We start from the raw sequence: 112,835 nt of genomic DNA, 5'->3' as shown, positions 1-112,835 counted from the left end.
AGATGTGTTCCCTACACTGCGGACTTCCCAGCCTCTGAAACTAAGCTATACATTTTGTTTTCTTATAAATCACTCAGTTCCAGGTAATTTTGTTGTAAACAACAGAAACGGACTAATACAATTATTTACAGATAGACAGCAAGGGACAACAGAAGCATTGTGATTTATTGTGAGTCACTCCCCTGAGGGTCAGGAAAGTTGCCCAGGGTGGATGGAGTGTCATCTGTGTGTGCCCCACTTGTAGTTGCGCTGCAGCTGAGAGGCCCTGGAAAGCAGATCACCCTGGGTTTTATATCCTGGAAGCAGCATGACACACTAGGCTGTCATGATGCTTCTAGGATATAAATGATGAAGGACACCCTGTTTCTAGGGAGGACTGGAATGGAGTCTGGGCTGTTCCAGCCAGTGCCTCCTTATCTCAGGATATTGCATTCCCAGCATATTCTACAGTTATTCTTAAGAATTTCAAGTGAGAAAAGGGGGAGATCCTCATACTGGCCATCTGCCAAAAAAATAAAAAGAGAAAAGGTGGAGAACTGGGTCAGTCCAAGGCCACTCGAGAGCTGTCATGCAAAGAGTATAGCAGTTTTTTACAAAACTGAACATGCGGTTACCATACAACCCAGCAACTGCACTCTTGGACGCTTATCCCAGAGAAGTGAAAACACGTTCACACAAAGAGCTGTACATGAAAGTTCGTAGCAGCTTTATTTTTAAATGCCAGAAATTGAAAATAACCCAAATGTCCTTCAGTGGGCGAATGGTTAAACTGTGGCACATCTGTATAGCATGGAATATTACTCGTCAATAAAAAGGAATGAGTTATTGATATATGTAATAACAGATAAATCTCAAGGGAATTATGCTGAGTGAAAAAAAGGCAGCATCAAAAGGTTACATACTTTATGACTGGATTTATATAGCATTCTTGAAATGACAGAATTACAGAGATGGAGAATAGATTAGTAGTTGCCAAGGGCTGGAGGTGGTGGAGAGGAAGGGCAGTGGCTGTATCTTTGAAAAGGTAGCTCAAGGCAACCTTGTAGTAGAACTGTTTTGTATATTGACTATAGTGGTCACATCTCACATCTACACATGAGATAAAATTGTGTAGAAATTAATATACATGCTCACATACATACAAATGAATACATATCAAACTGGTGAAATCTGAATAAGTTCAATGGATTATATAATATCAGCTTACTGATTGTGATATTGTACTTAAGTTATGCAAGATATTGCCACTGGGGGAAACTGGATGAAACGTATATGGGATCTCTCTGATTTATTTCTTACAATTGCATATGAATCTAGAATTATCTCAAAATAAGAAGTTTTTAAAATTACACATAAATGTGTAATGTCTATTTATTCTTATAGATGTATTTTTACATTTAAACGCAGAAGAAGTTTCTCAGTAAATTACTTTTCTCATTAAAAAAAAAATTGAATTATGGAAGATTTCAAACTTAAATAAAATTAGGAACAACAATATAAGGAATCCCTAATATTATATTATAACATTTCACCCAGTTTCAACAATTATCAAGAATTTACTAATCTTGTTTTATCAACCTCACTTTGTGGTTTGTTTATTAGTTTTGGCTGGGGTATTTTAAAGTACTTCCCAGACGTTCTGTTATTTTTCCCATACAAAGTACGGTGTGCATCTCTAAGAGGAATTTATAAAGATAACCACCATGCCGTTATTATCTCTATTAACAAAATTAATAAAAAGTTCTTAGTATCATCTAATACACAGTTCTTATTCAAATTTCCCCAATTGCCCCAAAGATGTCTTTTTTTTTTTTTAAACTATTATTTCCTTCTTATTTATTTATTTATTTATTTTACATTCTAAAATGTTGCACAGCAGTTGGGGGGTTGGGGGAGAAGGGAAGGCATGAGAAATAGGGCGGGAGGAGACAGAAGGTGAGGGGGGTGTGGACGAGGCTCGTGGCACCCCCCTCATTCCGGCACGAAAAATGTCTTTTTATATTTAGGTTTTTTTTTTTTTTTTTTTTTTTTTTTTTTTTTTTGTTGATATACAATGTGGTTGATTATTGTGGCCCTTTACCGAAACCACCCTCACTCCTTCCTCTCCCCCCTCCCACCCAACAATGTCCTTTCTGTTTGCTTGTGTATCAACTTCAAGGAATTGTAGTTGTTATGTCTTCTTCTTCCCCCCCCCCGGTTTTTTTGTGAGTGTGTGTGTGAATTTATTTATTTATTTTTAGCTCCCACCAATAAGTGAGAACATGTGGTATTTCTCTTTCTGTGCCTGACTTGTTTCACTTAATATGATTCTCTCAAGGTCCATCCATGTTGTTGCAAATGGCAGTATTTCATTCGTTTTTATAGCTGAGTAGTATTCCATTGTGTAGACATACCACATTTTCCGTATCCACTCATCTGATGATGGACATTTGGGCTGGTTCCAACTCTTGGCTATTGCAAAGAGTGCTGCGATGAACATTGGGGAACAGGTATACCTTCAACTTGATGATTTCCATTCCTCTGGGTATATTCCCAGCAGTGGGATAGCTGGGTCGTATGGTAGATCTATCTGCAATTGTTTGAGGAACCTCCATACCATTTTCCATAGAGGCTGCACCATTTTGCAGTCCCACCAACAATGTATGAGAGTTCCTTTTTCTCCTCAACCTTGCCAGCATTTATCGTTCAGAGTCTTTTGGGTTTTAGCCATCCTAACCGGGGTGAGATGGTATCTCAGTGTAGTTTTGATTTGCATTTCCCGGATGCTGAGTGATGTTGAGCATTTTTTCATATGTCTGTTGGCCATTTGTATATCTTCTTTAGAGAAATGCCTAATTAGCTCTTTTGCCCATTTTTTAATTGGGTTGCTTGTTTTTTTCTTGTAAAGTTGTTTGAGTTCCTTGTATATTCTGGATATTAATCTTTTGTCAGATGTATATTTTGCAAATATTTTCTCCCACTCTGTTGGTTGTCTTTTAACTCTGTTAATTGTTTCTTTTGCTGTGCAGAAGCTCTTTAGTTTGATATAATCCCATTTGTTTATTTTTCCTTTGGTTGCCCGTGCTTTTGGGGTCGTATTCATGAAGTCTCTGTCCAGTCCTATTTCCTGAAGTGTCTCACCTATGTTTTCTTTAAGAAGTTTTATAGTTGTGGGGGGTATATTTAATTCTTTAATCCATTTTGAGTTAAGTTTAGTGTATGGTGAAAGGTATGGGTCTAGTTTCATTCTCCTGCATATTGATATCCAGTTCTCCCAGCACCATTTGCTAAAGAAGCAGTCTCTTCCCCAGTGTATAGGCTTGGTGCCTTTGTCAAAGATCAGATGGCTGTAGGTGTGTGGGTTGATTTCTGGATTCTCTATTCTAGTCCATTGATCAGTGTGTCTGTTTTTATGCCAGTACCATATTGTTTTGGTTATTATAGCTTCGTAGTATAGTTTAAAGTCAGGTAGTGTTATGCCTCCAGCTTTATTTTTTTTGCTCAGTGTTGCTTTGGCTATGCGTGGTCCTTTGTTATTCCATATAAATGTATGGATAGTTCTTTCCATTTCTGAGAAAAATGTCATTGGAATTTTGATGGGGATTGCATTGAATTTGTCTATCACTTTGGGTAGTATGGACATTTTCACTATGTTGATTCTTCCAACCCAAGAGCATGGGATATCTTTCTTGTATCCTCTTGTATCCTCTCTAATTTCTCTCAGCAGTGGTTTGTAGTTCTCATTATAGAGATTTTTCACATCCTTGGTTAACTCAATCCCTAAGTATTTTATTTTTTGGTGGCTATTGTAAATGGGCAGGCTTTCTTGATTTCTCTTTCTGCATGTTCACTATTGGAGAATAGAAATGCTACTGATTTTTGTGTGTTGATTTTGTATCCTGCTACTGTGCTGAAATCATTTATCACCTCCAAGAGTTTTTTTGTAGAGGCTTTAGGCTGTTCGATATATAGGATCATGTCATCTGCAAACAGGGACAGTTTGACTTCATCTTTTCCAATCTGGATGCCCTTTATTTCCTTCCCTTCTCTGATTGCTCTGGCTAGTACTTCCAACACTATGTTGAATAGGAGTGGTGAGAGTGGGTATCCTTGTCTAGTTCCTTTTCTTAAAGGAAAAGCGTTCAGCTTTTCCCCATTCAGGATGATATTGGCAGTGGGTTTATCATAAATGGCTTTGATTATGTTGAGATACTTTCCGTGTATTTCTAACTTATAGAGAGTCTTTGTCATGAATTAGTGTTGAATATTATCAAATGCTTTTTCAGCATTTATAGAGATGATCATATGGTCCTTGTGTTTGATTTTATTAATATGGTGTATCACATTTATTGATTTGCGTATGTTGAACCAACCTTGCATCCCTGGGATGAATCCCACTTGATTGTGGTGAATAATTTTACGTATGTGTTGCTGTATTCTGTTTGCTAGTATTTTATTGAGGATTTTTGCATCTATATTCATCTAGGATATCGGCCTGTTGTTTTCTTTTTTGGTTATATCTTTACCTGGTTTTGGTATCAGGATGATGTTGGCTTCATAGAATGAGTTTGGGAGACTTGCGTCTGTTTCAATATTTTGGAATAGTTTGTAAAGAATCGGTGTCAATTCCTCTTTGAATGTTTGGTAAAATTCTGCTGTGAATCCATCTGGTCCTGGGCTTTTCTCTGTTGGGAGCTTTCTGATAACAGCTTCAATCTCCTTTATTGTTATTGGTCTGCTCAGATTTTCTACATCTTCATGGCTCAGTTTGGGGAGCTTGTGTGTGTCCAGAAATTTATCCATTTCCTCCAGATTTTCAAATTTGTTGGCGTATAGTTGTTTATAGTAGTCTCGAATGATTCCTTGTATTTCAGATGAATCAGTTGTAATATCGCCTTTTTCATTTCTAATTTTTGTTATTTGAATCTTCTCTCTTCTTTTTTTTGTTAGCCATGCTAATGGTTTGTCAATTTTATTTATCTTTTCAAAATCCAGCTTTTTGATTCATTGATCTTTTGTATTGTTTTTTGGGTTTCAATTTCGTTCAGTTCTGCTCTGATCTTAATGATTACTTTCCGTCTGCTAACTTTAGGTTTGGATTGTTCTTGTTTTTGTAGATCTTTAAGGTGAAGTGTTAGGTTGTTCACTTGCCATCTTTCCAGTCTTCTGAGGTGAGCATTTAATGCAATAAATTTCCCCCTTAATACTGCTTTTGCAGTATCCCACAGGTTTTGGTATGATGTATCATTATTTTCATTAGTTTTAATAAATTTTTTGATTTCCTGCTTGATTTCTTCTTGGACCCATATGTCATTAAGTAGAATGCTGTTTAATTTCCATGTGTTTGTATAGTTTCCAGAGTTTCGTTTGTTATTAATTTCTAGTTTTAATCCATTGTGGTCTGAGAAAATATTTGGGATAATTCCAATTTTTTTAAAATTTATTGAGACTTGATTTGTGACCTAATATGTGATCTATCCTGGAGAATGATCCATGTGCTGATGAGAAGAATGAATATTCTGAGGTTGTTGGATGGAATGTTCTGTAGATATCTGCCAATTCCAATTGGTCTACAGTATTGTTTAGATCTTGTGTTTCTCTACTGATTCTTTGCCTAGATGATCTGTCTAATATTGACAGTGGGGTGTTCAGGTCCCCTTCTATTATGGTATTAGTGTCTATTTCCTTCTTTAGGTCTAATAGAGTTTGTTTTATAAATCTGGCTGCTCCAACATTGGGTGCGTACATATTTATGATTGTTATGTCTTCTTGATGCATCAGTCCTTTTATCATTAAGTAGTGTCCCTCATTGTCTCTTTTTATGTTTTTTAGTTTAAAGTCTACTTTGTCAGATATAAGAATAGCTACTCCAGCTCGTTTTTCTTTTCTGTTTGCATGGTTCCTCCGCTCCCGCCGCTGCCGCCAGTTCCTCCGCTGCCACCGGCTCCTCTGCTGCTGCCGCTTCAGGGACGTATGATCCAGGGGCAGGATCTCTTGCAGCTAGAGTCTTCTCTGGTGCCTGAAGCTTTCCAATTTTTGCCAGTGATTCTCTCTATCTGGTGGCTCCGGGGCCCGGGCTGCTGCTCCTGCCGCTGCTACAGCCGGATGAATAATGGCAGGAGGAAGCGCCGGCGTCTGAGGCTCGGGCCCTCTCTGGCTCGCAGGCCAGCTGGCTGCTGGCTGACTGACTAAAGCCACTGGTGGAGGGAGGGAGCGAGCGAGCGAACAAGCGAGCGAGCGGCACTGGCGGGCGCCCTCCCGCCTTCCCTCCTCTACTATAGTTAGTTTTTAAAAATCAGAATCTTATGCCTACTATTTTTCTTTCAATCTTCAACAGTCCCTTTTTTCCATTTTCCCTTTCTTTTAATTATGCCATTAGTTTGGAGTTTGTTTGTTTGTTTGAGAAAACTAGATCATCTGACCTGCAGAATATCTCACACTTGGGATTTGGCTGCTTGTTTCCTCATTTCTTGCTTCTTGTACTCAATATTATGTTTTAAGGATTTTTCATGTAGTTGTAAATAGCTATAGCTTGTTCATTTTCATAGTATGAGCTATTCCTTGGATGAATACATCACAATTTGTTTTGTATTAGAAGGTATCTTTTCTTTTTCATGTAACCGTTTTGTTTTTCTTCAGAGCACTTAGCACTACCTAACACTGCAATCCTTATTGGGCATATAGTGGGTGTCTTATTTAATTGTTTTGAGGGCAAATATCAAGTTATTTTGCATCTCCCAGAACTCCTTGTATATAATGGTGAATTGGCTAAAGGACATTTTTTAATCACTAAAATTCTATTGAAAGCTACTCAACCTGGGTCATGAGTTTTAGTGGCGGACAACAGAATCCATTCTAGCTAGCTTAAGCAGAAAATAATTTCCTTTATTAAAGGAAATTAGGCACACAATTTCCAGGAAGACCTGGGAACCAAGCTTGAATGCCACACGGAAACAATACAGGAACCATACCTGTTGTTTCAAAGGAACCTGTTCTGATGGATACCAGTGCAACCACTGCCCACCTCTCATCACTTACAATGTTGAGAACCACACAATAAAACCTGTGCTGTAACTACTCTGGAAGAACCAAGTGCTTCTGCCATAAAATCCAGTTTCCCTATTTGTTGCTGCCACCCCACAATGCTTACTTCTCCTTTCAAGTTAGAACCTTAGTTACAAAGGAGTCTGGAGATGTAGTTTTTAGCTTACTTTAAAAATAGAGGAAGGCATGCTAGAAAGAGAAAGGAGGTGATGTTCAGACAGCTAATCTACTGCCGGAGTCACTAATTAACACTGTAGTTGAATGCGTCCAAGTTAGAGAGGCCATGCAGCATAGGAGTAAGAACACTGGATTTGGCTTATGATGTTGACTGTGACATAAGTAGGTATGTGACCTTGGGCAAGTCATTTAACCTACCTGGACTCAGTGTCCTTGTCCATAAAATGAAACAATTGGACTATTCTTAAAAGATCTTTCTAGCTCTAATAGTGTATGATTCAAAGACAATTTAATACATTATACCTTTTGATTTTAGCAGTCTTTTTCTTCAGAAAGTAGGTATTGTTAGTCAGCAATATTTGTATCTGCAGTTTTCTATACTGTATTTGGTTGGTTCTTTTCTGTTTTCATTTCTGCATATTACATTATTTCCTAAAACACCTTGGTATCTGGCATGGCATTTCTGGATACCGTTTCCAAAGCTGGTTTTTTGTACAGGTATACAATTGATGAACATAATGAATTGAAAAGAAGGAAACTTCTCTGTCATCTGAATAGGAAGTCTCAATTTGTTCTTTCCACGTTGGGTAAGATGGTTAAGAAAAACATCCCTTAGTTTTCCCAGTCATACCAACAAAGTTAATTCCTCATTATTCTCAAGGATGTTTCATAATCAATAAATGTTTGTAAGAAAAGGCTTTGAAATCTGTAGGTCTACTCATCTATAATCCTAAGTATATTTTTATTAGTCTCACATTCCCCAGGTGGATGCCTTATTGAAAGTTTATAATTATATATTATGCTGGTTTTAACTGACCTTTTAACTTACTTCTTTGCGTACAGACTGTATGTCCTTTGAGGGTGGGAGGCACATCTGTTTTGTTCATGCCTATATCCCCAGCATTTAGCAGTGTCTGGCATGGGAAGATTTTCTGTAACTACTTGTGGAACAAATAAATGAATTTACAAGTGCCAGGCATTGCACACTAAGTACTGTAATGTGTCATTGCATATAACTTAATACAATAGTATCATCATCCTTTTCCTTTTTTTTTTTTTTTTTTACAGATGAGAACACTGTACTTTAAATGACTCTATCAAAGTCATACAGAAAAAAAAATAGAAGGGACAGAAATCCTTTTTAAGGAATGAATCCTCTCCGATTTAATATACATTTAATATATACCCATACTATAAGCATAACTAACTAAATATACATATATATATATATATAATTAATGTTTGGCTTCGGTTCATTTTATTGAATTCTATGCTCTATGCCACATAAAATTCTGGTGTGTACTTTACTTGCTAATCAACAGGTGACCATCAAAACTACTTGAGGCAAGGCTCAGTCTAGGCCAAAAATTAGGCCCCTTGTAACACTTTCCAATATATCTGCCAGCCTCAGTGCCACTGAATATATGAATGACTTTAGATTATTGTTTTTTCAGTAAGTAATTTCTTTTTCAAATGTGAATTGATTATGTTACTCTTCTGATTCAAATTCCTCAATGGTGTTCCACTGCCTATTGGATAAAGTCTAATTCCTTGACATAATATATAATGGCTTTCCCCAGGGGAACCACAACTGATCTTTCCCACAATTCCCCTCACCTTACCACCCCCAAAGAGTCACTTCTTCCTCTGCAAACTCAAAACTCTCTTTCCTCTGTTACTGAGTTTCTCACATTGCTTTGTAGTTGTCAAAATATCTGGTTCCCTACTAGAATGTGAGCTTATTTAAGGCACAGACTATCCCTGTTTCTAGCACTATGTCTGGCACAGTGTAGGTGACCTATAAACACGCAATTGAATATATGTATAACAGGGGTCAGCAAACTTCTGTGGAGAACAAGATAGTAAATATTTTCAGCTTTTCAGGCCATGAGGTCTCTCACAACTATTTAACTCTGCCATGATAGCATGCAAGCACCCACAGAGAACACATAAAGGAATAGATGTGACTGTGTTTCAATAAAACTTTATTTAAAAAAACAGGTGACTGGCTGGATTTGGCCAATGGGACATAATTTGCTGACCATGATCTAGATTAATAAATGTTGACAATAAACATATATGCTAATGCACATGACTTTCTCACTTTTTTCCATACTACCCTGAGGCCCTTCTAGGTCTCAAACATCATCTCTAGGTCATTATTGATATGTCTACCAGATGAAAGCTCCCCAATGTCTGGGTCTATCAAAAATAGTGGACATAGGAGCATATACAACAAAGAGTCATAAGCAGGCTATTTCCCACATACCAGACAGTCTGAAAGTTCACTCTAAATTTTATAGCCTAGGCAGCCACCTAGGGACCCCTGTGTGGTTTGAGTCATTTCTCTTCTGAGCATCAATTAGCTGAAACTGTGGATTTAAAATGTAAGGCTGAAGCTGGAACCATGATTAGGAAAGTGTCAGAATTTCACTGTCTTCCTAATATGTATAGAAAAGTCAATGTTTTTGGTGGGAGCTGATGTTTCCTTACCACTCTTGATGTTTTCATCCCTGAGAAGGGAGTTTAGCCAAGCAATGCTCCTTGACTTTCTCTATTCCTTATTTACTCTGCCTGGAAAAGGAGTGAGTCATCTGATTGGCACATTTGGGAAGAATAAGCCAGGCATGCTTGGCTCAGCTCCTGACCTTATTTTTTTCCTCTTGAGCTTCAATGTGCTTGCAGCAAGCACAATTTCTTCTCTGTTAGTCATGCCATAAAATCCTTCCCAGTTGGAAAAATTATCCTGGTCCAATGATGCCTATATTAGAAAGTCTGACTATTTCTGGATAGTGTTAGGAGGCCCATTTTACTCTTGCATTGAGATATCTCTTCCAGTGTAGTCTTTATCAATAATTGAGGGCACATTTTGCCTACCTGCCTCTTTGTCTTATTGCTCAATTTGTTCTGAGCTCAGGTGATAGAGATGAGTATATTAACTATATTTTCTTATATTCTATATTCTTGATGCTCTGGCACCTCTGGCCTCAGTGACCAGGGAGAGACTGACCCTCCCAGGGCTATCTACTTCCTAGAGACATGAAATAACTCCTCTGTGCCTTTCAGATGCAAACTCACCAATGCAGAGCCCATATTCCCCAACGACCTCCCTTATCAAATTCCCACACACCAAGCCAATATTTCCCTGCTCCAGTTTATTTAGGGCCAGGTACCAGACAACTCAGGACTGCTGCTATACCCCAGAGACAACTGAAATTGTTAAAACTAACCAATTCCAAATCTGCTCACCCTACCTTGCCTTGCCTTTCCTCAGGCTCATGCTTTGCCCTTGTGCCTTCTGCCTCTTGCCTGACCGTGGTGTTCCCCTTGTGGCCCTTTGTGGTATGAGATGCTTCTTCCTCTTGGGAACTGTGAGTAACAATCTTTTCAGTGACAGTGATCGCTTGATCTGTTGCCCTCACCATCCCTAAATAATAATAAAACTTACATTTTTCAAATAGGGAGTTATAATTGAGCCCCTCCAAAGGCCCCAATAGATATCTTTACAAGGCAATGCAAAGTGTGACTTTATACCTCAGTAGTCACTCACATCATTTGTCTCTTTTTTCCTGACATATTTGTTTCAAAATCAGGAAGAGGGAAACAGAGTTAGCCAAATAGGTGGGCCCTGAATAGCAACAGTTTGCTCAGTTTTTATTTATTTTTTGAGACTCTAACCACTGATTTTCTAAAAAAAACGTAACTTACCTAAGAATTTATTAGTCAATCTGCATCTTAAGTATAAAAAATTCTTAAGTGCTGTGAACCCAAGAGAAATGTAATTCAAGCCCTCAAGAAACTTATGGTACATTGTGAAAGCAACATTAGAAAAATTAAACAATTGAGATGATTTAGTGTTAAAATGGTATGGATTAAGTAAGGTTTGATGGGAGTTAAAGAAAGGGAAGAACAGTTTGAAAGTGGCATGAGAAGTAGATCTCAAAGAAAGAATTTAAGTTAAACTATCAGAGAGGTGGGAGTACTTTTTGCAAATTATTTCGAGTTGGAGGGGAAAAAAAAAGATTGTTTCTTATTATGGAAAAGATCAAGCATAGGTAGATCTACATGTTCAAATTACATCATCAGGAATCTGTCACTTGCTATTTCTTGGCTTTACCAGGCACTGCATTTTTTCTAAAAGTTCCAACAGAAAGTTTGGGCAGGGCTCTGATTGGACCAGCTTGGGTCATGTGCCCTTCATTGAACCCATCACTGTGACCAAGGGGTAGTGGTTCTCTGATCAGCCAGGTTTGGGTCACATGCCATCACAGAGCTGGCTGGGGAGTCAGCCACAACCAAATCTACAGACTGAGAGTAAGGGTTTGAAGATTCCCAAAGAAATTCTGAGAAATATTACCAAAATGTAAAATTGATTCTGAACAGAAAAATGCAACAATCTTTGGCATAGTGGGGAAGTAAAATGAGCAAGGTGGAGAGGAAGGCAAAGAACAGTCTGATTTTAATCCATATGAAGAAATAGGAGAAAACATATTTCAGTAATTCAGGTGGTATAAAATTACAGAACTTTAAAAGTCAGACAGTAGAGTTTGGGTGAGTCATTAAGCCATGGAGATTCATTTTAGATTCTGATACACTAGAGTAATGTGATGAAAGTAATATTACAGAACAATTAATTAGACAAGCACCAGGGGATAAACCGTTGTCAGGAAGGCCAGATGAGAAGATTTTTTGAATAATCCTGAAGTGGTTTGATAAAGATTCATGCTAGACAGTAATAGTGAAGGGAAGAGATGAAGGTAAAAATCCAGATAATATTTTCAAAGAAATGACAGAGTTTAATATATTCAGAGGGGATGAATAAAGGAAAGCCAAAAGGGATGCCAAAGGTTTTAGCTAGAGTTACAAAGGTATTACTTAATAGAAATTTGTAAGGAGAGTGGGTTTCTCCTTTTCCCGTTGCTCCTGTCTCACAAGTCTGCTCTCTTATTCTCTGTGTGATTTCTATCAAATCTAGCAGACTGGATTAAGGCTGCTAGAGGTTTTAAGTACAGAAAACTTATGAAAGATTATGGTATCCCGCCTCCACCACCATTTGTGGTTCCAAATAAAAACATTACATGGTCAGATAAGCATAAGAAAGTCCAACAGTCATGATTTGTCACATGATGCTATGTTTAAAATTGCAAATATTGATGCCTTGTTCAAAATTGCAAATATGATGTTTTACAATTTGTGTAGAAATTTACTTGCTGATACCCTAATTCAAGATTATTCTATGTAATCCCGCACTACCTATTGGTAATAATGTCATCATTTTTCACCCATACGTTGGAAATACATGCTTTTAGACTACAGATTTCTCTCTATCTCGTAACTTTTAAAATAGTGCTTGAATACAGCTGAAATTCTTATTCATAACTTCTGGCTGTTAAAAAAAAGTATATCTCTCTAATTTTAGTAATTAGAACTATGTGATAGGGATATCAACTATACATAGGCAGAAGGAAGAAAAGAGAGAAAAGATGAAAAGCACCTCAGGTGAAGATCTCTCTTGATTGGGGAGAAGACTGACATTAGCACCCAGGAGAGGAGATCCATCTTCCTTTCCCAGCTTCCCTTCTTTGGTCACTAGAGCAGAAGGATGAATTTTTCTTCATTTTAGGAAACTGCAGGGATTGGATGATTCAGTGGCTAAAACGTAGAGAATGTGATAATGAGAAAGGAAGTAAAACCAAGACTGGAAAAAGAAAGCGGAGAACCAACTCACAATTTCAAAACTATTGACTAACGGGTTAATGGAACACACAATTAGAGCAATATCTAAAGGACCATAAAAACTTATAGCGAACAGTTATACTTGGATGTCTTATCACTAACCTTTCACTGCTACAAATTTTAGACTTTTCCTACGTCATTAAAAAATAATAGCTAACACTTAATGGCCATATAGGCTGTGTCAGATCACTATGCTATATGTGAGGCATTTGCATGGGTTAATAATTTAATCTTCACAGAAACTTTATAAAGTTTATCATTATCTCTGTTTTACAGACAAGGTGACCAAGTCTCAAGACAGATAACTTGCTTGAGATCACACAGCTAGATTTGATTCTGCTCTATAGAATGAACACCAAAACTCTGGTTTTCATCATTACATTATATTATATTATTTTTCAAATAAATAGAGAAATGCTAAAATTTCTTTTAGCAGGGTGACAATGTTCTGATCTGAAAATCAGGATTTTTGCTGCTAAGGAAGAAGGGGTAGATGGAAATTGGAAGGCCCTTTCTGCCACATTCAATAAATCAGCACAATCAGTTTTTCCTCTAGTGATGGAACAAAAGCACCAGACAAAGTAACTGGCTTGCATTTAGTTATGGTATTTTCTAGACAGTCAAACCACGTTTAGTAACATGGGATCATACTATATAAGTATTTGAGGAGAGCTGATGGGAGGTCTTGTAAATTCACACATCATCCAATGTTTCTGTCAGGCATCCATTTTCATTCATTCTTTCATTGATTCATTGATTCATTCATATTCTCTTCCCCGCCCCCCCCCCCCCCCGCTCACTTCTCTCTGCTAAGCCTATATTTTATTTGGAATATGATGCAATGGCATATGCTTTTTTCCCTTGCTCTCTCTTCTTCATCACCTTTTGAAATTATTTCAGACTTCAGGGAAGTTGCAAGAGTAGTACAGAGAATTTTCAAATACTCTTCACCCAGCCTACTATAATGTCAACATCTTGCATAATCATAGTATAACAATCAAAACTAAGACATTGGTACCATAGCACTAACTAAAGTACAGAATTTATTTGCATTTCACCATTTTTACCACTAGTGTTCTTCTGCTGTTCCAGAATCTAAGCTAGGGTCTGGCATTGCATTTAGTTCTCATGTCTCCGTAGTCTTTTCTAGTCTGTGACAGTTCCTCAGTCTTTCTCTCATGACCTTGACACTTTGGAGTAGTACTGGTCATTTGTTTCATAGAATGTCCCTTAATTTGGGTTCATATAGTGTTTTCTCGTGATTAGATGGAGGGTGTGCATTTTTGGCAGCAATACTACAGCCATGGAGTGCTCTTCCCAGTGTACATATTAGAGGGTACATGAAAGCAATGGCGTGTTTTTAACCAAAAAAATGGCATGATACAACTTACAAGGGTAGCTCTGGCAGCTATGTGCAGAGTGAACTGGAGAGAGAAGATTATTGTCAAAGTCAGTTAGGCTTGTTATGACCAGCTAAGAAACTATAAATAAACTATAAATAAATTAGGCAGGGAATGAGCAAAGGTGGTCCGAACAAAGGCTGTCACCATAGAGACAGGGGTGAAAGTTTGCATGAAATTTCTGAAATAAAAATAATAGAATTGAGGGGTGTTTCCATGAGTTGAGTGAGGACAGAGAAGAACTGAGGATAACTACTAGGATATCAGGATATTGGGTAGATATTTGACTCCATTACCAATTGGTGGTCAAGATCTTTGTAATTCAGATTACCTAAAAAGGTTTTTTAAAAAGTTCCTGGTGTGTGGCTGCTGTGAGAAGCTGCCTGCATGTTTGTGAAAAAAATACAGAAAGAGAGGGAGAAAGATGCTCAGCCATTCATTTACTCTTGTTTTCAAATTTCAGGTTTGGAAATTCAGCATCTTTGGTCTATATCTATGAGTAAAAACTAGACAAGTGTCAGTGTCTCATCACTGCCCTCATTTTCTCTGGGTAAAAGGGAATTTTCATAGTACTTGGAAAACATTTACAGAATATTATATGAGAGAATATTCATATATTCTCTCACATAATAAGTGGGTAAGGGTGAGTTGACAACAGAATGTGATGGAAGCAGCTGTAAATTGTTCCATGGCCAAGGAGTCTTCCTAATAAATTATGTCTGGTCCTAACCCAGAACAGTGAAGCCAAGATGGGAATTCAAGAGCTAAGTTGTGAAAATTAATTTTTCTTGCTTATTTCTCTGTTAGAGATTAAAGGGAGAAAAAAATCTCAGATTCCTCTAATGTTGTAGAAGCTACATAGAAGCTGGTCCTAACTCTCACAAGCCATCATGGAAAGAAAAAGGAAGTTTAGCTGATCTGAAGACAATGGGTTATAATTACATATTAAATACTTATATTCCCAAATTAAACAGATGTTTTTGACTGGGGCTGCATATCAGAATCATCTGTAGATCTTTATACAGATGCTCAGGACCCATCCTTACAGTAGGGATGTAATGCAGAACTCATTTGGCTGGGAGTATCAGAAAAGCAATTCAAATCAGTCTCAACCAACAATTTGGAGTGGGTTGTATATTAGTTATCTAAGGCAGCAAAACAAATTACCCAAAGCTTAGCAGTGTTTTAAGCTTTTAAGTGTTTCTGTGGGTCAGGATTTGGGGGATGACTCTGCCTGGTGATTCTGCCTCAAGGTCTCTCATAAAGTTGAAATCAAGGTGCCAGCAGGGCTTCAGTCATCTAAAGGCTTAACTGTGGTTGGAGGACCCACTTCCAAGATGACTCAGACACATGGCTGGCAAGCTGGTGCTGGCTCTTGGCAGGAGGTCCTACTATTTTGCCAAATGGGTTTTTGCCCAGGACAGCTTTTATTCTCACAATACATTGGCTGGTGCTTCCCAGAGTGAGAAATCCAAGAGAGCAAGGCAGAAGCAGATTGATACAATTTTAGGGCTGGGATTAAGGTGTCCTTGAATAGGAGGAGGGAGGTGGTATTCATAGGTCTGATGATCTGTTGTTGCAAAGGCTGAGGACCATGCTCATATAGAGTTTTAGGTCCTAGAGAAAATATGCCATATGTTCCCCCATGCCCATGCATTTTTTATATGGTGAAAATGATTAAAATGAGTACAAGGGAAGCCATGAAAGGGAAAGAATAATAATTTTAAAAACCCTACGGCTTATGGGTGACTCACTTCTAGCCATGGGTATAGGCTTAGATGTGTCTAATAACCCTTTAACACCTTTAATATTTGCAGAGCCCTTTAGAGTTTCTCAAATGATTTCATAACATATTATTTAATCTTAAGAACAGTCTTAGGTTTGTGGGATGGAGTCAAGAGGGTTGGGATTGAAAGGTGGAGCTAATAATAGCAAACACCCACCAGGTGCCAGGCATTTGACTGGATGCTTTATGTGCATTAATTAACCTTTTTAATCAAAGACCATGAGATAGAAATGAGTATTTTCAATTTTGAGAGAAGCTTAGCTTCCTTAGGCTTGGAGGGGTTAAATGCCCACACTCAGGCACCAGTGTTGGAATGGGAACCCAGCCAAGTGGAAAGTGCGTGGGACTTTCCACTTGGCTGCTTTGTTCTTCAGCATGACCAGCCATTGCTGTCACTTTTCTCAGTGCTCCATCCTTGACTTCCTCCCCTCTTCTGGAAGCACAGGACTCCCACAAAGACAGATGACACTGCAAGTACAGGCCCAGATTCACTGTTCCCTAAGAACGGAATTTTTTTTTTTTTTTTATGGTAACAGCTTGTATTAGTCTGTTTTCTGTTGCTTATAACAGAATACCTGAAACTGGGTAATTTATAAAGAAATGAAATTTATTTTTTACAGTTTTGAAGGCTGGGAAGTCCGAAGTCCAGGAAACACATCTGGTGAGGGCCATCTGGTGTGGGTGGTGACGTTCCACAGCAATGCAGGGTGTCACATGGTGAGAGTGGGCTGAGCCGAGAGGGCTAAGCTTCTCACTCACTGTCCTTATAAAGCTGTCATAACCACACCTGTGACTACCCATTAAACCACCAATGGGTTAATTCATTTATGAGGGCACAGTCCTCACAATCGAATCACTCCTTAAAGGCCTACCTTTCAATTACCATCGTAGGATTTCCCACACTCTTAACACTGTTACAATGGAGACTAAGTTTTCAATACATGAACTTTTGGGCAACACATTTAATTCAGCACAGACTTATTGCAAGCCTATTGGAAAGAAAAAAAGAGACAGAAGAAAGTATACTGGATTGGAAAAGAGACCTAGTTCACAATTTATACTGAAATAAACCAAACAAGTCTGGCTCTAACACTGACTATTTGATTGGCCTCAAATAACATCCTTGAGCTTCATTTTCCTTCATAATCAAGTAGAGTAATACTTCTTAAACTTTACCTAATTTTCATGGATGTGGTAGAACAGCTGGCTTTAAAGATGGGAAGCACTTTGAGTTCCTACATGTGTCTGGGTGAAATAAATGATTTTCAGGCAGTATATATCATCTCTATTACTAATGACTCAAACTTTCTAATCACTCTTATAACTTACAAATATGCCTAAATGTGAATTGAGTCAAGGTTTCCAACAGTGAGGAGATTACTTCTCCATGTTGTTTGGTGGTTTACTAACAGCATAATAATAACACCTGAAATCATACAATATACATGTCGACTTGGCCACAAAATAAATCTGCTCTTTCTAGCAGCTGTAGACCAGCTAGACAACATGTCATCAATCCAGTATTGTCAGGGAGCTCACAGAAGGGAACTTAGAAGGTAACTTCTTTTCTGATACTTGCACCACCTCTGCAGGACAATGAGAACCATGTCAAAATAGAGGTCTGGAGGATCTCTCATCTTACATGCTTCACATATCCTGGTTTCCAGAACACTTCAGTCAGTCATATCCTCATTGAAGTCTCTTTCCTTTAATCCTTTCAGTCTACTCCTGTCAATCAGACAGACAATCACTTCTGTTATTACACTAGAGTCTGCCATAATACAGTAGACTACGTGGTTAAGAGCATGAACTCTGAAATTAAATTTGAATTTGGCTCTTCCATTACTTGCATGACCTTGGGCAAGTTACTTAACATCATTGTGCCTCAGTTTCCACATCTGAAAAAAACAGTATCTCCTAATAGAGTTTTATGAATATTGAATGAGATAATTTATGTAGGGAGCTTAGAATGGTGGCCGGTATGTGATAAGCACTCTATAATTGATAGTTATTTTGATTATTATATGTATTTAATATAACTAGGTTACCTTTTCAGAACTTCAAGATTTAGGCAAATGGTTGTTTAGTTAGGGAGTTCAATAAGCACTTATACCCTGTCTACTGTGATTAGTATTGTTGGACTAGACAGAGAAGACGTGAAGATAAGCATAGACCTAAACAAAATAGCTTTAAGTGCTGATATCATCAATACTTGGTGCTTTTGTGCCTTATATTACCACATCCCCCATCTGGAAAATAGGAAGAGGGACAAAAAAGTGAATATTAGGATAAGCAAGTCATGACAGAGTTCCTGCTGGGTCTATCTTTTGGCTGGAGAGAGACAGCAACTACTCACTCATGGAGGTAAGTTCAAAGAGTGTATTGAACATGGTATCTTGAATTGAGTAGCTACAAATTTCAGATACTCTTCTGTCAGCCTCCTATAGTGTGGCTTCTGTGACATTATAATAGAGTGAGCATAGACTGTCCTAAAGTTAAAAGACTTCTCTGATTGTTCTTGGATTTTGAACTATGAAGACCCTTCATAGTATTTAATAGATTGGGTGGCCAAGAGCAGTAGAGGTATAAGTGACTGTAAGCTAAGTGCAGCAACAGTAGCAAGTTGGCCATAGAGTTTTAGGACTAGCCTCATAATTCAGTCTAGCAGGGTGGTTAAGAGCTCACTATGTGGGCTATAAAGACTTGGGTTCAAAGCCTGGCTCCAACACATGTAAACAGTATGACTGTGGGTAGTTATATTACCTTTCAAAACCTCATATTTACGTGGTTGTTATAAGGATTACATAAAATAATGTATGTAAAGTATTGTCAAAATATACTTTTCAAAAAGTTAAAAATATGACTGTCATACAAATATGAAGTGAACGTGTCTCAAATATTTATTTAATGTGTTAATGAGGGATCTAGCAAGGTGGTAAAGCTGGTTCAAAGAGAATTGGAAACAGCAAAAATATTTGTGGTGGCTGAACGAAAAGTGCTTGAATAAGAGCTTTAATTTGATACAAAACTAGTTAATGTATAGAGCAACAAAATTGTGATTTTTAGGGTTATCATTTCTACCAGAAAATTACTTGCATGTCTTCTATCTCTACTAGATAAATTTAATTTGCCTCATGAACAGCAGTTGTTCTCAAGTGTGGGTGATTTTGCCCTCCAGGGGACATTTGGTATCATCTGAAGACGTTTTCAGTTGTCACAACTGGGGACGGGGGTGCTACTGACATCTAGTGGCAGCTAGCCATGCACAAAAGTATTATCTAGCCCCAAATGATAATAGTGCTTAGGTTGAGAAACCCTGTCAGTTTCTACAAGTTAACATCTTCCTTTATGAGATTTAAAATATCCAAATCAAAATAATATACTAAGTCAAACAAAGGTACACATTCCTAGAGAATGGGATAACCTTGGGTGAGTTGGCTAGACAATGCTCAGATAACCCTGAAGTGATATGCAGGAACTCCTTTAGCCTATTTCCAAGTTTTAGAAAAAAATTTTAACAGCACTTGACACCATACATAGCACATGGTAGGTGCTCAATAAAGGATAGTTATTATTATAAATTTACAGGTCACTAGGTAGAAGTCCAAATGCTCATACAATAAAATAAACACAGTACTAGACCCCAAGTCTTTAAAGAACATTACAGCAGCAGCACTGTTGGAAATTATTTTCTTGTTGGATTATTTCATCATGGTCACTTTGAGGTTTTAAGAAAGTCCGAACGTATAACCTTCAGACTAGTAGACGGAAGATCACATTTAAAAATACAGTCATGCTCTCTCTTCCTTCCTTTTGCCATGTGGTCTGCTTTTACCCTCTGGCTGCCTGCCACTTTCCACCACAAGTAGAAGCAGCCTGAGGCTCACGCCAGATGCAGCTGTCCTAGAATCTTAAGCAAATAAACCTCTGTTCTTTACAAATTAAAAAAAAAAAAAAAATTACAAGTCATATTGAAAAATTATCCTGAAATTTTCTAAACTAAAAAAACCAAGCCTCTCTTTCTGCCTGAGAAACCGTACTGCCAAATTGACAGTTCCGAAGATATCCTTAGGAAATCCACTGAATGTCTGATGTAGAAAAAGGTATGGTAAGGATTGCAGTCTGTGACACTTTCGATAGCCAAAATGTATTCTATGGGCAAATGGTATATGTATGGTATCCCAGAAATAAGAGATGGGAATTGTTTTTTTTTTTTTTTTTTTAAAGAAAGAAAAAGCAGTAAGGACAGCTAGACCTTCTTGAAGCCAAGGCCACTTGGCTTCAGTAGCTCTGGTGCCAGGCTGGCAAAATTTGCTGGAAATCCATTCTCTAGGGTGCTAGTGAAAAGCTGCTCATGGGGAGATGTTTCTCTAGAGGAGCTCCACTACAGACCCACACTGCAGGAGCTGAAACCCGGAGAAGTCATACTGCAGGCACCTGGCAAGCAAGTGCACAGGAACCAAAAACCAGAAACTCTCTTCCTGCAAGGTTCTCCAGCGCCATATACTGACAAAGTATAACGTCATGCCATTTGGCAAAAGGAAAATATTTAAAGGGCCCAGATTCATTTTCAAAGATGCAGCAAAAAGGGAGAATTTGGAACTAAAAGTCAATAAAATCAATAACTGACACAAGAGTGATTCTGCAATATCTTTGGAGGCTGATAATACTGATAATTTCAGGCTTGTGTAATCCAAATAACAGTACAGTGTGGGCTCTTCTTGGTCTGCAAGCTGGTATTTGTGAACAATGGAGCAGTAATTCTGAAAGTGTGGTCCCTGGGTCACTAATATCAGTATCACCTAGGAACGTGTTAGAAATGCAGATTCTAAGGACTTACCCCAAATGTACTGAATCAGAAACTCTGGGTTTTGGGAATAGCAATTAATGTTTTAACAAGTCCTCCAAGTGATTCTGATACATGCTAAGGTTTGGGAACCATTGCTGTAAGCAGGAAGTTCCAGGAACTTCCTTGTGCAAGATTGAAAGGAAGAGTCAATAGGGGATTTCTTTGTATGAGTTTATTCTCAATTTTTCATCTTGAAGAAGACAACCTAACTTCTCTAGGATCTGGGAGTGGAGCATATTATTATGTCTCTACTTTTGCATTGATGACATTTCTGGACTCATGGGCATGGATGCATTAGATATTCTCACTTTGGTAAGAAACTTTGCTTTTGGTGTTCTCTCACCCTCAGATCATGCTTCCCTGATTAGGGCCCAAAAGCTGCTACTGCAGTTTTCATCTATTTCTGGGTGTGCACCAAGTGGAAAGTAATGCCTTTTCCATATTCCTGCTTCTTCCTAACTCCACACCATTGATGAAGTACTGGAAGCACATCTAGAGCTACAAACCTATGGTCAGCACAGTCAGGCAGTGGCATGGAACTCCCAGGAGCTCACCACTGCTTCTTCTCCCACAGATAACCTCATGAGCTGGCTTGCCTCCTTGGCTAGGTAGGCTCCAAAAGTCCAGAACAGAAACCTTCATTTTCCCCTGACACAGATCTTGCCTTTCCAAGCTCCTCAATTTGCTCCTTTCAAGGGAGAGAGGAAGAGATGATATATTCTAACGGGCTATTTTCCTGCCATTCTTTGATCTAAAATGAAACAGGTATGTATGCATGTTTTTGTGGTGTCAGGATTGTGACCTACCCCCAGTCCAGCCACTAGCTAGCTGCATGGTTGTTGGACAGGTCACCAGCTGTTTTCAGTTTTCATACTGAGATACAGAGCATTGGACCAGCGGATACTGCTCCAACAAGTTTATGATTCTATGTAATATTGCAAGCCTACTGGGCTTGAATCTCATCCTTTAGTGTAACAGTTTGTGTACTTGAACCTCAATCTTTAATAGAATAGTTTGTCTCTTAAACCTCCTCCCATCTTTAATACTAAGCGCAATGAACCTTTCTTCAGCAAATTCATCCTAAAGGGATTGAGATTATTTATTCACAGAAAATGAAGACTTAAGCAGATTTGCTCCTGGCCAAATATATATTGTTTCTTTCTAAATAGACACAATATCACCATTAACTGCTTTGATAGAGTAACTGTAATGTGAAACAGCACATACAGAAATGAAGTTGTCGTATTCTTTATTTCAAATTCCAGATTTATTTCTCACTGATAATAGTAAGCAAACAGATACTTCTTCCACAAATTATGTGCATGTTTCCATTTCTAATGTCTGTTGTTCAGGTTTTTGTTTCTATTTTTGTTTTTGCAAGAGAAATTGACTTTCTCTGACCTATTTTCAGATGCTGAAATGGGGAGAAAAGTCAAGTGTAATGATTCTTAATCAGCAGGGCCATTCTTCTGTAGGGGAGAAGAGGACATTTCAGAAATTCTTAGAAGTTTAATAATCATATCTATATTATATTTTTATCCTAAAGAACAAAAAATCTCCCACTGTATTAATAACACAAATTACAGCAACCTGAGCTGGATAAAATCAAGGCCTGGGAGCATGTGCAGAAAAAGGCTGTGGGAGATACTTTCAGTGTCTTTCCTTTTTCCTCTCCCTTCCTTGCTAGAAGACCCTTGACTTTACTGTGTGGCAGTATTCCAAGGCAATGATCATGATTGGTCTGACCTCTTCCCAGCCTCCCTTGCGGTGAGCAGTGACTATATGACCCAGTTCTGATGAGAAATGAGGGCCAACCCTGTGGCTCACATGGGAGAGTGCGGCGGTGGGAGCGCCCGCGGCCGCGGGTTCGGACCCGATATAGGGATGGCCGGTGTGCTCACTGGCTGCGCGCGGTGTGGGCGACACAAGCCTAGGGTTCCGATCCCCTTACCAGTCACAAAAAAAAAAAAAAAAAAAAAGAAAAAGAAATGAAATGAGAGTAGAGAGATACAAAGAAGTTAGGTCAGAGAAAGCCTTGGCCACATTAAGAATTTAGAACTTTATCTTTCTCCTACCCTACACCATACCAAGTGCTGTTGATATCTCCACCTTAAAAAGACAAAATCAAGATTTTAAATAGCTTGATTGAAATCATATAGCTTCTAAGTGGATAAACTGTAATTTGACCCTAGATTTTGTTTTTGTTTTGTATTTTTTGTACTGCGTGGGACCCAAACAACACCCCCAATGGTTACTGAGTGCAAGCTAGTTGGAAAAAATGTAATAATGGGAGGTGAGTGAATGAGTCTGTAGAGAATGGTTAAGGTTAATGAAACAATATGTTTTATATTTACAACAACTGAGACAGTTGTGGGCAATCTGTTTGTTGTTAATAAACAAAAGATTGATTGGTACATAATTTAAATTCCAGCACTGAAAGAGGCCTCAAGAAATCACACAATTAGATCCCCTGACTGTGTTTTTCAAAGAAAAAGTCCCCTGAATTCCATATGATTGAAGTACCTTCTTATTTTTGTGGTTTTAGACAATTGGTTGACAAAAACAAATAAAACACAGGAAAAAACCCATTTGTAATAAAGTCTCAACATAACATATATTGGTATTAGACATGCTAAAAAACATAGTAACAAATAAAACATAAAAAACCTCAGATACTGCAGCAAATTGTTGATTTATTCAATGTGACTACTACTCCCAGTAATGCTATTATTTGCAGGTGGTAAGTGTTGGTATGGGATGGTACACAGCAGCATTTTCCAAACTGTGGGTTATAATCAATATAAAAAAATTAAAACTCAAAAAAAGTCACAGTACATAATATGTAAGATCAATGTCTTGTGATACTTGATGTGTGTGTGTATACACATCCATACATAAACACACACCTACATCCACACATACACACACGTACACAAACACATACACAATGGATTTTATATATATTGGATTGTGATGTAATACTTATTTCTTACTCTGGGTTCCAGTCAAAAAAGTTTGACAGTCATTGGGATAGAGGAATTGACTTACTGTTCGTGAGCTATGCTGTATCTATGCATTCTCTGTAGTAAGAGTAACTCCTTAAGGCAGATTCTGTCCATTGGCATGGATATTTACTGTTCCACGTTGGGAAAACCACGTACGATAAAAAAATAAACACACAAAACAGCAGCTGTCATTGTACCATACAGTACATATTGTATCTTGATTAAGGCTCTTAAATATATTCCTTTGAGTTTCCCAATTCACCCCAGGAAGGATTTGCTGCATTCCATCTTTATGTTGTTACTTGCCAACCTTGGAAATAAATATAAAAAGAAATTAATGAAGAATTTCAATTCTCATTTTATTAAATATTCACACCAACAACTGTAAATCTAAGGATGCTAAGATAACAGCGATTCTGGAGCCAAAAATGCTGGTCTCCTATAAAGAACTAGATTGAGTCCAAGTCCATTCTTTTAATCCTTGCATTACATTTTAAGCATATTATAAGATATCAGATATCCAGTATCAATTGCAATTGATTTAATAATCCTTGACTTCAGGGAATGAAATACTTTGAGGACTAGAAGAATATCACAAAGTATGGCTGGCTGCGGTGTAATTCTTATTTTGGAGTATTATCCTTGATGTGGAGAAAGAAGTATAATAATACTTTAAATCTTTTTTCTTCAAAGAAGGAAGCCTAGCTTGATTTGGCTTAGAAATTCAATGATAAACCTACAATATTCTTCTTACACCTCTGATGTTGGAGAACACACATTTTTTAGTGTAGTATTGTATCTTTAATATATGTAAAATGTAAAAATAATTATACTCTTCGGCCAAGCAAGTGCCACTTCTGAGAATTTACCCCAGGGATATAATTCAAAAAGAAGAAAACCATAATACATAAAGATATTTTTACAGCACATTATTTATCAATGTGAAACACCTGTAACAACACTAAATATCCAACAATTAGGAAATGGTTAAATGATCTTATGTTAATTTGGACTATTATATTAGATAATTATACTGCTATTATTTTATATCTAGAAATAATATTTTAAATTCAGTGCAGAAATATACCCATAGAAAAATACAAATATTTGATAATTAAATTTTTACTTTGCAATTTCTTATTCCTTTCATTTGGAACTAGACATTTGACATCTTTCTTCTGAACTAAAATGTCAAGGTCAAGTCTTACATCTCACTTCAGGGTACAAAACAGAACTCAGCCTGGAGTCTTAACTGGGAGAGAGAGTTTCATTATATAATGAACTCTATAAAGCTGTGTAAATATTAAATACTAATTTAAAAATAGAAATAGGGCTGGCTGGTTAGTTCCGTCAGTTAGCACGTGGCGCTGATAACACCAACATCCAGGGTTCTATCCCTATGCTGGCCAGCTGCCAAAAGAATAATAAAAATGAAAAAGAATAAAAATAGAAATAAGCATGGCTGATTAAACAGTGTCCTTGCAAAGCCTTGTAAAAGAGAGACTGATGTGAACAGCAAAAAGACTGGAGGTGTACTCATTAAAATGTTAATGTTGATAATTGGTGGGAATACAAGTGATTATTTCCTCCCTTTTGCTTTTACATTAATTTTTTTTTATAATTAATATGCTTTTATAATAAGATAAAAAGAAACATTTTCAAAGGGAGTTTGACCATTCCTGGTGGCTAGACTACTCTGTTATAGTGAGAATAGGTAATGATTAAATTTTGCCTCAAACTTTGGATTTAAATAAGGATTGAATTAAATATATAAACTTTGTGTCCTTATTCTCCCTTGTTTTTATTTCATTAATAATTAAATTCAATTGTAGTTTTCCTTTCATTATTATTACTATCATAATTATGATTTTATATACTTAGAATGAAAAATTAGCTGAACAAGTTTATGAGATGTTATGAGAAAAAACGTGAAGAGTATCCAGTTGAAACATTTGAGCAGCCTCCCCAGCAAGCTCAGTCTCATTCATACTCAGGGTTAAACCAGCCTATGCTGAGGATCCCGCCAGACCAACTTTGCCGGGATACTGTGAATGAAAGAGATAGGAAAGGTGGTGGGTTACTATAAATAACACAGTCACTTATTTATGCAACTGAGAAAAACTAACAAATTTTGGAGGTAGGAAAAGCTGACGGCTTTTGATATTATGTCCATTCTAATGTTTCCGTTATTTATTTTTTTTTAACTTTATCCAATATCTACAACATAAGCAAGGTAGCCTTAAGTGGCACAGTCGAATACTTCCTTACCTGCCTCTAGGATATAGGCAAGGAAAGAGGAGAGGCGTCATACACATGGAGATTCACTTTACTGTGAGCTCCTGTCAAAACAGGCTGTACTCAGGCATTGGAGCAGACAGTAAAGGCTAGATTTGGAATGTACTGGACACAATTTACCTGAGCCACATGACCAAGGCTCCTTTCACCTTTACCAGCAGGAAGATTGTAAGACCAAACTCCAGTGTATGACTTGGCTTCTAAAGGAGAATTAGACCTGAGCATTGGCCATTATTGAGAAGATGGAGAGGTACAGGTGTCCTGCATCTGAACCATCCCTGGAAGCATCTGACTAGGGCTGGAAAGAGGAGCCAAGAACTTGCAGAGAAATGGCTCTGGCTCAGGTGCTATCATTTATGAAGGCTGAGCCCCTCCCTTCACCCTACAGTCTCTATATCCACTTATGTTGGTGTTCTGAGCTTTATTGTGGGAGGCCTGTCTCTCATCAGAGTAACAGATGGCGGGTTGGTGGACACACCTGGCAAGGATTATAAATTCTACTTGCAAAAATAAACTTTAAAATGGTCCTGAAATTTCTTCAAATAGGTTCATGCCTACATAAAGGGCTTATCTTAAAATTAGGAGTGTGTAGGATCAATAGGCTACCGACTTGGGCTCAGTGCCCTAGTTAGAGAGTAATTTACTGAAGACATAGTAAATCTAATCCTTATTGTGAGATGACAGCATTCGGACTAGGGCAGTTGCCTCTCACCCAAAACAATCATATAATATTCTTCACTGCTGTAGTGTTCATACTGTCTTCTCTTGAGCCAGGTTATGATTACATTTTGCCTGTGTTGGCCATGGAAATATTTTTATTCAAAATAGCTCAAATATAACAGCAATTAAATCTATAGCGTTGTCCTCCCAATACACTTCTTCATCCTTCTTCTTCTGTCTGGATTCTACCTCCTGCCCTGATTTCCCTTTGGAAAATTTTAAAAATCAGGTCTTCAGTGGAGTATTCAATTACAAGATAGGGTATTTGATTCAGTCACGGCCAATCAGCATATGCTATCTCCCTGGCTGTAGTGATTGGTTTAGCAGTCATGTGACCCAAGAAGGGCCAATCAAAATCTTACCTGGGATTTTTCAGCTAAGATGGAAAACTTAAAAAAAAAAACAAAAACTTTAAAATAAATAAAAAAAACTTTAAAATGCAAAAGTAATGAGAACATATGAACCTTTTTGTACTCAATACTGGGCTTCACCATTTATCAACGTGTCGGCAATCCTGAAAAAGGCAAACTGTCTTTTTATACTGGGGCTGTTGGATGTAAGATGAGGGTGCTTCCAACAAACATCGTGTCTGTCAGTGGAGAGAGTATGACTTCAAAAGAAGCCCAGGCAGAAAGTAGAATTGAGGCAGAGCTGAAGACCCTCCTGGAGCTCCTTAAAATTCAGCTGAGCCTGAAGCTACTGCCACCCCTGTACTTTCTTTTCACTTAAGCCAGATTTAGGAGGATTTCCATCACTTACAAAAAGTGCTAATATGAGAACCTTAAAGAAATACTCAATAAATAATTTTTTAAATCTTGTGTTTATTTTTTAGGTATTTAATAAATAGAAACTCATGGGAAATGTTTAAGGGAATAAAAGAGAAAGGGGGCTCTAGACATATTAAAACAAAATTACCAGCATTTAAATTTTTTCTCTGCCAAAAGGATAATTTCAGTCCTATTGTAATAATAGCAATCCACAAAATATTTTATACTAAATAACATAAAATGTCAATAAAAGATGTAACAAAGGGTAAATATTTTCACCCCTAAGAAAACTGACAAATAAAACAAGTCTCCAAACCCTACAAAACCTCTGAATTTGAACTGTCTTCAAAGCAGTGAATGAATGAATACAATCACTCCTACATTAGCACTCTGGTATGTCACTCTTGGATACGTAATGAACTATTTTCCTGGCTGTTCCTCCTCTACCATCCACTTTGATGGGACAATACTTACACTTTTTGCTAGTTCTTGTATTAGATCTTCATACACTTGTGAAAAGAGGTCCTCTTCAGATTTTGTTCCATCTAGGTAAACTGAGAAGGGGGAAAGAGAGCAGTTCAAGTGTTAACGGGTTTATTGATACAGGATGCTTACTTTGGCACCTGACATCTCTTGCAAATGCCAATAGGTTTAACCAAGGAACCCAAGACCATAACTTAAAAATAAATTCATAGCAATTAAAGAAAGAAAGAAATAGATCACAGCTAGGTACGACAGGTCAAAAATTTTGCTTTGTTACAGAGAAATCCACACTGGCTGCTATGAAAATTACTTCAATAAAAACGAAAGTGAAGAAGGAAAAAGTTAAGTGGCATTGTGAATATGGCATTTTAGAAGCACTGAAGAGATGCCTCCCCAAAAGACTTAAGGGAGGAGGAGTCTCCAACTTATGCAGCAGTATCGTCTGTGAAGTTTCTTAAACCATGCAGCAGTCTAGGCTCTGCCACATAGGTACTGAGTCAGAATTCTCCAGGCCAGGACATAAATATTTTTAATAAATCTAGCATAAGCAGTTTTGGAGAAACAGTAGACATTAACTAGGTTAAAGAAAGGAAAGGACCTTCTAGTCAGAAAACAGCACAGGTAGGGAGGTACAAGAGGACTCTGTCTGTAAAAAAAAAAAGATGCACAGTTTGGAATGGTTAGAATCTTGGGAGGCAGAACAGCATGAGAGATGAGACTTTAGAGTAAGGCTGTGCCTTAGTCTTTAGAGGGCTTGATGTCTGGCTGTATTTTATACCAAAGAGCTGGAGACAGTTGAAGGTACTCAAAAAGGGCAGAAGCATGGTTAGATTTGCATTTTAGATGGAGAGGGAGAGAAGGATAGTAAGAGGACATTCTTGCAACCAATGGTCCAAGATGCAAGTGGGGTCGCAAGAACCACAGCTCTGGTCCTGGGGATGAGCTCCTCGTGCTTCTGCAGGCCCTGACATAGCTACATATCCTGAGGGCCAACGGGCTTCTCACAATATGGACAAGTCCCCTGTATTCTGAAAAGTATACATCAGTTCTGATTCCTCTACCTTATCCAACAGCCTTCTGCCATTTTCTCTGCTTTGACCTCTAAATTCCACCAATCTGTTCTTAGCTTAGGTCGACAGGTCCAGATGCTTAGCTCAAAATCACTACACTATGTCTCTCAGGCACCTCAGCCTCATTAAGTGCAAAACAGACTTGCATTCCTCCCTTACAGATCTGCAACTCCTCCACTTTTTCCTGTTTTCCAAAATAACACCTGCCAGTTCCTGTGGTCATCCTCAGCACCTCAATGTCCCGTACCCTCCAAATCTACTCAATCACCCAGTTCTATTGAGTGTCAGCATCCAATATCATACCCTCTAAATCCATCTGCCACCCATCCAGAGGGAGCTTACTGAACCAAGGATTTGAATCAATCATGTCCTCGTTTAAAACCTCTCTGTAGAAAGCTTCCCACTTCTTGTAGGATAATAACCAAAGTCCTTACCTGGCCATTTGGCCTTGCAGCGTCTGGGCAGTCCTGTATCATTAGCATCAACTCTCTCCCTGGCTCTTCTCTACACAAAGCTGTCTCCATGCCAGCCTTCTTTCAGGTGCTGCTCGTTCCTTCTGCCCCTTTTTTGTTGTGCCAAACCCACTGTGTGGGATGATCTTCCATCCCCCCAACCCACCTCCCTTTGTCCAGTTAAACCTGACAGAGTTTGGTTTAAATGTGGCTTCCTCAAGCAAGCATTCTCTGATCACTGGGACTTGGGCAGCCACCCCGGGCTCCGTGTCGCAGCACTTACTACAGCTGGAAAGGACATGGTGGTACAGCTAGTGTCTTTAATGTCTCTTCCCTGACAGAATGTTGCTGTGTGACAGTAGGGACTGGGTCTGCCTTACTCGCCTTGCTATCTCCAGGGCAGCACCTTGCACATGGAAGGCGTTTGATCAGTACTAGTTGAATAAATGACCATTCAAGTTGACGAGCTATTGACAGGAGCCATAGAGAAACAGGAACCAGAAGAACCAGGTGTGGACAAAGGGGGAGCCCAGACTGCTTCTGCTTAAAGTATCTCTTCAAGTATCTTCTACATGAGAAAAGTGCTTCCCAGGTCCTTTTTTTCCTGTACTTAGAGGAAAACGACAAGTAGAAGGCCTCACCCGGAGGGAGAAAAGGCGCTTACCAACTTCCCACGTGATGCTCTCCATTTCTTGCCTGTGCTTTAGGTACATGGGCCACACGTGGCCGTCAAAGTACCCCGGGGGGTCTGGAGGCTCGTAGACCCTTGTACTATCAAAACAGGGAGGAAACTTCATGTTGGTAGAAACACACGACGGATAAAGTAAATTAATAATGGTCAGGATAATGGGAAAATCACTCAGAGATGAAATCTAAACAGGATTAAGACTACTTGTTTTAGATTCAATGGCAGTTAGAAAGACAATAAAATGGATTTGGTTGTCCGATCCTAAAGTTAACTTTGTAATTCACTATCATTCATAATTATTTTTTCCCCTCTAATGCTTCATAAAAGAATTAACAGACAAATATCAGTGTAAATAATCAAATATCAGTGTAAATAAATATCAGTAGAGATACTGATACGTCGGATTACGCTTTAAACTAATTGGTGTTCTTTGTAACCATAGCAGAATACAGGTACGTTAACTTAAAATCATAACCAACATTTGATTTCTTCGTTTGAAGATTTAGGAGAAATTGTCCAAATAGCTTGATGGAGGCCCTTTCTTTAGAAAAGTAATGTGCATTACTCCATGAGGGTGTCCATTTATGGAAAAAGGTTTTGCTCCCTGTATAAAAGAGTTAAGGCTTCTCTTGTTTGAAAAACTACCTATACCCATTGCTCAATAATGTTGCTTTTCCTCGTTTTTCCAAAATTTTGTCTTTTTAATTACAATCCACAAAGATGATTCCAAAACTTACCTCCTTCTCCTCTTACATTCTTCATATGGAATGGTCAGAAAATAGCTTCTGCTCCATATAGTGTCAAGGGGCCTAAAATAAACAGCATATTTAATTCACAAGGTTTTTTCCCCATTCATTTGGAGTCAATATTGGAGTGGGGATACTTACTTATAATTAAAGAGAAGAAAACCTTCAACGATTAAAATGGGAGTCCCGTCAGCACCTCCCCCGTCTGTCGATACCAGAGAGTGTCTTGGGTTTTCCATCCAGCAGGAAATGGCTGACATCATTTTTTCCATGTTAAGTGCTTCAAGCACTTCAAACAAAATAAAAAACATGAAATCAATACAACATTTTGTGATGCGGCTTTTTGTGATGAGTATATCCAGGGCTCTGTAAAAGTATAAAATAACACCATTTTATTTACACTTCAAGACACCTAATAAATAATTTAGATAACAAATTTAAACTCTAATGTTGATAAACCAATATGTTTGAAACGTTTTTATTATGAAAAATTTCAAACATATACAAAGTATAGTAAAACGAACTCTCATGTCCCTATTACCAGCTTTGATGATCATAAACTTATGGCTAACCTTGCTTTGTTTATAACTTCTACTCTCTCCTGACTACACAAAAAATGAACAATTTTCGGAAGATACAATATCTATAGATAAGTTTGAAACATAAATGACACACTGGGGAAAATATCTGTGATGTATTTGGCAAAGAGCTAATATATATATAAACAGCTCTTATAGATAAATAATAATAAATCATAAAAAATTACAAAGGACACAAATATGCTATTTTCAAACTCTAATATGTTCATACTTTTGACCTTACAATTGTGATTTCAGGAAAATATGCTATAACAATGGTTCTCAAAGTGTGGCACGTAGACTGGCAGCATCAACATCACTTAGGAACTTGTCAGAAATGCAAATTCTCAGCCACACTGTAGAACTACCGAATTGGGCCATCTGGACTTCGAGGTTTTTTAAGTGGAAGGTTTTAAAAATTATGGACTAATTTATTTATTAGATATAGGACTATGAAATAATAGATATAAGACTATTAAGATTTTCTCTTTGTTCTGGTGTTAGTTTCAGTAAATGACATTTTTCTAAGAAATTATCAATTGCATCTAGTTTTTAAATTTATTTGCATAATAAGTGTTCATAATATCCGTTTATCTTTTTAATGTCTCTAGGATCTACGGTGGTATAACCTTCCTTGCTTTTGATATCTATTTGTTTGTTTTCTTAGGCAGCTGGCCTGTACGGGGACCCAGACCCATGACCTTGGTGTTATAAGGCCGCACTCTGCTTTCAGTATTCGTAATCTGTGCCTTCTCTATTTTTTTTCTTGATCAGTCTTGTTTAACCTGTCTGAGGGTTATTCAGATTCCTGAATCTGTAGGTTTTTGTAGAATACCAAATTTGAGAAGTTTTACACCATTACTTCTTTGAATACTTTTTCAGACCCACACTCTCTTCTCTTTCTGAGATTCCAATGATATAAATATTATTATATCTTTTGTTATTGCTCCACATTACTGTTCATTTCTATCCAGTATATTTTCTCTCTGTTGCTCAGACTGAGTTCTATTATTCTGTCAAGTTCACTGATTCTTTCCTCTGTAATATTTATTCTATTGAGCCCATCCAGTGAGTTTTTAAATTTCAGTGATTGTATTTTTTTCAGTTCTAAAATTTCCATTTTTTTTTCTGATGTAGATTAAACGAGGGGTTTTAAGCTCCTTGAATGTAGCATACATCATGCAGGTGCTTTCTCTTCGTTGCCTTATTTGATGCTCTCTTCTATTTGTTTCTTTCTTTCTTCTATTTCTTTACTGACGCTTTCTCATTTTTCACGTTTCAAGCATGTATGCAATTGCTTGTTGAAGCCTTTTCGTGACGACGCTCTAAAATCCTTGTCGGATAATTTTGACAGCTGTGTCATCATGGGACTGGTGTCTATTGACAGGTGGGGGAGGACTCAGCTTCCTGCAGATGCTGGTGTGTGGGGGGAGGGTCCATGAGAGGAGCAAGGGGAAGCAGGGTGCTGGCTCAGCTTCACTGCTGCTGGGTAGAAGTAGAGGGTCAGCCGTCCACTGGTCCTGCTGACAGTAGCTCACACTACCTGGGAGAGGTAAGTGCAGGGCCAACCTGCTCCACCTCACCTCTTTGATGCCAAGAGGGGTAAAAAAGTCAGCTGCCTGTTTGGCTCTGCTGATACAGCCCCTGTGGGTGACATGGAGGCCAACACACCCCGCCTTGCTGGTGCTGAGGAGGCTAGAAGTGTAGCTCCCCACTTGGCTCTGCTAACACCATAAGGGGAGAATGGTTTTTAATGGTTTTTCCTTTTGTGTTTGACTAGAGTAGGGTGGATATTATCAAAACAGTTTTCTATTCTGCTAGGTCACCCTTTCCCTGGCCCTTTGATGATCGGAAACCGGTTTCCCAGTGCCTTTTTGTCTGTGCTTACTGATGGTTGCATGTTACACCCTCCCCCAGCACCTCATCCTGGACATGGGGGAGGTGAAAAGAAAACCTGCAGAACACATACATAGCCATGTCATTCCTCAAGTCCTGACGTCCCTAGCCAGCTTGCTGTCTTCATCTTTCAGTCTTCTTTTGTTTGTATCATGCCCAGGCTTTTCAGTTATGAGAGTGAGGACCAATAACGAATGGGGCTAAACCACCTAGGCTGGAACCAGAAATCCTACTAGCTGTGATATATATCTTTATTATCATTCAACTAAAAATATTTTCTGATTTTCATTGTGATTTATCTTTTGACTCATGGAATATATAAGTGTTCTGCTTCAGATAAAATGTGATGATGTTTGGGATTTACTTTAAAATAATACAGAAGGAGAAAGTAGGTGAGAGTATAGATGAGATATAACTGGCCAAGAGTTCGTCCCCTTTAAAGCTGGATGGTGAACTCATGGGAGTTCAGTATACTTTTCTGCCTCCTTTTTATATGCTTGAAATTTTCCATAAAAATGTTTTTAAAAATCAGGAAATAAAAGTACCTCGTAATGTTCAGACACTTGGGAATTTTCTGTTTACCCTTTTGTTACTGATTTCTAATTCAGTCAACTGTGATTAGAGAATATCTCTGTATTACTTCAATCCACTGCAATTTATTAGAACTTGCTCTATGCCCTCACATATAGTCTATTTGGGCTAAATTTCCATGTACTCTTGAGAAAAAAATGTGTATTTTGCCATTGTTGGGTGCATGTTCTATATATGTCAGTTTGGTCAAGTTTGTTAACTGTACTGTTAGAATCTGTTAAACCATTAATAATTTTTGTCTTCTAGTCCCACTAATTCTAAGTGTTAAGGGTTGAATTTTGCCCCCCCAAAATTCATATGTTACATCTTAACCCCTAGTACCTCAGAATGTGGTCTTATCTGTAAATATATTTACTGCAGATATAATTATTTAAGATAAGGTCAAACGGGAAAAGGGCAGGCCACTATTCCAATATGACTAGTGTCCTTATAAAAGAGAAAAATCCAGGGCCGAGCCCGTGGCGCACTTGGTAGAGTGCGGCGCTGGGAGCGCTGCGACGCTCCCGCCACGGGTTCGGATCCTATATAGGACTGGCCGGTGCACTCACTGGCTGAGTGCCGGTCACGAAAAGGACAAAAAAAAAAAAAAAAAAAAAGAGAAAAATCCGGACACAGAAACACTTGGGGAGAACACCAGGTAAAGATGATGGCAGAGATCAGGGGGCTGCAGCAGAAGCTGAGGAACACTAAAGATTGCCAGCAAACCCCCAGGAGCTGGGGAGAGGCGCAGAACTGATTCTCCCTCACAGCCCTCAGGAGGAACCAACTTTACAGACACCATGATTTCAGACTTCTAGCTTCCAAAACTCTGACAATATATTTCTGTTGTTTAAGACATCCCGTCTGTGGTACTTTGTTATGTTAACCCTAGCAAACTAATATGCAGAGGAAGTTGTGTTAAAATCTCCCACAATAATTGTGGATTTGTCTATTTCTCCTCTTAGTTCTGTCTGTTTTTACCTAATGTATTTTGACGTTATGTTATTAGGTGCATACAAATTTTAGACTGTTTTATCTTCCTGTTGAATTGATCCACTTGTCCCTCTTTATCTACAATAATACTCTACCCTAAAGTTTACTTTGTCTGGTATTAGTATAGTTAGTGTAGTTATAGCAGTTTTCTTTCAGTAGGTGTTTCCATTATATATCTTTTTCTTACCTTTTACTGTCTACCTTTCTATGTCTTCATATTTAAGTCTGTCTCTTTTAAGGAGTTTATAGTTGGCTTTAAGAAAAAAATCCAGTCTGATAATTCTTGCAGTATTTTAGTTCATTTGACTTAATGTAGCTACTAATATTTGCATTTAAATCTATCACCTTACTATTATTTTCTATTTGTTCATCATCCTTTGATTTATTTCTCTCTTTTTGACTTCTTTTGTATTTATCAATTTCTTTTGTATTTATATTGTAACGATTCCATCTATTTCCTCTGTAAACTTAATAGTTATATATTTTTAAACTGTTCTTTTAGTGGTTATAAAGATTTCAACATCACCTTGATGTACCTTAAATTTGCACATTTACCTGAAAAGCTCAAATTTTTCCTTATGATAGACTCTTGGATGTGGGATACTTGACCTCATAGCACGAACAATTTTAAGGTCTTTGGACATATGCTCAATCTCCTTTCCAGAGAAGTTGTACCAATTTATACTTCCATCTAAAGTATGTGAGAGTTTTTATTTTATTGAGCTCATGCCATCATTAGGTAATTGCCATTGCTTTAAAAATCTTTGTTTTCTTGATAAGTGCGAAGAAAGTAATTTGCAAATTTTTGATTGTTTTTGAAGTTGACTTTTTATTGTATATATTTCACCAGTCAAGTAACTAACTGCTGCTGTGAATGGCTTATTCACATCCCTAGACCATCTTTCTATTGGTATATTAGTTTTTCTTATCAGTTTGCAAAAACTCATTTAAATGGTGAAATAATAATTCTTTGTCAACTGTTGAAAAGTTTTTCCTTGTTTCATTCTTACTTTGAAATAATCTTTCTCACTAACCTATAGATGAAAGGAAGAGGTAAAAAAAAAATAAAAAATCCTGGCCGCAGTTCAAGACAGAACAGAGAGAGAGTCAAGGAAGGATTTTGCCTTTCTTAAAACTATCATGTATCTGCAGGAACTGATTACACAACATTTTTCCTTCAGGGTTATCAAAGTTAAAATAAAGAACATACTTTATGGCTTTTTAAGAGAGCTCCTTCTGTTGCTAGTTTGCATAAGCACTCAATGATCATCTTGTTAATTATAAAAGTTAATAACACCATTAAATATAACATCCTATCACCATGATATTTTCTATGGGAAAATAAACATTTCCTGATGGACTTGAATCCTTTGGCTTCAAAACAGTGTGGTCTTGGGGAAAGGGAATGAGGTGAATCCATCTAAAAAAAAGACATACAAACCTTTCTGAGCAGTAAAAAGAAAAAACGGCCACCCAGTGCTTTGACCACCAGGGAGAGCTGAGAGGAGAGTTTAGAGGGTGGCCAGGCAAGATTCTCTGTGGGGCTGGGTGGGGGTGGGACGTATAGTTGCTGTGTGAGCCCAGGGCAGGGATGAGTAGAGAAACAGCAAATCAATCTCGGCCTAGCTTCCAAAGAAAAATCTACCACTCCCATGTTTTTAGTTTTAAATATAAAACTGGCAAAAGAATTTAACTTGTTTAAAAAGTTGAACATAAATCAGAAGCCAAATAAGGCAGGTTTTTAAGGCACAGCACTATCTTTAAACACATCTTAGGACTGTCTTCATAGATAGTAAAGTTCTCTGGGTGTGAAAAGGAAAATGAGCACAAGTGTATAATGTTTGACAAGCTAATGTACTTACCATCATACTGCAAAAATCCATTTTTATCTGTCTCTATCTCAGACTCTGGCTGGAAAAATAATAAAGTATCCATTAAAACAGTGTGTAGGGCAGAAATACTACAATGATAGAATAAATGGGAGCTAAGCCTTCAGTAAATGCATTGGAGGATAAAATCGAAGATCAGCATTGACAGATTGCGCCATCTAGTGGATAAGTAACACCACTGCACTGAGCATACCATCAGTACAAAAGGTGTCTCACTCACCACAGGCTTTTTGGGTGTAATTCAATTAACTTTGTCATTAAACATTTTTGTGTCAAATAAATTATCTAAAAAGTTTTATACATACCTTGAAGAAATCGTCCTGAGATATGACACTGCAATTTGGAAGGTGTTTCTGCAAATTCTTAGCCAGCGTTGTCTTCCCACCATTTGTCACACTTAACCAAAGAAAAAAATGGAAAATACCAAAAAGGAAAATGCATTAAAAAACATAAAACATTTTTAAATGATTTTTTTTAAAAAAGGATATTTAAAATAATGTTTACTATGTAAGAAACAATGATTTCTTTCACGGATATTGTTTTTTCTGTTGGGAAAACCACAGGCATTGGCAGATACAATGTACTAAATGATAAAAAATAAGCTGGGAAGGATGGAGAAGAAAGTCAACTAACTATTGGGTAAGTGAACTGGGTAGTACTAAGACTTAATAATACAGATATTGTGTTGAAAGCAAAATAATTTTTTTGTCAATGGCAAAACATTACAGGGCTCCCACGCAACACAGAGAATATCAGTATCACATTTTAGTGCAAGTGTATAAAATTATATATAGTCATTGTGATTTTGTTTCAATGCACAGCGTAAAAAATGGAGGTGTGACTAATTAAGAGCCCACCTATTATGAATTCACACCTGCTCAGTGATGCCTCCTTTTCCCCATCTCTCTCTACTTTGGGGCTAGGTGGGAGATCCATTGTAGCTGATTTGTCCCTTCTGGCTGGACTGTGACATCGAGAAGAATGGGCACCTAACTCTCCTGTGTATCTAGTTTCTCAGCATCCAGCACCCTGCATGGCACACAGGAGGCGTGTCTCTATTCAGTCATTTATTCAAAGACTTTTTTAACCCAGGGCCCGTGTACCTCCAAAGGGTCTGTGGACAGAATTTAGGATCTCTGTGAACACAAATGGAAAAGAAATCACATCTGTATTTTCACTAAATTGTAACAGAAATTTAGTATTCCATTTAATTATGATGGTAGGTGATAAACTACAGTAGTATTAACAGTACCTGTGACTTTGTAACCAACAGAAATTACAGATATTTTCATATTATGTTGCAGTTGGAGAGGATAACTTGAAGTATCATTGATGCTCATTATTTCAAATATATCACAGTTTTTAGAGCCACCACTGGATATTGTTATTTAATATGTTAACAAAGAAGCATACATATCACAATGCCAAAAATTTGTTTTTAAAAATTCTTTTTATTATATTTCAATATAACTTTTTTTGTATTCCTATATTTTATTTTGTGCATTTAAAGACATTACTCTTAGAAGAAGCCAAGACTACACCATGCCACCAAATGTCCACAGCACTCCAAGGACACTGCAGATGAAAGGGAGGCAGTTGCAGCTGCTGCCACTGCCACCACTGCTGCCACTACAAGGTAACACCACTGCTGCTACCAACACTGTAGCTGTATGGGCTGCTACTGTGGACACCACAGCCAAGTGGGCTGCTGCTGCAACTGCCACTGCTGCAGTCACTGCCACCACCAGTGCTGCCAGGCAGCCACCATCATAAGGCAAACAGCCTGCTGCCACTGGAGCTATCACTGCCATGCAGATGGCCCACCAAAACCACTGGAACAGCCACCACCATCACAAGGGTGGCCTGCTACCACAGCAGCAGCCAAAGAAGCCACTGCTGATGTGCAAGCGAACTACTGACCACTTGACTAACTGACACTAGCAGGGTCACCAGTAGAGTCCGGGGAAGAAGAGTAAAAGAAAAAGTACTTGCTTTACCAGATGACCAGACATCAATGCAGAAATACTAGAAAGACAAAAAAGCAAGAAAATATGAGTCTACCAAAGGAATACAGTAACTCTCAAGCACTAGACCCCATATAGTAGGAAAACCTTGAAGTGACTGAAAAGGAATTCCGAGTAAAAAATCTTAAGGAAACAATGAGATACAAGAAAATGCATTTAGAAAACACAACGTACTGAGCAAAACTATCCAGGATGTGAAGGAAGACATTTAAACATTAAATACTTTATGAAAGAATGTAACAGAACTCAAGGAACTGAAGGAGTCATTCAATAAAATAAAAAATAAAACTGAGAGCTTAAGTAACAAGCTAGAGCAAGCAGAAGAAAGAATTTCAGATCTTGAAGACAGTGTCTTTGAACTAACTCAAGCAGACAAGAAAAAGAAAAAAGAATTTAAAAAAAAAGAAAATCTAAGATAGATAGCAGAAAATCTTAGGTACACAAACATCTGAATCATGGATACTACTGAAGGGGAGGAGAAAGGAAAAGGCATTGAGAACATATTCAATGAAATAATAGCAGAAAACTTCCCAAGTATTGGGAAAAACAAAGACCTTCAGATTCAGGAGGCTCAAAGATCCCCAAACAGATTCAATCCAAAAAAGTCCTCTCCAAGGCACAATATAATCAAACTGACAAAACTCAAAGACAAAGACAGAATCCTAAAAACAACAAGAGAAAAGTGTCAAGTCACCTATAAGGAAGACCCCATCAGACTAACAGCAGACTTCTCAACAGAAACTCTACATGTCAGAAGAGAATGGGATGATATATTTAAAATACTAAAAGAAAAAAGCTGCAAGCAAAGAATGCTATACTCAGTAAGGCTATCCTTCAGAAATAAAGGAGATATAGTATAGTTCTCAGACAAACAAAACTACAGTAGCTTACCACCACACAACCAGCCTTGCAAGAAATCCTCAAGGGAGTCCTGCATCTGGAATCCAAAAAATGATAATCACTACAATGAAAACACAAGAAAGAACAAAACACACTGGTAGAACAAAAATGCAAACAAGAGAAAGAAACTGTATCTTACCACCTCCCCAAACCAACAAACACCAAAGACAAACAATAAAACTTAAAGAAATAAACAAAAGATATTTAAAACTTCCAAATGAAAATCAATAAAATACTAAGAGTAAGACAGTGCCTTTCAGTAACAACCTAAATGTAAATGTAAATGTAAAATGTAAAAAGAAATGGAAACCAGAAATGAGCAGGAGAAGCTATTTTTATATCAGATAAAATAGACTTTAAACCAAAAACCATCAAAAGAGACAAAGAAGGCCACTATATAATGATAAAGGGATGTATACAGCAAGAAGACATAACAATCGTAAATATATATGCACCCAACATTGGAGCACTCAGATATATAAAGCAAATGATATTAGACCTAAGGAAAGTGATAGACCCAAATACAAAAACAGTTGGGGACCTGAACACCCCTCTCTTAACACTGGATAGATCACCTATCCAGAAATAATTAAGATCAGAGTAGAACTAAATTGAACAGTGATCCAAAAAATAATACAAAACATCAATGAAACAGAAAGTTGTTTTTTTCAAGAAAATAAACAAAATAGACAAACCATTACCTAGGCTAAGTTAAAAAAAAAAAAAAAAAAAAAAAAAAAAGAAGGGAAAGGACTCAATTAGAAATGAAAAAGGAGACATTTCAACCAATACCACAGAAATACAAAGAATCATTACTGACTATAATAAACAACTATAAGCCAACAAATTTGAAAACCTGGAGGAAAAGGATAAATTGCTGGACATATACAAACTACCAAGACTGAACCAAGAAGAAATGGAAAATCTGAACAGACCAATAACAAGCAATGAGATCGAAGCAATAATCAACAGTCTCCCAACAAACAAAAGCCCAGGACCAAATGGCTTTACTGCTGAATTCTACCAAACCTTTCAAGAGGAATTAATACCAGTTCTCTTCAAACTATTCCAAATAATTGAAACAGAGGCCATTCTCTCAAACTCATTCTATGGGGCCAGCATCATCCTGATACCAAAATCTGACAAAGATACAACAAAAAAAGAAAACTATAGGCCAATATCTTTGATGAACATAGACACAAAAATCCTCAGTAAAATATTAGGAAATACAATACAGCAACACATCAAAAAAATTATACACTATGATCAAGTGTATTCATCCCAGGAATGCATGGATGGTTTAACATATGCATGTGAATAAATATGATACACCACATCAACAAAATCAAGCACAAAAACCATATGATTATCTCAACAGCTGAAAAAGCATTTGACAAAATTCAACAACCCTTCATGATAAAGACTCTCAGCAAATTAGGTATCGAAGGAAAGTATCTCAACACAATAAAAGCCATATACGACAAACCCAACACCAATATCCTGAATGGGGAAAAGCTGAAAGTTTTTCCCTTAAGAACAGAAACAAGATGAGGAAGTTCACTCTCACCACTCCTATTTAACATAGTATTGGAAGTACTATCCAGAGCAACCAAGCAAGAGAAAGAAATAAAGGCCATCCAAATTCGAAAGGATGAAGTAAAATTATTTCCGTTGGCAGATGACATGATCCTACAGGTAAAAAAGCCTAAAGAATCTACAAAAAAAACCCTCTTTCAGTGAAGTTGCAGGATACAAAATCAAAACACAATACACAGTTTCAGGACAGTTGTAGGATACAAAATTAACATGCAAAAATTAGTAGCATTTTTATACTCCAAGAAACTAGCAGAAAAAGAAATAAAGAAAGCTAGACCATTTACAATGATCATAAAAAACAAAAACAAAAACAAACAAAAAAACCCACCTAAGAATGAATTTCACCAAGGAGGTGAAAGATCTCTATAATGAGAACTACAAATCTCTGCTGAAAGAAATTAAATAGGACACAGAAAGATGAAAAGACATTCCACGCTCTTGGATTATTAGAAGTATTAACATTGTGAAAATGTCCATACTACCCAAAATGATCCACAGATTCAATGCAATCTCCATCAAAACACTAATGGCATTCTTCACAGAAACAGAAAAAACAATCCTAACATTCATATGGAACAAAAGACCCCAAATAGCCAAGGAAATCCTGAGCAAAAATAATAAAGCCAAAAGCATAACATTACCTGACTTCAAATTATAGTACAAAGCTACAGTAACCAAAACAGCATAGTACTGGGATGAAAACAGACACATGGACCGATAGAACAGAATAGAGAACCCAGAAATCAACTCACATACTTATAGTCAGCTGATCTTCAATGAAGGCACCAAGAACATATATTGGGAAAAAGACTGCCTCTTCAATAAATGATGCTGGGAAAACTGGACATCCATATGTTAAAGAATGAAACTAGACCCTAGACCCTTATCTCTTGCATATACCAAAATCAACTCAAAATGGATTAAAGACTTAAATATAATACCTGAAACTATAAAACTCCTAAAAGAAAACATATGGGAAACGCTTCAGGGAGTAGGACTGGGCAAAGACTTTATGAATAAAACCCCAAAAGCACAGACAACAAAAGGAAAAATAAAGAAATAGTATTATATCAAACTAAAAAACTCTGTACAGGAAAAGAAACAACAGAGCAAAAAGACAATCTACAGAGTGGGAGAATATATTTGCAAACTATGCATCCAACAAAGGATAAATATCCAGAATATACAAAGAACTCAAACAATTTATCAGTAAAAAAACAAATAACCTGGTTAAAAAATGGGCAAATGAGCTGAGGAGACATTTCTTAAAGGAAGATATACAAATGGCCGACAGACACATGAAAAAGTGCTCAACATCACTCAGCATCAGGGAAATGCAAATTGAAACCAAATTGAGATATCATCTCACCCCAGTTAGAGTGGCTATAATCAAAAAGATTGAGAATAACAAATACTGGCAAGGATGCAGAAAAAGGGGAACACTCCTACACTGTTGGTGAGACTGTAAATTGGTTCAGCCATTATGAAAAATGGTACGTAGATTCCTCAAACAACTATAGATAGAACTGCCATAGGAGGATCCAGCAATCCTGCTGTTGGATATATTCCCAAAGGAATGGAAATTATCACATCAAAGGGATAACTGCACTCCCATGTATATTGCAGCTATAGGCAAGAGTTGGGACCAACCTAAATGTCCATTGTTGGACGACTAAAGAAAAAGTGGTATATTTATACAATGGATTACTACTCTGCTATAAAAAAGAATGAAATCCTGCTATTCGCAGCAACATGAATGAACTTAGAGAAAATTATGTTAAGTGAAATAAGCCAGGCACAGAAAGAGAAATACCTCATGTCCTCACTCATAAGTAGGAGCTAAAAAGAAAGGTTTATAACCTTCATCAGGTTCTCCGAGTTCCACAATATGAAAATGTTTAAGATCCACTTACTTGCTAGTTACAACTTTACAATCCTTAGTTTTCTCAACTGGAAAATGGGAATATTAACAGCTACCTCTTGCAGAATGGATTTTCTATTTGAGTAATGACAGACTTTTTATTTTTATTGAACATTTAATTGTACATATGTGTGGAATATGGTGTGTTATTTTAATACATGATGGTTACCAGGGGTGGAGGGGGAGGGAGGGGGAGGGAGGGGAAGTGGTGGACTAATGGGTACACAAAACTATGCTCTTTACCCTAAGTGAATCATTGTGCAGTATATGCATGTATTAAAATAACACACCATATTCCACACATATGTACAATTAAATGTTCAATAAAAATAAAAAATTTGTCATTACGCAAATGGAAAATCCATTCTGCAAGAGGTAGCTATTAATATTCCCATTTTCCAGTTGAGAAAACTAAGGATTGTAAAGTTGTAACTAGCAAGTAAGTGGATCTTAAACATTTTTATATTGTGGAACTCGGAGAACCTGACGAAGGTTATAAACCTTTTTCCTAGAAAAATGAACACCTTCACATATGCATTAATTTTTCAGGAGGTTCATGGATGTCCCTTGAATTTTTCTAGGACCCTATTCCTTGTAGTCTCAACTGAATAACTACTTTATATGGCAGTGAAGAAAGATAACAACACCGTGGGTTTGGAAAACGAACAAAAGGCAGGAACAGAAGTCACTGTAGCTGGGTCTGGCATGGGCTCCACAGAAGCAGCAGCACTAAAATGAAATTGTGGCGCTTGCTAAGGTGGGAAGAGGATTTCTTAGGGAGTTATGGATAGCACCTGGTGCGTGTGGCAAGAAGGCCTGAGGTCTGCTTGGAGCTGACCCATTCTCAACAACAGTTCCCTGCTGGCCTAAAGCAATCCATGTAATCCCATCCTTTTTGCCATGGTGAGCAAAGCTGGTCCAAAGGGAGACCCCTGACCCAGGGGAAGAGAAGCACTTTTCCCCCCTAGTGGCAGGCTGTGAAGAAGTGTGAAGTCACAAGGGCGTGTAGCCCCATGAGACCCAAAAGAGGAACCAACTCTAGGATGAACCCAAATGAATAAAGACACAGAGAAGAGAGAAACTCTTTGCTGACACCACTGAGCTCCTGTGTCAAACCCCTGAAGCTAATACCCTTTTTATTATTTATGGATGACATTCATATACCATGATATTCAGATTTCATTCTAGATAATTGGGAACCACTGAGTATTGTTCACAAGGTGAGAGAAATAATTACAAAGTTTTGTTTGAAGATTAAACTGGTACAGGTGCACAGAAAAGATTAGGAGGAGAAAACTGGAATTAGGGAATGATGGCCTAAATTAGGATGGTGGGAGTGAGCATGGGAAGGAAGGGAAAGAAGAGAGAAATACTGCAGAGAAAAACTGAACTCTGTTTCTCATTAGATGGGAGGCAAGGCAGGCAGAGTTCTGACATTTAATTCACTCAATTTTATTTCTAATTGATGACTTACGATAGTAATGTAACGCAATAATACAATGATCTCCCCCAAATTACAAACTTTTAATTTTAATAATCTCAAATATTTTATTAATTGGGCCACACATAATGTGAATGGACTCAGAAGAAAGATGAACATAATATGGTAGCAAAACAAATAATGTCCTTTTCAATGGTCTTATTTGCATGCCTGCGTCTGGTACCATAAGTAGGGTGACCATATAATTTAGGACACTTTCGAGAGGAAGAAGGGCACATGATTATTATGTCAGGGCAACAAAAACTAGCTCCAGCAACCTGAGATATAAGGTCACCCTAAGTATGGGGGGAAAGGAATACAGGTTCCTTATTCTACATGCCCAAAGCTGGGCATAATAAGAAAGAAATGATAGATTTTCTCCTGCATCGTGCCGGAGCAGCACCCATATGGGGAATGATAAATCACCCTGAACCAAAGTAGTGTCTGATCAGGGCTTTCTTCTGGTATTACCTTCGGAAAATAAATGGAAAAGTAGATGAATTTTAACTCACTCTTTGATTTCTGTTTATAGGAACTCTTCCACCTCTTTGGCATTTATGTAGCCAGCACTCTACTGTTTAATATTTGACAGTGGCCTGCTATTCCCCAGGTTTCTGGAATCCCCACTGCTTCTCCTTCCCCACCACATGCACATGAAAACACCATTTGGACATCCTGAGTATACTAACCAACTGTTTGTAGCAAAATTACTCACCCACCAATTCCAATGACAAATGTTTTCATAATTAGCTTTGAAAATCACGTCTTCCTAATATTTCCTAAAATTAAAAAAAAAAAAAAATTGAATGAGTATTGTGGAGTATACTAACATTTATAAAGCAAATATATTTCACAGGGCCTAGTTTCCAAAGCCCTGTACTTTCAGGTATAACCTAACCATTTAAAATTACATACAGAAATGTTAACTTTGCAAAAGACAGGAAACTTTCCCCAGGCTAAAGTCTCTTGTGGATATAGAATTGTAACACAACAAAGTTGCTGGCGTTCAAGGACAGATGTCCTTGGAGCAGGTTAACCTACTGATTGATATGTTAAAAAAGTTTCTTTATTGTTATGTGAAAATACTGAGGAAACTGCTGAAGGAAAACACAGTATTTGCTAAAAACAAGCTTTTGTTGGTGGATCAACTTAACCTTTTGCAAATTGCATTCTGGAATGTCACTTTGTTATTTCATTGATGTTACCAGCCTTTATTGTTGAACTGTACGTAGCCGTAACTCCACTTATGTTCCTTTTCTGTAACTTCCTGGTCTGGAGAATAAATACAGGGAGAGAACCCCACTTCATGGTTAATTTCCCAAAGGAGGAATGCCTCTCTCTTGAGGGTTCTGGGAAGTTAACCCCTTTGGGGTGTCTCACTGCTCAGAAGAGATGGGCTTTGAGTCCTTTTTGCATCTCTGTCACCCTGTGTGAGGCAAAGCAACAGAGTGTCATTTAGATGTCTAGAGAGGTAAAAGAAAGAATCCTAAATTAGGAGCACCAGCTGAGAGGGGAAGATGACAGTGACCTCTCGGTCCCAGCCCTGCATTATCCACATTCTTTGGAAGAACTTCACTCTAGATTGGCTTCCTGCTGCCACTGCTAAGAGTCAATGTCAGGTGAACTGAAAGGGCCCCCATGGCTGAAAATACACCCTTGAATATCTGCTTTAGGAGCATTCAAAGAGTTTCTAGGCCACAGCAAGGTCTACAGTTTCATCCTTCCCTTAGCCAGGTTGCCTTCCATCTACAGTACTCAATCACCTGGATATGATGGCAGGGACCTCTCTGGGCTGGCCTCTTTCTTCCCCTGTGAAAATGGGAGAACATCACTGCCTTCCAAAGGCAAAGAGAAGCTAAAGGGACTTAAGCTGTGCAGCCAGGGGTGAGTGGCCATTGAGCTGCAGGCTCCCAGCAGCAATCCCTGATTCCTATGCCTGACCTGTGCCCAGGCTCCCCCTGGGGAGTGGTGTGTTGAGAAGAGCCTGGTGGAGAGAGGGCTATTGTTCTCTGACTTATCAGCTTATCCAGAATATTCCAAATGGAGTGCAATTGATTAAGGTTGGGTTCCACTTTCATTAACAAGCCTATGTGAGACAAGAATTTAATAATGACTGTGATAAAAATAAAATAACAGAACAAGTTCAATATTTGGGTTTCACCAGGATTTAAGATGTTGAATATATATTCCCCTCTGAATTGTCAATGTGTGTCAAGGGAATGATTGCATACAATGAATATTATAAGATACATTCTTATGTTATAATTTTTCAGCTTTTGAATTTTATTTTACCCTATTCTTAGTTTTGATATGTCAGTGCAAGACTCCCAACAATCCTTTTTTTGGGAAGGGAGAGGCTGCCATTTATCCTGAGATGGTATCTATCTTACTTTTTTGGTGATAAATGTCCTCTCTCTTATGAAATAATGTTGTCAGTAGATGGTAGTAGACTGATGTCCTCACTTGGAAAAATTTAAAAAACAAAATTCATAAAACTTTGTTATTCCTTGCCCCCACTCACTCCTTTTTGGATGGCTTGCCAGAGCACAAATTCTCAAGCTTGGGGCTCACTTAGTCCACTCCTTCATTTTGCAGAAGTGGAAACTGGCCCAGACAATGGAGTGACTTGTCCAAGGTCACATAACCAGTACGTGGAAAAGCCAGAAATGAAATTAAACCAATCTAGTTAACTTTCCTTCACTCGAAGCTGCTAAAAAGCACTTTATTACCAAGAGCAAAGAAAAGATGTTGCACATGTACTAGCTTAATCGTCAGGCTCCAGTGTATAATTGATGTCATTCTTATTGATGTATTACTGCTGGGGCACATATTTGCTATGCATACCTAAGACAAAGTACTACTGGTCCCCTGTTTTAATTGCCACATCTATGCATACATGTGAGGCTATTGCATTAATTACATAGCATGTAAATAATGAGTGTGGTTGTGGCACCAGAAATAGATTTACATAGGTTATTTGCATGGAAACTAGCAAATCAGAAACCAGGAGTGAGGTGTAGTCAAGAACATACTTATAAAATCCTTGGGGCTTGTGAGAGAACTCCCATAGTCAATTCCAAGTTTTTACCTAAATAGAAGCCCCCAGCTCTACATTAGTTAGCAATCTGGGCCTGTCCGAGGCAGTGTTTGGGTAAATGTTGGGCATACCCGTTGACAATGAGCAGGTCATGATGTGGTGGGAGGGGTGGGGAATTTGGACATGCAGAAACAAGATAGGTGTTTGGGCTGAGTGACTAGGGTGGAGTAGGGGGTGGCCCCACCAATCTCCGAAGCCATTTATTTCAAAAAACAGTGTTAGATGTACAGGGCAGTGTCAGGTGAACTACACGTTCAGGCCTGGCTTGTCCACCTCCACATCATGTTCTACTATTTCATTGCCTATTGCCCTCTTTAAGATCTATTTAAAAATTGTATTTAAAAAGCCCGCAATCAAGAGTTGCCAGGCTCCAAATGTATGCAGAAGCAGACACCATGAAGCAAACACAAGTTTGATCAACTACAAACTATAAATTATTTGATGTCTCTGGAGAGACACCCCTTTCGACTTTGCAGCCTCATCATTTGGGGGCGTCCCATCACTAGGGACATGTATCATCTTCAGTCTCATGGAATATTTATGAAGTTTATTCTCCCAGTGTGTGCAAAGCTTTCCTCAGCAGCAGAGACTATTTGCGTAGGGATAGGAAAACAGACTAGGAGAGTCAAGAGCAAACCCAAAACGATTAATTTTTATTTTTTATATATTTTTTTACACTAACTAAAATGTTTAGTGTTTTTCTTTTTCCACAATTCATATTTGTTTCTTGTGTTTAATCCATTTCACTACTAAACATGGTACATTTTGTATTCTAAACCACAGAACGGGCATGAGTGGCATGTATAGGATCAGCATATTGTAAGGAAAACATCAACTCCCTAAAACAAATGGTCTGAAAGATGACAACGTGCTAACAAAATGTTGTGCTTTTCAAATGCGTCTAAAGGGCAGTCTGATATTTTTAAAACAGTGAAATGTTTTCAGGATTTTTTATTCTGACTACCTTCTTTCATGAGAAAGGGCAATCTTTTCATACTATTTTTTAAACTTTGCTCCCTTTTGATAAACTGTCAAGGCTAGAGTTTTTGAAAAACAACCAAGCCTCTTGCCCGTTGGAACCCTTAGTAAAAACTCTGACGCTTCATTTTACGTGGGTTCTCATGTAAATAGTTTTTTCTTTTAAATTTTTCGTTTCTCAAGTATACTAATAGTTTAAAATACTGACTACGCTATTTTGAACGTATGCACATTGCTTTCCTTGTCTGTTCCAGCTCTTGTCTCCCACCAGAGAGTCAATGTGATAGGTCAGCAAACTTTTTCTGTAACGTGCCAGAGGGGAAGTAAATGTTTTCGGCTTTGCCGGCAGCTACTTAACCCTGAAAGCCGCCACAGACACAAACAAATGAGCGTGACTGTATTCGAATAAAACTTTACAGACACTGATATTTGAATTTCATAAAATTTTCATGTGCCATAAAATATTATCCTTCTTTTGATTTCTCTTCAGCAATTAAAAATGTAAAAAAACATTCTTGGTCAACAGGCCGTACAAAAACAGGCAGTAGATAGGCCATAGTTTATCAACCCCAATGCTAGAGGAATGAGACTAACTCGTCCCCTTGGGATCAAGACCTGATCGTGTCCCTGGTGACTTCTCCCAGCAGCTGTGCGGTGTCTTGAAGGGAGCACTCCCATTTTAAGGAATATCACGGGGTGTTAAAGCACTACGCCATCATGAGTACACGTCCTTCTTGGCAGGCCACGTGTCAGCCAGTTTAGGGTGGCAAAGTCTCAACGGGACTTTCAAGACGCAACCAGGTTCTGGGCTCCAGCGCAGGGACACGGTGCAAACACCTGCGGGCCCCGGCGAGGCGGCGTGGCGGGGACAGGCAGGTACGTAGGTACTCACCGGGCGCCACTTCCAGTCCTCCCCAGCAAAGCGTCAGAGATGATGGACAAGCGCGCGCCTGCCATGACCCCGCCGCGACCTGCTGCTCGCTGAGCCGGAGGCCCACAGCCCCTTCCCCACGCCCTGCAGGGTTAGAGGTCGGGCAGGTAGACGCGGTCACCCGGAGGCTCCCTCCTGCCCAGGCTGGACCCCGCGGGCTCCGGCGGGCGTGGCCTCGCGCGCGCGCCCTGCACGGCTCCGGCCCTTTCCCGTCGGGGCCGCGCGCGTCCTGGCAGGCCCGGGCTCGGCTCCGGCTGGTCGCGCCGCCGTGCGCGCCGCCGCGGCGAAGCTGCTGGCCCGGGAACCAATCAGCGCTCGGCGAGGCCGCGGCCACTTCCTGGTCGGCCCGGCGCGCGCTCGGGACGGCTCGGGCTGCCGCGGGGCGGGGCGGGGCGCTCGGCCGGGCCGCTGTGGCTGCGTCCGCTCTTGCCGAAGCCAGGGCTGGGCACAGGTCCTGCGAGGTGCAACCGCTGCCAACCAGACAGAAGGAAAGTTGGGGACGCCAGGATTGCCGGCCGGCAGGGCGATCGATCGGTTTTTCGTGCGGGGTCTTTACGATTAGCCGCTCAAGGAGGCGAGATGTCGAAGCCGCCACCCAAACCAGTCAAACCAGGTAAGGGAGGCGCTCACCGGGTCCCCCGGCCGCCGCCGTGGCCGGCGCTTCCTCTGCCACTTGGCACGGCGGACCGGGCAGGCACCGGCCCCGAACCCACCGGCCTGGGAGCCCTTAGCGTCCTGGCGTTGGCCGTAGGGGACGAATCGCCGCTGATAGCACGAGGAGCTCGAGGATTTTTAAACGACATGTTTAAGGAGGAGTCGCCCGTGGTTTTGCTACATTGTCATTCGCTGCAACTTTTCCAGCGGGTGCGATGGCAACGTCTCTTTGAAGCTTTCGGGAAGACAGGGCCATTGATCTCCCTTTTAAAAAAATTAAATAAATAGGTCTTGAAACGGTCTTTAGCCACTTCCTCTTTCTTCGGTGTGTGTCACTGTCAACTTAGAGCTCTGGACCGGCCCGAGCGAACGGGAAGTGCGGGGCCTGCAGGGCGGGGCGGGAGGACGAGGCTCCTCCGGGACTGGAGCGGCGTTTGCAGTTGACCTCGCGACCTTGAGAAGAGCGTTTAGGAAACGCTGCGCTCGTGCTCCCGGCGACAAGTTAGGCTGCGGCAGAGAAACTCGGCTCTTACTATTCTGAAGTGTCACTTTATCCTGTAGGGCATGTCCTTTGCCTCCGCTGCCCCGATGACTTTGGGCGAGCTAAGCTGGCGAGGGGTGTCATTACTAAATTCCTCAAAGCAGTTTTCTTGGCCGATGGTCCTTGTTCATTTCTGACTCTGTGCTTAGAGTATTTTCTGTACTATGGAGAAACGAGAATGTAAAGGGACAGACGTAGTTTAATTCAATACTGTATCGAACTCGTAGGCGCACTCATTTGTGCAGGAAGTGGAAGATGAACGGTTCTGATGTACTCGCACGTTTTTCCTTCCCATCTCCTGTAATTTCGGAATAGCAAAGGCCGAAGCTTAATCCATTGACGTCAAATTTTGAAGTAACTTTCTTTGCAAGAGATAGAGTTGCAGTAATTTTTTTGTCTTGATTTTTAACTTTGGCCAACAAGCACTACAACTTTCATAATTATCCAGTTTTCTTTCTCTGCGATCATACAGTGGCAGTATCAAGTCCTTTTACTTGAAAATTATGGGCATGCATCTATTCACTGAGGACTTAACTGTTGGTGGGCTCGGTGTGAAGGGTATTGCTGAGACTGGCTCTGCCAAGAACAAAAATGGGGCGTGACTGGAGTTAGGCTCTGCGCTGGGTCAGAGGTGGAATCTGTTGAGATTTTCATTTTAAGTGCATATGTATGAAGCAGCAGCTTTCTAAACTCAGATGTAAATCAGGACTTCAAGTGTCCAGCAAAGCAGAGTTGTTCTTTGATGACCAAACAAAATGCGGTACTTTGTCTCTGCAAGCATCTCGAGTGATGTCTGTGTTGCATCTGGAGAAACATGGACAGGGGTGTGTATGTGCACATGAGTGTGTATTTCTGTATTCATGAAAACTTGGATGTGGCTTAGGGATGATCCTGTTACCAAATGGGGATACATTCCCAGGAACCATTTTTGTTGTCTAACATCACTGCTTTCTCTTTCTCTTCAGCAAATCAGAAAGCACAGGGTTAAACATGACTTGTTTAGAGAGCACTTCGACTCCATACTAATTTATAAATGAGATCCAAAGACGAATAAAGTCACCATAGAAATCAGTTTGTTTATTGATTTCGTAGTTTACGACAAGAAATATTATCGTCAGTCAGACTTGAGATTTTATGTGAGCTGGTGTAATTGAAAACAGGAGTGTCCTGTTATAGTACTGACCCACATTTACTGTGTGCTGGGCACTGGTCTAGTCACTTCTACATGTATTAACTCATTTACTCTTCCTGACAACCCTATGAGGTCAGTACCATTATTGTTCCCATTGCACAGGTGGGGAAATGAAGGCAAGGCACAGAAAAGTTAGTTAACTTGTCTAAAGTCAGCAGCTAGGGGCCAGGGGCAGGTAGCAGGCAGGATTAGAACCCAGGTAGTCTTGTATTGGAGTTTGTGCTCTTAACCATGATGCTCCACTGCCTTAGGTCATAGTGCACCATTTATACTAGTAGTGTATTTTAGAGGTGGTAGAAAGGAAGTGGGAAGGAAGGGGCCTCTGGTCCTCAGTTGGACTTTCTTGTCACAGTGCATATAAAGGTCCCCCTGGTTGGTAGCAGCCAGGAGAGTGGTGCTGCACTTCACCTTCTTGTCCTGTAAGCAAGCTACACGTGTGAAACGTCCTAAGCAAGCTTGGAATTGAAGGGGGGAGATGTGTTTAGTTTTTGCTTTCTTGGTTTGTTTATATCCTGCCTTATCCCAAAAGGACTTCACAAATACAAATTATCTGCTATACAGGAAAAAAGAAAGCAAGATTGTGTAGAGGGGGGGAAGAATAACAAGGAAGCCAGAGTAAAAGTTAGCTTCCAGTCGTGCATGTCGTTGAGGTCCTACAAAGTAACCAAAGGAGGGCTGTTGATATGGCTCTTAGCTTCAAGCAGAGAGATAAGAGACCAATTACAAGATGCCTAGTGCTCATAACATTAAAATGTGTTATTTGCTCTGAGAAGTAGTTATTTTTTAATGGCACTGAGATCTGAGACAAACTTTTCCAATGGGTACTCCTAAAGTGGGCATCTCTATGAGAAATACAAAAGGGAACATCATGGTGGTATTTCTTATCGCTTTCTTTAGAGCAAGATCTGGGCAAAACAGCATGGCTATACAAAAAGAGGAGAGCTAGGTGGCAAGGGACAAGGGACTTACCTTACCAGAAGATTTTAATAACAAGGGACTTTAAGCTATAATGTAGGCTAATGCATTTTTCAGGGTGATCAGCATATACCCGAGGAGGGAACCATTCACAACAGGAGGCTGCCTAGGCAAGTCCTGGCTGCCTGATGCTGGTGGCAGAGCCAGGCCAGTTTTGCATCATCCTGAAGCTATATCAGGGTCACCTTGTTTGAATTTTTGGCCATATCCGGAATTCATTTGCTAAACAGTTTTAAATAAATGTGACTTGTATTTTAGGCCCTGTGCTAGACACCAAGGTTCCAAAGAACAGTAAGTTCTCTTCCATGAGAGTCCTGATTCTAATGGGGGAAATTTAGTAAATATCTGTGATGGAGTTTGGATGTGTTGTCCCCTCCAAAACTCATGTGGAAATTTGATCTCCAATGGTGCAGTGTTGGAAACTGATTGAGTCATAGAGGCAGATCCCTCATGAATGGATTAATGCTCTCCCTGGGGGAGGGGGATTAATGAGTGAGTTCTTGCTCTATTAGTTCCCAGGAGAACTCATTGCTTAAAAAGACCCTGGCAACTTCTCTCTCTCTCTTGCTTCCTGTCACCATGTGATCTGCTTGTACCCGCCGGCTCCCTGCCACTTTCCGCCATGACTAGAAGCAGCCTGAGGCCTGTGCCAGACGCAGTTGTCCCGGAATCGTAAGCCAAATAAACCTCTTTCCTTTATAAATTACCCAGTCTCAGGTATTTCTGTTATAGCAACACAAAACAAACTAAAACAATCTGCATATATTGTCCTAGATTGTCCCATATTACAATTGCATGGCTGATCTCATCCATTTTGTTAAAAAAAGTTTTGTGGTTAAAAATAAAAATAATGTATTTTTTGTTACAGAAGACTTGGAAATATAGCACAGATAATAAATACATTATTAAAAATATAAAAAGCATTCCTACCTATCATCTAGTAATAATCACTATATACATTAGGTTGAATATTGTCTCAGGTTTTTTTCTTCTTCAAATCTATTTTGTTCAAAAAAGAAAATAAAAACAATTGTCCTCAGAACAGTGTCTCATTTTCAGTTTTAAATGTCTTGCTGTTGGTTGGCATGTTTCTGACAGTCTGCGCAATATTGCCTACATTCTGCCTGAAAAATCAGTTCTGTCACAATTTCACCTTCCTTTGTTTACTGAATTTTTTTCTGTAGGATCCCTTTTGGCCACTCGAGGTCTATCATTGAAACCCTCCCTTCTAATTGTTAGACGTGCCACCATGAAACTCTGTCTGCTAAGACATGTTGCAATTTCATGTGCTTCAGCTCATGCTTTATGGGACTCTCCCTTCCTTCTTCTGAACTAGAGTAGCCTCTCAGTTTTACACATATAACATTTATGTTATTTTCAGTCACCCTCGGGCATCTTGCAGTTCAATGAAGGTAAACCTTCCTGGCTTGTCAGAGTATAGAAAATGGAACTTTTTGCACAAAGACTTTTTTAGAGACTTTATTCCGAGACTTAATGTAAGGATGGACCAAAGAATATTAAATGAGATTTGGAGCTTAGAATCATCTCATTCTAAGCAGGCTTGATAACTCTCTCCTATAGTTGGAAACCTGATGCCTGACCTTGGCCATTTCTTTCAAATGGCTTATTGATTTTGGTGGTGAAAGTAAAGCAACATAAATATTTCATGTGTCTTGTGAAAATAAATTCATGGAACTTTGCAGAAGCAAATGTCAGTATTTTGAGTGGTTTTGCTATTCATGGTAAAAACATTTTAAAACTTCAAAGACATTACACATATGCCACTTACATAACACTTCTGAGAGAAAAAAGATCTTCATCGAAAATGATCACAACTTCTGCATAATTTTTTCTCCCTGAATAAATGAATTAATCAAAGGTGAACGTTTAGGGTCGGCTTTGAAATATGCACATGAATAGTTTTCTTTCATAAACTTGATGCTTCAATTATACCTGATGGCAGAATAAAGTCTGAGAAACATCTTGAAAATTCTAGAATGATGATGATGATGGTACTAATCGTGAACATTAATTTGGCCCTATGTGTCAGGAACTGTTCCAAGCACTCCGTATGCTCTAACTCCTTTAATTATTCTGACATCCTTATGAGGTGGGTCCTAATATCCCTGTTTTATAGATGAAGCAGTACTTAGCGAGGTTAAGTAAACTACTTAAGGCCTCAAAGCTAATTAGTGGTTGATGTGACCTGAGAATGGAACAGGAGGTTTATCTTGAGCCTGTGCATTTTGGGCAGATAAACCTGTGAGAGATTCCACTGGGTTGGACCTGCTTTTGTTGGGCAGCCACTTTTATTGACTTAAGCAGTTGTACTATTGGCATTTGTCTTCTTGCATTGGATTTTATTAGACTATTAGACTGTATAGACTTTTTAAGAGTAGAACAATCTTCTATTTCTTTATACTGAACAACTGTTTTTGAATGGCGGATACTGTACGTAAAAGGTCTTGTTACATAGTAAAGTCTTTTTGTCTGGCAGAAGGTGGGAGGAGACTGTGCTTAGGCTTTTCTTGTAGCTTTACTACAAAGTGGCGAAGGTTGAAGTCTGTGTTCCTCTGATCAGCATACCTGCTGGAAATTGTGGGATCCCCTCCCTCTTGTATTTTCAAAATTCCCATGGCTTGACTGCCTAGTGGGGTGAGATTTTCTGATGCACGCCTTATACCTCATGTTCAATGAAAACCTTTGCCAAAGTTGTCCTTACATGCTTAACGCACAGGGGAAACCAAAATACATTAAAAAAAAAAAAAAGATATAGAGATAATTTTCAGTGGGCTGATGTGAGTGAGCTGTCAAGTCAAGATTCTCTATCCAACAAATTAAAAGTTTGGGGAAAAAAATTACAGATATTAGTACCAAGAGAGCATCCCGGTTCTTTTAAACAGCTGCCTGGTATTTCATTGTACTTGTTTAACCACATCCCTATTAATGTACATTTAGATAGTTTCCAATCTTTTGTTATAACTAATAGTGCTACAACAGCCTTGTTGCTTACATGTGTAAATCCACAGGATAAAGTCCTGGCAGTGGGATTTGTTGTGTCAGAGGTATGTGCATTGTCATTTTTATAGACATTTCCACATTGCTCTCCAGAGAGGTCATACCAATTTAGCTTCCTACCAAAAATGGGTCAGCATGCCTTAAACAGAAGAATTAGAATGCATTTGATTGGAGATATTATTCACGTGCAATCAGAGGGCTGGGACATACATGCAGGGCAAGGAGCTTGAGGAGGCTGAGAAGGTGTCACAGAAGAGGGGTAAATTTAAGCAGGGTCTTGAATGCTGAGTAAGACTTTGCTGGGCAACAAAGGGGAAAAAGTCCCATGCCAATTAACATGCAGAAAACAAAATAACAACACACCATCTTACCACATTTGTCTGACTACAAAGCTTCTCTCAGAGAAGCTGGAGAAATTTCATGTGCACACATGGAACTGCAAACAGAGAATTTTTATTTATTTGTTTTCTGAATTAAAGAGAAAGTCATTTATTTACCTCAGTGTAACAGTTTGTGGGAATTGGCACTGTTTCACACAGAAAGCAAGAATTTAAATGTACGCATGTCTGCCCTCAGTTTGTCAGTGTTAACAATAGCTGTGGATGTTTAGTTTGCAGAAGTTAAAGAGGTTTAGCAGCTTTGGGTCAATTTAACAAGGTACTAATGTGACTGCTGTGACCTTTTAAAAAATTTTTGCCAGTCATTTCCCGCTTTATGTTTGGGCATCTGTGGAAGTTTTAGAAAGTCTCAAGATAAATTCCTCAATTTACTCTTGGGGTAGGAGTTGGGGGATAGTTTTGTATTTGCCATGTTAGTTGGCATGGGATTTGAAAACTCTTTAACATCCTGTAGAATTGGATAAGCTATTTTGGTTTTATGTTCTTGGAACCCAAGAATACCTATAATGTGGATCTTTTCTGCCTAGTGCTTCTGATTTTAGGGGAGCCTGAAGGCAATTTTAAGTCAAATTAAGGAAGACCCTCTAACCAACTCAATTTAAACTCATACTAGAGGGACTGCCTCAGGCCCCTTGGAAGGATCTAAAGGCACTCTAGAGATAGAGAGAGAGGGTCTTTCTGGCATTCCTGCACTCCAAGGATTTTGCTTGTTTCCAAGTGGGATCCATTTCAGGATTCTCTGCTCCCCACCCGGGACTTAAATCGACTCACTCCTATGAGACAGAGAAATGACTTCAACCTGGAGGTTATTCTGGAGTGGCTGTCTGTCTTCTAGGTACCTTCTGTCCAAATCCATATTTGGGGGGAAGATGCTTCCAGATTCTAGCTCTCTGGGTGTGGGTGAGTGTAGGTTGGCTGGGAGAAGGCCCTCTAGCCTTTGGCACAGTTGGCTGGTATCCCAGACTCCAGGAGATTTGGGAAGTTCCACAGAGTCTCATCTTTCCTTGCTTGAGAATCAGACTCTCATGACTATCTTTGACGTGTAGACTATACAGGTTTACAGGAGTTTCTGGCTGGCATGTCTTCTGTACCTGCTTTTGGGGTCTATCGTTTTGATGAGTCAGTGAGTGCAGCTTGTCTGATGGTCGCCCTGGGAAGAACTAAACTGAAGCTATTCTTACTGGTGTTTTGGGCACGGAAACTGGTTGTGAAATGTTGCAACAGAAACCATTCCCTCCAAAGTGACTATTCCGAATGGTGTGCCAAACTTGAGATTGTTTTCAACCTTATTTTTCTGTTGGGGAATAAATAATTCACATTTACTCCTCTGCATTCAGGTTCTAAATCTAAGTCACCCGAGCAGCTGCCAGCTAGAGCCCAGGCCTGCCTTCAGCTGAAGAGTGAAGAAGGAGCTACGGCTTAGGGTGCCACCCACTTCCTCTTTCAGGGAACCCCTCCCAGTTGACAGGGCTTCTTCTGGGTCTTGCCTAACACCTTCCCATTCCTGAGGATTAATTCTGTACCTAAATACTGGGGCTCTAAAAGGACTCTAGGACTTGACACTCGCCTGTCAGGAGCTCTATTCTCCACAATGAGCTCCTGCCCATTTCTTGACTCTTGGTTGATATTGGGTCTTTCTGATGTCATGACACCCCTTCCAGCACTCTCTTGTTGACTGGCACCTGGATACCTGCTGCTCTGTCTACCCTGAACCCTTGTCATTTGCCTCCTTTTTTCCTGCTTGGACACATGCCCCAGATTGTTTGGACTTTTGGCTAAGAGAACCTTTGCCTTTCTGATGTACTGTGATCCTAAGATTGGTCTGGGTCTCTGTCTACTCTCGGATGGGTTTCCCCATGGGCTCGCTTCCTTCTTCAGGCCTATCTTTGGCAGACCTGAATAGCATAGCCGAGTGTTGTTTGTGCTGCGATTATGGCACTACGAGGTACGAGGGCCACTTGCCCAGAAAGCTTTATAACAGTCTCTTGCTCAGGACTGTCCCAGTTTTCCTCACTGACATCAAGTAGAAACTTGGTTTCCCCTTCTCTCAATTCCATAGTGTCCTGAGAACAAATTTACTACTTCTCAACTGATGAACAATTTTTCCTTCAGTGTCAAACCAATCATTGATTTATTGTAATTTTCTTCTCAAAGGTACTTACACTAAAATGTAATATATGCTAAAAATCAAGATTCTGGGGAGGCATTCCCTGCTGAAATGAATGATTCTTTCATGATAAGACATTAGGTATAAAGACTGTATAATAGTGTGGATATTATAGGACCAGGCTATGCATTGGAGGAGGAAGAGGCAGACTATAGTGATGGAAAGTAAACATTAGCTTTGAGATGATTTTCATCTGATTCTAAGTCTAATTCTAAATCTTCTTCATTACCTTAGACTGGCCTTTCAAATACTTTCTCAAATTTCAAAATATTGTCATCCTGTGATGCTTCTCCTAGACCCCTGGGACATTTTCAGTTATCTCTTACCCATCTTCTGCTACTGCCAGTGCTCAGTGCCATGTGAATACAAACATATGGAGGAATTAAACACTTCAAGGGCTTTTCATAAGTCCAGATTTCCATGACAAACAGAGAGAGGAAAGGATAGGACGAGGATTAGAGTGGGGGTATAATGTATTAATAATGAGGTCTGATCTGATTTCACTTAGGCTTTGGCTGCGTAGTGCAGCGTTTTTGTTTTGTTTGTAGCTGTCTAGAAAAAGAAAACACTGGGGTGGCCCTGCAGGAACGTGTCTGGGGCTCTGTATGCACAGATTCCAATGAGATCCTTAAGGCCTTTTATGTTTGGAAAGTGTAAAGTTGATTATAACTCAATAATATCAACTGTGTGCACCTGAGATCTAAGAATATGTTCTTCTGCTAGTTTTTAGAAATTAATTCCCTATGTAAAATATCATGCAAATTCCTCCTTTCTCCTCCCATCTTGTTTTTCCCCATCTCTCTTGGAGGTAACAGTTTTAAGCCATGTATTCAAGTTCAGACATTGCTTTACAGAAATTCTTACATTTGATTACAGGGAGGAATTTTAGTGCTTTTCTCTAGAAGAAAGACAATGCATCTTCCTCTAAGAGAAAGGTTCTCAGTCCACCCATCGCTCTTCCAGTTAAATTGATCTTACATAAGAAACCAAAAGCCTTTGACAAAAAAAATTATATATTTATAGGCATTCTGATAAAACAGCAGTTTTAAGGACATAGAATTACACCAAGGGGAATACGTTTTATTGCTGTGGCTTTAGAATTCAAACAAAAATAATTCTGTTCACAGTAATTATTAGAATGCTTTTGTGTTAATTTTCCACGAAGTATCTTTAAAACCAAAGACAAAGAACTGCAGTCTTTAAGTACAAATGGCAGGAGGTGGCAGGATACTTCTGCATCTGGACAGTGTGCGTAGAAGAAGTGCAGATTCCTACTGATTATTCTGAAAGCCTACAATTTAGTTGACCACTGCATATTGGTGGCAAGCCACTTCCCAGGGAGCATGGACTTTTCCCTCTTCCATCCCTGTGGGCAGAGGGATTATTTTCACTGTCACCCCATTCACATCTTAAACAGCAAATAGTTCTGCAGGATCAAGTTCTTGGGAGGGGACCAGGAGCATTTCTAGAAGTTTAAGGGCAAATTCCACTGTCTCCAGCCTCTGTCTCCTTCTACCCTTGTCCCCATGTTTATGAAAATATAAAATAATTTTCTGGGTGACCATCAATGAAAACAATTTTTTAAAAGTCTATGAGCAATGTGCAGCCTGGCAGGGTGGGTGGGGTGGGGTGGGGTGTGTGTGTGTGTGGCCTTGGGCCTTGGAGGGGCTGAAGGTAAGTATGTGACCCGCAGGGGTTTTGTCATAACTCCCATCCCCACTCTCTCCAGGCCTCGAGAGAAAGGGGGATTTCCACAAGGATAGTCCTGTAATTTACCCTGTTTTAATTACAGCCCCAGAAAACCACAACTTTTCATTTGTCTGGTCTTGTCATTCTTGGGGAAATCCTAAAGGACTCCTTTCTCTTGGTCCCCTCTTTCTTCTCCCAAAATCTTAGCTGGTTTGGGAAAATCCCTTGACACTTCTTTGGGTTTGGATTCTTCTCTGACCTTTACAGGAGGCACTTGGACTCCTTTGGTCTTTCCAGACCCACCTGACTTCTGTCTAGCCTCTTCTTTCCATAAGCAATCTCGACCTTCAGACCAGGCCAAGCAGGAAAAGGAATCATCCCCTGGGGCATCCCCCTGCTGGAGTGGAGGTGTGGAGTCCCCGACATTTCTGGGGCTACTTTTACGATAGGAATGTGGTCCTTGTGAATCCGACACAAACCTTTTGAAGTAGCGCTGCTGTGACTTGAGAGAAAATGCAATTAGGGAAACAGTTGCCAGTTTAAAGGCTATTGCGTCAGTGAAAAGATGATCTTGGAAGAAATGAATGTTTTGGATGTCTTGTTGGTTTCTGATAAATGGCCTCTCTGGACTTACTTTCCTTGTTTGGCTCTGTTATAATTTCAGATTTAGACTCTTGTGGAGTTCTTGTAGGTGTTACATGAGAAAATTTGAATCCTTTTGTTTTCTGAATGGAGAGGGGCTCAGTTTTCAAAGGTATTGATGATTCTTAGCTCTCTACTTTTTCCATGCTTTTAAACATTTTTCACATCCAGAGGTTGTATTACTATACCAGAGTTCTCGTACTAACTAGAAATGGTAAAGCGCCCTCAGCTACGGATTTGGCTCCCGTGTGTGCATCTGTCGGGTCAGCTTTGATGAGCTACCTGGCTTAAGCTCAGTTCTGTGTCATAGATACTGTGTATATCCTTGTTTCTATATCAGGTTTGAAAGGGGTTCTGTTATAAATAAAGGACACATTTTTTTAATCATCATGTTGTCTTGCTAAGATGTGTCTATAGAAGGCTAAGACTAAGACCATTTTTATTATATTCTGAGAGTGTTTTGTTATGGCTAAGAGTACTAGATATCTAAATCCAAAAATTTCCCATTCAGTCTCTAAACACTGGTTACACACATTCATATATTAAATGCTGTGTTCTGGTGTTTCTTTTCAACGGTGAGTGGTGACCCAGGAAGTGATAAAGTCAGTATAGGTAGTCTTGACTAGTTTCCAGAGAGAGAGGATATAGAATAAAAACAATAAATATTAGAGTGAATTACTCAAAGGATATGTAATTTTTTGTGAAAACTTTTTTAGTTTCATGAAAGCGTTTGTGTGTTTCCTGGGTCCTGTTATGAAATATATTTCTTCCTCGGGTCTCAAAAGCGTTTGAGAAACCTCTAGCTTGTGCTCATGTCTCCAGCTTAATCTCAGCGTTCTCTATCACACTTCCTGACCTCCAGCCCCTCTGTGTCTTTGTACTGCTCTTTATTCTGGGACTGCCCTACATACCTATTTGCATGGGTAATTACTGTTATCTTTCCAAAATCAAAGTAGACATCACCTCCTGTGACAGCCTGCACTGGCCTTACCAGCCTCCTCACCATATTAACTTACATGTCCCTGCACTCTCAGTTTTGTACATGTATATGGCATTGCAGTTGCTTCTCTCTCCAACATTTTTTTTTTTTTTTGTGGTAAGAACAGGGAGAAAAGGAGGACAAAGGAGGACTCGTATTAGTAAACACTTTGCTGATAAATAAAATAAAAACATACAAGCAACTTGCAAGTTATTCTTCAATAGGGCATTAAAAGAGAATATGTTTTGTTGGTTATGTATATAGACAATTCAGAAAATAAAGAAAATAAACATGACTCACTGTTCTCCCACTCAGAGATGATGTTGTTTTCTTACAGTTTCTCTTCTATGCATATTTTTGTTTTACATAGCTGATTGTATATATTACCACAACCTCTTCTACATAACAACCAAACATAAGTATATCCCCAAAAGCTAATTTTTAAAGGACATGATAAACCTTTTTAAAAAATTATTATAACGGTAGCCTGTATTCCAATGTATGTGTCTATTTACATATTAATGCATTTTTGTTTTTTCTATAAATAATTTTGTATTCATAGTCATAGTTTTAAAAAATGACAATTTTAAACTCAAATTTATTCTTTAATAGCCCCTAAGGGACATAATGTTAAATATTATGCTTTGTTTATTTAACAAAAGCATCAAGATATCTACTGGGATATTGTAAATAACAGATTTCCTAATATACAGGACTAGGGTTTTGTTAATACTGTCTGGACAGTGAGGACAAAGGCACAAGAAGTAAGCCCTCAAATAATGTAAAAAATGCATAGTAATTAATAATAGCTCACATTGTGGGCACGTATAACACATTAGGAACTGCACTCAATACTTTACATATATGAATATGTTTAGTTTCATTTAATTTCAGTGTGCCAACGTTAAAAGCTCAGACTTTCTGGCTGTGTTCAGAGTATTCATAGCGGCTCTGGAGCCAGACAGCCGGGTTTTCAGCCTCTTTGCTGCTGCTCCCACTGCGTAGAACTGGGCTGGTTACTCACCCTCTCTAACCGAAGTTTCCTCAGCTGTAAAATTGAGTTTATACAGTATTTACATTACAAGATTAGTTTCAGGATTAAATAAATTGCTACAGGTTGGTGCTTTGCATGGTGTCTGGCCCCTGGTAAGTGTCCTTGTAAATGTGAGCTTAGGAGGGTGGTTTAGTTTCAGATTAAATATTTTCATGTTAGAGAATTTTCTGCCTCTAATCTTGGATATATGGAGTCATTTGCCCAATCAATCATTTCCCATAGGAGGAGGCTGAGACCCAGATTGGTTTTGGGGTCAGTGAGAGGCAGATTTGGAGCTGCGGCTCTTCAGGCTATGGTGTAAGGTTCCTTTTGTCTGACTCGTTACTTACAGGAAAAGAGACCATAGGATACGGGTCAGCAAACTTTTTCTGTAAAGGGCCAGATAGTAAATATTTTAAGCTTTGTAGGGTATATGTGGTCTCTGTTGTAACTACTTCACTCTGCCATTGTATAATGTGGAACAGCCACAGAGAGTGTGCAGATGACTGGCTGTATTCCAACAAAACTTTATCCTGGACAGTTTAAAAATGTAAAACCATTCATAGCTCACGGGTTATACAAAAACAGGCGTTGCTGTCATGGGTCAGCCCTTAGACTCATCTTGCCTTTTGCAGAAAGTGGCATGAACTTTTTTTTTTTAATTCCAAAGACTGGAATAAAGAGTTTTCTTTCATTCTTCCCTGGGGTCTCCTGGGACTGACTTTGGGAGCAGTTTGTCCTAGGGGGAAGGGTCTTTAGGGGGCCACTGCTCCTATAAAAATTTTTTAGCCAGTCAAGACATAGTTGGTAAAGAGCTTGTCATTTGAAATTTTTAACCCCATTCTTTGGGACTTTTATGTTACATGGTGGAGAAGAAATAAAAATGACCCCCAAATATAGTCTCTCAAGATATAAAAGTAACCATGTTTGCTGAAAGGGACTGAGAAGTATAAGCAGAGGGAGCAGTGGATTAGAAAGGCACACTGTTAATAAACAGAACCCTCTTGTCAGAAAACACACTGGCAACTGTTTTTAATGAGTCTGCCGTTCCTGCAGCTGAAATCAAGACTTGTTTCAAATTCTTTAGGTTTTCCTTTTCTTTTCTTTTTTTTTTTTTTCATTTTTTGTTTTGGATTAGATGGGGGAGGTGGCAAAGAAGAGGTGGTGATGGAGTTAGGAGGCATGAAAATGTCATGTTTATAGTCTTTTTAAAATTAGTTTTATATCCTTTAAAGATCTATGCAAATAGAATTCACTGAATTTGACTTAGTTAATTCAAACTATAAACATGAGGGGAAAAACTTATTCATTACATTGGAAACTCGTGGACATTGCTGTGCTCACAGTATGATTTTCTTTCCAAGGATTGTAGCCTCTTTTTATTTTCAAGAGCAAAAGGCTTTTGTGGAATGACATGAATAGAGATCTGGGCCAAGAAGCCTGTTCTGAGCTAATCACCTCATTTGTGGGCGTTGGAATCCACAAAGCCCAGGGGAGCCTGTGTTGGCCCAGCAGAGCACAGCTGTTTCCTGTCACCCCAGGAATCTAAATGATGGCCTTGACTCTTGCATACCATCACATAGATTCCTTCTGCTTTGTTTTTGAGCAGGAAATATCCTGTTTCATCATGCATGTTTAATTGAATAATTTAAATATGCCTAGTAAAAATAATATTAATACTTTTACCTACCCCAAGAATATTCAGAAGTGGCAACACTTTTTTTCATACCCACAAGGTGTAAATTAAGGTTAATACTCCCTGCATTCTCTTAGACAAATACGAGAAAAATATATGTATATGGTAAATTCTTATTTTCCAGGAGTCTCCCTTGATCCAATAATTCTCTCCCTCTTCTTTCTTTTTGAGAACTCTAACTACCTGCTTTTGGAGGAGATGGGAGAATATTGTTTTTTATAGATTAGCTTAATTTTGAAATTCATAAAGTATAGGAGATACTACTTATTCTTCATGGAGTACTGCAGTAAATCCCAAATTAGATAAGATAGTCTAGTGCTGTGGCTTCCAAACTTTTTTTGACCTTGACCTTCATTCAGTAAGATATATATTTTACTTGATGACTCAGTACATAAAAATACACACACACAACCATAGGGGTACACGGAAGTTCACATTAGCCTCAAATTTCTTCCAAAACCTGCCATTCAGCTTTGGCTGACTGGCCAAAAGGTACAATGCCTACTTTAGTGTCATTTCTGGCACACCAAGACTTATGCTTGAGCAATTATTGTAGATTACATCTGTAGATAACACTCATGCCTAATCATTGTAGCCGCACCAGAAATGCACACAAGGCAAGCCATATGGTTTTGTTAATATTCACTCTGTACTCTAAATGTAACTTATTCCGAATGTGTGGTTGATATTTTGTGTTCTCTATATTGAGATTCTCTCAGTCAGTTGAAAGTATCAATGTATATTTACTATCGTTAAGAGTAAACTATTGTAATAATGATGATCGTGATTTAAGTCCAAAAGTTATTATATAAAAATTAAAAATTACTGGTAAAGATTGAGAATTAATATTGGGAGACTGTGATTGCTAGTAATTTGGGGGAAAGTATTGTATTCTTTGTGGAATTGCCTTCAGTGAAGTTGCATCGTCGTCATTAAGCAAATCTTCAAGCCCAGGAGATGAAGAGGAGATACATCTTGACCACAGGCAGTTTCTATTAGGGAGGAAGGAAATCTAACTAATGGGCTGGCACCACAGCCAGGACTTAGACGGGCAGAGCTAGCACAGAAATGTCTTGGTTTTTCACAGACCTCATTTTAGAGAGAGCATTTGTTTAGTTTTACAAATGTCCTGCCTGGCTGCAGTTGATAGTGCCAAGAAATTATGGTTCCTGCCCTTTTATATCAAACTTAAAAATGGGTCTACTGGAATTTTAATACGATGGTAATTATAATTTTCTTTTTAATAAAGTTTTAGGTTTATTCTTGTATTCCAGTATTTCCTTCTGTGAAGGCCACATTAGGCTTTGGCAAATATCAATTTTTAATATTTGGCCATTTGGCATTATGCTAAAATGTGTATTTGTTAAGTTTCTTAAATAAATATCTATCCATCCATTTTTTCATTCCCAATGAAATAAAATTCCATAAAACCATAATAACTTCTATTAGGTACAGTGTGCACTGGTCTTTTCTGCTGTATTTAATTTTTTAAAAAACCACTAAATTAGTTTCATAATCTACTAATAGGACATGACATGTAGTTTAAAAATATTGAGACTCACTCTACCTGGGAATAGTGAGACAGATGGGGAAGGGTTATTTTTGAATGCAATATTTTAGCCCTGGAAAAGATGCTGGGAAGGCTTTTCTGGTCATGTCTTTTTCAAAAGTGCAATTTAAGATCTCAGTGGCATGTTAAGATGTGTGAAAAATGAATTAATGTATCACCAAACAGTTTTCTGCATTGGCTATTCTAGTTTACACTCCTACTACTAGTGTCTGAGAATTCCATTTGTTCTGTATCTTTGTTAACACTTAGCATTGTCTTTTTTTTTTGTTTGTTTGTTTTTTTAATTAATAGACTATTTTTTAGAGCAGTTTTAGGTTCATAGCAAAATTGAGTGAAAGGTACAGAGACTTCCCGTGTCCCCTTTCCCCCCACATGCACAGCCCCCCCTCCCCCCGCCACCTGCCCCATTATCAACATCCCCACCAGAGTGGTACATTTATTAGAATCGGTGAACCTACACTGGCACATCATCATTACCCAAAGTCCGTAGTATACATGATGGTCCCCTCTTGTACTTTCTGTGCGTTTGGGCAAATGTATGACATGTACCCACCATTATAGTATCATACAGAATAGTTTCACTGTCCTAAAAATCCTCTGTGCTTCACCTGTTCACCTTCCGACCCCCAACCCCTGCCAACCACTGTCTCCATAGTTTTGCCTTTTCCATAATGTTGTTTAGTTGGAATCATACAGTATGCTGCTTTTTCAGACTGACTTCTTTCACTTAGTAATATGCATTTTAGTTTCCTCCATGTCTTTTCGTGGCTTGATAGCTCGGGGGTTTTTTTGTTGTTGTTGTTGTTGTTGTTTTAGTGCTGAATAATATTCCATTGTCTGAATGCATCACAGTTTATGTGTCCCATTGTCAGTATTTTCTGTTTTAACCATAAGAGTTGTCATGCAGTAGTTATCCTAGCCATTTTAAATGAAGCATGCTTCCCAACATTCTTAAGCCGAAGGTAAGTGATAGAGTCGACCTCTTACAGATAAACAAAGTCTGGTATTTTGAATAGTTATTCCTCTTGCTGTTTATCATATGTTTATCCTTCATAGTGAGCAGTCCCGTTTTAATGCTGTCTCTTGGTGGCTTCTCCGCCATTCCTTCACCAACAGAGAGTAAAATAGATTAGAAATTCTGTGTTCGAATTTGTAAGACCCAGCTCCTTCTAAGTGTTGTTTCAGAGCTTCAGAGATGCACTGATACATATTCTGTTTGCATATCTCAGAAGCAGAAATTTCTCTTACCCTTTGCCTGTGAAAGATCCCCTCGATCCGCTTTTTGCTCTGCCTTAACTGCCATGGACAAAGATTCATTTATTGAAGTCTGGGGTCAGCCTAACTCCAGAGGAATATACAGTGTTTGGCTGATGACTAGTGGACTCACCCCCTCTCTATAGGGGCAGGGTGGGGTTGGAGAGAAAAAGGAAGGGCGTGACTGGCAAGGGGAGGAGCCAGCCAACTGGGAAGCCGGCAGGCGCCTGGTGCTGCTGCTTCTGTCATGGGAATTTGCTTATTTTGCTTATGTCAGGAGACCAGCTCTGCTGAAATCCTTAATACTATTCACATGCTGGTTCATGCAAGATTCACCTAAAGCACCATTCAAAGATTGGGCCTCTTTCCAGCCTTAATTCAGGTGAATTCCAAGGTGATTTCAGGTTATTCATGTAGCCTTCTCAGCTCCACTTTCTCTCTTTGTTACATGTAACCAGACTTTGGTGAGAAAATGATCAAGTTGGAGGGACCCAGAAGAAGCATCTAATTTCTTTTATTTTGGGGGGGCAGCTGGTTGGTACAGGGATCAAACCCTGGGCCTTGGTTTTATCAGCACCACACTCTAACCAACTGAGTTAACCAGTCAGCCCAGAAGTCATCTAATATAGCCTCCTTGCAAATACAAGAACACAACTATTTTACATTTGTGAATTTGCCTTCTTTAAATAAGTCTGGAATTGATCAGCGCCTGCTCTTGATGATCCATGAAGATGTTTACTGTTATTTTTTTAAATGTCTGCAAGAAAGATAACATAGAAATACAGAGTACCCTAATTTCTCTCCCTCCATACTCTTCTGTAAACCTATAGACCTATAGAACATTGCTCAAAGTTGAATTAAATATGACGTAAAGATGATCAGTCAATTAATTATTATTAATTATTGTTTTCTTGGGAAATATCCAGGGTTGTTAAACTGTAGTCATAAACATAATCTGTTTTCCTTCTTTATGCATTTCTTTCATGTCCTCTGGTTGTTTCTATTGCTTTCAAATGAAAGCATTTCTACTTGACTCAGTTCTGAGAATGAATAAACTAAGGCTCAGAACTTTTATAATGTATGGATTAAAAGAATCCACAAGAGGTTAATATCCCAACATTAAGTAATAAATAGGATCATTATGTGAAAGTGTTTCCTACAACTTTACACAGATAGAGTGTTCTTTTGCATAGTAGCCTAAGGAGGTGCCTACTATTCAATGTTTCCTATAAATCAAAATACCAATAAATCTTCCACTTCCTTTCAGTTGTGAACAGTTTAAGTAAGACAATCACAAAAGGTACAATTATAAAAATCAGTGGTTTAGTCACATTCCATGTATTTGTTTTCAGTTTCTTTCATTTTTATTGAATTTTACCTGAGTCCATTAGGTAATCTTTGGATCTTGTTTCCAGAATTTGTTTAGGTAAAATTTGGATCTTGTTTCCAAAATTAGCCATAACACTGCCATTCCCTCAAAAGAACAAGAAAGTTCTGTCATTATTGATTTTGGTCACAAGTGGATGGCTTCCTTGTGTAACTTCTTTTTGGAAAGTTCAGAGTCATCAAGATAATGAATCTCCTCTCTCAGAGAGACAATCAAGTCAGCAGGAATTATTTCTCCTGGCAGCTCCTCCTTCTGTTTGGTGTTTCCCTTCTCCAGACTGTGGGTGTGGGTAAAAAACAAACTCCGAACAAAAAAGCTTTTCACCTTTGCAACTGCCTATTGACTTCCCACAGCAGAACAGGAGACATGTGGTACTAAGATTCAGATTGCAAAAAGAGTGTTTTCTTGTAGACAACTAAGTAACAGGGGATCTGAGCTGCTCTCCTATGTAGATGTTCAGAAGAAAGAATGATTCCTCCTCCCTGCCCCAAATGAAAGAATCATTACTGTTTCCCTTGATTATAAAAGCAATACATCTTCAGTGTAATGAATGTACACAGTAAATGTAAAGTAGAATTTGAAGGGCTTCTGTAATCAGTGCTGTCACTCAATGTGTTTGTGTGTGTGTATGTGTGGTGTTAACATAAACAGGATGGTACTTACATACCGCTGCATAAACTGGTTTTTTTTCAATGAATATAATGTAGACTTTTAGACTCTTTTATGTCAGTGTCTGTGGATCTGTCTGCAGCATCCTTTTTTTTGACAAGTAAAAATTGTTTATATTTATGGCGCACAATATGATGTTTTGATCGAAATGGTTAAATCTAGCTAATTAACACACATTGCTGCACTTATTTTTTTTGTGGTGAGAATACTTAAAATCTACTCTCCTAGCAATTTTCAAGTATACGGTACATTGTTATTAACTGTAGTCACCATGATGTACACTAGATCTCTTGAACTTACTCCTCCTGTCTAACTGAAATTTTGTGTCCTTTGACCAACATCTCCCCAGTGGCCCCCAACCCCCAGCTTCTGCTAACCACCACGTTACTCTCTGTTTGATGAGTTTTTTAGATTTCGCATATAAGTGAGATCATGGGGTGTTTGTCTCTCTGTGCCTGACTTATTTTACTTAACACAGTGTCCTCCAGGACATTATCCATGTTGTCACAAATGACTGGATTTCCTTCTTTTTAAAGGCTGAATAGTATTCCCTTGTGTATATATATATACCACATTTTCTTAATCCATTTATCCATCGGTGAACACTTCGGTTGATTCCATATCTTGGCTATTGTGAATAACACACAGCATTCTTTTTTTAAGAACTCTATCATGTGGATGAATCAGAGCTGATTTACATAGTTTCCTCTTAATGGACATTAAGTCCCATTTTCTCATGTTCTAAACCTGCATCCTTCCATGTGCTAGCCACCAGAGCCATGTGTGGCAATTTAACTTAATTGAAAATAAGTAATATTAAAAATCGGTTCCTTAGTCACACGAGCCTTATTTCACATGTTTGGTAGCTACATGTGACTAGCATAAATATAAAACTTTTCCATTATTGCATGAAATTATATTGGACAGTGCTGTTCTAAACTACTGGTTTTCAGACTTTTTTGAATGCATGCTTTCATTCATTCCTTTATTCTCCCATTCTTCATTCATTGAGCAGATAATTACTGAGTGCTGTGTGTGTGTCAGGCACTGTGCTCGAACTTGAATATCTCATTCATAAACCAACAAAAACACTTGTCCCCATAGTGCTTACATCCTACCACCGAAAGGTCTTTGAGTACTCACTTCCAATAAAGGTATATGAGTTTATATGTTGTATGTGTATTATATTATGTTATAATAAAACGTGTTCAAATAAGAATGGGAAAGAATAAGATAAAATGTAAATAATTTCTGAAGTGGTCTTCCTTTATCCCGCCTTGGAGGCCACTGTCTTGAGTGATGCTCTTGTCCTGGATGGTCATCTCTAGACGTTCTTCTAGTGCTGAAACTGAACTGTTATCACTTTTCGGATAGATAATCCTCCTATTTTGGTATATTTTCTAAATCTATTTATTTCATTAAAACACCCCCCTTTTTTATTTTTATCTTTCTGATATTCATGGGCTTTCTCCTTATACTGTTTGAGTTTATTCTTTTACTTATATATTCATTTAGCAAACATTTACAAGGTTCATACTGTGTAGCAGGTAGGTGCCGGGAAATGACACAAGTTAGCCTTCTTGCCCTCAAATGAGACAGACCAGCAGGCCAGTGGTTATGGTAGAGTGTTGCAGAAAGGCAGCAGAGGAGCATATAAAGAGAGAGGTTGTTTGGCAGAATGGAGGATGACGCTCATGAACTTGACCTCCTCATTGCTCAGTTATTGCACCCTCTTCTCTTTGTTGGGACTTAATGGAATCACAGGTTTTTCCAACAGTTCTTTTTTTTTCTCTCTCTCTCATATTTTCTTTTCTTTTGAAAATATAAAATCATAATTCATTGATTTAAGAATCTTAAACCAGTGTAGAGAGTCAAATTGTTTTTTTTTATGTTAAGATACTCACCTTTATACTTTTAAACTTAGATCTTAGAGTTGTAAGGGCTCTGTATAGGACAGGAGCTAAATACAAATACTAATTAGGAGGAAGCAAAGTCATGCGCAAGAGGTGTGTGCTTATTCTCACATTCATTTAGCCAGTGTTTTTAAAATACCTCCTATCTGGCAAAAACACTTAATTCTGAAATAACTTTCTCATGTGGGCTTTTAATTAGGGAATTCTGAAGGACATAATGGATAATGTTATTTAGAGCAAATTCAGAAATGGAAGAATTGATCAGATGCTGTTTTTTCCTCTCTTTCAGGGCAAGTTAAAGTCTTCAGAGCTCTGTATACGTTTGAACCCAGAACTGTAAGTATTCAGTTGTTGACTTTAAAATTGACATAAAAACCTAATGTAATTCCATTTAGACACTTGCTGTGGGCTAAGTGGTCTGCCTTTGCTTTGCTAGACACAGACAGTTCACAGGAATGAATGTGCGGTCACTTCCCACTGCAGGCCAGAGGTGTGCGAGCTACGTCCCCAGGTCGATGTGCGCGCCCTCCCCATCTCAAGGTCACATAGTCCATCTTGTGTGGCTTTTCCTCACATGGTGACAGACACCACCTGCTTTCAAATCACCAAGTGACCTTTATATAAAGCACAGAGATCTCTTAGTCATCCTCCATGTAAATCTCATGCTAACCTTCCCTAATTCTCCTTGGTGGATTCTAGAAACAGCAGGGAAGACAGCACGGCTCAGAAGGTCGAGAGCAAGGGAGAGGGTGGGAGAGACAAGCTCAGAGAGTGGGGGCGGGGAGGGAGGGCAGATCATGTCGGACCCCGGGGCTGTCATTTGGATTTTGCTCTGGGTAAGATTGGAAGCGAATGGAATGTGTTGATACAGGAGTGATTCGGTAGTAAAGCAGGGAGTCCAGAGTTAGGAGGCAAAAGAGAAAGAAACCAAGAAGGGAAACCTGTCCTGGCTGACTTTCTCTCTTACATATCAGACACTGGAGCCTTCTCTCTGTGCCAGCTTCATCTGGGTTTGCCCTGCCCTCTGCCATTCCCAGGGCCAGTGGCTCCTCAGAAGGTGGCACAGAACAAGTGTCCCTGGGCATCGATTAGCTGCCATCAGGCCAGGGCCCACCTTCACATCACAACCTGTGACTTACTCACTGTGTGACTCTATTTAACCTCCTGGTCATCAGTTCCTCATTTGAAAATGGGAATAGTATTAACCGTTGCACAGCAGAGCCATGCTGTGAGCATGGGAGGAGTGACCAAGGCCCACCAAGTGATGAGCGCCAGTAAATGGTAGCGACTAATACAGCTGCTAGGGGCTGTGTGCCTACTCAGATGAGGTCCCAAGACCATATAAACAAAACGTTTCTGAAACAAGAAAGGGATTGGTTCAGTTTTTTATTCTTCTCACCAAGCACTTCCACTGACAACTCTCCTGTGTTGGGAGGTGGGGAGTGGGCAGTGTGTTCATTTGCTGGGGATACTGTAAGAAAGTGCCACAGATTGGGTGGCTTAACCAACAAATTTATTTTCTCAGCATTCTGGAGGCTGGAAGTCTGAGATCAAGGTGTCGGCAGGGTTGGTTTCTTCTAAGGCCTCTCTTCTTGGCTTGTAGATGGCCGTCTTCTCTCCCTTTCCTCTGTATGTCTGTGTTCTAATCTCTTCTTATAAGGACACCAGCCATATTGGATTAGGGCCCACCCTAAAGCCCTCATTTTAACGTAATTACCTCTTTAAAGGCCCTTTCGCCAATTGCAGTCACATTCTGAGATACTGGGGAACAGGACTTCAGGATGAGAATTTGGGGATGGGGAGCAGGGAAGATAAGACAGGTAGGGAAGTCTGAGGCCTAGAAGTTGTTATCTTTAGCCCCTACTCTGAGAGAGGGCTGCATTTCATGTCTCTGATTGTCCTTATCAGCTGTTCCCCGGGTTGTGTGACCCCTGAGGAGGAGGAGACTGGGAGAGGGTGGCGGTCCTCAGCTGCCCTCCTGGGCCACTCAATGAACAGACCATCTGCTGCTGCCTCCGTGACTCGAGAACGGAACGTGCATTTACTTGGTTTGGAGGTGACCCTGGCTTTCTCCTCTCAGTGTCCTTTGTTGGCATCACCTTTGTCCTTTCTCACTGGCTTGCTCCTCCTCCTCTGGCTCCTCGTGACCTCAAGTCTTCACTCACTTTACATGACTCTATCTTCTCCATTCCATCCATATTTTCTGCCAGATTGATGTTCCTAAAATGTAGCTGTGCTCAAACCACCTGCTTCAAACCTTTACTTGGCTAAAAATGAAGTCCTCTGTCATCTGGACCTGTTTTCCAGCCCTGCCGTGCTCCGCTCTTCCCCTTCTTGGACCATGCAGTCTAGATCTGACTCGCTGTAGAACCCTCTCTGAACCGTTTCTGGACCCAGGGCATTGCTCTAAGCTCCATTAAATACTTCCTCTTCCCTAAGACTCTCTGGCCACTCCTGCTAGAACTGGGATGCTTCTCCACCTTTGAACTTCTGCGTCACTGTTTCAGTCCCGTTCACTGGCACTGTGTCTAGGGAGGCAGGAGATCACAGGGGTTCAGAGCCCACACCAGGGTTTAGGGCCTGCTGTGCTTCTTTAACCTTTGTGTGTCCTTGAGGAAATTACCAAATCTCTTTGTCTCGGTTGCTCTCATCTGTAAAGTGAGAATAATAATAATTTCATAAAGTTCTGGTGAGAATTAAGTGAGATTAATGGTGTGAAGCTGCTGTTACTATTAATGAGTAATTGTTACTGTTCATGGAGTAGTGGTTGCTATATTAATAGACATTTAACCAATCATTTTGATGGGTTGATGTATTGATTATTGTAATTTACCTCCAATTCTCCTCCAGGGTGGAGTTTCTTCACTGCTTTTTAAAATATCTTAGTTATTATTGAATGTACAGGAGAAAATGCACATTTAACTCATTAGGTTTTTAAAAAATATTCTGTATTTAAAATGTTATTGTATTGTTTAATATCCCTGGTCCCGAGGATCCTAGGCTGTGGTTAGTAATGACACCCCAAGCCCCATGGCCTCCACAGTCTGCCCCTTCCCACCTGCCTTTGATCCAGGTATTAAAGGGGTAGGGTCTGGTGGAGCAGGTAGCCTCTAGTTCCCATGGGCCTTCCTGACTGCTTAAGTATCCATGCTGTACCTGTTGTTAAGTTTTTAATGTCATCCTAGAACTAGGTTAGTCTTACATTTTTTTCTGAGTGAGAATTTCTGTTAGACTCTGCTAGAAGCTCAGTTTGGTCTTTCTCCCGTACGACCGGTAGCTATCTTCTTAGAGGGTGATATACCACGACACATCCCAAACTAACCTGATATACCATGACACATCCCAAACTGACTTGGCCTCCTTAAAGTCATTGGGACCAAATGAGAGTGACGGGCTGACCTGGACTCTGAGGGACATTGCTACATGTGTAGCATCCCAGGGAGGCCCGGTTCAGTTTCTAGCTACTATTCCACCCTTAGGAGATAGGGACCAACCCCAGTCTTGGGGGTCCACTGGACAGATAGAATATTAGGTAGCTGTGGCTCCTGGTTCTTCCTGCCAACCCACTTCTCATCTGTCTCGATTAAAGGCAAGGTAGTCCTGGCACCACCCAGCCCTGTTTGATTCTTATTTCTCTCCCAACCCCCAGTCCAATAAAGTGTCACACAGAGACCTGGCTGGACTGGATAGACCAGTGTAAAGATGTACTGATAGGGAGAGAACAGCATTTCCCCTGTGTTGGAGGTGTGTTGATTCCTAAAAAGAAAGCAGCAGGACCCTGCTATAGCATGTAAAGTTTGCTGGGCTGCATTAGGTTTATAGCACCATGTGTAGAGGAAGGAGCCCTAGCATGGGAATCCAAAATCTGAGGCAGGAGCCCAGCCCTGCTACTCACTGTGATTCCTAGCAAATTCTTCAACCTTTCTGAGCCAGATTGTGAAATAGAGATTATACTCATGACCCAGCCCTGCATAGTGGGGTGTTGTGAGGACCAAATAAGGTCAAGTATGCTTTGCAATTAAAATGTGCTGCTGTTGGTTTTGTTGTACATTATAAGGGGTGGAGGGTTGGGGGAGGAGTGACAGATACTTTCTGAGGCCCCAGCTTTTACCCTGGTCATGACACCATGACAACCAATAATAGCTATGCATGATGCTTTTGTTGAGAGAAAGCATAGATGGTGGTTAAGAGCAGGAAACTCTGTAGTCTGACTGTCATAGTTCAAGTCCAGGCTCTACCATGTACCTGCTCTATGGCCTTGGACAAGTTCCTTGTTTGTAACATGGTGATAAGAATAGGACCCTCTTCATAGCATTGTTGGTGAGGATTATATCAGTTAATATTTGTAAATGCCCAGACTAGTGCCTGGCACATAGTAAATACCTCTGTGTTAAATAAAAACCTCTGTGGAAAATTTGATTTGTTCTTTCTTTTTATTAATTTTTGAGGCTTCAGGTTGACAAATCTGAAAAATTTCAATAGTATATCACAGGTTTTCTAAACGTCTCATAAAATATATATTTGCATAAACCAAAATTAATGCCTTGGGAATTACATGTTACTAAGTCTGTTTGGAATGGAAATGGGAAAATATGTTACCAAGTGTGTGCTCATCACTGTGACATCCCAGTGGCCAACAGCTTATTTGTTCTGATACCTTGTGGTTTTTCAAGGAGAGAAGAAAGGAGGAATGTGGTTAAAAACCAAAGAACAAGCTGGAAATATAGAAGTACTTGCATCATCAGGTCACTATTTTCCCATTTCTGTTCCATGAATATGATGCCAGGAATTTAAAAGTAGATACTCAGCAGACAATTTACATCAAGTGTTCTGCTAGTGGTTTCTTAATGGAAAATGTGAATATTGTAGATAAAGTCTGTTTTTGAAATCATGAAATTTCCCTGTTGACTGTACTGCCACCAACAGTCTGAGTTTGGTAGACCACCTCCTTAGCTACTTCAGGATAAACTGCGCCTAGTTTCTTTGGAAAAAGATATTTTACAGGTAGTACCATTTTATGTCTGAGAGCTCTTGATTAAAAAGAAAATAAACGGTTCACTGTTGTTTCTCAGGATGAAAACATAATGAGACCTTTTTTTACCTGACTGCAATTGACTGCCTGCTGTTGCCTCTGTTGGAAATCAAGTCTGACCTAATGGGTGGCTTGTGGCAGACACCAGTGTTGAATAGCAGCCATTAATTTAAAACTGAAACATCAAGGAGAAGTATCTAAACAACTGTGCTTAGTGGCATTTTCCAAACAATGTGCTTTACCAAACCACGAAGGACAAGAATTACCTAAAAGACATTGAGTTTTTAACTTTTTTGGGCTTTATTACATTTTTTTAAATTGAGGTAAAATTCACCTAAGATGGAATTAACCATTTTAAAGTGAACAGCTCAGTGGCATTGAATGCATTGACAATGTTGTGCAACCCCCACCGCCGATGAGTTCCAAAACATCTTTATCACCCCAAGATAAAACCCTGCACCCATTAGGCAGCTACTCCCCAATCCTCCAGACTTTATTGCTTATTTTATGAGAAAGACTAATCAAAGGGTTTTGTGTGTGTCCATACACACGTTCTTTTTTAAAGCTATTTGGTACTTTTTCATAACATGTCTTTTTGTCTCAAGGGTGAGTGATCTTATTAAATGTGGAAATTTTTGTGATTTTAATTAGATGCTGAAGCTGTAGGGAAAGATAACTCTTTAACTCCTCTGAAAGGACTGATTGAGGAAAATTCATTTTAAGACATAAGTGGGTGAGATTAGCTTTTGGAGAAGTGCTGAGTGGAAATGGCCGAGTTTGGCTACAAGGTGGGAAAGATCCCTTTAAGGCAGTGAACTCTTTTAAAACCCCAGTCACTGCAGAAAACTGCTGCAGGGCAAATATGTCCTGTTTTCCTTGTACCATTCTTCTTTCATCCTCCCCTCCTGTGCCTTAGTGACTTCTAAAGGAGAGATGGTTAAATGGTGTCAAAATTGCCAGTGAAAGCCAACCTTACCGTTATGGGGGTGGCCACCATGTCCATCTGGGGTGCTGTTGAGGCAAGTGAGTCCTCTTTCCGGCCTCTCCAAGAGTGATCTGGTTTGTGGCAAGGAAATACTAAAGGAAATAGTTTGTTTCCATAGTGACTTTCTATATCTATCACCTATTGGTAGTAGTATTGATCATCGTTCACCAGAACATTTTAGAGACATATTTGAGAAAATCTTAGAGGTCTTTAATTTCTTTTCTCCTCAATATCTATTTCAAATAATATTAAAATGTATGTCATCATAACTAGTAGGTTTACCTGATTTTGAGTAGCTTGTGCTATGTGTAAGTCTAGTCTCTATAAATCAAAGTGTAATGCAACAAATGCTCCAGAAAGTTGTTTTTGAAGAACTTCAGTCATTTTGGGGGTGTCATTAATTATCATTTGCTAATTTTTGTATTTGAATGCATAATACATCTAAATATTCATGTATTGTGGTTGCTTAAAGCATAATAAAGCTGATATAGTCTTCATTTATATTTAGGGGGCAATAGTTACAATAATAATATAGATCAGCTTTTGTTACTGGAGGAGAGGGTCTAGGGAGGTTGGATACCCGACCTCAACCCCTTCCTCCAACAGGTTCTTGGTTCCACTGCAGGAAAGAATTCAAGAGCAGAGTCAGAGTAGAAACTGAGAACAGGCTTACTGTAAAGAGCAAGAAATATACACTTCACAGGCAAAGCACAGGCTAACTCAAGAGTGAGCACAGCCCTGCCGTCTTCCTGGATTCTACTTTTATAGTTGGCAATTCTATACATATTCATGCTCTCTAATGAATATTTAAATAAGGGGGTGGTTCGCAGTTATGTAACTGGTTATGTTACCTAGCCTTATGTGTGCTCTATTTGCTTCTTTGGAGCATGCTCAGTGGTCAAATTTTAACATAGTCTCTGAAAAATACTCAAAATATGTTCAATGCTATCTAGCACCTCTGGGGGAAGGTCATTCAAGGATAAAGTTACTACTGAGTATGCTTGGCCACTGAAATTACATAAATCTGCCTCCTGTGGTCTCAATCTCCTGATGTTGGTGCTGAAAATAGGTGCTGCGTGCAACAGTAACTCAGGGTCTGGAGGAGGGGCTTGAGTCCTAGGGTAGTGGTTTTAAAGTAACATAATTTTTATTTATATGGAACAGTAACTATAATCAAGAATATCAAAGCCTTTCTTTTAAAAGTATATTCCGCATCAAAATTATGAAAGCAATACATGCTCATGATAAAAAATTTGGAAATTTTCTATGCATATTTCATGCATAATTTTGATCTTTTCCTATGTGAAATTTTGTGCTCTACATTTTTTATTCAACATGATGACATAAACATTTCCCAATATATGAAATTCCCTCTCAATAGTCCTATTTACTCATAAAGTCATGACAAGTGTTATCTACTGATGGGAAAAAGATGTTTGATTAACGTGCCTGGCTTTATTCAGAGAGTTTGTAGGGCATTTGGCTGGTTCAAGCCAGAGCACATATGGGCTGTGTAATTAACTAATCCCTTAGAGCCTCTTATGGTCTCTGGACTGAGTTACTGCTTCTTCATGTCTTTTAGCTCTTTAGTCTTAATAATGTTTGAATTATGTATTGATTATTCTCATTCATGAAATGTTCTCTCTGAACATGAAGAGATAGGATAATGATTTTCTCCAAATAAGCAGATAGCAGATGTTGATATTAAAGTGTTTAAGGATTGTAGTCTCATTTAAGGAGAGAACCAAGCTTCTAGCTATTTTTTTATGGTTTTAATTCTAGATATTTATCTTTTCATGAAAAAATATATATCACCTTTTGGAATTTTTGTAAAGAAAAAGTATTATTAGTATTCTATTTTGATATTAAAATGTCTTGCTTTTATTGTGGGAGAATATAAGATATGTGTGTGGGGGATTCTTATTTGTTGTCTGTGTAATTCTTTGAAGTTCATCATAGGAAAAATTTAGTTTTCTATTCATGTATTAATTTGTCAATAATGTTTTGTTATATGGTCTATATGCTGATTTAAGTGTATAAAAACCATATTGTGTATAAGGATACTTTAGGATTTGGATCTATGTAATTAAAGAAATCATTATATTCTAATTCATGAAAAATCACATAGAGTGAAACTTTTTTTTTTCTTTTAGCCAGATGAATTGTACTTTGAGGAAGGTGATATTATCTACATTACCGACATGGTAAGCCCAGTTAAAATTTTGTAATGCCACATATGTACTTAAGATATATATGATTATTTTATGTAGACATAACATTGCAAGTTATTTAAATGTGTATGTGCATAGAAATACATATGCACAAGTCTATCCATTTTAGCAAAATTTATAATAGCGTAAGATTGAAAGTAGCCCTTATGTCTACCAGTAGGAGTATAGTTGAGTAAGCTTTGTTATAGTCACAAATAGAGTATTATTCAGCTATAAAAAGGAGTGAAGAATATCTCTATATGCCATTAGGGAGTAATTTAAATGAAAAAAGCAAGGTGAAAAAAATGTAGCAAGTATGCCCTCACTTATCTGAGAAAGAATGAAAGGATATACATATGCTTATTTTTCTCAATTTAAAATAAAAAGCCTCAAAGGATGAGTTGTAAAGTAAAATTTAGTTTTACTCTCTGTGAAGTAAAAATAGTTTTCTTTATGTGGAGGAAGAAAATGTGGTAAGAAAGTACACAGATGAAAGACAGGCTTTCCAAAAAATTATGCCCTATTTTGGAGATTTGACTTTGGAATCATTTAAACTTTTACATAGTTATAAAATTAAAGTAAATAGTAAAAAGTAATCTCTAAAAATTAAAAGTAGAATGAATAAAATGAATTTAATTGAACCCCAGTAATTAGCATAATCACACAGAGAGGAGGTATTCCAAGTGACTTTAAAACTCAGCAATTTGACTGAACATACCTAGTAGAATATATATGAAGAATAAAAAGAACTGCAAAAAAAAAAAAAAAATGTAAACTATTTTAAATCATGATCTTGTTACGGAAGTGTCTGAAAGTGGAGCAAAGACAAAATGCCCACCAAACAGATAAGGTATTTTGAGATGGAAAAATGAAGTAGGCACTTCCATCTAGTAATGCAAAGAATTTTAACTGGGAGGGTAATTTACTTACAGGACACAGGATCCAGTGGGCCGTGACCCAGGAGCGTACACATTTCTCTGTGCCACCTCCTGGTCCCCATTTATATAGGCAGTTCACACAAAGCAGTGGAAAAACTCGAGAAGCAATTACTAAGTAAGAAACAAGCTAACGTCACTATTTATAACAATGATTATTATTTTTGGTGGTCTAGTGATGATGCAGGTAGCCAGACCAGCTGTTACCATACCAGTACTTAATCATTAAGTCCCTTCTTTATAGTCAGCAAACCGTTTCTACCTGTTGTTCTCACTACCTTACCCCTAGTTACCATATAACTTCTGTGGGCAGGGCTCACACAAAGGACATAGCAAGTGGTAAGAGCTTTCAAGATGAAGTAAGTTATGCTCACAGTCTCACATCAAGTGTTTGGTATTGCTAATTCTGAGACTGTCGCATGTGTATTGTGGTTTAGGACAAATGAGTCATTAGGTCAGTGATGTTGGCAACCAAGATTTTCAGCATGGAAGAAAGGATATACAAGATGTAAGATCAATGAGTTAAGTAAAAATTCTGTAGTCCTTCATCTGAATTAGAAGTATCATGTTGAATTTTATCTAAAAAAAAAAAAAAAATTCCCTGCTCTGTTCTTTGAAAGGGCCTAGAAAAAATGACCAACCCAGTGATGATGTTATTTAATTCCCATTAAAAGGAACAGGCCTCTTTGAGAAATGGCTGGTACCAGGTCTGGGACAACAGACCTACAAGACAAACCTAGAACATCTTATTACTAGAAAACAAGGAATTCCCAAAGACTACTTATTAGGGTCACATAGGAAGGACTCAGGAACTAACTTGAAGAAGCTCCTGCTGGCCAATGTTATAAGACAATTTGAGCATCAATTAGAGCAGTGACTCTCAAGGATTGAAACACATTGAATATTTTTCAATTTTTGAGTTCCTAATGTTACTTCAAAACACACAAACATCATTTGGTCAGCATGAGAGAACGCTAGGGAACCAACGTTTTATTCTGACAACTATTAAGAGAAAACCAGCATTTATCCTGCCTTTTCTCTATGAATTCGTTCATCTCTGGGTAACCTGAGAGCTGATAAGAGAAAGTTTCTCTTTGAAGAGATATTCTAGCGATTTAAATGAAGAAAGAACGGTAGAATTAGAATGTTACCAGTTTGCAGCCCCTAGGAAATAAAGGATCCAGACAGTGATAAACAGTGTTTACTAGCATTACAAAAAAAGAAACAACCAGACATTATGTGTTTCCCAGTGGGAGAAACCAATACTACCTATGATTTGCCCCAAATTTTGAAGCTGAATCTAATTAAGCCTCTAGAGGTAATGAGCAATTTCTATCCGACATGGGAAACAGAGGGATGTGTTTAATGATAACACAGGGGTACAACAGGCAACGTTCATACTGTTTGAAACTCTACAGAATGAACAAACTGGTTTCTTCACAAATATATTGTTAAGAGGTAAAAAAGAACGAAGTGAGAACCAATAGATTAAAAGAGACTTAAGAGGCAAATCAATCAATCATATTGTATGGCCCTTATTTGGATCCCAAATTATGGGGCAATTGGAAAATTTGAGTATTGACTTAGATATTTGATGACATTAAGGAATTATTGTTGAAAAAAAAATTTTTAAGCCATGATAATGGTATTACAATAGTCTTTGAAAAAAATCCTTCTCTTTCAGAGATACATACTGAAATATTGACAGATGAAATGATATGACATCTAGAATTTATTTCAAAATAATCCAGGAGAGGAGAGAAGTTGTGGGGGAATATGGAACAATACTGGCCACGAGTAAGATGACTCATGCAGTTGGCAACTGGGTATATGGAGGTTAATTATATTGTTCTACTTTTGTTTAGGTTTGAAATTTTCTATAATAAAAAAAAACAAAAAATGGAGGTAAAATAAAGAGATCTTTAGAATCTCCCCCCTTTAAAAAAAAAAAAAAAAGATATCTGAAAGCTAAGAGAAATTAAACTCTGGACAATAAAATCCTATAGCTAGTCTAAACTAATGTAATTTTTTCCCTTCTCTTTCCTATTATATCAATTTGATTTGTTTGTTTGTTGAGGCTCTGTGATGAGGTGTATTCCATTTCTTGGAGGTGGATGCATATGTATTTGTAATTTAGAGATAGGGGAAGTGGATGCCCACAGATAGTTTGTGAGGAAGCTTGATAAATGTGGGCAGGGCCAATGGACATTTTGTAGAACAGCCTGTGAGCTAAATGGTTTTAAAAATGATTTAATACCACTTAACTCTTCCTTCTTTCTGCCAGAGTGATACCAATTGGTGGAAAGGCACCTCCAAAGGCAGGACTGGACTAATTCCAAGCAACTATGGTAAGTGTTGCTGGAGTGGCTGTCCTTTTGCTATACTTTGTTCACTTTAAATTATCTGGCCCTGGAGGCCTTTCTGCTCACTGCTGTGGCTGAGAAGTCAGTGGAGTTGTTGCCAATCTAGGGCATTTTCCACTCGGTGATCCTCCTGTTATACAATGGCCATGAAAATGAGATGTGCCTGAGCCTGACTCCTTGGCTGAGGAGAAAGCATTGTAGCATTCTTCTGAGAACCCAAAGTTTCCAAGGAAACCTTATGGTTTTACTTAAAGCGTTTTTTTTAAATGCTGTTAAACTAAGTCTCACCAATTGTGTCTTAGACTAGTCCTTTTGTGATGAAGTAACCCAACTTTCTTAATTCATGTTTGGGGCAGTGACATTCATTAAATGCTTATCACGATTTGGGGAACTTGAGCAGTAAGACGTGGCACCTGACATGAAGCTACTTCTAGGCGGAAGAGGGACAAACAGATAAAAACACTTATGTAGAAATCAGCTCAGTGACATCAAAAGAGCACAGGATTGGTATACAAGGTTCTGAGTTTTAATCCTTTCTCTTCCACTTCCTAATGACAGGGCACTTCAGTTAAGACACTGAACCACTACCTCTGGGATTCAGTTTGCCCACATGTATAATGAAAGGACTGGATTTAGATCACTAAGATTCCTTTTGACTTTAGCATTAGATGAATCCTTAGACCAATAGGGCTGCTGGCATCAGGTACCCACCAAGCACTGGCGAGGGACTCATGGGGGTGTGGGGGTGAGGGCTTGGGGTTCTGCTTGCCCTGGTCTGAGTGGTATTATTCTTTGCTAAAAAAGACTTTAGACACTTCTACACTCCTGTAAGTCTTTGAAATCCCAAGTGTACTTTTGCAGTACACTCCATTTCTAGCCTTGGTCATAGACCCTGAGGGTGGGAAATCTGCCTCTGTTGCCTTGGATCCCTGCACCCAAGGGAGTGTCCTGTTACAGCCCTTTAATGGGTGGGAGGGTGGGGCTGAAGTCATACCTGAACAACAGTCTTCCTTTAGGCACTCCTACTGATTCTAGGACAGCAGTGAACATACCTTCCTTAGAGGTGGCTAAGTATGCTGATTGACCTTTCTGAGTATTAGAAGGAAAATACTTCTCCCTCTCCCCCTCCTACAGGCACATGCACACAAGGTATCAGAATTATTTTCAGGTATCTTCAAAATGCAAAAATATAAAAATGAACATCAAATGCTTTCTTCTGCATTTTTGTGACTAAGTTTGTTTATTAAATACTTGAGTAAACAGGTATGCAGGTGGTGAATCTGTTTTTGTTTCTACTTCAGTTAATTACTCTGTTTATGTTTGCTTATATTTCCAGTTAATTGCTGTGTTACTGCCTTCTTGTTTGGCTTAGCTTTATTTTACATATAATTCAGCTCCTTTTATTTATTTATTTATTTTTTTTTTTACAGGGAGAAGTATTTTATTTTTCAGATGAATTAAAAACTCAATCTTTGTTTTTTGTTTTTCCTCTTTTTTTAATTGAAGCATGATCAACTATACATATCTTGGGGGTACAACATTGACTACCATCACCTGTGTACAACGTGTGTTGATCAAATCAGTTTTATTAGCGTGTTCATTTAAGCAGGAACTATGGGTTTGATTTTTCTGTCATTTTATAATCCATAATAAGCAAGGGAAGCTGTATCGTCCATGGCCCTGGCACTCCTGAAGCTGGGGACCGTGGTGAGTGGCTTCAGTGAGTCATTTAGGTGACACTCTAAACATTGGGTTTGTACTTTTTGTTTTCAATCTAGTGGCTGAGCAGGCAGAATCCATTGACAATCCATTGCATGAAGCTGCAAAAAGAGGTAGGTGTGATTCTTTTTGATTGAAGTGTACGGTGTAGTAAAATGCACAGATTTCAGTTATACAGTTTGATGAGTTTTGACAAATGCACACACCCATGTAATCTACACCCAGATCAAGATCTAGATAGAACATTTCTATCATCTCAGAAGAGGCAATCTCTGTTCTGACTTCTACCACTAGAGAGATTAGTGAGATTTTAATTTTGAAATGTCAGTCAACAAATACTTTTGAGTGCTTTACCTACCCTGTGCTCAGCAGTGGGGAGAGGCAAGTGTAAAGACATGGTCTGTGACTTGCAAAGCTCAAAGTCTGACCAAGGAAGGATACATGTAATAGATAATTAAAATATCATGGGATAAGTATAGCAGTTGATGCGTGTTTAAGTTATACAGGCTGTAGAGGTCAGAGTGAGTAACTGGGGGGCAGGAGGGTGGGGGCTTCCTGGGGCACAGCATTTAGGAGAGTGTTGGTGTTGTGAGAGTTTGATGGGGGTCACCGGTGGGTGACCAACTGGTATGAGTCCGGGGAAGAGCCATGTCCGAACGATGATGGGCCTTGTCTGGGGCATTATCCTGTAGGTCAATGTTTCTCAATTATGGGTGATTCCTCCCCTGATTCCTGAGGATATTTGGCAATATCTGGAGGCATATTGATTGTCATGACTGGAGGGATGCTACTGGCATCTATTGGGTAGTGGCCAGGGATGTTGCTAAACATCCTGCAGTGCACAGGACAGCCCCCATGACAAAGAATTCTCCAACCCCAAATGCCAGTAGGGCTGCTGTTGAGAAACCCTTCTGTAGATAATGGGGAGTTTTTGTAAAACCTTAGTGAGCTCTATTTTCATGCTTTTTTAGATCTTTTTGAAATCTGAATGTGCCAGAGGAAATTATTGGTTTAGAATGGTACATAAGTAGAACTACTAAACTGACGTTTTAAAAAATTCTTTGTAAATTACATACTTAAGATATTAGTTTGAGGATTTTAAATTAATAGTTATGCTGCAGCATGGAAGAGCATCAGTTTTTGAGTAGGTCATTTAGTTCTTCTCTTGTAAGAACTGAAAATGCATTTTTTTTTCTAAAGATGACCGGTAAGGGGATCTTAACCCTTGACTTGGTGTTGTGAGCACCACGCTCAGCCAGTGAGCGAACCGGCCATCCGTATATGGGATCCGAACCCGGGGCCTTGGTGTTCTCAGCACCACACTCTCCCGAGTGAGCCACGGGCCGGCCCTGAAAATGCATTTTAAATATGAATATGAATAGTATCTGCTTGTTCTTAGGTTTGACTGTTTTTTTCCCCAAGTTCACAAAGAAATATATATATCATATATATATTGTATTAGTCAGGGTTTTCTAGAGAGACAGAATCAATAGGATACGTTATAATTACATGAGAGGGATTATTAGGGAATTAGCTCATGTGACTATGAAGAGAAGTCCCACAATAAGCCATCTATAAATTGGATGCCAGTCGCGTGGCTCAGTCCAAGTCCAAAGGCCTCAAAACCAGGGAAGCTGATGGTATCCTTGGTGTAAGTTCCAGAACCCAAAACGAGCTCTGATGTCCCAGACAGGAGAGAAGTGTGTATCCCAGCTCCAGCAGATGGAGAGAGAGCTTCACCTCTTTCCTCTGTCTTTTGTTCTCTCCAAACCCCCAGCGGATTGGATGGTTCCCACCCAATCCAATCAGACTGTCTTACTAATCTCTGTTGTAAACACCCTCATGGACACACCTAAAAAGATTGCTTTACCAGGTTTCTCAGCATTCCTTCATCTAATCAAGTTGACACCTAGAATTAACCTTCACATATATATATAGAAATATAGAAATATATATATAGAAATATATATATATATATCATAGTAGAAATATCTTAAGTAGAGCCATTTAGGCAACTCTTCCCATTAGCCTACATTTAAAATTGATCTTAATACTTTCCATTAATAAGCTGGAAGTCAAAATGTAGCATAATAAATGCATTAGTGGGCAAGTCTTTAAGACTTACAGATTAATGCATTGCAAATGGAAATGTATGCTGGATGAAGTTGATTTAAAAGCAAAACAAAAAATGAGCATTTTTCTTGTGTTTTTATAAATGTAAAATTTCTTGCAGGCAATTTGAGCTGGTTGAGAGAGTGTTTGGACAACCGAGTAGGTGTCAATGGCTTAGACAAAGCTGGAAGCACTGCCTTATACTGGGCTTGTCATGGGGGCCATAAAGGTATCACGTTTTGTTTGTTATAATAACTTTCTGTGCTGCTGAAAATGTGTTTCACCCAAGGGAGCCAGATTTACATATATGAGAAGAAAAATAAAAAAGTTGGCTCTTCTTTGTGAGTTCTTTAGAACATCAGACAAAAGCCTGTTCCTGGAAGCTCTGTAAACAGTGGGTAGAATGTGGTTGGCCAGCCTCCCTGCATGGAGCTCTCTCACTTGAAAGACTGGAAGCTTCCTTTCCTCCCTCAAGCTTAGAAAGGTTACCAGAAAACAACAGTAATATAAAAACAAGCACGCTATCTAATTTTATAGAAGAAAAGGGCAAAATTGGCTCCACTAGCTTAGTCTTTCCCAAGGTATGCTTTTATACTTTGCATGTTAAGTTTAAAAAAAACTATTAGATTCAGGAGAAAGATAGCAGTTGCTTAAGTGAGTGATTTAATTGATACTTTTCTCTGTTATAATCAATAATAATGAAAATTGAATTGCTAGGTATATTTCATCCTGGCCAAAAATCTACCATCCTGCTCTCTTTCTACCTCCCCCTGCAACACAGAAAATAAACCCAACAACAATGAGAAACAAAGAGCCCACAAATTAAATAGCATAGCCAAAGGAGAATTTGTGACTATCTGCCAGAAGAAACCCATCTTAGTTTAGCTAATAAATATGTTAGCTATGTAATACTAAATATCATAGCAAATATAAAAATATTCCTATAATAGATGTCATGTGAAATGCAAAAGCCAAAAGTATTTGGGGGAACAAAAAGGTCCCCAAATAATTTTTTTTAGATTGTTAAGTTTCTCTATACATAGATTTTGAAAAATTTTTTATAAGAATTATCTCAGAGATTCTTCTGAAGAATCCTCGCTTTTAAAATTATTATGCCTAGTTTTGTCAGGCTTTTACTTTTCATTCTTAAGAAATATCTTTTCTATTTGAATTTCAGACATAGTGGAAATGCTATTTACTCAACCAAATATTGAACTGAACCAACAGGTGAGACTGCTTTGTGGAAATCATTGAACATATCTGCCTTGTTCTCTTTAGTGCAGTGCAACTTATGGGCATGTAAAGTATTCTAGTCAAATAGTTTAAGAATTATTATTCTACTAAAATTTAAATTATACAAAGCCCAAAATGCCTACACCACTCCTTCTCATATCACTTTAAATTTTCTTTTTTTTCTCTTTCTTCTTGTACTTACTTTCATGTTACTAAGGCAGAGACTTGTGGAGCTGCCTTGTCGTGAGACATCACATGCATCTGGGCTTCTTATTTGGTGGATGAAGGGTTAAGCTTGTCAGCGACCCCAACTCTCATCTTCCAGCCCCCAGCACCCAACCTTTGTTCCTCTGCTCCTCCAATGTCTTATCGGGGTTTGGGGTTATGTTACAATTTAATGTTTACATTATGTCTGCTTAAGTAGTGTTCACTGCTTATGTAACTTTTTTGTTTCTGTGCTATTAACTTTTATTTTGCTGCTTTTATTTTTTATTTTATTTATTTATTTTTTTTTGTATCTCACTAAGACTTATATGATATATTATACTCTCTTGATATCCTTTACAAAAATGTGTAAAATAGTCAGTGGCTTCCTTTTTTCTCCCTGGAGCTGTCCATCCTCATTCTCTGAGCTGAGCAACTTGTATTAATTTACATTCTCACCAGCAGTGTGGATGAGTTCCCCTTTCTCTACATCCTCACCAGCATTTGTTATTTTTTTTTTCTTTTTGCTAATAGCCATTCTGACTGGAGTGAAATGATACCTCATTGTGGTTTTGATTTGCATTTCTCTGGTGATTAGTGGTGATGATCGTTCTTCTGTATACCTGCTGGCCATCTGTATGCCTTCTTTTGAGAAATGTGTATTCAGTTTTTTGACCCATTTTTTTGTTCAGGTTATTTGTTTTTGTTTTTGTTATTGAGTTTGAGTTCCTTATATATTCTGCATATTAACCCCTTGTCAGACGCGTAGTTTGAAATGACTTTCTCCCATTCTGTAAGTTGCCTCTTCACTCTGTTATTGTTTCCTTTGCTGGGCAGAAGCTTTTTAGTTTGATGTAATCTCATTTGTCTCTTTTTGCTTTTGTTGCCTGTGTTTTGAGGTCTTATCCAAAAAATACTTTCCTGGTCAAATTTCATGAAATATTTCCCTTATGTTTACTTCTAATAGTTTCATAGTTTCAGGTTTTTCTTTTAAGTCTTTAATACATTTAGAGTTGATTTTTGTGTATGGTAAGAGATAGGGATCTAGTTTCATTCTCCTGAACATGGATACCCATTTTTCCCAGCACCACTTATTGAAGAGAAAAAATGAAAAATTTACTTAATTTTTTTGTCACCACAGAATAAATTGGGAGACACAGCTTTGCATGCCGCTGCCTGGAAGGGTTATGCAGATATTGTCCAGTTGCTTCTGGAAAAAGGTAAAGTTTGTGCTGAATGTATCTGGTCTTTGCTTACCTTGAAACATATGCTACATCAAATCACCATTTGAAATAGTGGAAAGAATAATAGTCCCTTTATTTTAAAACTGGTATTTTAATCTCTATTCTTTCTATACCACAGAGTTGCCATGATAAGATGAAGTTATAGGAGTTGATTGTGTTAGTTTTTAGTATAAATTAAGACTTTGACAGGCTTTAAAATTATGTGTTATTTTAGTGAGAACTTATTGTACATTTCTGCAGGATTCTAGGATCTTAGACGGAAGGGGGGTGTGTGGTGTGTGCGTACACCACTATGGGGGAGACCCTGTCTGAGAAATCTGTGTGGGTAAAGTTGCTGAGGCCCTCGTTCTACCACAAAAGTCTTGACAGATAAGAAAGAATGTTGTGGCTGCAATGTCCTGATATGAGCTGAGCAGGTACTAGAAGGAGACAGAGGATACCTTGATACCCTGTTGTTTACAGAAGCCAGAGGCAGCAGTGAAATTATGGACTAACCATCCATCCATCCATCCATTTGTTCCATGAGTATTGATTAACCCTCACAAAGGGCCAGGCATATCACCCCATACCACACCCTGGTCCAGAGGCTGTCGTGTAGGACATTTGAGTCCCCAAGCCACAAGTCATGGGATAACCATCATTAGGGATCGTTGGAGCAATGTTGTAAGGTATATGAGAGGTTTTGATTTTAAGTATGTTGATGATGTAAGCTCCAGGTCTGAGAGGTCAGATATCCTTAAGACCACTATAGTAGCCCCTAAAGGTTATGCCAAGGGCTGTGCTGTCTGAATCAGCAGCCGCTGGCCACATGAGCAACTGAGACCTTGAAATGAAGCTTTCTGTATTGAGTTGTGCGGTAAGTGTAAAATGCATGCCACATTTCAAAGATTTAGTGAAACAAAAAGTAAAACTTCACAGTAATTTTTATATTGACTACATTTTCAAATGATAGAATTTTGGATATACTGTGTTAAATAAAATATATTATTAAAAGTAATTTCACTTTTGGCAAGCGTGCTACTAGAAAATTAACAATTATATATATGGTTCACATCGTATTTCTATCAGCCCTGGTCAAGACAGACGTAGAAAATGGTTGTTTCTTCTCTAGTGTGAGTGTCTCTGAATATTTCCTGTCCTGATAGAGATCACGTGTGTGAGTTCTAAAGTGTCATTTAATATATGCTTAGTCACAGAACTGTTGGCCCCTAGCACACTGAGAGAATGAGGTTTTCCACATAACCCTAGCTGTGGATAGATCTAGATAGGCTCAGGAAAAAGAGATTTTGACACAAGATCGTCATTTTCCTAATTAAACATGCATTTTTTTAGTTCAGTCAATATTTTTGTGCCTATAAGTTTTGGAACGTTTATTTTTTGTTTATCAAAGAGGGAGTGATTGCAACAAAAATGGCAGGAAGTACAAATTGGTGAAGACTTCTTGAAAAGCAATCCGACAGTAGCTGGCAGAATAAAAAATGTACTTAGCCTTACATTTCAGCACTGCTTCTAGGAAAACCATTCTTTAGAAATCATGCGAACAAAGATGGTGTTCAAGGATGTTCACTGCAGTATTTGTGCTAATGAAAATTAGGAACAGCTTAAGTGCCCATCAGTAGAGAGGTGATTAAATACATTTTGGAACATCTACAAAATGGAATACTTATAAACATTTAAATAGATTTGAGTTACTTGTGCACTGCTAAGAAAAGAGTACCATTGTACATTGTTAAGTTAAAAATCAAATTACAATACATGTAATATGAGTTCGCGTATGTGTACATATGTGTCTGTGAATGGACTGATGCACGTAAGAGAAAGGAGAGTGCCGCCCATGTGTTAAGAATGGTTACCTCTGGAGAGGGCAGAGGACGGGCGATGAAATGGGGCCTAGGCTGTTGTTTGGCATACTTCTGGATTTTTGAAACTTTAACAGTGCAAATGTATTCATGAATTCTGACGTGATTTTTAACATAATGAAGACAAAGTGGGTACAAGGTGATTTATGGGAACAATGAATTGCCTCTGGGTTTTGTGTTCCATTTTGCTAATTTGCATGAGAGTACACTTACAGATATGAAATGTTAATCCTCTCAAGCTCAATCCACCTGGTCTTTTCTAATGAGCCTCTTGAGCAAAAGGAGAGGCAAAGGGCATATTTAATCTAAACTCCAAAAACTCATGCAGAGGCACACATAGCTACCAGGGTCTAAGTGATGATTTAGTATTTACCATGGGGATGGTAAACTCCTCACTGAAAAGTTCACATGCAGTCCTACAGGGAATCGAAGGGAAGAGCTGTGTTTTAATTGAGCATGATTATCACAGTTGCAGCAATGAGCTCCCTGATTAAAGATGCCAAACATATTGTTTTGAGGTTTACTTTACTTCTGAGCCAGAATTGTTCTGTACTTAGTTTTGCCAAAAGTGATTAGTTTGGGTGGAAGAGGATTGGCTGTTACTATATAGTTTTTTAAAACACCTGATTTACTTTTCTTGCTGGGAAGGTGCTAGAACAGACTTGAGGAACATTGAGAAGAAGCTGGCCTTGGACATGGCTACGAATGCAGCCTGTGCATCTCTCCTGAAAAAGAAGCAGGGAACAGGTATTTATTTTAAATCCTTCTTTCCCCTCTGGTGCTCTCACAACTTCTTAGTATTGGGAAACAATTGATCTGCTTAGTATTGGGAAAAAAATATTTATCTGTAAACTCTTTAGATGATCCTGGACTTTGTTTCTATATCCTTGATCTAAATCAGAACCACCAAAATAGAACACTGTCAAGCGAATGCAAATTTGAAGAGACACAGATCTGTTATTATTATTTTTATGTTTCCTTTGTTCTTGCAGTCAAGTTCTAATCACCTTGCTTTACATACAGTAATTTTCAGAAAGCTGTGGTCACCCTTCCTTCATTTCAGATATGTATTTATGGGTGGCCATCACTAAACATTTTTAAATTAAGAATTCATCTCCATGATTATATTCTGTTTTTATTTTAAATGAGGCTATCAATAAACTGTAATCGAAATTATTCTAGACTTTGCTAAACATTTTGGAACTTACTCATGGGTGGTTTTTAAAAACAGAGTTTCATTCTTAAAGACAAAAATATTGATGTGGAAGAATAAGTTCAAAAAAAGAAAAGAAAGCTTGTGTGGTTGTTTTGAAAGAAAGGTGTCAAAACACTTGCTTCATTCATGGTACTATTCAGAGACTGCTGTGGTCTTGATCCTTCAGTCTGTAGCCTGTTGGATGTGTGTCCCCCAAGTTTATTCTAGCACAGTATTTCCTGAAAGAAGCGCTGGCAGGATGTGCCTTGAACTTCTCTTCCCGTCCGTCTTTCCTTTTTCCCTTCCTGTTCACCATCAGCCCCCTGGTCCATGCCATGCCAAGCTGGTAGAGGTGGTTTGGATGGAAGGGACATTAAATCCCTTTTTTCTTGCTTCTCAAGCCTTACTACATTTTATAATCTTATGTTTGGCACTCTAATACCACTTTGAAGATAAGCCAACAGTTGATACATTTTTTCCACCATTTTCTAGAAAGAAACTAGTATAATGGAGCTTTGCATTGCTGCTCATCTTTCTAAACCTTTCTAGTATTGCTTTAGAATCTAAAGTGTAGGCTGGTCCCTGTTGGTAGAGAATTACCAAAATGACTTTTGAGAAAACAAAAAGCCATTATAGAGGCTGAGTACATTTGCTTCCATTTTAACTTGAGGGTATTATCACTTTCACAGTGTGTAGTGGAATACTGATTACTTTTCTGTTTTTATCAATTGACCCCCATTAATTTTTGAACCCATATAAAACTTATTTCTCCCTCAGGTATTCCTTGGTTTATGAGAAGAGGCAATGCTATACAGTCCCGTATTCCATTCCTAGCAAAAACAACAAAAAAAGTCAGTGCCCTGGTTTCCTGTCTTAAGTCCATCAGAAACAGTGAATAGTCCCTCTTCTTCATGGTTTGCCAAGAAAGCTTCCCAGAATTGTCCTCCTTACCTCTTATCAAGTTCCGATCATAGCCTCCTCATGAATCTATTGTCCCTTTTGTCTTTTATTTCAGATATGTCTTTGTCGCAGTTTTTTTTTTTTTTTTTTTTTAACTTCAGTTCAGACACAGTGTAAATAATTAATCAGTTTGGGATTCTTTAAGCCATGAATGCTTCCTGGAAGTTAAAGTCTTTCTTTAAAGTAAATACTCGTGCATAAGTGGATATAGGTTCTACTAAGGGGATGAGACAGTTGTGTCAGCTGAGCTGGTGTTCCCTGGTGACATTCTGATTGAGAAGCTATATTTGCAGCTGTGTGGGAGAGATTTTTTGCTCGAGGTCGACTTCCGACTCCTTACTGCCCTGGTTGGGTCAGGAAGCAGTATGATGGCCTAACTTCCTTTCTCTGTCACTGACCTCCGGTTGCTACGTGAGTCCCTTTAGAATGTCCTGACCATAGAGTGAGGTTTCTTACTAGCTGAAGGTGGGTACTCTTTTCTCTGTTCACTCCGACTGTCTTTAGTCCACCTTCCTAAGTTTTTACTCATTAGATCATGGATTTTTAATGAAGTAATCTTGGGCCCTGGCAGACAGAGCCAAGGAATGAATTTTCATATTTCAATTTCCATGTTACTTTTTTCTATGTTTTATTCTTGCTTCATTCTATCATCCAGTTAAAAAAAAGTTTTAATTTGTATTATGATCCATCTCAGTTGGAATGAAGGTTGGAACATTTGGCCATATACGTAATTGCCAGCATGAACTGTAAGCTGGAAAAGGTATATTCTGATATTGCTGTTCACTTTAAAAGTAGAGTTTGGATTTTGCATAGGGAAAAAATAATTCACATGTTACAATTACCATGAAGGATAACTTTGGGATGGGGGGGGGGAGGTCAAGGCCATACTTGAAAGTTGAGTCATACTTGGAAGTTTTTTTCCAATTTTAAAAAAAATCAGTATACATTAAGTAAAGTGCATAAATCTTAAGTGTACAGCTTGATGAGATCTTTTTTTTTTAACCTATTCACCACAACCTAGATCAAGCTAGAGAACATGTCCCACACCCCAGAAACCTCCCTCTGTATCTTCTGCTTCTCTCACCATAGATTAGTTTTGCCTGTTTGTGAACTTGATATAAATGGACCCAAACAGTATGTACTTTTTTGTGTGTCTAACTTCTTTCACTTACATTATGCCGTGAGATTCATCCATGGGATTGTGTTCAACCCTCCACCATTTATTTATTTTTGTATTGTCTATGTTTGCTTACTTGTCTTATGTGCTGATGCTTGATTTGGGAGGTGGAAACTCAGGAAGAGTGGAAATGCGATAGGGGAGGATGGGAATGCTGCTAGGAGGTATGTACCACCCTGGCCATGCCCCGAGGTGGGCTGTGAAGAGATTCAGCTCATCACTCAGCAGTCGGCCATGTGGGAAGTTTCCGGAGAAAACTGCCTGACAGCTGTCCATGAAAGGATGGATGGAGAAGGAATTTATTTGCACAGTTCATGCCTGTCTCTTGAATTCCACTGAGTCAGAGTTTGCACCATGTCAAGTCATCTTTTTCTTTTTAAGTAGGATAAACAAGATTAAAATAAAGAGCAAAAGTAACCCTTGAAGGACACAGAATATCTCAACTCGGCAAAACACAGGACTGTGATAGTGTGAGAGGGAGTGAGAGGGAGTCAGCAAGACGCACACTGCCTTTCCTCTACACTCTCACAGCACAGCAGTCCTCAGCATCAGCACAAGATCCACCTCTGACTTCTGTGTCCAAATGTGTGGGGACTTCTCCCCACCAGCAAGCAAGCCAGCAGTTCTGTAGCTGGTGTCCTCTAATTCAATTCTGACACTATCTATCAGGAGATAGCGTCAGACCTCACAGGTCCTCAGCCCCCAAGACTACCCATGCCCCCTGCTGGCCAGATGCCAGCAGATGCCAGTTGCAAGTCCGGGCTTCTGGAACTTCTCACCAACTGGCTATAAATCAGGGTTCCCATAACCCCTTCCTTGGGTTTGATTAGTTTGCTTGAGCGGCTCACAGAACTCAGAGAAACATGTACTTAAGTTTACCAGTTTATAATAAAGGATATTACAAAGGATACAGATGAAGAGATGCACAGGGCTAGGTATGGGGGGTAAGGGCGTGAAGTTTCTATCCCCTCCCTGGATGCACCACCCTCCAGGAACCAACGTGTGTTCAGCTACCAGAAGGTCCCTGAACCCAGTCCTCTTGGGGTTTTATGGCAGCGTCATTATGTAGGCATGATTGATTAAATCATCAGTCCCTGGTGATCAATGTAACCTTCAGCCCCTTACCTCTCCCCTCCCCAGAGGTTGCTGGTGTGGGACTAAAAGTCTTACCTTGGTCTTTCCTTGATCAGGCCCCATTCCTGGAGCTGCCTAGGGGCTATCAGCCATCGTTAGCATAGGAAAAGACTCATCACTTTGGAGTTGTACGTCAGGAGATGAGGATGAAGACCAAATATATATTTTCGCAATATCACAGATGGCAAAGTAGCTTTGCTATTTCCCTTTTTGGTTTTAGATGAAAAAGCTACTTTTTATCAGGTACACACAGGAAGTCCTGAAGTTCCTGGGTGTGTCGGAGAGAACGAAATGTGTTCCTCCCAGTTCTGCAGAAATCCTCTTGAGGAGAATGGCAAGAATGTGGCCAACCTGGAGACCTGCAGTGGTTTGGAAGCTGGCATGGAGTTACTGAACCTTGCCTCTGCTCTGCTCTGCACTCCTTGCTGTTCTGTTATGAAATATAGCTCCTGTGCAAGATGTTACCAATTTCTACCTCCCTTGTACCAAGCCTCCCTTCTCCCTTCCTTTTTGCAGATAATCATTTCTCTAAACCTGTAAAGATAGACTCCCTTAAAAAACTACAATATCATTAGCATACCTAAGAATTAACAATAATTCCTTAATATCATCAAATATCTTCCCATTGTCCAAATTTGCCATTTTTTCTTACATATTTGTGTATTCTTTGTTTACTTATCTATTTATTTACAGTGTATTTAAGTCAGGGTCCATCCATATCAGGTCAGTTTGTGATTGGTAAGTGTCTCTTCATTTATTTGTTTAATCAATGTTTCCTTTCTCTCTCCTCTTCCCTTTTTGAATCTTGCAATTTATTAAAGAAATTGGGTCAACTGACTTGAGTTTCTCAGTGTGGACATTGCTCATTGCATTTCCATGGTGGTGTTTGTCCTGTTTCTCTGCACTTCATGTTTGTGTCAATTGGTGTTAGATCTAGAAGTTTGGTCCAATTTAGGTTCATTCATTCATTCATTCTATTTATTTATTCACCCACTCATTCATTCATTCATTCATTCATTTATTTTGGTGGCTGGCCAGTAAGGGATCAATTTAGGTTCTTTCTGTCTCTCTATCTACCCATCTGTTTATCTGTCATTTATCTGTCTTAGGGGTGGAGGGAAGAATACAATATATAAAGTATCATATTCTTCCATTGGAGGCACGTAATTTTTGGTTGTCACTCTTCCTGTGATGTTAGCATCCTTTGATGATCATCATTGTCTGGATCTGTTATATCACTAATGGTTGCAAAATGGTGATCTAATTCAATCACTCTTTTCTCATGTTATGAGCTAGAACATTCTATACAGAGAAATATTCCCTCATCAACTGTTTAATTACTCAGAGGAATAGTTTGTGTAGCAAGGGCAGGATAAATGCTTGATATCTGCCCTTTGTCTAAGAGTTTTCAAAATAATAAGCTGGTTCCCTATCATTCTTCAAAGAGACCCAAGTGAATTGGGTGTGTGTTGAAATATTTGATGTGCTTTAATCCATTACAACGAGTAGCTGTATTGATTGTTCATCTTTGGCTAGTGGAAGCCTCTTTAAGTTGGATCCTAAACACTTTTCACATGATGCTATGTTTAATAGGACCCTTGCTTTATGGCATGACAAGAATTCTAGGTCTGTCTCTTACATTTCCTGACTCAGACTTGGAAATCAGTCTTATCTCCAATGAGCTTTGAGGATATATGGTATTTAGAGACCATGGTCTGGGTGCTATGACATTCATTTATTGAGCTCCAACAATGTGCCTGACCTTGTTATCCATTTTCCTCCCTGAATTCCATCTAGGGTAATCTGTTGGTACAAGAATTTGACTAGAGTTGAGCATGTGACAGTCAAAGGTCAAATGTCTTCTTTTTGAGCCCTGTTCAAGGTTGATTTAACATTTGGTGGGGCCTAGTTCTTTCTATTTAAAACTTTTAAAAAAAAATTTCTTTAGCTTCTGAGTATACTTTATTTTCACTCTTTTCTAAGGTGAAACTGAAGCTTTTGTGTTTTATTCTCTTTTTTCTCCATTTTTTCCCTCACTAGTTATCTTTCTACCCAGTGACCTTGCCTTCAGGTAAGGCCTCAGGCTGTGGACTGGCAAAGCCATGTGCACTTGTCATTTAGGAGAGATGGCTGGAAACACAGTTGTCAGAGTGGAGTGGCTGCTAGGTGTGTTACACATTAGTCACAGTGCATATGGCTGGTGACTTTCTGTTGGAAACAGCCCAAGGATACCTGAGCCTCACATGCTTTACTCTTTTGCATTTACATGTATGTGTCAGCCTCTGTGGCAGCAGAGACTTAATAGTTAGGCTGAAAAGCCAAAGTAGAAAAAGGTCCTCAGGGAAAGCACAATCCCTGGGTCAGAAGGAAGATTACAGTTTGTTGAATTTTCAAGAGCTTTGAATGTGAAAAACAAAATCCGAGCAATTTGTAATTTCTCTGTTTTGCTTTTTCTCACTATTCCTTTTAGATGCAGTTCGAACATTAAGCAATGCCGAGGACTATCTTGATGATGAAGACTCAGATTAATTCCCTTCTGGAGCTTTGAGATCTAAAACTTCTGTTGCTTTTGCCATTCCAAAACTTTATCTTTGCCAGAAGAGTATTGGTAACTGTAAAAAAAGAGAAAGAAACGTATATATGAACATGGCAGTGTTGCACTGTGTTTAAGTGAAATGTGTAAATGAAAAGTTCTCACCTTCGGTTTGCCAATAAGTGACTGGATACTTTGCTGTATAAAATACATTTATGTTCACCAGAGTAGAACAAGAAGAGATTATTTCTATTTATCAAGTTAAAGGAATTTTAAGAATTTTTTCTTTAAAAAAAAATCAGGGTGATTTTTTTTAGTTCAAGTTCTTTACCTCAAAGATTGAGATATTTTGAATGGATTTTTCAAGGGGGGGAAATGCTTATTATAATAATAAACCAAAATACTTAAAAGAAAATTGTCAGCTATCCTGACAGAAATAAACATTTTAAGAGATTTTATTCCGTTTGTCTGTTTTTGTGGTATCATTTATTGCTGGTAAATAAATAAAGCTTTTTGTATTTAGGTAAGACTGACTTTATTTTATTTTTTTAAATTATATTTTTTATGAGGTATCTTAAATGGAAAGATTCATCTTTTAATTTCATTTTTCCACGAACTATTTGCAGTACCCTAGTATATATTAGCACAGAAGAATCATGATAGTCACATTCCTCTTCACCTTCCTGTATCTGCTTTGATTAAAGTCAAGACAGTAATCATTGAGAAGATACATGTCTCATAAAATATATCCTTTTTTTTTTTTTTTTTTAAATATATCCTTTTAATGATTATGAGACTTTCAGTTTTTTTTTCTAAGATTATACTTAGAGTGAAAAGGCAACTCATTATAGTTTACTTAAGGTTTGAAAAGTTTAAAAACTTGATTTCCTTATAGAATATACCGCAATTTTTTTGCATTCAGTTTTCACCTTGACAACGTTTGTTTCTTCAAAGTGTGTGTCTAGCCCATAACAATTCAGATTCTTTTGCTGCAACACCAATTATCATTGCAGAGAGTCTTCTATACTACTCACATGACACTTTGAGGTTCTAATTTTGTATCTGCAGTGATGATATTAAAAATGACATAGCCATTGGAATTTGCTTAGATTCCTGGCCCTAGGCCCAGAAGTATATGTTGCAAGAACACTTCGATGCTAATTTCAAAAAACACGTTGGTGAAGAGAAGGAAATGTGTGAAAAAGGAAGTGGCTTAGCTCAGGAAATGAATAACTGCTTCTGTAAGAGTTTCTTCTGTCTGTGACTACTTGGTTTTTCCCTCTGTGGGTGCCTTGAGAAAGGATACTCAGAGAAGCTGGTTCTAGGTCTTTCAGATACCCCACCTGATTTTAGTAGAAAGGAATCTGTACAAGTAGTGACCACACAGGGTGAGGACAAATTCTGGAACTAATAAAATAGGGTATTTTATTCTCAAACAAATATGTTATTAAATTTGATTTAACATTTTATATTTTTTCTTAAGCATAAATTTGAAAATATGAAATCCTTCTTGAAATTATATCTCTTCCCACAGAACCTTTAAAGATTTTTTCTTTAAAATGGGGCTATGCCTGAACAGGAAGCTTTTGGAGACCCCTGTAACTTTTGGCTTTTGTATACTTTGGGCCTGGGGTAATTAGGATGAATTCCAACTAAACACTCTTAATTGTTTAACACAGGCAGAGATAATACAGTTTATGTAACTATAGGTAATTTTATGAAAACACTGCTTGATTTGTGATATATTATTTATGTATCTGAGGAAAAGAATAGAAGGGGCTTTATTGTCATTGCTTTTAATGTTGTTGAACCTATGAGAATTCTAGAAAGTTGGCCAATATAGTTTCTTGGGGGGTGGGGGAGGACTTAGGTATATGCATGAGTTTTTTGGTGAATGAGGATAACTTATTTAGTTGATACTCCGTGGAATTTTTTTTTTTTTGCTGCTTGTTTGTTCAGCCTGGCTGATCTGAGCTTTCTCAGATGGTTTAATGCAGAACTCAGCAAGAAACATCAGTTCTAAGAATGCATCACTGCTCTGACTGTTCAGAGGAGAGCTCTGATTGTGCTCTGGAAATGACTTTGGAGGTTTGGCTGTAACCTGAGCTTCCTGACAGTCACCGTGGCCTGAACTCCTTCCCAGCCTTTGCATCCTATAGATAGAAAATGCCTTCCAGCCACTTGGGTAGTGAGATACTTGTCCAGCTGTAAGCCCAGGAGCCTCATGCAAAGGACAGTTTTGATCAAGGGTTCCCTTTTAGTTTCCTCGCTGGACTATTGCAAACTTTTTATTGTTGCACTGCTGTGCATCACAGCTGTCAACTTCAGTATTTCTTTAGTGAGCCCCCACTGCCTCCTTTTTCATGGAAATGTTAAGCAAAGCAGTGGTGACCCTTTTTTAAAAAATCTTAAACAAAACAAATTAGAAATAATGCTGAAAATGAAATCTCAGATAATTTGAGGTAGAGGAAAATATAATTTTTCCAAATAAGCCTTCTCCATAAAGGTTCTTTATTGTGTACACAGAGTTACTGGTATTTTTCTTGCTGTGAGCACTATATTTCTTATCTTCATAAATGATTTTTTTTCTGATAGGCTTCAGAACCTAACATTTATATCTGATCATCGCATTTCCCTATTGACTTTGATTTTGCATTTGTTCTCCTGATTTTTATATTGTAAATATGTATGTAATAGTAATACACAGAACAGGAATACCTTGTACAATCAGACTTTGAAGTGTCTGATTACTAAACATTGAGGTTTTGGTGGGAGAAGTAGTGCAAAGGATTCTGCTATCCCTATTTTTACTGCAAACAGAGCTTTGGTGAACAGTTCTCTGAAGTGCAGGAAAAATTGCAGACCACAAATTTATGCTTCTGTCTCCTAATTTCTTAATAACAAGCTTTAACATCTGCCTCTCCCTCAAAATGACATAAAATTAAATAAAACTACCCTTTATTAAATGCCTGCTCTGCCAGTTACTGTGAAAGGCACTTTCAGAGACGTGATGTCATTTGATCTTTACAGCAACCCCAGGCAATGAACATTAGTGCTCCTGTCTTTTTACAGAGAAGCTGAGGCTGGCAGAAGTTAAGTAACTGGTTCAAGGTCACACTGCTTGAAGGTTGATGTGCAAACCTGGAGGACACCGGAGTCCACTCACCTGCTGCCATTGCACGTGTCAGATATCACCAGTCATGTTCTGTCAGAAAAATATGCAGAAACAAAACAGCTTCTTTTCCAACTCAAGCCCAGAATATAGGCATCTAATACATTCAGTATACTAATCAATTAATCATGTTATTTAAACCAAACCTAAGAGCTTTTAAAGATCTTTTTTCTTTTTTTGGCCCCTGAAAAATTTTGGCAAAACTTTTTGTTTCACAATAAGCCTGAAGAAGTATGATTTAAAAGCAGGTTTTTACCCCCAAGTTTCCAAAATTTCCTACTGTGAGCACATTAAACTGTGAATAAGTATTAAAGAAGGAAAGCTTAGATTAGCTGCTGTTCCCCTTGCTTTGAGTTTACATTGCTAAGTTTGATAGTTTACTCAGACAGTCTGAGAGCTCCTCATGTGTTTCCATGTGAGCGTGAAAATAAACAGATCCCTGGGGAGGGTCAGAGAACGTTGTCCTAGCCGAGTCCAGAAGGTCCTTGTGGAGGTGGAGGTAAGCTCACACTTCCCAGGCAGTTCTGCCGTTGTCTTCTGCCAGCGGCATCTGCTTGTGTTTCCCAACAGGCTCAGCCTCCTGCCCAAGCTTGCACTGTCACGGCGGGGAGGCCGAGTGAGGCCAGGTTCCTGGCTGTGGCTAGAAAGGAAAACTGAGGAAATCTGAAGGTATGTGTTAGACAGCCTGAGAGGAAGCAGAAAGGAAAGTGGGAGAAAAGACAAGGAGGAAAGAGGCTGAACAGCAAGGGAGAAAAGGTCACCTTTTCTAAGTTACTTATATGAAATCACTGGAATGCTTCACGAAGTGGCTAGGAGTATGGGCTCTGGAGTCCAACTCTGGATTCAAGTCTGTCTCTGCTGCTTATTGCCAAGTGATCTTGGACAGGTTGCCTGAACACTCAGATTGCTTAGCTGCAAAACAGAGCTCTCCTGCCTAGAGTTAGGAGGCTTAAATAAAATGGTATGTGTAAATGACTTAGAATAGTGCCTGGCAGAGTAATTGCTCAATAAATGGCTATAATCATGAGCCCGAATAAGGAAGTTTTTTTGAAAAAACAAATGTGTGCATGTATGAAGGGTGTACCAATAAATGTTTTTCAGAGACATCCTTATTGTGAAGAGCAGAATTTCCTAAAATGCATTAAATATGAGTAGAGGACAATAATGAAAACTTTCCTCCAGTCATTTAGGTGTGTTTATATGTGGTAGTGTTTTTCAATATAAACGTACTTTTTCTGAGTTACAGAGAAGAGGTATATAACCAAAAAAACCCAAAACACCCTGATTATTGTTGTTATTATAGATACATAATTATGTTATTAAGATCAAGTGGGAATAATGTCTCTGCCACTGTTTTCAGTTTTACATTGTTGCTTTGGAGTGGTCTGATGGGCTTGAAAGACCATGGGTCCAATATGTGGTATGTGCTGATTTCAAATTAGAAGGGTACTTGGTAAATACCATCTTGCTCTTAAATGACTTCAAAATTGAAACAATCCAGTTATTCAAATGGATAAGTTCTGCAACTTCCTATAAGGTCTAAGCTTCAAGAATTTAGTCTCACAGTGCCAATGAGATAAAGATAGAGAATCTAACACACTTAGAAGTTAAGTATCATACAGTCATCACTAACTTTGAACAAGAGGGCCAAAGAGCAAAAACTGAATTGGATATTTCATCATTCCCCATTCCAGCAAGGGAACTCCTAAGGCCACAAGAAATGTCTTCTTACAGCAGGAGTGAGTCTGAGATGTGGAAGTAAGGCCTATTTGGACACAGGCTGGCTTGGAGAATCAGCCAGAGCCAGTCATTGACTGAAACTAGAAACAGCTTCAGAGAAATCCATAGCCCTGAAAAGCTCTCAGACACAGAGGACATGTCACTGTGATACCAGGGGAAAGCCTGGCCTGCAGCCCTCACCCCATCATTTCTGAGCCATGAGAAACTGACCAGACCCTGGGTCCTCGAGATATGCCTTTAATGAGGATCAGGTGGTCTTAGCTCTGCCTTGTGTGAACGCAAGATGCCATTGCTGCTTCAGAGTTTCAGAGGATCTCAGGTTATGGCATAACCCCTGGGCTTGCTATGTCACCTTTCCAGTGGGTGACACCCCTCATCTGCAGCAGGACACATGACAAACCCCTGTGCTCATCTCAGAACTGGAGTTCAGATGGCAGGTTTCAGGACGAAAGGGTACTTGAGGGTCTTCTACTTACAGCCCAGCTGAGTATGTGAGTTCAGCGTGGTGCAGATGGGGTTTTGTACTGGATCTTCAGATCTGCAGTCAGCAGCACTGGGAGTGCTGCTCTGCTGTGAGTCCTGGGCTTTTCAGGTCTGGTTTATGTGTTAGCCACCACTTACAGATACTGGAGTTTGTGAAGGCTTTTCTTCTCTCTCTTAAAATCAGAATTGGGCTTTATCATATTTCTCTCTCCATTTCTCATTATTAGTTAGAAATAGTTTTTTCCGTACTGTTAATTGAATTTATTAATTACCACTACTCCTATTTCTAACTATTAAGCATTTATTCCCTACTAGGAAATTTCAGCATGAAAACTGTCACTACTAATATGAGAATTGTTCTTAAATTTTGTCCTTTAACAGTCCTTAGATGTTATTTATTCAGTCCAACGCCTTGCCCCCCCCACCCCCTTTTTAATAGCTGGAGCCCGAGACCCAGAAATGACTTGCTATTAGGAACGTAAGTTAATGACAGATCTGATCACCAAGTGAGGAATCAGACGCGAGGGATTTGAGATAGTTGCCGTGGGTATTTCTTTCTAGATCATGTTGCTGTGTGAGATCGTTTTCCTGCTATAGGCATTTTTCCTTTAGTGGATTTTCCAGGTACTTTGTATTCAGCACTCTCTCCCCCCTTCCTTTTCTTGAGCTGTATTTTAGCCACATGTAGGGGAATGGCAAGGGCCTGAGCAAATCAACTAATTTTTTTTTAACTTTCCTTCTATCTCCTGACCAATGTTAATATGGTTAAAATGGGAAGAAATTGAAATGCTAACTGAAATGAAATTTGAGATGATGGAGTTCATTATCCATGTTTTGTGGCTGTCCTCTACGACCTCTGCTAGATAAACAGGTGTTGAGTGTCTTGTGTCCTAATTTTCATGATGTCTTCGTTACTACAATAACAGGATGGCTCAATCCCATGGAATATGTCCAGTCACAGAATATCAATGTTCACTTTCACGCTTTCTATTTCATCCATCAGCAATGAATGGCAGTTTTGTGTTTAAGGTGCTTCCTTTTTAAGTTGAAAAATAAGAACGAAATATATTGAATGGTTCTACTTAGTATTTGTGTAGCAACATGGTGGTTTAGACCCCCTGAGGAATCTTAAGAGTGAAACCATGGTAAAAAGATAATGTTTCAGTAAATACTTGGGGCCATTATGTTTCCCATTATGAACCAAGAGCACAGTAAACTGTGGAGCAAGTTCAGATGAGGGAGATCACAAGGCCATTTTCGTTCCTCATTCTTTACTGACTTGCCTTGCTTATTTTAATGGTTTGCTTATATTGTGGTGTTAATAATGGTTTTCCATAAATTCATACCGATATGCAATAAAATCTCCTTGTGTTCAAATTAGTGTGTGGGTCTCTTCTGTTGAATACAACTGTGGTTTAATACTATGACTTTAACAACATCCATCCAGTACTAATTTTCCTTTTTACCACAAGCTGTATAATAAACTTTGTTCTCTAGATGTCATTTTCATTTCTCTTCTGACATAATTTCTTTATTATGAGAAAAGCCAATACTTATGTCTTAAGAAATTCTTCAATCATGTATTATTTTCTTGCCCTCTATTTTATAAAATCTATGAAAATTCTTTCCTCATCCCCACACCAATAAGGAGCTTTGAATTGTGATTTGAGGGACTGTCTATTATTTGATGTTTTAAGAAATTGGATTATATCATGCTGTTGCTTAAAATACTTTTGTTTTTGCTTTATTTTTTAAATCAGTATGTAGTTGATTTTCATGTCCCTTTACCAATTCCTCTTTTTCTTCCCCCCCGCCCCACCATCAACATATCTGTTCACTTATCTGAACAAGTTCAAGGAATTATTGTGATTGTTGTGTCTCTTTTTTCCCCCAAGTTTTTACTTTATTTTTTAAAGCAGCTTTATTGAGATATAATTTCCATATCATACAGTTCAACCACTTGAAATGTACAATTCAATGTTTTTTAGCATATTTAGAGTTGTGTAACCATTATCACCATCTAATTTCTTAAATTTAATTTTAATTTTTAATTCAGGAAATAAACATATGAGTATAACATAAACTTCACCATATTAACCATTTTTAAGAGTACAGTTCAGGAATGTTAACTATATTCGCTCTGATCTCTAGAGCTTAACATTTTAAGTCTAAGTAAAATTCAAACTCCTTACTGGGGGCCAAAAGGCCCAGCATAGGCTGGCCAGTAATCTCAGTTGATTAAGTGCAGCCTTGGAACATCAAGGTCAACAGTTGGCTTCCCTGTACTGGCCAGCTGCCAAAAAAAAAAAAAAAAAATCAGGTTCTGTTTTCACTTGGTTAGAGCACAGCCTTGTAACAAAAGGCCCAGCATAACCCTTTGCTATTCTCCCCCTTGGCTGATGATCTTGTTTCCTACTTCACTGAGAAAATTAAAACACTTAGAGGTGGATGCCTCAGTTTCCCATCACCTCATCTCCGCACTGACCAGGATCTGCATCTGTATCCTCTGCCTTCCCAGGTCTCGCCATGGAGATACTCTCCGTGATGACCCATGTGCACAAGGTCTCACCTTCTCCCATCTGCTGGAACATGTCAGTTTACCCACTGCTCGGCATCTTTCCTGTATCGTTCCTTATTTTCTCTCTAGTGTCTCATTCCATTAGCTTATAAACGTATTACTATTTTTCCCATCTCAAAAACAGCCAGAAACACACATTTCTTGACCCCGTTTCCTTCACAAGCTGTCTTTTATTCTCTTTTACAGCCACTCTTTGCAAACATTTCTATACTGTGCACTTCCTTCCCATTTTCCCTTAAAGCCACTTCAGTCATGCTTTTGTGCCCCACGGTGACCTCCATTCTGCTAAACTCAGCGATCACTTGCCAGTTCTCATCTTCCTCGTCCCATCAGCAGAGAAATGAATATATTATATATTATATTAATATATATGTTCTATGTGAATAAAATTATATATACAAATTATATGTGTATATAAATAACGAGTAGTTCTAAAAGACACGGAAACAATGTTCTTTCAGATTTCAGAAAAAGATAAAATTACCTCTGGCTAGTTATGGGTGTGAGTGAGGGATAATCAATATTATTTGGGTTCTGAAATCAAACAATTGCTTCCCAAATCAAGGAATGCATGAACCTGTACAACGATTTGTTTATTTTGCGATTTCCACAAAATTAATTTACTATTTTTGAAATGCTTGCAAGAGGCCCAAAACGCCTATTTGTATCATTGACAGAATCATTCTTCATGATTCAGAAATACAAAACACTTTAAATATAGATTTCTTAAAATGTCACTGTAGACATTCTCAGAAATTTTAAATAGTGTAAGACATTCTCAGAAAACTCGAAATAGTGCAAAATATTCTGACTTCCCTTTTTACTAACAGAAGGCAGTATGTTTTACAAAGTATGACATAAAGAAAAAGCATTCACTTTTAGCAAGAGCTGAGTTCTAGACCTGGATTAGCTACAAACTAGCTGAATGATGTCAGGCAAGTCACTTAACCTCTTTGAACCTCTGTTTCTTCATCTCTAAAACTGAAGGTACTGTTGGCTGCCAGGAAGGATGGTTATAAATTCAAGAGATCATACGTGTAAAATGCTTGTCACATAATATTCATTCAATAAATGTTAAGTTTCTTCCTTCTCTCCTTCTCTGAGCTTCAACTTGCTTATCTTTAAAATGTCGGACCAAGACCAGATGATTTATATGATTTTTCTGGATTTTTTTTTTTTTTATGTGATCGGGTGAATTGTGAAGAGATGTGTCTTCCAGGCACACAATTTTCTAGATTGGCAAGTAAAATACTCTGTCTCACATCCTCTTTTATACTTCAGTTTGACTCATGATAGATAATTTAAGATACATTTTTAATGTTGTTTTGCTGTTTCAAGTTACTTTGTGGGGAATGCAGGAGGTTAGGCATAGTGATCCAGGCTTCCAAATTAAGGAATATACTTGATGATAATTAAGGAATAATGATGTCTAAACTTGAACTCAAAAATTCCCAACTGCTCTATAGAATTTAAAATTTTTTTACTCTGGAGTCCACCTTTAAAATTAATTCTTATGTATGTTCCAAAAACAGAGAGAAAATGTAAAAGCTACAGAACTTTAACCAAGGCATCAGGAAATTTCGAGCTTGGTGCTGAGCAACTAATGTTGCTGGGAATCAGTTGCACAAAGGACCTTATCTCTCTGCAAGGCCTATGTTTGATGGTAGCGAAGTTCTCATTTTCAAAAGAAGAAAATATTTAGCTGGATTTCACAGACTGTAGGTCAACGGGCTTTACAATAATCATTGCCAAAAAATTATAGGATGTGATAAAACAAATAATGAATTTCTAGAAAAGTAGGCTATTCTACATAATTACAACACAACTGAGACACTCAGGAAATTTACATTGTTATAATACTAGTCCCCCAATTGTCTTCCTAACGTCCTTGACAGCATTTTCTTCTTTAATCCAAGATTTTTTTCTTTCATTCTTACACAAAAAGTAGCATATTCAATCCTTGCTTTTTTTCTTTATTTTTTGTTTAAAATTTTATCTTGACAATAGATTTTCCTTCTAAAATTAAGATCTCTCCCCCACTTTTTAATATAAATAGTAGTATATTTTACCCCTATTTGAAGGAAGGTTGTTTGGTTTTTATTGTTATTTAAAAATTTGTCTTGGCAATTATTCTCTATCTGCACATGAAAGCTTTATCATTTTTTTTATTGTCTAGTGTTATTCCAGTGTATGGCTCTAGACATACACTGGGCTGCAACTGGTTTATATTTTGTTTTTTTCCAATCGTTTATGATTACAAACAGAGCAGTGATAAATAGCATTATATATATATTCCATGTTGCACATGAGAATTTCTATCTCCAGGATGAATTCCCAGAAGAATTGCTAAGTATGCACATGTATTTCCATAAATATTATCAAATTACCCTGATATGGTAATTGTCCTCCATCAGCAATGTGTAAGAATACCTGTTTATCCAAAACCTTGCCAACACAGGATTATCAAACATTTTGTGATTTTATTATTTTGTGATTTTTGACATCTTCTGTCTCTTAAAGACTTTTCTCTCAAGCTCATAGAAATGCTGAATTCCTCTATTTAGTCTTAACACCCTTAAATCTATTCTTCGTAGAGCTGGCCCTAATTGTATTACCACCTTGCTTCCAATCCTGGCATGGCTTCTCTACAGGATAACGTGAGGACCCTTCAGTGTGGCTTAGTGTGGTTTTTGCTTTTATCTTTAACCTCATCCCTCACTACCCCTCAGTAACTGCCACTCCCTACCCAACTCTGCTTCAACCTTGCTCCACCATGAACAATTCCTCCCTAAATGCCTGATGTTTGTCTCACCTACAGCCTTTGAAAACTTGCTGTTCTTCCCTGGAATGCTTTGACCCTTTTCCATCTTATTTCCTTACCCAACCTGGTCTGGATTAGGTACTCCTTTTCTGTGCTTCCGAGATTCCCAAATATGTACATTTATTCCTGGATTTCTCAGGGTTGACATTGGCTGTTCTGCCTTTTCTACTGGATTGTTAATTCCTTGAGCTCTGGGACGTTGTTTTGTTAGCCAGTGCAATAGCACAGAGTCCAGACCACTGAGGGGCCTCAAGAAATGTTAGTTAAATATAGTCCACTATAAAAAGATTAATATTCCCCTATTGATATTCCTAAAATAGATATATGCTGACATTCTTTTTTTTTACTATGATTAAATGTATAAAACATTTAAAAAGTGGCATTAATTACATTCACACTGTTGTGCAACCACTACCGCTATATGTTTCCAAAACTTTTCCATTATCCAAGAAAGAAACTCTGTAACCATTAAGCAATAACTTATTTCTCTCTTCTTCCACACAGTGGTAATCTCTACTCTATTTTTCCAAATTCTCTATGATTTGCTTATTCTAAATTCTTTGTATAAGTGAAATCATATAATATTTGTCCTTTTGTGTCTGGTTTATTTCACTTAGCATAATGTTTTCAAGGTTTATCCATGTTGTAGCATGTATCTATCAGAACTTCATTCAGTTTAATGGGTGAATAATATTTCATTGTATGTACAGGCTACATTTTGTTTTTCCATTTATCTGTTGACGGACACTTGTGTTGTTTCCACCTTTGGGCTACTGTAAATAGTGCTGCAAAAAAGGTTGCCATACATGTGTCTATTTGAGTTTCTGTTTGAAATTCTTCTGGGTAAGAGTGGAATTGCTGGGCCATATGGTAATTCTATATTTAGCTTTTAAAAGGAACCAGTAAACTATTTTCCACAGCAACTACACCATTTTACATTCCCATCAGCAATGTATGAGGGATCCAGTTCATTTTTGCCAACACTTGTTATTTTCCATTTTAAAATTACAGCCATCTAGATGCAAAGTGTTATTATACTGTGGATTTGATTTGCATTTCCCTAATGACTAAAGATGTTGAATATCATTTCATATACTTCTTGGACATTTTTACATCTCTTTGGAGAAATATCAAGTGCTTTGCCTGTTTTTAAATTGGGTTGTTTGTCTTTTTGTTGTTGAGTTTTAGAAGTTCTTTACATATTCTGGATATTAAAATCGTATCAGGGCTGGCAGTTTAGCTCAATTGATCAGAGCATGGTGTTATAACACCAAGGTCAAGAGTTCAGATTCCTGGACAGGCCAGCTGCCAAGAAAAAAAAAAAGGCACAAAAACAAATAAAACCTTAAACCTTATCATCTATTATAACTCAAAAATATTTTCTCCCATTCTGTGGGTTATCTTTTCACTTTCTTGACTAATGTCCTTTGATGCACAAAAGTTTTCAATATTGCTGAAGTTCAACTTATCTGTTTTTTCTTTTGATGCTTGTGCTTTTGGTGTCATATCTAAGACCCCATTACCAAATCCAAGGTCACGAAGATTTACCCCTATGTTTTTTTCTAAGAGTTTTGTGGTTTTAGCTCTTATATTTAGGTTGTTGCTCCATTTTAAGTTAATTTTTATAAATGGTGTGATGTAGAGGTCCAACTACATTTTTTTACTTGTGGAAATCTGGTTGTCCAGCAACATTTGTTGAAGAGCCTATTTTTTCCCCCATTAAATGCACTTAGCACCCTTGTCAAAAATCAATTTGCCACACATGTTCAGGTGTGTTTCTGGACTTTCAATGCTATCCCATTCATGTATCTCTACCCTTATGCCAATACCACACTGTTTTGATTATTGTAGCTTTACAGAGAATTTTGAAATTGGAATGCATGAGTACTCTGACTTTTTTCTTCTTTGTCAAAATTGTTTTGGCTATTTGAGATCCATTGAGATCCATATGAATTTGAGGATCAACTTTTCCTTTTTGCCAAAAAAGGCCATTGAAATTTTGATAGGAATTGTATCAATCTGTAGTTTGCTTAGGGTTATATTGACATCTTAACAACCTTAAGTCTTTCTACCCATGAACATGAGATGTCTTTCCATTTCATTAGGTTTTATCTTGTGATGGCTTTATCTGGGTTTGTTAGTAGGGTAACACCAGCCTTATGGAATGTGTGTTTCTTTCTTCTCTGTTTTTAGAAGACTGTGAGAAGGATTGGTATTAATTTTTCTTTAAATGTTTCATGAACCAATAAAGTTATGTAGATTTAATCAGTGGTGCCATGTGATCCTGGACTTATCTTTGTTGGGAGATTTTCAATTACTGATTTAACCTTTTTCGTTGTAGGTCTGCGAAGATTTTCTATTTCATTTTGAGGCAGTTTAGGTAATTTGTGTGAAATCTGTTCATTTTTTCTAGGTTATACAATTAGTTGGCATACAATCACTTATAGTATTCTCTTATAATCCTATTTATTTCTGTAAAGATTGGTAGTAATGTTCCCCTTTCATTTCTAGTTTTAGTTATTTGTATCTTCTCTCTTTTTTCTTTATCAGATCTAGCTAACATTTTGTTAATTTTGTTGATCTTTTTGAAGAACCAACCATTTATTTTGTTGATTCTCTATTGTCTTTCTATTCTCTGTTTTATTTTTCTTGACTCTAATCTTATTATTATTTTTCAATTTTGGGTTTAGTTTGTTCTTCTGTTTCTAGTTTCTCAATGTATAGAATTGTTATTGGTTACAGATATTTCTTCTTTTTTTTAATAAAGTTGTCTATTGCTATAAATTTTCCTTTGAGCACTGTCTTCACTGCATCCCATAGTTTTCATATTTTGTCTTTTCATTTTGTTTGTCTCTAAGTATTTTTCTAATTTTCCTTATGATTTCCCCTTTGATTCATTGGTTATTTAAGAATGTATTGTTTAATTTTCACAATTCTATGAATTTTAAAATTTTCCTTTTGTTATTGATTTTTAACTTTATCTCATCATTGTGATTAGAAAAGATACTTTGTATAATTTCTGTCTTTTTACATTTATTGAGACTTGTTTTGTGGCCTAACATATGCCGTTTACTAGAGAATGTTTCATGTGCATTTCAGAATAATGTGTATTCTGCTATTGTTGGATGTAGTGTTTTATATGTTTTTTAGATCTTGTTGGTTTATATTGTTGTTCAAGTTCTCTATCTCCCTACTGATCTTCTTTTTAGATATGCTATTCATTATTGGGAGTGTATTGAAGTCTCCATATATTATTGTAGAAGTGTATATTTCTCCCTTCAATTCTGTCAGTGTTTGTGTTATATATTTTGGGGCTCTG

At 38.4% G+C, this 112,835-nt stretch overlaps 2 protein-coding genes across 2 annotated transcripts; one reads left to right on the top strand and one right to left on the bottom strand.

The window, feature by feature from the left end:
* Window positions 1-23,644: 23,644 nt before the first annotated feature.
* NMRK1 (nicotinamide riboside kinase 1) lies at window positions 23,645-50,270 on the bottom strand. The gene is made up of 9 exons (XM_063080707.1): window positions 50,012-50,270; window positions 45,760-45,823; window positions 37,429-37,519; window positions 37,097-37,145; window positions 31,339-31,486; window positions 31,189-31,260; window positions 30,428-30,534; window positions 28,233-28,312; window positions 23,645-24,286 (listed from the first exon to the last, which is right to left on the bottom strand). Exons 2-9 carry the CDS (start codon window positions 45,786-45,788, stop codon window positions 24,275-24,277), a joined length of 588 nt encoding a protein of 195 aa, XP_062936777.1. The 5' UTR covers window positions 45,789-45,823; window positions 50,012-50,270; the 3' UTR covers window positions 23,645-24,274.
* Window positions 50,271-50,431: 161 nt separating this feature from the next.
* OSTF1 (osteoclast stimulating factor 1) lies at window positions 50,432-99,180 on the top strand. The gene is made up of 10 exons (XM_063080940.1): window positions 50,432-50,663; window positions 72,117-72,163; window positions 79,998-80,048; window positions 83,274-83,337; window positions 85,131-85,184; window positions 87,305-87,412; window positions 88,361-88,410; window positions 89,762-89,840; window positions 92,372-92,470; window positions 98,660-99,180. The coding sequence occupies exons 1-10, from the start codon at window positions 50,630-50,632 to the stop codon at window positions 98,716-98,718; spliced, it is 645 nt and encodes a 214-aa protein (XP_062937010.1). The 5' UTR covers window positions 50,432-50,629; the 3' UTR covers window positions 98,719-99,180.
* Window positions 99,181-112,835: the final 13,655 nt, after the last annotated feature.

The sequence above is a fragment of the Cynocephalus volans genome, chromosome 16, assembly GCF_027409185.1.
Source record: "Cynocephalus volans isolate mCynVol1 chromosome 16, mCynVol1.pri, whole genome shotgun sequence".
Classification (NCBI taxonomy): domain Eukaryota; kingdom Metazoa; phylum Chordata; class Mammalia; order Dermoptera; family Cynocephalidae; genus Cynocephalus; species Cynocephalus volans.
The sequence above is the reverse complement of the archived record's forward strand: the minus strand, read 5'-3'. Positions and strand labels throughout refer to the sequence as shown.

Excerpts from the sequence above, each read along its gene's own strand:
- OSTF1 (XM_063080940.1), top strand. The coding sequence starts at position 50,630 with ATGTCGAAGCCGCCACCCAAACCAGTCAAACCAG. Across the intron at positions 85,185-87,304 it reads GCATGAAGCTGCAAAAAGAG|GCAATTTGAGCTGGTTGAGA; the intron begins GTAGGTGTGATT and ends AATTTCTTGCAG. Across the intron at positions 92,471-98,659 it reads GAAAAAGAAGCAGGGAACAG|ATGCAGTTCGAACATTAAGC; the intron begins GTATTTATTTTA and ends TATTCCTTTTAG.
- NMRK1 (XM_063080707.1), bottom strand. The coding sequence starts at position 45,788 with ATGAAAACATTTGTCATTGGAATTGGTGG. Across the intron at positions 37,520-45,759 it reads TTTGTCATTGGAATTGGTGG|TGTGACAAATGGTGGGAAGA; the intron begins GTGAGTAATTTT and ends TCTTTGGTTAAG. Across the intron at positions 37,146-37,428 it reads CTCAGGACGATTTCTTCAAG|CCAGAGTCTGAGATAGAGAC; the intron begins GTATGTATAAAA and ends TTATTTTTCCAG.